Raw genomic sequence first — 123,919 nt, 5'->3', positions numbered from 1 at the left:
TTGTGAAATTGCACCCCACGCTTCTAGAAGCATCTCCCACAAGTTGGATTGGTTGGATGGGCACTTCTGGCGTACCATACGGTCAAGCTGCTCCCACAACAGCTCAATGGGGTTCAGATCTGGTGACTGCGCTGGCCACTCCATTACCGATAGAATACCAGCTGCCTGCTTCTGCTGTAAATAGTTCTTGCACAATTTGGAGGTGTGTTTAGGGTCATTGTCCTGTTGTAGGATGAAATTGGTTCCAATCAAGCGCTGTCCACTGGGTATGGCATGGCGTTGCAAAATGGAGTGATAGCCTTCCTTATTCAGAATCCCTTTTACCCTGTACAAATCTCCCACCTTACCAGCACCAAAGCAACCCCAGACCATCACATTACCTCCACCATGCTTAACAGATGGCGTCAGGCATTCTTCCAGCATCTTTTCATTTGTTCTGCGTCTCACAAACGTTCTTCTTTGTGATCCAAACACCTCAAACTTGGATTCATCCGTCCACAACACTTTTTTCCAGTCTTCCTCTGTCAAATGTCTGTGTTCTTTTGCCCATCTTAATCTTTTTCTTTTATTGGCCAGTCTCAGATATGGCTTTTTCTTTGCCACTCTGCCCTGAAGCCCAAAATCCCGCAGCCGCCTCTTCACTGTAGATGTTGACACTGGTGTTTTGCGGGTACTATTTAATGAAGATGCCAGTTGGGTACCTGTGAGGCGTCTGTTTCTCAAACTAGAGACTCTAATGTGCTTATCTTCTTGCTTAGTTGTGCAACGCGGCCTCCCACTTCTTTTTCTACTCTGGTTAGAGCCTGTTTGTGCTGTCCTCTGAAGGGAGTAGTACACACCGTTGTAGGAAATCTTCAATTTCTTAGCAATTTCTCGCATGGAATAGCCTTCATTTCTAAGAACAAGAATAGACTGTCGAGTTTCAGATGAAAGTTCTCTTTTTCTGGCCATTTTGAGCGTTTAATTGACCCCACAAATGTGATGCTCCAGAAACTCAATCTGCTCACAGGAAGGTCAGTTTTGTAGCTTCTGTAACGAGGTAGACAGTTTTCAGATGTGTGAACATGATTGCACAAGGGTTTTCTAATCATCAATTAGCCTTCTGAGCCAATGAGCAAACACATTGTACCATTAGAACACTGGAGTGATAGTTGCTGGAAATGGGCCTCTATTCACCTTTGTAGATTTTGCACAAAAAAACAGGCATTTGCAGCTAGAATAGTCATTTACCACATTAGCAATGTATAGAGTGCATTTGTTTAAAGTTAGGACTAGTTTAAAGTTATCTTCATTGAAAAGTACAGTGCTTTTCCTTCAAAAATAAGGACATTTCAATGTGACCCCAAACTTTTGAACGGTAGTGTATATTTGAACTGAATTTTATCATTTACACATAACAATCCCAAACTATTACTCTGTTTCCTCAGAAATAAGACCTACCGCGATTTGGGGGGAGGGCTTGAAATGTAAGCCCTACCCCAAAAATAGGCTCTAGCTACACTACATAAAATAAAAAAGCATTACTTAACAGGCTCATCCAGGTCCCTCCCGCTGGTCTCCAGAGTTCCAGAACACTTGCTTGCAGTTCTCAGCGACCGATAGAAGATCGATGGCTCCGATTGGTTCATTGAGTGCTGCAGCTGAGCCAATGTGCTGGTGCCGGACCGCTGATACAGAGACCAACAGGAGGAACCCAGACAATGCCTGCTAGGGTAAGTAAAATAAGACATACCCTGAAAATAAAGCCTAGTGTCTCTTTTGGGGCAAAAATTAATATAAGACAGGGTCATATTTTGGGGGAAACACCAAGTACTTTTGTAAACACATTGCATTACATGTGCTGAGTGCGATTTACCATCATATACACTATATAGTAGTGGTCAAACCAAGACATTATGGAGCTTCAGTTGCAGCACCTGATTCCATCAGAGGGCTGCACATTACATGCAGTGCCCATTGCTTCACTTCCTGCAAACTTGCCGACTACTGCCGGTCATCAAGTAAAACCCATCTAGAATGGCAGAGATAGATTACAGGAAGCCGTTGAGGGGGAGGTGGATGCCTTTGCGCTGCCTTATGTTGCCCATAGCAAGATATGGAGAGGCAGAAGAGGAGGGAACTGCTGGAGGGATGGAGAGCGACTTACAAACATGTGACTGCAGCTTCTAGTATTTATCTCACCTCAGTCCAGGATTCACAGATACACTGCTCAGTACGTCTCTATAATCTCTTCCATGCTTCTGTGTGTGAGAGAGAAGCAGAATTTCCCCCAGCCACCAGCATTAGGGAAAACTGACAATTAGGTATAGAGTCTGCAGACAGGAAGGAGAGAATGCCGTGTACAATTCATGTAATGAGCAGGAGTAGTGCTACTCTTCATGTACACACACAACAGCAGTTTAGATATGCTTTAATGCCCATCATATCAATGCTTGTTGGATACAAAGAAATATATCGCAATAGCCAACCCGAAATGAGATGAAATGCAAATGAAACAAGCAATTATAATACCCGCTCCTGGCTATTTCATTCTGTAAATCATTTTTCAGTTGTCTATTTCTTCTATGATTGCAGTCTGTATCTTCTAGATGAAGGCTGCAGCCCCGATATTTTGCATTGCATAGTATGGGCTCATTCACATTACTATATGCGTAAAACGCTGCGCGGGTAACGAAGCATTTTTACCGGTCTGGGTGAACCTGCTACCATCGTGTATGGCAGTATGTGCACGGCCCATGACAGTATCTTACACATGCGGGCATGCGCATTTTGACTTTATTAAATTCCCCACTACGTCTCATAGTGGGGTTGTGTACGTATAATCACCCATAAACAATGTATTGCATACGGACAGTGTTGCATATGCTAGCCATACAAAAGATTAGGGCTGCGTGATAACGTGGAGAAATAGAGCATGCTGCGATCTTTTGCATGCGCATATCTACACACAGTGTGTACGGAGCAAGGAGAGTACATGTACTTTCCCTAACTATTCACCGCGTATCACGTGGCCGTGGATCGCGTGCGTAAGACACACCGAAATCACGGTCGTGTGAATGAGCCCTAACAAGGCAGACGGTTGTGTAGAGTATAGCGTGCCTTCGGCACTGACTGGATGCTATAGCAGCATTACCACCACTTTGGCTTTGACCAAGTAGCATGGTAGAACTATCAACGAAGGTTGTGACAAAATAAATGGTAAAGCAAAAATCCCCGACACATTAATGCCATGTATTGGACACTACAGAACGGATCACACAGCTTTCTTGCAGGTTACATCAAGTTTCAGCTTCTTATGTTTTAGATCTATTTCCTGCACTGTGCCCTGCAGTTTCTTGGACGTGTGGGCCATAAACGTAAAGCTCTCTAACAGGTCAATGTTTCCATGCTCTCTACAGATTTTGTCCATGCCATCAAACCAAGTGAGTATTTTGGCGAGCTCGGCTTGCACGACCCTCTGTTCCTCCAGCTCCGCCAGGAGGGTCTGCGTGGCGAGCGCTTCCGCTTTGTACTGGGCCTCCAGTGACTTGGCTTCACGGTGCAGAGTGTCAAACTTCTCTTTGCTGTCCGGGTATAGTTCCTGGACTCTGTCCTCCGGCAGCAGAACGTTTCTGGGGATATTCAGGACCAGCTTTAATAGACACGTCTCCATCTTCTGAAACAACTGGTTGAAGCATTTATTGACAAAAGTCAAATACTTTGTAGTGCTTTTGCGAACTTCCAATTGGCTAATCCCACAATCTGGTAACTTCTCGATTTTATTCAGGATGACACTTTCCACAATCCGCAACATGTCAAATAAATGGTCTTGAAATGAAATGTACATTCGAAGAATGCATGTTTGAGGTGTAAACTCAAAAAACTGGGTTTCATAACACATTGGTGTAATGGACATCGTTGACAGAGAAGACCTGTAAATAAAGAAGCGCAGACCTGATTAGACACAAATAACATTTAGCATATTACTACTTTGTAGAATCCCTAAGGCCCCCTGTCCACGGGCGTTGCGGTATCCCGCAGCGAATCACAGCTGCAGGACCCGGCAGATGGATCTCCGCTGTCAGCATATCTGACATATAGACTGACCGCAGAGAATCGCGGCAATTCGCAGAGCTCTGTGAACTGCCCGCTGTGAGCGGAGAATCGCAATGATTTCCCGCTCGTGGACACTTGGCCGGCACTTTCCATAGCAACGCTATGGAAAGCTTCAGCCGGCGTTATCCGCCGGCGAAATCACTGCCGTGGACAGGGGGCCTTAAAGTATACATTCAGCTACGATTTTCCACCAGGTTGTCAAAAAAACTCAATACAATCAATCATCTCAAGGACTGTTCAAAGTGTTCTGCAGAGTTAGGCAGGGCTCACATGTGCGGGTTGGGTACGGGCTGCGAGTCTGGCCGGTGACCCTGCGTATGCCCAAGTAATGTACTGAGTATGACTGCGTACTCACACAGGCAGATACCCAAAGCCCATATGCAATGTAATTGCGGGTATATGTGCGACCATAGGGAACATGCTGCGTTCTATTTTCCATGAGCAGATTATGTAATTCCAACCCGCTAATGTGATTTGACTGATCCTCATATTACTGCGGACCAAACGCTGGCAGAATCCGCAATTCCTACCCGGTCGTGTGCCGCCGGCTTTAGTCTGAGGATTAGTCCAAGTTCATATTTTGCGCATGCCAATGTAAAGGCGTACAGTGGCACATGCGGTGTATGTTTTCTTTTTACTGTATGCCTCTACATGGAATAGCACAGTCTGCTGCACCATTCCATAAAGTGAAAAACAGGTGTAGCAACTCTACTGGACTGATGGAGGGCAAAACACTTTTTTGGACTCCATCGGATAACTCGAAATATGTATCCAGCAAGAGGACACTGTAAGATGCAGCGAGAAAGAGGTAGCAGGAAAATTGTATTCTTTTTCTTCCAAGGACATGCGATTGTCAAGACTAGAAAGGCCATCCTCTGACCTCTACTGCCACCTAGTGTCAAATTATGGAATGACATCAAGCTATTTAGGCTGTGATCACATGAGCATCATGGCTCCTATTTAGAGATGAGCGAGTGTACTCGTCCGAGCTTGATACTCGTCCGAGTATTAGGGTGTTCGAGATGCTCGCTACTCGAGACGAGTACCACGCGATGTTCGAGTTACTTTCATTTTCTTCCCTGAGAAATTTGCGCGCTTTTCTGGCCAATAGAAAGACAGGGAAGGCATTACAACTTCCTCCTGTGATGTTCCAGCCCTATACCACCCCCCGGCAGTGAGTGGCTGGCGAGATCAGGTGTCACCCGAGTATATAAATCGGCCCCTCCCGCGGCTCGCCACAGATGCATTCTGACAGAGATCAGGGACAGTGCTGCTGATGCTGGAGCTGCAATAGGGAGAGCGTTAGGAGTTATTTTAGGCTTCAAGAACCCCAACGGTCCTTCTTAGGCCATAGTCAGAAATCGCAGATCGCACCTATCTGTGATCTGCGATTCCTGTTCTCTTCTCTATGTGCGCTCAATGGGGCCGGCGGCAGCAGCGCCGACCCCATTGAGAACATATAGAAGACAAATCATTCTTCTCTGCCACAGCTGGAACAGCTGTGACAGAGAAGAACGATGTTTGCCCATTGAATTCAATGGAGCCGGCAATACAGCAGGTTCCACTGAAAGCAATGGGCTGCCGGCGTGCGCGGGGTGAATTGTCGGGAAGGGCTTAAATATAGAAGCCCTTCCCTGCAATTCATCCAGAAATGTTTAAAATAAAAAAAAAATATATACTTACCTTGTCCCGGCAGACGGAGTTCAGCGCGGCTGGCCTGCAGTGGGTGTGAAGGGGGTGTGAGTCAGACCTGCCCCCTGATTGGCTCAATTCATCCCGCGCACGCCGGCAGCCCATTGCTTTCAGTGGAACCATCTATAAGCATGTAACCCAGGAGAAGTGGCAGCGGAGTGTCATGCAGGCAGTAATTGTGCTTTGTTGGAGGTAGTGTGGTGCTTAGCTAAGGTATGCATTGCTAATGAGGGCTTTTCAGAAGTAAAAGTTGTTGGGAGGGGGGGGGGCCCACTCTTGCCGGTATTGTGGCTTAATAGTGGGACCTGTGAACTTGAGATGCAGCCCAACATGTAGCCCCTCGCCTGCCCTATCCGTTGCTGTGTCGTTCCCATCACTTTCTTGAATTGCCCAGATTTTCACAAATGAAAACCTTAGCGAGCATCGGCGATATACAAAAATGCTCGGGTCGCCCATTGACTTCTATGGGGTTCGTTACTCGAAACGAACCCTCGAGCATCGCAAAAATTTCGTCCCGAGTAACGAGCACCCGAGCATTTTGGTGCTCGCTCATCTCTACTCCTTTTTCTAACTTTATGCTTCACTTAATGTACTTGACTTTAGACAAGCGAGAATCTTTCAAGAGTTTTGTGGGTTGCGAGATGCACAAAACACGCGTGACTACGAACTCCAATCTTCTGAATGGAGTTATTCACATGACCGACTCTTTTCTTCTCACAGCGATGCAACGAGGTTTAAAAAAAATAAAAATAAAAATCACAGCACGTTCTATCTTTCCCATTGTTTTCAATGGGACCTTTAAAGACATCGAACTTGCATGTACATTGCACGGCATGCGAGTGTCACGCAATGTGATCTTTCCCATTGAAATCAATGCAAAATTGTGATCTTCTGACGTGCGTGAAACACCCCCGAGGATCGCAATTTCACAGAAGGGATGGGCAGCGTTTTTGAATGAAAAACGCATCACATCCACGTATAAAATGCGCGCTGGCAAGCGCAATATCAGGGCGAGTTTCTCAGCCCGATAGTGCGCTTGCCCATGTGAATCATGCCTTAGGACTTGGTCAGATCTAATTATTGGCTCCGTCTAGGGCCAACGGCAGGGTTTTCGTTTAAGATCCTGGAGGACTTCAATCCATCCCACTAAACCTCCCGGAACAAAAAATGCCAATAGTGAATGGAAACCTGCAGAAACGGAGACTTATTGGTAGTTTTCTGTCCAGGAAGGGGGCCATTTTCAGGACTTTAAACAGAAACCCAGATGGGACTCCTGGACGGGCCTAATAACTAGATCTGAACAGGCTCTTTAGGGCTCACACCCACTTATGTTTTTTTGACACTAATGTCAGTGGGAATCTCTAATGTTATAAACACACCACAAGTTTGTGCTTTGTGATTTTTGTGTAATTTGTTTTTAACATTAGAAAGTCCCGTTGACATTGGCGTTAAAAATATGTAAGTGGGGAGGAGCCCTTACTGTGTCTTTACTGTTTTTGGCTCCGTACGATGTGTTGTGGCACTGACAGTGGGTGTCTGATCAGTGGAGCCCAGTCGATCAACTACTGATGATCTATCCTGAGGTCATCAGTAATATATGCCCAGAAAACGCCTTTTAGAACGCCTGCAGAAATACGATATATCTTCTAAATGATTGGACGGTTGCTAGTTCACGTGCCCTATAGAGACTAGGGAAAAAAGGGAAATATTGTCTTTTGTAATATTAAAAAAAAACAAAACAAAAAACTATTACAAAATAACTCCTTAACGCAGCAGGACGTAATCCCACGTCCTAGTACTTAAGGCAACAGGACGTAAACTAATGTATTGTGCATGTCACAGGTCAGAAGCTGACCCAGTGGGGATGGGTGAGAACACATGTAAAGGGTTCACAGAGGGAGCGTCTAGGACTGCCATAACATATGAACGCTAGCAATAATACAATACAGTACAGACATACTGCAATGTATTATAGAGCGATCATATGATCATGGGTAAACACCACACGTTTGGTATCGCTGCGACCGTAATGACATGTCCAATAAATTGACCACACCTTTTCCTGCACAGAAAAAAAATAAAATAAAATAGGAACCATAAAAAGAAAAATGTAAATAAAAATATTAACCCTTTCCAATCCACTGTCTGACCTCTGAAGACATTGTGATTGAAGGCTGTACAGCTCCAATGTTGGAAGACGTCCGTTGGGGTTCTCTTACTGTATATTCCCAGTCTCTCTGCTGTCGGAGACTATCCAAAGTGCCACCTCATGCAGTACTGGCTTTAGCCAGCATATAGCGCCATTGTATAACGGCAGAAAAAGGGTAAGCCCCCTAGGAAAACCAGGATACAAATTGGATTGGAAAGGGTTAAAAACACTGACAAAGTCCAAACTTGCTTATTTCTAGCTGTTGGGCAAGCGATACCGGACACTTGTCCCAGTGATGCTCGCTCCTGGGCCGTTACACAGCAGTGAGTATCACTGACAGCGCTGCTGACATGGAGTTGGTGCGGTGATACTCACTGACAGCACCCTAAAAGTCCAATCAGTGTGCGCCCTAAGGATGCTGCGCACCTATCCTGGCTCCCCCAAGACTGGCTATGTGCAGTGGCTGTAAGGCGGCTTTCACACCTACGTTACGGCTCTGTCAGGGTTTCTGTCTCTCTGCTTCAATTTTGGAGAGAAACTGAAATAAAATGGATCCGTTTTGTCCTTCAATGATTTCGTTTTTTTGTGAATGGGAAAATAGCGCAGTCTGCAATGTTTATTCAGTCCAGAAAACTTTTTTCCCCCTGAAACTGCATTGAAATCAATGGGGTTTTATTTCCATTTCTGTCCTCCAAAAACGGAGCAAAGAGACAGGTCAGTGCAGGTGTGAAAGCAGCCTAAATGATGGAAATAGAAGAGCGAGCTGCGATACACCGTTTCTGTAAGTCTCATAGCAGCGAACAGGAGTTACGCAAGCACTCTGCACAGCTCCAAGTTATAAAAGCAGCAAATCTTGGTTTGTTCGGCTGTTCCCTTAATGCCTACTCACCTCTTCCCTGGGAGATAAGGAAGCAGTGTAGCTGTAGCGTAACCAGTGGTGTTCCCACTGAGGCCATGTTTGGCCGAGGCAAGAACCCCTTAAAGGGGTTGTCTCGCGGCAGCAAGTGGGGTTATACACTTCTGTATGGCCATATTAATGCACTTTGTAATATACATCGTCTATACATATGCATGCGCAGAAGACCTGTGCGGCGCGAGCACGCCGGACGGCCCCATTCAACAGAACAGAAGAGCAGACTGCGCAAGCGCATCTAATCGAGGGAGAAGAAGGCTTTGGTCGTCGCCATGGAGACGGGGACGCCAACACCCAAGGGGGTAAGTGAATAACTTCTGTATGGCTCATATTTAATGCACGATGTACATTACAAAGTGCATTAATATGGCCATACAGAAGTGTATAGACCCACTTGCTGCCGCGGGACAACCCCTTTAAGGAAGTGGACCTTGCAACCCCCCACACCCCTCCCCATTTTCAGTTTTCCCTACCCACTTAAAAAGAAAATCCTATCTCCTTTATTTATCCATCCACGTCGCTGTATGAGGGCTTGTTTTTTGCAGGACGAGTTGTTTTATTTAATGTGGCATATAATGTACTGAAAAACTTTAAGTGGAATGAAATGGGGAAAAAAAACCCTAAATTCTGCCATCTTTCGGTGCATCTTGTTTCTTCAGCGTACAAACTGCAACATAAATGTCCTGATCACTTTGTTCTGCGGGTCCGTACGATTACTACCATACCAAACTTATGTCGTTTTTTTGTTTTTGCTGTACTAATTTTATTTCTCTTCAAAGATATTTAATTTTTTAGGTTATTTTCTGCCCCCATTTTCTAACCCCAATAACTTTCCGTGCACATAGTTGTGCGAGGGCTCATTTTGTGCGAGACATCCTGTAGTTTCCATTTTTTAATACATACATCTTTTTGATCGCTTATTCCGTTTTTTCTTGGAGACAGGGTGACCAAAAAAAGTACAATTCGGGTGTTATTTTTATTGCCTGACAACGTTCATCGTGCGGAGTAAATAATGCGTCACTTTGATAGATCGTACTTTTACGGACGCAGTGATACCAAATATATATTTTTTGTTTTATTAGACCATTTCATTATAAATATGGCAAAATGCTTTTTTTTTGTTTAAGAAACATATTTTTAATAATTAGTAAAACTTTTTTTTTTATACTTCTTTTCACTTTTTATTTTAGTCCTTAGAGACAAGACCTTGCGATGCTTTAATCACTCCTGCAGCATGATGTAATGTCATAGCATTACATCATATTGCGTTCTTACAGGCATTCTGTCAAGCCATGCCATAGGCACGGCTTGATAGACATTCTGCTATGCCAGCCCTGGGGGCTTTCATAAGGCCCTCAGCTGCCATGACACGCACATGTCAACATGCGATCATCGCTGGGGGGGGAAATCGCACTGGACCTCTGAACAGCGGTCGGGGAATTTAAATGGCACTGCCAGCCGTGCGGCTTACTGAAGCTGTTGCAGGCGGCTGCTGGCTGTAGGTAACAGCCAGCAGCCGCGATGTATGGAGCGAGATTGCCCTGCCATCTCCCTTCATACATACCCCGACGCTGCAGGACGTAACTGTACATCCTGCAGCGTTAAGGGGTAATGTTGTTTGACCACAGCTAGCTGTACTGAGCTCAGACATGTCAACTTACAGGTGTGACTGCTAATCCTCAATCTTACATCTTAAAAGGGGGTATCCCACAAAAAATATTGTTGGCAGGTACATCCAGCCTATAATTATAAACTGGGTATGTGGAGGGATCCCTGGTGTGGTGAGCGGCTGCTTCAGTTGAGACGTCCTCTCTGATCTCAGAAGGCCTGCTTAGCAAGTGAAGAGAGAGACATAACCTTACTGCAGGGGAGCAAGACTGAGCATGTGTGACCACCTAGAAGCATCTACTGGGGTGGACACAGAATGGAAACAGCAGGTGGCGCTGTTCTAACATTAGTCCTGGAATATCTGGTGATAGAAACATTTCTAATAAGTGTAGATATATAAAAGGTTTATAATTCTGAGTTGGATGTACGTATAAACAGTATTTTTGTGGGATACCCCCTTTAAGGCCCTTTAATATGAGGCAATTATCTGGCACAAATGTTTGCTCTTCCGATCTCCAGCCTGTGTAAAAGGCACAATAATCAGCTGATAAGACAGCTTAGAGGTTAGCACTGTTCTCTTGCAGCCCTGGGGTCCTGCATTCAAGCCTGACCAAGGACAACATCTGTATGTGGTTTGTATGTTCTCCCCGTGTTTGCGTGGGTTTCTTCCTACACTCCAAAGACATACCAATAGATGAATTTAGATTGTGCGGCCTAATGGGGACAAAACGCCATATCAAGTGATATACAGCGCTACTGAATATGTATGCGCTATAGAAGTCAGTAAACTAAGTGTTAATTGTTTAGTTTCAGCAGGCATAACAATGGGAAGATGTGTAGTGGGCCTATGGGATGAACGATCAGTAAGGTCATACGATTATTCATCCCTATTGGGGTGCTATTATATGAGACCAGCGACCGCCAATGGCACTCACGTTCTTTGATAATTGCAAGCTCAGGTGCATGCCAGCAATTAGGACTATTACAGAAGAGTTAAAGGGGTTGTCCCCTTACCAGATAACATCCCTTCAATAGGGCTGACTGTAGTAAAATAATAAACAGCTATATTTACCCCTCCATCACCATTGGGATCCAGCGCTGCAGCCCCGCTGTGGTCCCAGCTATACTTGTAACAGCTAATGTTCCCGGAGTCAGGTGATCGCTGCAGCATCACCGCTCACATCCTCAGCACCACGTTGGAAGGTGTTTGAGAATGTGATGCTGCAGCGATCACGTGACTTCCGGTGACATTAGCCGTCACAAGTAATGCTGGGACTACAGCGCTGGATCCCAATGGTGACGGAGGGGTAAATATATCTATTATTTTACTGCAGTCAGCCCTATTAAAGGGATGTTATCTGGTAACCAGACATGCCCTCCAATGGCGCTTGCATAAGTGATTCTCATCCCATGTAAATAAAGAGTATTTGAGCGCCAATCAACATGCTTGTCAAGAGAGCTCAGGCCATGAGGACCCTCACACATCCGGTTATCAATTGTGACCTGACCCAAGATTTCATCCACCCTCAGCATCTCCTCATAACGCCCATTGGTAGCAATGGCCGCTCTCAGCAGGCAAGATGGTTCACAGCCTAAGTGACTGCTCCTACACAAACCGCATATATAACAGGTAGCGACCCAGAAGACACTGCACACAGGCACCTCACACCCTTAGGGGGGTTATTTCTAGTCCCCACTAGGAGTAGAGGTAATCTGCCTAGCAACAGGGTAATGCAGAAATCTGCCCAGGAACCAGCCTGTTTGATTGGCTGCTGTCTTTATTTCTTATTGGCCAGCCCACCTGTTGTCAGGTATATAGTTATTGGCTGGAGAGAGGGATGAGAGGAGCGCCGTAATTGGCCAGCACATTGCTAAGGAAACAGAGCCCACAGGGGGGGGACAGAGAGGAAGTGCGCAGTTAGAGAGTGGCAGTCGCAGATAGAGAGCGGCGAGCGTTAGAGGAGATGAAGTGAGGAGAGCCGTGGAGGAAGAGAGCGCAGTTAGCAGCAGTGAGACAGCTGAGCTGGCGAGAGGAAGGAAGGCAGAAAGAGAAGCCGGTACCGGAGGAGAAGCCAGCCCGGACAACCGGAGTGCAGAGGCATCCTTCTGCCAGTAGGAGTAACGGAGTAAGGCCTCATTTCTATTTACACAGCCGTATGCGGAAATCAAGCAGCGCTTAAGCGGTCTGTGTGAGCCGGCTATTGCCGTGTATCTTGGTTTTTTTTCTAATTCCCCGCTCTATCACATAGCAGGTACATATGTATCATCACCTATACGTAACGTATTGCGCATGGACAGCGCTGCTTAGAAAAGCAGACGTCTATTCGTGCGTGGAGAAATAGAGCCCGCTGCCATCTTTTTCTCGCACGTATCAACACTCAGTGTTTACGGATCAATGAAAATCCACGTATTTTCACTGACTCCATTCATCACGTGTGTAAACGGCGCTGAAATCACAGTGTGAATGAGCCCTAACCAGTAACGCCATATAGTCCACAGGCGCTGCCAGCACCCGGGAGCGAGCGCTGAACAGTCATGGCGGCAGCTTATATAGTAAACTAATGGTCTGATCGCTCGTAGAGCGTGAAAATGCAGAATTATGAAACCCATGATTTTTAATGGTTTCCTTCACATTCGCGATGGTTTCACTCATGCGTGAAAAAAAAAAAAAAAGCGTGGCATGTCCTATCTCTCTGCGTTTTCCTCTTTTTTGATCAGCCATGTTTTCCCACGGCGCCGTCATTCATCACACCACAAGAACTTGGGATTTTCATGCGATGCGTTTTTAACGTTAAAAAGTTTTATTGTCTTTCTTGCGAGAAAATTGCGTCAGAAAAACGTGCAAGAAAATCACAAGGGGCGGCGATGTTTTTGAAGAAAAAAAAATACAAAAAAACAAAACGCTGACGCTCAGACATCTAATGAGCAAAATTGTGATATTGCCGCGATCGCCCGTGGGAAACCACCCTTAGGGCACCTTCACATTCACCGCGAGAAGAATCGTGCGATGTGAGAGCAACTAAAAAACGCTAAATTATGGAAGCAATGATTTTCAATGGTTTGCTTCACATTTACGATATTTTCACTAATGCGATGCTATGGGGGGGGGGGGGGGTGGCATGTAAAGCAACGGCGCAAGAAATATAAACAAACAAAAAGCCCTGGCGGCTGGAGCGTGCGCGAGATATGACGCCACGCGCAGTACAACTCTGCCACCATACGCAGCAGTACGATGCATCACGACCGCCGCAGTGTGCCACGCTTACGTCTGTGCGCCTAAACATCACTTGGTACAGTCGGACATTGACTGGCCCCTTCTATTCCAGTAAGGTGTTCCTTGTCTCTCCCGCTACTGCTCTCAGCCTCCTCCTGCTGTGTCTGTGGCACTGGCGTCACGAGTGACACACACCCTTTCCCTGCCGTGGTCGTGAGCACAGCAGCCATCATCTGCCAACCCAAGCACATATAATCACCTGCAGCCAAGCCGACAAACTCCTTCCCGCTCCCAGGAAAACAACCGTTTCAAACCCTAACTACTCGCGACATTAACGCCAACCAATCCTGAGCGCTCTGTGTACGTAACATTGCGTCTCTGTGGGACGGCGAGGACAATCGCGGCCATCTTGGATTCTGGCAAAGAGCCTTCGTTTACATGCACATTCCCAGTGGGTCTTTCCCGGATACAGAGTGACACACAACCCGTACAGTCCGAGCGTAAAAGGTCAGGGAGAGGGATTTGGGAAACAGCGCCCCCCTTTTCCTCCAATCAGGATTTACAAACAGACACTACGCGGACCAATGGCGTGCAGACGTGACATTACTACACTGTAGGCGGGAGCGACAGAAAAGAGAGCCAATCAGGAGGAGCGGACGAGCGTAGACGTGAGCTGATTGGTTGGCGGAAGTGCAGGCATTTGAATGTGTCTGTGTGATGTACTGGGTCTGGACGAGGCGGAGATGAGAGCGGAGGAGCGGTGGGAGGCAGCAAGATGGCGTACCAGACCTTCCGGCAGGAGTATATGCAGATCCCGCCAGTGACCAGAGCGTACACCACGGCATGTGTGCTTACCACGGCTGTAGTGGTAAGTGGTGGCGCTGCACCGTCAGAGGGGGCCCCGTGTGTGCTGGTGGCTGCCCATACCGGCAGTGTCCTGCTGCTATTCCTGCCTGCAGAGTGTCCGGCGGGGCACCCCGAGCGTAGGGACGCGTCAGCGCACAGTGTGGCAGGAGGGTAGTGCCCCCCTAAGTATAGTGGTATCGTCCGGGCACTACCAATAGATGGAAGTAAAGAGGGATATTTCCCAGGTATACAATGGGGTGTTCTGGGGACGGGGGTTGTCATCAGCCGTCCACTGGAGAGGTGACAGCGCTGGGTCACCCACCCATCCTGACTACAGGGGGCCCATGTGCCTTACTACCAACCACTGCTCCACAAGAGTGATGTCAGCGCTGGCTGCACGCGTGCCGCAAAATCTGCCTGCGCAATTTCCTACGTGATTTTGTTGCTCGTGATATGTTGCGCCTTAAACACGCTGGAGGTTCTGCACACAGATGTTGCCCATTGCGGGCACTCTCACATGTAGCGGGTTTTGGCGCTGGGGGATCACATCCGCATGCTTTATATTTACTTTATATATACTGTACTGATTTACTATATTTAGGTAAAAAAAAAAATGTTTTCTGTCTCCCAGCAACTAGAAATCATCACGCCATTTCAGCTATATTTCAACCCGGAACTTATATTTAGACATTACCAGGTAAGTTATGGAGTCGGCTATTGTATTACATGTGATGTGATCAGTCATCTTCTGCAGGAAGTAATGTTCAGCCAACTTTGTTTCTGTTCTCTCCAAAACAATGTATTTGCATGGACAGGAGGGTCCGCCCACTCTCTACTTAGCTGCCCAGCTTTTGAACAGAAAAAAAGCGCAGCATTTATCGTATATCATTTCTTAGCAGCTAATATTTTAGCCATATTTATGTGTTCCCAACAAATGAAAAAACTTTTCCTATCTCTCTATTTTAACTTTTCTTCCAGGTATGGCGACTAGTCACAAACTTTTTGTTTTTTGGACCAGTTGGATTCAATTTTCTATTTAATATGATTTTTCTGTATCCTTTTAAGGTGCTTTTCAGCATGTGGTGTGATTTGCTGTAAAGCATGACAATTTAGAGTATTTTGGGTTTAGGTGCCCAGGTCTGGAAAACTCATACTAGCTTGTAGGAGCTAGCTCAATCACTTCAAGGGGTTGTCCCGCGCCAAAACGTGTTTTTTTTTGTCTTTTGGCATAGGCCCCCCGTTCAGCGCAGGACAAACCCAAGGGATGTGGTGAAATAAAAAAAAAAAAATTGTACTTACCTGAATCCCCTCTCTGCAACTTCTTCCTTCTTTTCCTCAGTGGACGCCGGGATCTTCACCCACGATGCACCGCGGGTCTTCTCCCATGGTGCAATGTGGGCTCTGTGCGGTCCATTGCCGATTCCAGCCTCCTGACTGGCTGGAATTGGCACACGTGACGGGGCGGAGCTACGCGATGACGCGTAGAAGGGGCGGAGCCAGAACGCCACTCGTGCCCGGACGGACCAGAAGGGAGAAGACCCTTCTGCGCAAGTGCATCTAATCGGGCGATTAGACGCTGAAATTAGACGGCACCATGGAGACGGGGACGCCAGCGCAGGGAAGGTAAGTGAATAACTTCTGTATGGCTCATATTTAATGCACCATGTATATTACAAAGTGCATTAATATGGCCATACAGAAGTACTTAACCCCACTTGCTATCGCGGGACAACCCCTTTAAGAATAAGGAATGGCACAACCTGAGGCTAGTTTCACATAAGCGTCTTATTGTGGTAATTTTGCCGTGATAAAACACAAGCCGAGAATCGTGACCATCTGAAGCATTGGATTCCAATGCATTTGTTGTGATTTACCCCACCCCCAGCAGCGGCTCGCGTTGCTAAAGTCCCTCCCCTTGCTGGCAGCTCCCATAGGCTGGGGAGGGAGTTTAGCACAACTAGCTAAGCTAAGCTCCCGCCCCCTCCCCTTGCCGGCAGTTGGTAGGGGGGAGGAAGTTTAGCAGAGCTGAATTGTCTCCCCGGGCGACGGTATTCCAGGCTGCAGTGTATAGACGCGGCACTGGCCGTCTAAATGAGCAAGAAAACGGGAGATGCAGCCTGAACTGGCCGCGGCTGCCTCTCTTTCATGCGACTTTTACAGTTACCATTTGGGTGGCTGAAAATCACAGCACATTGGCATATAAGGAAAAGCCAGCTGAAAAACCAACCATGGCTCCCAATCCTGTATTGCATGGATCTCCTGAAGTACCAGTAAGATCGGAGTGATCCAGCAAGCGGGTAGGGATAACAATATTGACTTTTATTGGAAAAACTTTAAAGTCCCCAAAATATAGTGCAAGTAATTTGCTTGCGGACATGTCCTTAGACATAGCCAAGATTACTGAAGAATCCACCCCCTATTTAATCAAACTTTAACCAGTCGTCTTAAAATCATGGGATGTTAATCCACTAACTACCTGCTTGGGAAAAGGAAACTGGTTGGTTATGTTGATGTGGTATGTGCGTATGAAGATGTCATTGATACGTTCCAAAATAGGTGGTTTGAAGTGTCTTGGAGTGCAACTTACATTTTTCAAAAGACATGTAGTAAGTTATTGCAATATAGACATCATCTACATTATCCAGTTAATGCAGTCATTAATATAATCTAATGGATGTGTTCTAACACTGTCATGAAAGGATTTGCATGCAAGTTGCAGTCTGCATCGGAAAAATATCCAAGTGTTGAAACCAAGTAGTTTGTTTTCTTGGAACGGAAAAAGCTATGGAAAGGCTACACAAATCTCCAGGAAGCAAGATTCTTGGCTTTAAAATAAGGCTAAAATCAAAGCTCTAGCTGCAAGACAGCCCGAGATAGAGCCATATATAACTAGAAACATTTGTCAAACATCCTAGATTACAAAAGTGCAACTCTACAAGTACATAGGAGAAACATCCTAGGCTGAAAAGGGTTAAAACTTAGGTGAGTTCTTCAGTCCTTTAGGCTACTACTAACTGGTCTGACTTTCAAAACGTGTAAACATATTACTTGCATTATATTTGGAACATTTTAAAGTTCATCTACTAAATGTCAGTATTGTTATCCCTACCCGCTTGCTGGATCACTTTGGTCTTCTTGGTACTGCGTTATGGATGGGCGAAGACTGATAGATCCGCGGGGGTCCGACCGTTGGTATTCCCACCCCCCTTCCATCGATCCTGAGAATGGGGGACCAGTGTCCCACCTACTTCACAGTTGAAGATGCCAGCTCTCATTTCTGTAGTACAGTGGGGAATTGTGCTGCTAGTCGCACATACGCAGTAACATCTCCATTCTTTGCTACAGCGCAGACACATAGTTGAGCGGAAGTGCTGAAATAAATACTAGAAACTGATATGACTCTGAGCTCAGCATCTCCTCCTCCATCTTGTGCTACATTTACACGGGGCGGCTGTTGGCTAAACGCCCTGCAGGAGCGAGTGACATCAGCGCTGGTTGTTAGCGCTCGTGCAGATCGCTTAGACAGGCAGATCACCGCTGAGTATCGCTGACTTCTCACTCAGCACTTCACATTCTAACATGCAGTGATAAGTCAGCTGGTTGAAAGTGAGCGACACACGAAAAGTAAACTAATGGTAAACAATGTTTTTCATTTAGATGTAACGATTATCATACATTTTTGCTTGTTTGAGCTGATTTTGCGCTATAATCGTTCTGTGTAAATGGTCCTTAATGCTGCCCTCTGGTAAGGTCGCTTAGGAGACCGAACAGATAATGTTTTAATTTTAAGGAAAAAACCATGTTTCTAAACGAATGGAATCGTTCCTTAACAAAATGTTAACTCCAGATATAGATACTGCCGAATGCTTGAAGAAGGATCGTTTCGTGGTCGTACAGCAGATTTTGTATTCATGTTTCTTTTCGGTGGCCTTTTAATGACTGTATCCTTTTCAAGTATTCAGGATTTTTACTAGTCGTGTTCTTCACTGGTGTATTGGGAGAGTCTGAGCCAAGAATTGTAAAAAGGGAGAATGGAAGGGGGGGGGGGGGGGCGGGGGCGAAGTTACATGCACAAGTTGCATCTGATAGCAGTATAGACCGAACTCAGACGTGCTAAAAAAGCACTGAAATCGCAATTCATTTTCGTAAGTGTGCAGGAAGAAGCACATTTCTTTATTTTTTTTTATCCATAGCATGCTATGAACGGTATTTGCTGCAGAATCGCAGTACAGACGCTGACTGCGAATGCAAATCTGTTCGTGTGCAGGCGGCCTTACTCAACTTGGGGCAGAGCTTTTAGGCAAGTGCTGCTACCCAAGTATTGGGGAGCATTCACACAAGCGAGTGCGATATCTCTGACCGATATTGCATCTGTAAAATTGCCACTCTGGATGCGAACGCAATTGCTTAAAAATATTGCATCTATATACTTGCGATATTCGTGAGCGGGAAAAGATTGCAAGTGCTTTCAATAGTTTTCAATGGTAAAGATCGCATTGAAATGGCAAGGCCTGTGATCAGTCTTTTTTTAATAAAAAGATTCCATAGGAAATAATGGACGATTCCTTACGGAATGGACACAATGCATCCAATTATAGAAGAAAAGAGTGACAACACAAGCCACGCCAATCTAAGAAATGAAAAATATACACCCAAGCAAATGTCAACTAAAAAGAGAGAAGAGAGACTCGAAACACGAGCAGGACAAGAAGCTAATCCTAAACTTTAGATTTGACCCAGATCCCCCAAAACAAACAAACAAAAAATAAAATAGATTGATGCATAAATACGGCTGCTTCCCTGGTATCAGTGTAGGTATAATAACATATGGATGGTGGATTTAACACTTGGGGAAGAAACCACTGATTTCACTAAAATGCACTATACTAGTTTGTAACACTGCGGTCCGACAACCCACAGCTGCTGCCATAGACCTGATGTCATGGAGGAGATATATGTATGGACATACATGCAAACCACCCAGCTCTGGCGGGAGGTAATGGGCTCACAGCTACTGGGTTGGACCGCATGTACTGAAACTAACAGCTGTCCCCTGCCAACTAAACGGACAGCAGATGGAAGAGCTAACAGCTGCTCCGCAGAGATAACCACAGGCGGCTTAAGCAGTTTCACTTCTAGAAGGTCTTTAGGAGTGATGAAAGTACTTATGAAAAGAACAAAAAATATGTTTATAACCTAAGATGCGAGAGAGGCTATATAGCAGATGAATGTAATAACACCTTCAATCCTGATGGTGGACTAGTTGGGACCATCGGGAAATGACGACAAATGCTCGATTTGGTGCCCACCACTTTTCACAAGTGGGAAGAAGAGGTTTGGATGCATGTTGAGCCATGCCATCTGTGTAGCCACTCATAGGTCTGTGGTATTTGTAGGTCTAGGATCTTGGGTGTGAAAGGACCGGTCTACCATATTGCATAAATGCTCAATTAAGCTTATCCTGGCCAAAGTGCAGGCCACACCATTCATTAGAACTCTCCAGAATGCTTCTTCAACCAGTTTTGTACAACTTGGGCCCAATGGCACAGTGCAATATCCTGTTGGAAAATCCTGTCATTGTTGGGGTCCATGAAGCCCTACAAATGGTCACCAAGCGGTGAAATATAGCAGGCTCTGGTCAGCGATGTGTTTAGATGGACCCAACCGATGCCATGAGAACACCCCACACCAGTATGGACTCACTACCAGCCTGCACAGTGCCCTGTTGGCAACTGGGGTCCATGGCTTTATGGATCTGCACCCCACATGAACCCTACCATCAGCCTGAAACAATTGGTACTACGCCACATTTTGCTAGGGTCCAGTTAGGAACACCAGAAGCTCAGGTGAGGTGGTGGCTGGTGTCGTGGTGCTAACCGAAGCACTCCAGTGGGTCTTCTCTCATATCCCATGCAAACTAAAACATGCTGCCCTGGCCTACAGAATGTTTGTGGGGCCTTCTGCATTGAATGTGATTTCTAGTTGAGTCTATTTGCATGGACAATTCTAGCTAGACACTGTTACAATCTAGACTTGGTTACAATCACTAAACACCTGTGGGCGGCCATTGGCCCCCACTATCATGTCTTTTGAACTCTGATAATTTACGTCCCCTTGCCATGAGCACCCTGGCTTGTGTTCAACCTCACTAACAAGATCACCTCTCAACTTGTACAGGTGTGGGCACTCCCAAGCCATCACCTGAGGGAACGCTGCTCAATAATGAATTTGCATACTACTATGCCATGAGTTCTGGCACATCAGTGTATTTCGGGCTGAAAATAACTTTTGCTATAGAATTCCATTAAACGTTTTGCACCATGTGTCTTCTACAAGTTGCTGTACAGTAGCTGCAGACTTTTCTTCTCTTCTTCCTTCAGATTTGCCAATGAAGCTGAACTGACAGGAAAGTAGCGAGAAACTATTCTATCAGCTAATGTACGTCCTCAATAGATTTTATGTAGTCATAAGTCAGCTAATAAGAACTTCCAGGAGAGGAGAGATAAGGGGTGAAAACCGAGCTGTAATTCAGCTATATGTGATATGCAGAAGCCAAACGGTGCAAAGTTTTTAACCCCTTAACGACACAGGACTTGGTTAAGTCCCTGTGGGGTCAGGCTTTACATGGAGGGCCCGATCCGGTTTCTGCAGTTTCTTGTAGCTGCCACCAACAGCTGCAATCAACCCATTAAATGCTGCCGTCAGTACTGACAGCAGCTTTTAAATCCCCCAGTCGAAGTTAAGGGTCCTGAACTGCCTCCCACGATGCAATCGCAACGTGCCACTTGGTTGCCATGGCAGCCTGGGGGCTTTTAAAGGCCCACAGCGTGCCATGGTTGATCACCTATCAAGCTGTGCCTGTGACGTAGATTGCCTGTCGGATTGCTGTATAATGTAATACTATGATGTTACTTTGAACGTACGATTGTTATAATCACTCATGCAGTATAAGTTCTCTGTGGAGACTTTTCTCAGGGGAGAAATCATTTACCACAGCATGTCTATGGACGGACATTGCTTTGGAATTCACGGCGGGTGTCTGACTGCGAATTCCGCAGCGATAATCCGACCGTGGGCATTCGGCCTATGACTGTAAGCTGCTTGGCGGCATTTTCAAAGTGTGCCAGGTGACTACTACTTGGAAATATATGGATATGGGGTATAATGTGATTTTATTTTCACTTCATTTTTTTCTTCAAAATTCAGGATTCATGTTTTGCGTATGACAAAAGTGAAAACATCCTGAAAGTGAAAAATGTAGTTCTTTTCTGCAGGTTTAATGGTGCAGGGAATATTTTACACCTTTTTATACAAAAGTTTACTAACAATTTAAGTATATCTTTAGCACCCGTAATTTCTTTTTCCTTAATATTCCTCAGCTCTTTGGACTTTTTGTCAATTTAGTTTTCCTTGGCCAAGCTTTTACAATAATGCTTGTATATGTATGGAGCAGAAGAAACCCTTATGTTCGAATGAACTTTTTTGGACTTCTGAATTTTCAAGCTCCATTCCTTCCATGGGTCCTCATGGGCTTTTCATTGTTGCTGGGGAATTCAATTATTGTGGATCTCTTGGGTAAGACACGTGAATATTGGTTTGAAAACTCAGAAATTCTTGCTCATGGTTTTCCGGCTTCAGAAATATTTGTTTCTAAGACATTCAGTTTGGAAGCCACATGTGTTCGATAAAGGAAAAGACAACGTAATATGTACTTAGATTTTTTTAGTTTGGGGGGGGGGGGGGGGGGGGGGGGGGAATACAAAGCGACTGCTTCTGCTGCCATCGGTGATCTGGCTCTCGGGATATGTAACTCTGTATGTACATTCTAAGACTCACAAATTCGCCTAACTCTCAGCAAACTCTTAAAGACTTGTGACACATTATATGGATGGCAGCAATTACAATATGCCAATTTCCTGCCAGTCCCAAATTGATGATGGCACAAAAAAAGAAAAGCTGACAAAAACTATTCTATGTGAAGTTGCCCAGAAAAAACAGTTTATATTAATCCTTGACAATGCTTTCGTCTGCCTCATTTAATTTTCTAGTGCATGTTTTATTCAAGGCATTAGTGCCACGGGCAGTAATATTGATATAAATCAGCACCACAGCACTCTGCAGGCTATTGGAGAAAAGCTTTTTTTTTTTTTTCTTAAAAATTTAAGAAAAATCATCTAGTTGCCACATGCTTGTAAAGCCATTGGCAGCTGATGCAGCCGCTTTATCTGCTATTTTTACAGGTGTTAGAACTGCAACAGCCGCTAATCTGCTCCTGCTAGCCTTTTTTTCACTGGTCATTTTTGTACCTTTGCCAGCTGTTCCCCGGCGCTCAGTGTAATGTGGCGCTCACTTTGACAGCGCTGCCCTTTATTAGGGGAGAGCACCGGGCCTTTCCTGCCGAGGGATGGAGTTTTGAGCATTGTATGGCCCTTTTAGACGGGACGAGCTGTTGGTAAAATGATGCCCAACACTCGTCCCAGTGGTGCTTGCTCCTTTGCTGTTACACAGGAGCGAGTATTGCTGACGTTGCTGCTGGAGTGGAGGTGAAGCTGTTCCCTCTCTGTGTGCGTTCAAAGTCTCCGCTGAGTGACCCCACCAGAGTCCTAGAATGAGAGGACTACGTAGTCTGCTGGATGGATTCAGAGAGGGCTACGACGGCACAGCGACTAGCATCAGATAAGGGGAGTACAAGAATGCATTACTGGATGCAGCTCTGATGAGGCTCACAGGAGCTGACAGAATCCCGTTTAAGAGAATTTTGCTTTACTAGAAGGGCTCTTGTTTATAATGTACATGTCTGGGCCCGAATGAAGAACAGTTAGAGGGTCTCCTGCCCTTGGGGACTTGTCGCACGTTATACAGACAACGGACTGATTTGACTGGGCATTGCATAAATCTCCAAGCTTATTTCTCACCATCCCTATGCTAGACCTATAAGAAAAGCTCCTCCAGAATTGTTATATTCTGGGCAATACAATTATTTACTAAAACGGACCTGTCCCGAGAGCCAGCAGCGCCTCTTTACTTTCCCCTGTGGGTGACGCTGCAGGGAAACTGAATGCTTATTGCCAGGTTACCTCCCAGATTACAGCTCTTCACTAGTGGATCCTAGCAGGGCCCCACTTTATGATATTATTTTCATAGATTTAAGTAGAAAATTCCCTTTTTTTTTAAGGGGTTGGCCAGGGAAGAAAAATGCTCAGAAGTGCAGTGTCTGAATCTCTGTTTCTGACGCAGAATCATGTGGTATGGTCACCCTTTCTGTGCCCATCATGCCATCAAACGGGCTGGATGTTTGACTCCTCTTAATAACTAAACCAGTCCCTCTTCCCTGTTATGACCAGTGGGCTGGTTTGGGTATTAGAGTTTTTTCCGGACAGGTCATCCATATCAGATCAGTAAGGATTTACTACTCAAGACCCCCACCAATCAGCTGTCTAATTGAGCACTGCTGTCACTTCACTTCATAGGAGGCACAGCACTGTACATTGCATAGTGGCTGTGCCTAGTATTGCAGCTCAGTCATATCCACTTGAATGGAACTGAGCCGCCCTTGTGCCATGTGACAAATAAATGTGACTTCACAGGCCAGAAAAGAGGCTGCAGCTCTCACCCAAGCACCATGGCCTTTTCACTGACATGATTGACAGGGATCCTGGGCTGTGGACCCTTATGAGTCTAAGGCCTTATTCAAAGAGGCTACAAAATCATGCGTTTTTGAAGCTCTACAAAAATACATGTATGTGAAGCCCATGGTGTCCAATGGGTTCATTCGGGCTGCAAAACATCTTGTGAAAGAGCCCATTGGAAACCCTGGGCCTCACATACATGCAATTTGTAGCGCTACAAAATCGTGCGAGGGTCTTTTTTTTTGTTTTTTTTGTGTGATGATAATGGTGAATGTCAGAGAAAAAAAAAAGGTGCAAGATTTTTTTTTTTTTTTTCTTTCTTCGAAACCTATAAAGCATATGCATGCGATATTTACATATGCTATTTGATACTTGTCTGGTTAGAATATGGCCAGACCTCTTTGTGTCTAAATACACGGTAGCTATAGCGGACCGTGCACATGAAATAGATTGGCTAATTACTTGCTCAGCCGCTAGCTAGTTCCCCGATATCTCCATAAGTATGTATGTACAACTCTGCATATTTATTGCCATAGGGACAGAGTATTACACAATCGGGTGTCAAATGAAAAGGGTTTAACTGTATATATTTCACTTATGGGAAAGCTTCCTAATATAGTGTGTGCTCACATTTTTGTATTGTGGTTTTTATTTTTAAGGTATTGCAGTCGGACACATCTATTTCTTTTTAGAGGATGTGTTTCCTAACCAACCTGGAGGAGGAAGAATTTTGAAGACTCCTTACATTTTGTAAGTAAATGGCCAGTCCAGGAACTTGCTACCTTAACCCTTTCCAATCCAACTTGTTTCCTGGTTTTCCTAGGGGGCTTACTTTTTTTCTGCCGTTATATAACGGCGCTATATGCTGGCTAAAGCCAGTACTGCATGAGGTGACATGTTGGATAGGCTCCGACAGCAGAGAGGCTGGCAGTATACAGTAAGAGAACCCCGACGGATGTCTTCCAACATCGGAGCTGTACAGCCTTAAATCATAATGTCTTCAGAGGTCAGACAGTGGATTGGAAAGGGTTAAGTCCATCTTCTCACTTGGTGGAGTCACTACAGGCATTCCACAATACCTGAATAGAATACCTGCAGTAATTCCATAGAGGCCAAATCCACACCTAAATAGTGCAGGTCAATATTAGATGTAAGCATCAGGAGAATATTTTGGATTGTAGATGCCAAATTACGCTCATTAGCCAGATCGTTGCACATGTTGAGCCAGCATTTTCAAATGGCAATCCCTTGTACTCTAAACGTAATCTGAGTATTTTGGGATCTTATGTATAACTAAGCTTACAAGGCTGGTTGTGCAGAACCAAACAATAACAAAAGCAGACAACAGAAATTATTAGTCACAGTAATAGAAAATCAGACCCATCATCTGGCCAGAGTCTCCACAGCATAATATAAGAGGCAATCTCCAAGGTAGATAATTGCAGTTGTAAATATTCATATATATAATATTCCTTGGTACCTCCAATGATCAGAGAATATATTAACACCCGTGGACTAGACTGAAAGAGAATATAAATTGTATCAAGAGGGAGCTAAGAAAAAGAAAAGGGGGACAAGAAATAGACAATAACAGATGCAAAAGGAGGCCAAACAAAAGATGGTGGGAGGTCTCCAAGAAGATGCCCAGTACAACTATCCAGGACAGCCTCTGCCCATTTGGGGGGGGGGGGGGGGAGTCAGTAAAGGGGTCCCTGTAGTCTTGGGTGCCCATTAACATTATCTAGTGCTACCAAACTGACAAATTTGTCCTTTTCTTGGGACTGCTCTGCACACCATTCCTTCGCTGTTACACAGGTGAGCGATTTCCTGTTGTCACTCGGGACGTAGAAGGGGTGTGGGTAGTGCACCAATGCCACGGGATGACCAATCTGGCCATTATCAGTTAATAATCAGGCGTTTTGCCTTTCTTTTGAGCTCCAATGGAGTCGGGTAGGATGGAAAGTAAGGCCACTTGCAGGGTACGTACTCTAATTCATAGTAAAGTTTGGTGAACACAAGCAGTAGTAATGGTGGTTTCTTATGTAGTTCCAAGTTTTCTTTAAATCATGCCTTTAGATTACAACTTGTCCTTAATTTACAGGAAGGCAATATTTGATACCCAAGATGACGATCCAAACTACAATCCACTCCCGGAAGATCGTCCTGGTGGCTTTGCTTGGGGAGAAGGACAACGACTTGGAGGTTAAAGAAAGGCTGCCAATAAGAGAATGGCGCACGGGAGCTGAACTCATGTAATATCGTGTTGAATGCACATTGCCCTGTTGTCGAGATACTGTTACTTGGAGTTCTCCAGAACAGGAAGCACTTTATAATCTACTGACTGACACAAGGAGACATTTTCACTTCCCAGCAGTGCCTCCCAGTAGAGGATTTGTTTGCAATGGTACTTGAAGCTCTTGAACCCTAAACTGGAAACTGATACTTTTCAGCCAGGCTACGCAGACTTCTTTTATTGCTTTTTAATAAAAAAAAATTGTGTGCTTTTTTTTTTTGTTTTTTTTCTTTTTTGATACAGGAAAGAGATAATATTTAAGGACATATGAAATGGCCTCCCTTTGGCAGTTTTGGAAATACAGACTAGGCCTAGAGAAGTCTGTGCATATGCCAATGAACTCCGTGCAGATAATGCCCAAAATATGGGTCATACAATAGCCATTCATTCCTCTACTGTGTGATATAACGCAAGATGCTTATCATTTTATATAATTCTGTATGCTACAACCTTAGACCACACTGTTTCCAGCAGTGACACAAACGTTATTATACTGTCTGATTTCTTGGTTTTATTATTGCATTTCAATAGGATGATGGAAATACAAGGAATCCTGGGGGAAAAGCTGGTGTATTGTAATACATTTTATATGCACATTAAATCCACAGAAGCTGTGTTTTAAGCAACTCTATAAAATCATGATATTTAAGATATTGGGGGAAGTATTAAAGGGCCACTGCGATGCAACTATTTTTTTTCCCATCTCCTTACCCATCGATAGCCAGGACTGTGATGGTAACAAGGGGGAATCCTTTACATCTAGAGGAAAGAAGTTTTCTACACTGACATAAAAGGGGTTTCTTTACTGTAAGAGCAGTGAGACTATGGAACTATCTGCCTGAGGACATGGTGAGGCAAATTTGATAAGAGTACAAGAGGGACCTGGATGCCTGTCTTGAGCGTTACAATATTATGTTATAATCATTAATAACTTCAGAAGAGTTGGTGATCCAGGAATTATTATTACTAGATTGGAGTCAGGAAGGAATATTTTTACTCCTTAAATGGGGAAAATTGGATTTTACCTCATTGGGGTTTTTTGTTTTGCCTTCTTCTGAATCAACATTGGGTGGTAATAGGCCACCTACACAGGGCTGCGTCGGATCCCGCTGCGAGAATTCTTGCATTGGGATACGACACCATGGCCCGGTATTGACCTTATACTCACCCATCTTGCGTCTTCTCTCTCTGCACTGCGATGTGCCGCCTGGCGCACAGCCGAACATGCGCAGAGCAGAGCCTGCGTGTCACCAGTGATGTTTCTGTTTGTGCCTCTGCGAGGTTCGCACAGAAATAGGACACACTATGATTTGTTTACCGCGCAAGTTTTCATGCGGTCTGTGTGCATAGGATTGCATTAGATAATGCAATCCTATGGCAGCGGGCACGGGCGGAAATTCTGTGGGAAGTCCCAGCACAGAATTTCCGCCCGTGTGCAGGAGGCGATAGGTCTAACTCGATGGACATGTCTTTTTTCAGCCTCACATTCTATGTTACTATATGTATGTTATACTCTGGGAGGTCGTCTTTGTGTATTCCAGCCACATCCCTGCACTGTAGCGCCCTTATTGGCCACTATTTTGATGCCAAAAGATTTTGGTTTCATCTTTTATATTCATCCCATGATGCATCAATGCCGATATTCCATTTCTTATAGCAGGAAGAGCAGTTGAATAATCACCAACTTACAGACCGTAAGTATGCAGTTAAAAGGATGAGCTGTGATCTCCTCTATTAAAACTCTGTGATCATCATCCGTGACTGACAGGAATGACTGCCCCACTGCAGCCATTGAGACATTGATGGCTCAACAGGGGTGTTTTTTATTTTTATAGTGAAGGCCACGACTTCACATGAGTACCTACCTGAAATTGCACGAGGCAGATACACAGTTATATTGTGTCATGGTGAGATACAGGTCTTTGGTGCAGATTAAAGTACGGTGTTAATGAATGGGGTGTTACAGAACGTCCTTCACATGTGGCCAGATTACATAAAAGGATTTTTATGGCTTGCTGTGGCTTTTCCCATAGCACATCAAGTCAATTGTGGAAATTTGCTGCACAAATCTTAAGTCTCGTTTGAATAAAACCTAAATGTGTCCATACAAATTCGAGGAACTTTAGTTGAACCTATCAACAATCTACCATGTATGGTGCAACTGCACCGTAACAGCAGATGTCTAGTTCCAAAATGCTGAATTCCTTGTTCTCGGAAGAAATAAGCTACTGGGAATGTCTCAGCACCTTGGTTTCCTCTGACTATTGAGACCGTGCACATTTGGCTTAGCATGTGTATAGAGCAGGGATCACCATCAGGTCATATTTTCAGGATATCCTATAGTAAGAACACCTGTGGCAATGACAAAAATTACATCACCTGTGTAACACTGAGGAAATCCTGAAAACATGACCTGTTGGGGGTCCCTGAGGACTGGAGTTGGGGAACACTGGTATAGAGGAGCTGGGAAGAACAGCTGTGGGCTAAATGAGTATATGGACACCATAAGATATCTACCAACATTTAGCAGCGCCATTGAAAAACAGTCTATGCATGTTAAACGTGACAATGGTAGATCTCGATCATCTTCTGTTGTCACTTAGAAATTTAAGAGATTTTCCTGTTCCTTCTAGATAACTGGTATTGCAATACAGTTTTCCTTCCCATTAAAAAAAAAAAAAAAAGCTAGATCAAATGAAGATTATGTCCCCTGCTTCCTCAGTGACATTGGGGTAGATTCATCAAGCTGTCTTATTGTAAGAATGTCCTTTGTTATTCATAGCAACCAATCGGAACCCAGCTTTATTTACACACACACACACACACACACACACACGCACACGCACACGCACACACGCACACACGAGCACTGGTTGGTTGCAGTAGGCAACAAAAGGCATTCTTACTATAGCCTCAAATTAAAATAGATCACTATTCTTGGAGAAGACACTCCAGCCTCTTATAGTTGATATGAATGTCATTGAGTTCATGAAACAGTGCCATTAACTTGCAAACAATCTGGACTGCGAAAACTGCCATCAACCTCTGCGTTGGATCTCTTGGCGCATGTCCTGATGGATACTAAGTGTATTAACAAGAACAGTGCGTCATCGTAATATCCATCAGAAAGGACTCCTTCTTTGAAAAGTCGCACCTCGCTCTTAAAAAGTGGCTGCACATTGCTGACCTCTGGGGTTTGGAAACCTCTGAAAAACAAGTGCACAACTGCCTGGAATACCTGAACGCATCATAGATGACGGTTATAACTTTATTCTGAAGAATATAGTGTCTATTTTCGGACTGACCCTGCTTTTCTCTATGGCCCCGATCAGTCTGTTCAAGGTTATTTTAGTCATAAAGTACTATTGTGGTCCTGCACCGGACTGTGAAATACGGGGCATTGGGATTGTGGACACGCCAACCGTGCCAGCTGTTGGGTATACAGAAGTTGTTCCTGATGGGTTTCCCCAACTGGTGCCCACACATAACATAGAGACTCTTACTAGAATCAACATAAGGCTCGCATCAAGGCAGAGCAGTTTCTTGTTTAGGGTTGTGCAGTATGATTATGTTTATAAACTTATCACAAAAAATATTGGCAGGGGCCCTACACGTTTGTCAAATGGAATTTATGTCCTAGGTGGACATGTTCTTCGCTTGATCCATAAAGCTTTTGGCCTCTTGAGAGCTGCAGCTACCTACCAAGTAAAGACATTCAGATATATCTATTAAGCTGCAATATCATGTGTCAAAGTTGGCTGGGCCTCACCAATTTTTCAAAAAGGCGGGCCGGTGGGCCTAGCTTAGGGGCAGTGGTAGCACACGGCCTGTTGCATGTAGGATGTCTGTTAAAATACAATATAATGCAACACTATAGTATTGCATAATGCTAAAAATAATTAAGATAAAAAAAAAAACATTTTCCCAGTTGCATCAAAAAATAAATCCACAAAGAAAAATAAAAAATTGGTATTGCTGTATCCATAAAGATCCATATTATTAGAATATTACATTGTTAATCAAACAAGGTGAACCCCATCACACAAAAAATGCAATGCCAGAAATGTGGTTTTTTTGTCACCCGGTCTCTGAGAAAAAAAATTGAACAAATATGTATCCCCAAATGGTACCAATGAAAACTACAGGTCACGTCGCAAAAAGCAAGCCATCGTACAACCCTATCGATAGAAAACTAAAAAAGTTATGGCCATCAAAAATAGCTACACTAAGCAATTTTTTTTAGTATACATACGAAAACTATGAATTTGTTATCGCCGTAATTCTGCTGATCCGCAGAATAAAGATAGCGTCATTTTTATTGCACCATTCCATAAAATCTGAATTAGAGATTTTTTTTACCATTTTGCTCTGCTTAGAAAATTTTTTTGAAGGCTTCCAATACATTATATAGCATGATGAATGGTACTAGTGAAAACTTGAACTCGTCCCCCAAAAAACAAGCCCTCATGTAAATCTCTCAGCAGAAAAATTAAATGTATGTTTTGAAAGTGGGAATACCAGAAATGCAGAATGTGACTTGGACGCAGGAGCAGCAATGATCCCTCATTAGGAAAGGGTCAGCTGCATCAGGTGCGCTTGAGACAATACCTGATAATGGGTCAAGTGCAATTTTTGGTCTGTGATTTCACTGTAATTTAACATCAGTTTATGTTCAGTTTTTGAATTTTAAACTTTTTGTTAACCCTTTCATTGACTAGGATGGGAGACTCTGGTCCAAGAATAGGACAATCTTCTTTTTACACAAAGTATCAGTGTGTAAAAAAAAATTGCGCAGGTGAATATACACATTAGCTTTAATGGGTGCAAGCATGGTCTGTCTGAGTTCTGTCAGTTTCAGGCCTCTTTGGCTGCCTTCAGACGGCCGGGTCGGATCCAGCTGCGAGAATTCTCGCAGCGGGACCCGACCAGAGCCCCTGCAGAAAGCAGCGCGTACTCACCTGCTCCTGTGGCCCCGGCTCTTTCATGTGACGGCTGCCGGGCAGCCGGTGAGTGACATTTCTGTGCGTGGCTCTGCGAGTCCCGCACAGAAATAGAGCATGCCGCGATTTGTTTGACGCGTGAGATTTCCTGCGGCCAAATCGCGGTCGTCTGCATAGGATTGCGTTTGTTAAAGCAATCCTATGGTAGCTTCCAGGGGCGGACCGTCTGCAGGCGGCCTTTTTTACGGGCTACAAAATCATCACTACAAAACCCATGTCTGTGAAGACCAGGGTTTCCAATGGGTTCTTTCACATGACATGTTTTGTAGCTTGAAAGAACCCATTGGAAACCATGGGCTTCACACACATAGGTTTTGTAGCAATGATTTTGTAGCCACGTGAAAGGCCTCAAACTCACATGTTAAAATCACCTGTGCAAATAAGCCTTTAGAGGGCAGGTAGAAGGAGCGTTGCATGGGTGCAAACTACTAATAAACAAGCCCTCACATACCTGTCCTATATTGTGGGGTGAGTGGCTGCTTTAGGCCTCATGTCCACGGTGAAAATCAGGTCCGCTGAGGATATGTAACGTGGATTTCTGCGGCCCATGCAGTGCGGATGAGCTTAAATTCCTTTTTTTTTTCATGCGGGAGATCAATTGAGCTATGAGCTCTATGAGCTCCCGCACGCGTGATCCGCACTTAAATGGAGCATGTTGCGTTTTTTTCACGCGCATGAAATTTTTAAATCACTTTAAAATACCATCCGCGGCTATTTATCTACTTGCGGGTGGTCAATATATTCCAATGGGAAATTTTAGGTGCAGATCACGCACGCGGGTGATCCGCTGCAGATTTTAAATTTTATTTTCCCCGTGGACATGAGGCCTTATAATTGCACATTTATAAAACATACAAGTGAGTATTGTTTGAAATGCTGGGGGAGCCAAGGGTATCATTGCCGTTTGCTTCTGGGGTGCAGCGCAACCTGCTGGGCTGAAATGTGGTGTCACAAATAGAGTGTAAGGCCACTCTCACACATGCGATCAATTAAATGCTGCTCGAAACATCGTCATTTTACTATATTTTTTCGAGCGCCGTTTTTGAACACGCACAGCATTGGACAGCGCTTTTTAAAGCACCCCATCATTGAGGTAGGTATGGGAGTGGTTGTTCTTCAGTACTTTTGCGCCTGTGCAATGTTCCTCCATCTAGTAATTTGGTTGTCTACATGGTGAGGGATTCTGTAATAGTATGTCTGTGAGTTTATGGCTGCTTCCTGGGATCTTTTTGTATAGCCATTTTTTTGTGATTTGTAAATTTCAATTGGGGGTTGAGTAATTTTGATTACAACGGTACGTTGTAAGGCTCAATTTACCCCTTCCTCCCCTGTTGTCTGTTCTTTGTCTTCCCTGTTAAAAGTGGCCATGTGCCTTGCTTTTAAAAAACATGAATGGAAATACCAATACAGCATTTGTATAATGGAGTACATTTGGGCTTGAGGGTAATTTCTCCCCAATATCTAGTGTGTAGTGTAGGCCAATCTCTGTAGCGATTCTGGCAGACACAACTTTCCTTGAGGTACAGCACAAGCCTTCCGGTCTATTTCAGCCTATCAAACAAGTGAAGTAGATAAAGAAACTTCTCAGATGCAGCGGAGTGGCCAGTTCTTTGTAGAACAAACTGGTTATTGGGGTTGTACCAGAATTTCAAGTTATTCCCTATCCACAGGACAACGGATAACTGGTTGATTGGTGGGGGTCCCACTTCTGAGACACCTGTTGATCTTGAAAATGGGTGTCCTGCCCTCCTGTCACTGTGGGGGTCGCTCCTTTCCCCACAGTGATGTTACTCTGGTGCACTTGCCGCACTTGTGAGGTGAGCACTCCATTCCTTACAATGGGGCTAATGGAAATACCCAAGCTGGTGCCACTCGAGTATCTTGGTAGTCCCACTGAAATGTTTTAACTTTGATTAAAAAGGAGTAGGGAAAAATGGATAAGAAATATATTTTTTCCCAAGGGAGGGTTAAAGGAAAGTATCCCTTTGATGAGGATGTCTCTGCTCACTCGGATAGGCACCAACATAGACGTTGCTGTATCTAGGAACACTTTGACGACATGGGACTAATGAAAGATCCCTTAGGGTGCCTTCACACTGGCGATGAAATCGCACGATTTTCCAGCACTGCGAGAAATCACAAAAATATGAAGCCAATGGTTCATCCTATCAATTGCGGACCCCTGGATTCTCCCAGAGTTTCCAGATCTTCTCCATTAGGGTCCAGTTTTAAACCCTCAGGGCTTATTTAGACGACCATATATCGGCTCGGTTTTCACGCCGAGCCGATATACGGTGTCCTTGTCTGCAGGGGGGGGGGGAGGATGGAAGAGCCAGGAGCAGGAACTGAGCTCCCGCCCCTTCTCCGCGCCCTGCCACTATTTGCCGTAGGAGGGGGCAAGACGGGGGTGGAGCTAAGAACCAGCACTTAGCTCTGCCCCCGCCCCTCCCATTGCAAATAGTGGCAAGGGGCGGGAGCTCAGTTCCTGCTCCTGGCTCTTCCATTCTCCCTCCCTGCAGACAAGGACACCGTATATCGGCGTGAAAACCGAGCCGATATATGGTCGTCTAAATAAGCCCTCAAGTGAAGAAGCTGCATTTTACAGCTTGGATTTTGAAAGCAAACTTTTAGTCAGCAGGGGTTTTTTTGGAGTCTTTGGTTTCCACTTTATCTAAAAGTCGTAAAAGGGGGCAAGAACTATTTATCCTAAGATTTTGAAAAAGTTTTTGAGTTTTTCTAATAAAAAGCTATCCGACTTTAATGCCGTTCCAATAAAGGACATTTTAGACTTTCTTCAAAAGGGGCTAAAAAGGGCCTGCTGACCAGTACTCAAAGTACAGGTGTCGGCTTTAGAGCAAACCAGGCTTGGAGTATAAACGCCAGACCCGGGCGCACGAATGGCAGATTTGTGCGCCCGTTCATGCAATTTTTGGTTGCGCTGTGGCCGTGACGCGGCTGACCGAATATCGCTATGCTCGTGTGAAAGAGCCCTTAAATGTAGGTCCATAGAAAGGAAGGGGGTACTACCTTCAGATCTTAATCTTGTCCTAAATTGTCTCATTAAAAATTCATTTGAGCCCATTGAATCTTCCTCAATTAAAATTTTTACATTCAAAACAGTCCTTCTGGTAGCTCTTACTTCAGCTAGAGGGGTCTATGAACCTCTGAAAGATTTAGCGATCTATTTGCATAAAGTGTTAATGACCAATAACACTTTACCATCTTCATTTGCATGTAAAAGGACCTCTAGGAGTTGCTTGCAACCAATAACACTTTACCATCTTCATTTGCATGTAAAAGGACCTCTAGGAGTTGCTTGCAGAGTCCAGGGTGTGTTGAAACACATGCCCAGCTGTGCAAACAGCTGCCAACACATTTCATTGTTCTCCTAGCCACTGCAAGTAGATTGGATTGTTCTCCTGGTGGTATTGGTTTCATAATTCTGCTTTTTAACTCACTCTGTAACGCACAATATTTTTCGCCCGTGTGAAGGCAGCCTAACTAGGTTGATTAAGGGAGCTGCCGCTCTGGCATATTCTTTGTCAGGCTATTCTCTTACGTTTTAGAGCTCACTCAACTAGAGCTATTGCTACCTCTTGGGCAGAGAGCGCTGAACAGGGGCGTAACTATAGTGGGTGCAGGGGATGCGGTCCAGGAGCTTTAGGGGGCCCATAAGGCCTCTCCTCTCCATATAGGGAGCCCAATACTATTAATAAAACATTATAATTAGGGGCCCTGCTACACATTTTGCATTGGGGCCCAGGAGCTTTAAGTTACGCCTCTATAGATCATAAATGCAGGGCTGCTACTTTGTCTTTACCATGTACCTTCCAGAGGCACTATTACTTGGATCTATCTTCTGCTTCTGATCTTTCCTTGGGAGAAAGCTCCTTTAGACAATGGCCCCAGCTTAGGAGTTCCTATTTACTCTCTTTCCTGATGCAGTCATCGCTAAAGGGAAAAATGATAATTTATACTTAGTTGTAGATCTGTATCTAATCTATCTACTAATCTAGGTTCTATTTATATTTTTTATGGGTTTTCTCATTGGCGAGGGACCCATATTTTCCGTTTGAGGAGGCCACAGTGCTGCTTTAACACTACATTCCCAGCTAGCAGCTGTATAAAGCCCTGCCCTATACACCTGAATGGAGCTGTCACAGTTCTCTGCACAGCTGGTATTCACAGTGAGTTATTAACCCTTTTCAATCCAATTTCCTTGCATAGTGTAATATAGATATGCAGAACAGCCTCTAACATCGAAGAGCTGTCCTGCTTAGGCTGGGTTCACACAGGGTGGAATTGTCGCGCAATTTCCTTGCGGAATTCCACATGGCAATTCCACCCGCGGCTCCTAATCCCGGGATTAGCCAGCAAAGTGGACGAGATTTTGCAAAAATCTCATCCACACACTGCGGCCAAGGCCAAGGCACAAAAGCTGACATGCGGCGCAGAATTCAATTCCGCAGCATGTCAATTATTTTCCGCAGCAGCCTCTCTCCTCTCTATGGGGAGTGAAAGCCGCAGCGGAATGCCGATGGCGAAACCGCTACAAAACCAGCGGCTATAGGCCACGGGTTTTGAAGCTGCGCTTTTCCAGCGGAATTCTCACGTTTTTCGGTGTAACCATTCCGCAAAAATTCCGTTCCATGTGAACCCAGCCTTAGGGCTTATTCAGACGTCCATATATTGCGCCCGGCCGATATACAGTGTCTCTTTCTGCGGGGGGAGGAGGCGGGCCAGGCCTGAGCAGTGCATTGAGCTCCCGCTCCTCGCCACTATTTGCAATGGGAGGGGCGAGGCGGAACTTAGCTCTGCTCCCGTGCCATCCCTCCCATTGCAAACAGTGGCAAGGGGCGGAAGTTCATTGCACTGCTTACAGCCTGTCCTGCCTCCTCCCCCTGCAGAGAGGGACACTGTATATCGGCCGGGTTGTCACTCCGGACGTCTGAATAAGCCCTTAGGCCTCATGTCCACTAGGAAATTCGGGCCCCCCGCTTTCTCCTGCTCACTCCCGCAACTCACCGCTCTCCCCCCGCCAGCACCCGAATCTTTAGAGATGAGCAGGCAGGTACTTGCATAAGGCACTACTCGCTCGAGTAGTTTGCCTTAGCGAGTATGTTCGCTCATCTCTAGTTAATACATCATGTTGAATAGTATAAAAAGGATTTTTTTTTTTTGTTCTGCACCACCATAAATAGTCACACTAGTCTTATGAAAGCAAAAAAAACTGAAGTGCTGGATTGCTGGCAAGATGGGAGACTGACCCCATTACTGTAACTCAGGTTTACATCATACCCTATTGTGCCAGACAAAACAGTGCAGCATGTACTCGGGATAGGTCATCAATAGTTAATCGCTGGGGACCCGGCACTCCAATGGGAGCTGACGCGGCTATTACACTTCGGCATCTGACCCCAGTATTCGAGGCAGAAATGCCGTAAGTGTAATAGTGATTTCAGCAGGGATGAGGCCAGCTGTGGCACTTCCTCTCCTGTCCCTGATGATGTCCATCCCGCTGCAGGTACAGCAGGGCAGGTGAATCGCTCCCCCTGGGGATCCCGAGCAGTCGGTCCCTGGCGATCCTGAAGAGAACTCATCAATATCAATAGTTTTTACTTGAAAAACTCCTTTAAAGGTCCTACTTTTTGACCTGGGAAATAGATTTTCATTAATAAATTTACTGTATTGCACCAAAAACCAACAACTATATGGATCCCCGCTGCATATTACACCCCATTGAAAACTAATAAAGTATACACATATGCATTGAAAATGGATCTGTCACACAATGAACCATAAGTGTCTATCAACAAGTTGGGCGTTAGGGTGGCTTTACATAGACGTACGCAGAGAATAGAATACATTGACTTCAACGGACTTGCCCTCAATTTCTTTGCGAGCAATTTTATACGTGCAGAAGAAAAATGCAGCATGCTCTATTTTTTGGCGCATTACGCACCAAGGGTCCTTATAGAAGTCTATGAGAGGTGCGCAAATGCGTAATATGCTGTGCAATTCCGTGAAAAAAAAATACATCTGGACCTTATTAGGCTAAATAGCTCCTTAAATCATGGTGCGGTAGTGTCCCATGCGCAAAAAGTACAGTATAATGCACCAAAATACATGCAAATCTACCTCGTTCATAGCGCAAATATGTTGCACTGAAGCACGCACAATCGCGCATACATGTGAAGCCGCTCTTATGCATGGTAACGGTGAGAAATAGGCATGATCCATATTTTTGCAGTCATGTCCACTCTACGTCCTTGCCTGCACAGTGTAGCCCCCCGTATCTGCACCCCTGTAGTACTACAGTGTGTGTGATGGCTCAGAAGTTGTGCGCCCCCTGGTGGCCTCTTCTGCTAGTGCACAGCCGGCGAGCGGAAGCACGTGTGCTGGTGAGCGGCGGCTCGGTATGCTCTCCCCGGGCTGCCTGTGCATTTCCCGGGGGCACTCCTGGTGTCGCACCGACTAAGCAGCGGCCACCCCAGTATATGATACTATGTCTCAGGACTGCTATCACCCGCCGCCCAAGAAGTTCAAGCCGGGCTCCCTGCATTCCAATCACAACTGGAAAGGAGCCATGCAACCCGGGCCCAGGAAACAGCCGGTGCCCATGGAGCAGCAGCGGCGTAGCCTGCCCATCTACCAGGCCCGGGCGCAGCTCATCGGGCAGCTGCGGCAGCTGGACAGCGCTGTCATAATCGGTGAGTCGGCTGCTGCCATGCCCAGCAGGCCTTGTTTACAGCCGTGTGCCCGTTAGCAGCGGCAGGCGCATGTGCCCTCGGGTAGGTGGGCACAGCTGGCAGAGGGTGCCCACCCCAGTGATGACGGCTGGTAAGCCTTGCTGTGATGACTGTATGGCATGCCCACCAGAGGGGCAGCGGGCATCAGCTCAGGTATTTACAGCTGGCCATTCTATGTCTATCTCTTTCCATGCCAGCATGTATATAGGTGCCACATCTGCCACCTCCCTCGGTCATGTATGCAAAACTGTTTTATGTTGTAGGTGAGACCGGCTCTGGCAAGACGACTCAGATCCCCCAGTACCTGTATGAGGCCAGCATTGGGCGCCAGGGGGTCATTGGCGTCACCCAGCCTCGCAGGGTGGCCGCTATATCTCTGGCCACAAGAGTATCGGAGGAGCGGAAGACTGAGCTCAGTAAACTGGTAGGCGACTGCGGCTCTGTACATACAGCAATCTGGTATTCCATCGCTATTTTGCAGAATAGTCTTTAACCCCTTAATGACGCTGCCCCCGTTTTTTTTCCATTTTGTTTTTTTCCTCCCCCCTTCAAAAAAAATTGTAACTCCTTTATTTATCCATCGACGCCGCTGTATGAGGGCTTGTTTTTTGTGGGACGAGTTGTATTTTTCAATAGTGCTATTTAAAGTACCATGTAATGTGCTGAAAAACGTTTTAAAAAATTCTAAGTGTAGTAAAATAAAAAAAAAATGACATTTCGCCATCTCTCAGTGCGTCTTGTTTCTACGGCGCACAAACTGCAACAAAAATGACATGATAACTTTATTCTTTGGGTCAGTACGATTTCTACGATACCAAACTTGGATAGGTTTTTTTTTTTTTTTTTCCCAAAGACATTTAATTTTTTTCAATTATTTTCTGCGGTCATCTTGTGCGCCCAATAACCTTTTTATTTTTCCGTCGATGTAGTTGAGCAAGGGCTCATTTTTTCCAGGATGTTCTGTAGTTTCCGATAGTACCAATTTGGAATACATACGACTTTTTGATTGCTTCTTATTGCGTTTTTTCTGGGAGACAGGGTAACTAAAAAAATGCATTTCTGGCGTTCTTTATTTTTTTTTCCGGACGACGTTCACTGTGCGGGAAAAATAGTGCACTACTTTGATAGATCGGACTTTTACGGACGCGGCTATACCAAATATGTATTTTTATTTTATGATTTAGATTTTTTTTAAATAATAGATATGGCAAAAGGGGGGTGATTTAAACTTTTATAACTTTTTTTTTTTTTTACAATTTACAAAAACGTTGTTTTTTTTTTACATTTTTTTTTTTACTTTACTTTAAAGTCCCCTGGGGGACTACAATATGCGATGCTTTGATCACTCCTGCAGTATGACGTAATGCTGTAGCATTATGTCATACTGCCATTTAACAGGCAGTCTACCAAGCCACCCCACGGGGATGGCTTGATAGGCAGTCTGGTAAGGCAGCCCTGGGGCCTTTCAGAAAGCCCCCGGCTGTCATGACACCTGCACGGCTCCCCCGATCTCACCGCGGGGGGGCCATGCGGATTTAAATCCCGCGAACGGCCGATAGCGGCTGTTGCCTACGGGTGTCAGCTGTAATAAACAGCTGAAGCCCACACTGTATGAAGAGAGGTTGCCCCGCAACCTCTCTTCATACATACCATGCTGCTCCATGACGTACCTATACGTTATGGAGCGGGAAGGGGTTAACGCTTTAATAACTCGGCCCTTTTTCCCATAATTTTTGTATTTTCCTCTCCTTTTATTTATCCACCTACATAGCTGTATGAGGGCTTGTTTCTAGCGGGACGAGTTGTATTTTTCAATGGGGCTATTGAACGTACCATAGAATATAATGAAAAAGTTTTTAAAAAGTGAAATGGGAAAAAAATGCAAGTCTGCCATCTTCGGGAGGTCTTGTTTTTACATTGTACACACTGCAGCAACGATGGCACAATAAAATTTTTCTGTGGGTCAGTACGATTACGGCGATACCAAATCTATATAGTTTACTTTTTCTTTTTTTTTTGCGCTGCGGCGGCGGCATTTGGAACCCTCAAACATTGATCGGGTCATTTAAAGGGTTGACAGACACAATCGGTGTCAAAGACAACCGGCATTCGCCTTTATATGGAGCGGGATTGGCTCCCAATCCTGCTCCATACAAACCCCACATGCCCAGGACGTAACTGTACTCCCTGGGGTGTGAAGGGGTTAAAGCATCTCAACTAATGAAGTCTTTTTTTAAAGGGGTGTTCCTGGTATTTACTATTGATAGCCTATCCTCAATATAGATCAAGGATAGTTGAATGATGGGAGTCGGCCATGCAGGATTCTCGCCAATCAGCTGACCCTCTGGCCCACTGTCATAATCAGTGGTCAGAGCCGGAAGTGTAATAGAAGGTCTCACTCCCATTGTGGGAGCAATGCCTTCTATTACACTTACAGCTCTGACCACTGATGCGGACGTCCGGCGGCACTGCACTGACAGTGGGCTGGAGGATCAGCTGATCCTCAAGGATCCTGAGCGGCAGACCCCCGCTGATGAACTATTAATGACCTGTCATGAGGATAGTTAATCAATAGTAAATGCCCAGAAACCCCTTGAGTGGCACGCCCGGAAATTTTCCGGGACGAGCTCCACTGCCCATAGCGATATAGCCCGGAAGATTTCCAGGCTATGTATCGCTATGAGAGCTGCAGAGCACACTGCCACAAGCTGTGGCATTGTGCTCTGCCTGCACAGACCCACACAGAGCAGTTCAGGATTTTGAAATAAGAAGCAGGGAGATACTGCCGATCTGCCGGCAATCTCCCGCTTTTAATTTTAAACTCCTGCACTAGTTTGTATACAGGTTGCCATAGAGACCATACCCTTCACAGTTATAGACTAAAATAATAATTTTTATTAAGATCCTTTTAAAAAGACATACATGGGCTATAGGACTAACACAACAAAAACAAAGGGATGTAACAATATCCCTTCCACACAACAGTTCCGTAATATTTGGATCAGGAGATCTTGATGGTAAGAATCAATGACACGATGGTCGGTATTAAGGACTTATCCCTCTGGCTCACCATCAGAGCCAGAGGCGCTGCATCTGCTTTATATTTTATTTTTCATTATCTTTATTATTTGATCTATCTCTATTTCAACCCTGAAATTTTCAGACAGGCATTAGATGAATTGGTGCGATTTGCACCTTTAGTTAAAAATATTGATTGAAACAGCCTCAAAGACACCTTATATAGGTTGCCTTCCACCTATGTTGCGGCTGCTCTGGCATACAAAATAGATGCCATCTATGGTGCTAATCCACGCTACGCACCTATAGCAAATGGCCCTCTAATAGGATTTCATTTATCCACGAGCTACTTCTAATAGCTATTATTAATGAGCCGCATCCTTATCCTCTGGTGGGCTTTGAGTATTGGGGCTCCAACTGCTATTTTTTGAGCACCGTCTGTCAGTCCAGATAGGTGTCTATTTTCATCTGTTAAGCAGTTGGTCCTTTGCTCATTGACCTTGGAAAAAACATTCTTACAGAGGACTAAGTGGTAACGCTTCATGAAAAAGTGAGCAAAAGGAATATACTCACTATTTCTTCTTCTTTCTAATGCTCTATTTGAAATACAGCTTATAATGCTGAATAGATCCCCTAACTGTATGGTGATCTATTTACTATCAGAGGTTGAAAAAAACTATTAAACCATCTTATTAGCGATCTCTATCTATTACGCAACACAGTAGTGTGCATACCGTATCTATCACGCAACACAGTAATGTGCATATCGACTCAAGTAATCAGCCCAACATAGGCTCTGCTCCTGATGAACCACGTATCTGTGGGGAAACGCGTCGAGCCCGAACTAAGCCGAGCCCGAACTAAGCTTGAACTTGAGCTCAAGTTGAGCCCGAACTTAGCCTGAACTTGAGCTCAAATTGATGAACTCGCCTGTACTTCTCAGACTACTATTAGTGATCTGAGTTAAGTTTTTTTGAGTCCATCTACACTTTTGTAGATCTCATGAATGAATCCATTTGTGACTATCTACATTAACTGCAAACACAATATAGTGAAGAGCTGTGCAGCTCACTTGTGTTTTGTTTTCTGATTTTATTTACTGATCAGAAACACTATTAGTCAAGATCAAGGAGTGTCCTTAATACCGACCGTCGTGTCATTGATACTTACCATCAAGATCTCCTGATCCAAATATTACGGAACTGTTGTGTGGAAGGGATATTGTTACATCCCTTTGTTTTTGTTGTGTTAGTCCAATAGCCCATGTATGTCTTTTTAAAAGGATCTTAATAAAAATTATTATTTTAGTCTATAACTGGGAAGGGCATAATTATAAATTCTATAGACATTCCTGCTCCTGTGAATTAGTTCCATAGAGACCATAGGCTTGGCTTGTCAGAAGCAAGCTGATGGTCTCTGTGGCAGGGAGAGCTGGTGCTTGGCTGTCAGAGGACAGCTAGGTACTAGCTCTTACAGCAGAGATCAGAGAAAACCTCTGATCTCTGCTGTGTTAACTCTTTACATGCTGCACTCTGTGACTGCAGCATGTAAAGGGCTGTCACCATCGGACCCCCTGAATGTTATCAGGGGGTCCTGATGGGTCTCTGTGAAAGTCCCCTAAACTGCAACAAAAACGACATGATAACTTTTTTCTATGAGTCAGTATGATTACTACGATACCAAACTTGTATATTTTTTTTTTTTGCTGTAGTACTTGTATTTTTTTACAAAGACATTTAATTTAAAAAAAATATTTTCTGCTGCATCTTCTGCGCGCAATAACTTTTTTAATTTTTCCGTCGACGTACTTGAGCAAGAGCTCATTTTTTGTGAGATGTACTGTCGTTTACGTTAGTGCTAATTTAGAATACATACGACTTTTTGATCGCTTTTTATTGCCTTTTTTTCTGGGAGACAGGGTGACTGAAAAAATGCATTTGTGACGTTCTTTATTTTTTTTTTTGGACTACGTTCACCGTGTGGGGTAAATAATGCACTACTTTGATAGATCGGACATTTACAGACGCGATGATACCAGATATGTATTTTTCTTTTATGATTTAGATTTTTTTATTATAGATATGGCAAAAGGAGGGCGATTTAAACTTTTATAACTTTTTTTTTTAAGTGTGAAAAAGTCGTGAAAAAGAAAGAAAAACTATTACAATTTGGTATTGGCGTAATCGTACCGGCCTGTAAAATTACTTTAATACATTATTTATACTGCTCAGAGAATGCAGTGAAAAATAAAAATAAAAAACATGCCAGAATTACAGATTTTGTTAATCTTGCCTCTAGAAAAAATGGAATAAAAAGTGATCAAAATTTTACATGTTCCAAAAAAATTAGATAAATGAAGACTAGAGTTCATCCCACAAAAAACAAGCCCTCCTAGAGCTCTGGCAATGGAAAAATAACATTAATGCGGCTCTTGGAATGTGGCGACACAAAAGCAAACCTTTAAGAAAAAAAATGTTTTAAATATAGCAAAACATAAAAAAACTGTATGAACTTGGTATCGCCGGAATCATGCTGACTCAGAGAATAATGTTATCACATTATTTATACTGCACACTGAACGCCGTAAAAATGAAATCCAAAAAACAAATGGCAGAATTTCTTTTTTTCCCCAATCTCCCTACAAATTTTTTTACAAAAGTTATGCAATACATTATATATACCCCAAAATAATGCCATCAAAAAACAAGCCCTCATATGGCCGTGTCAATGGAAAAATGAAAAAAATTATGGCTCTTGGAATGCGACTTCAAAATTAGTTGAAATTCAATGATTAGACCATTTAAAAAACCTGCCCTGGTGGGTCTGACAGGGGGGTAAGAAACCCGCCCCTCAGGGGTTAAGGCTGGGGCTGTACATAGACTTGTGACACATTCCATTTTTTACTTTTTTTCGGTGTTCTGCTCTGTGACCGCTGTATGAACCAAATGTATTCTACTGGATTGTAGCTCCTCAGTATCCTAAGGTTGCTTGTATTGGCAGGTGGGTTACACGGTGCGCTTTGAAGATTTCACATCAGAAGAGACCAAAATCAAGTTCCTCACTGATGGTATGCTGCTTCGCGAGGCAATCGGAGATCCACTTTTGCGCAGGTACAGCGTGGTTATTCTGGACGAGGCTCATGAGAGGACTGTACACACTGATGTACTGTTTGGAGTTGTTAAAACTGCACAAAAAAAGAGAAAGGAACTTGGAAAACTTCCATTAAAGGTAATTGCACTCTCAACTCTGTGGAAATGTATGTTTGTGTAATTCTATTGTTTATATATGCCACTTCTGATACCAGGGTCCTGTTAGATGAAAAAAGGATAGCCGAACATCCATGAATTTGCAGTATAAGGCCGCCTGCAGACGGCCGGGTCGGATCCCGCTGCGAGAATTCTCGCAGCGGGACCCGACCCGAGCGTCTGCAGAGAGCAGCGCATCACTCACCTGCTCCCGCGGCCCCGGCTCTTTCATGTGCCGGCAGCCGGCGCATGCGCAGAGCGGAGTCGGCGGCCGGTGAGTGAGGTTTCTGTGCAGGGCTGTCTGCATAGGATTGCGTTTGTTAACGCAAACCTATGGCAGCTTACAGGGGCTGAAATTCCATGGGAAATCCCGTCTGCAGGAGGCCTAATACTAAAACTATCCACACACTTAAAGGGCCTAATTAGGTTTTCAATATGATGACCTCTCAATAGGATAAGTCATCAGTAGCTGTGATCGGTGGGGGTCATTAATTTTAAGACACCTTTTAAGTACATATACTGGCCATAGACCTAAAAGCTATGACTGTCTCCCTGGCTGTGCCATAAGCATCTCCTATATTGAATATGGGAACAAAGGACCAGAAATCCAGCACGCCCGTTCCTTGTCTGGGGACATGCTGATTGCCCCTATATATAGTAGATAAAAAATGTCAGACTTTACCACTAACTAAGTGTAAATGCTAATATTAACACTAGATTTTCAATTGTTAACCCCTTCATGACATGGCCTATTTTGGGCTTAAGGACGCAACAATTTTTGGCAGATTTTCTTCTCCGTTTATCGAAAAGCCATACGTTTTTTATTTTTCCGTCGACGTGGTCGTGTAAGGGCTTGTTTTTCGTGTGGCGAACTGTAGTTTTTATCGGCGTTATTTTTGGGTACATTAACTATATTGTAAAACTTTTTTTTTTTTTCTTTATATGATAGCAGGGAGAGAAAACGCATCAGATCTGCCAAAGATTTAAAAAAATTTTTTTTTTACAGCGTTAATCATGCAGCATAAATGAGACATTTCATTTTTTTTCTGCGGACCGATACGGTTAGAACAATACCAAAATTCTTACTTTTTTTAAATGTTTTTCCACTTTTCTGCAGTAAAACCCCTTTTTTTGGAAATCTTTTTTTTTTCTAAATCGCTGCATTCAAAGTCCTGTAACTTTTTTATTTTTTGATGTACGGAGCTCTGTGAGGGCTTATTTTTTGCAAGACGAGCTGTAGTTTTTACTGGTACCATTTTGGGGTACATACGGCTTTTTTGATCACTTTTAATGCGTTTTTAGTGAGGCAAAATGCTAAAAATGCGTACAATAAGTTGCACATGCTTTTCAGTGTGCACAGAAAAAACACAAAAAACCCCGCTAAAAAACGGAGGCAAAATGCTAAAAATTAGCATTTTGCCTCCGTTTTTTAGCGGGTTTTTTTGCGTTTTTTCCGTGCACACTGAAAAGCATGTGCAACTTATTGTACGCGTCTTTACGGACGCGACAATACCAAATATGTGGGGTTTTATAATTTTTTTACCTTTTTTTATGCTAATCTGAGAAAAAGCATAAAAAATGTTTTTTTACTCTTTTTTTTTTTTTTTTTTACATTTTTTTTAATTCATTTTTTTAATCTTTGTTTTTATTACAACATTTGTGTCCCCCTGGGGGACTTTGACCACTACCCTGATGATCACTGTCATAAGGCATGGCAGAGCTACTGCTCTGCCATGCTTTATCGCTTATACAGCGATCTCAGGCACTGGTAACACAGGACGCCAGTGTCTGGCATCCTGTTACCATGGCAACAGGCCGGGCTCTCGCAATAACATCGCGAGAGCCGGCCGGAGACACAGAGGGAGTGCGCTCCCTCTGTGAACTCTTTCCCTGCTGCGATCTACTTAGATCGCGGCAGGGAAGAGGTTAACAGCGGGGGGCGCATCTCCGATGCCCCCCCCACTGTTGCAGCGCAACGCCGGCTGTGACTGACAGCCGGCTCCCGCTGCGAGATAGTGCGGGATCACATATGATCCCGCGCTATCCCCAGGACATACGTTTACGCCCTGTTGCGGGAAGTACCCCGCTGCCAGGACGTAAACTTACGCCCTGCAGTGGGAATGGGTTAAAGGCCTTATTTGCACAAGCATTTTTACACAGCTATGTAGCCCCGTTTTCATGCCCGGACGAAAAATGCGACAATCTGAGGCATTGGATTTCAATGCATTCGTTCACATGGGCGATTTTGCGCTGTGAACAAGCACCCAGCATAGAAAAATAGAACATATGCTGCTGATTCCAGTGGGCGCTTTTACGCGCAGCCGGAAAGGATATTTCTGGTTCTATTTTTCGACCAATATACGCCGGCGGCTCCCATAGACTAATGGGAGCTGGAAAAATTGGGAGGGAGAGGCACTTTAGCAGCATCCAATGCAGGGAAAAGCTTACAGGTGCCTCTGTTTAGGCATTTGAAGTCACTCCAAGGATTTATGCCGAGCGAGGGATTTCCAGACTGAGGGGTATTTTTTCGCCAATACATCACACCCAGCCATTTGAATGGATGAGAAAACGCTAACTAAGCTCATAACTTGATCACAGAAAATCTGGGGTATTAATTCACCTAAATACTGCTCAGACTCTAGTGGGAAACCTTCCATTTGTGAGAATTAATTATAAAAAATCTCATTCACATGTTTTGCTTAAAGCAGGGTTCCCCAACTCCAGTCCTCAGGGACCCCCAACAGGTCATGTTTTCAGGATTTCCTCAGTGTTGCAGAGGTGATGTAATTATTGTCGGTGCCTCAGACATTGCCACAGGTGTTTTTACCATAGGATATCCTGAAAACATGACCTGTTGGTGGTCCCTGAGGACTGGAGTTGGGGGCCCCTGGCTTAAAGGGAACCTGTCACCAGGGTTTATGCTGCCCAAATAACGGGAAATATGATCCCGGTGTAATAAGCCATATTAATCACCAGTCCGGAACATATGTCCTATGTATGTTCTAAAACGCTGAGGTGTTTCAGAATAAACATACTTTGAAGTTTGATTGTGAAAGGTTATGAGTCACGAGCCGCGCCTTGTCGGCCTCTTCTCCTCTACATCATGTAGAGCACACATGTCAAACACCAGGCCCGCTGGCTGAATCCTCACTCTCTGTGACCCGCCAGCCGTGCAGTAACCCAACAGGCATTCCACTCACCCACCCTGCAGCTGCGGTCTGGCGGTAGTGCAGAGTCTGTGACCGCTGACCTCTCCCCCCTGATGTCTGCGTGCGCCGTCCTGTACTCAGACACCAGGGGGGGAAGGTCAACGATCAGACTCCGCACTTCCGCCACCAACCGGAGCTGCAAGCTGGGTCAGTGGAATGCCTGTAGGCATGCTGGCCTTCCAGAGGCCAATAGGGGGGTGGCTATTACTACTGGGACTACTATAGGGGGTCACTATTATTACTAGGGCAACTGTGGGAGCACTATTACTTTACAGGCTTAGAATTACAATCGGCCTTTTGAAGGCAGCCATAAGGCTGGTGAAAATGAGTGTGACACACCTGATCTAGAGTGACATATACATTTCTGTATAGGGAGAGGACTGTCACTGTAAATAATGCGGGTGGGATGAGGCAGACATGACACCGCTCCTGTGACTTGAAGCGCCATTTAGAATCAGACTTCGAAGTATGTTTTTTCTGAAACACCGCAGCATTTCAGAATGAGACCTACATAAATGCCCCATAGCTGTGGCTGGGGCAGCATGAAGCTGGTGACAAGTTCCCTTTATTGTGTTATTTGCAGCATACTGTGGTAATATGGTCCTTTAATTTCCCCCTCTCCTCTGCCAGGTCATTATCATGTCCGCTACGATGGATGTGGATCTCTTCTCTCAGTACTTCAATGGAGCCCCAGTTCTTTACTTGGAAGGCAGACAGCACCCTATCCAGGTCTTCTACACAAAGCAACCTCAAAGTGATTATCTTCAAGCTGCTCTGGTTACAGTTTTCCAAATCCATCAGGTAATGTGAAGCTGCAGAGTGACTCAGTTCTCCATGTGGAGTGTTTATATGTGATTGTGATGTCAGGATGAGAGGCATTAGTAGTACCATGTCTCCCCGAAAATAAAACCCTGTCTTATATAATTTTTGTGTCCCAAATGAAGCGCAAGGTCTAATTTTCGGGGGAGGTCTTACTATACTTACCTAGCGGCTCAGTCTGGGTCCTCCTGCTGCTTTCCAGAGATCCGGTGCTGTTCTTACAGTCCTCAGCCTCCCACAGAAGATCACTTCCTGGTTATGGGATTCATAAATCCCGCCTCCAGGAAGCGATGGCTCTGATTGGATCTCAAGCGCTGCATTGCTTGGCTCCAGAACCAATCAGAGCCACTTACTGGAGGCGGGATTTATGAATCCCATAATCGGGAAGTTATCTTCTGTGGGCGTCCAAGGACATCTGGAAGCCTGCCGGAGGTCCAGAGGGCTGCAGGAGGGACGTGTACCAAGCCTGCTAGGTTATGTATTCCTTTATTTTTTATGTAATGCAGCTAGGGCTTATTTTCTGGGTAGGGCTTATATTCCAAGCCTCCCCGAGAAATAATAGCTGGGCTTATTTTCAGGGAAACAGGGTATATAGGATGTGACAATAGTTCAATGTTGTCTAAGAGGATTTCTAGAATGTTGGAATGTAACGCCTTTATCTCTATACAGTAGAATTCCCATATTTACTAATATACCTTCTAGTTTTATTAATAATTAAATACAAATATACCAAAGAATACCCTTTCCTGCAGTTAGATACAAATACTGTATTACGGCTAAAGTCTGTCCGTGTGACAGTTGGCTATAACATCATATAACGCAATCGTATGACAGATAAGAGCTCGGTTTGGAGCTCCATGTAGGTCTCTGCATGTACAAGTGGAAAGTCTCAGTTTTACTTGCCATAGAAAATGTTTTCCCCAACAGATTTTACTCTAAAACTCAAATTCTCCAGCAGACTTTTTGATGAGGCTTTACTTAAAGGAGTTTGATGGCCTATCCTCTGGATGTGGCATCAATATCTTATCCATGGCTGTCCACCGCACAGGACCCCTGCTGATCAAAGGGGCTATGACGCTTGTGAGAGCGCTGCAGCCTCTTCAATGTCTGCATCTGAGTGCAATCCTGTTCATACTCAGAGCGCAGTATTTTTATAGCGGCCATTCTAAGTACTACAGACTTGTCCTAAGGACAGGTCATAATTTTTTAATACCTGGATAACCCCTTTAATAATTGTCTATGCCTCTTACTTGCTCTGCAAGCAATTAGTTACCATTGGTCAATTTTTTTTAATGGCAAGTGTGTAGTCAGCACTAGTGATTTTCTAGAATTTTTTTTTCCTTTAACACCTTAACGACACAGGACTTCAGATTACATCCTGCACATTTGGGGTGTGTATGGAGGGAGACGTTCCAACGCAACAGCTCCGATAAGCTGCACGTCTAATCGGAGCTGTTAACCTTTTAAATGCCGCTGTCAATTCTGCCAGCTATATTTAAATCCCCCAGCCGATGTTTGGGCGTCCTGTAGCCCCCAACATCCTCCGAAGAAGTCAACATGGATCAGTCTGAGGAGCTCTTTGATCATTCAGTATCAAGGTTGTCAATTGGTCAGAACAACCAGAGGGAGAAGAACAAGATATTGAATGCACTGAAGCCTAACCAATTTTTTTTCCTCCGAAGAGGAAGATGAGGGTGAGTCAATGCAGGCAGTTGGCCCTCCAAAAGCAATGTGTCCTCATGGGGGTGCACCCTGCTAAGGCAGCAAATAAGGTGTCACAGAAAACCAAAAGGGTAGTGCCACCATGCTTAGTCACAGCAGCAACACCAGGCCCATAGCAGGTCTACTTACAGGACTCGTGCAGTCTGGGCATTCTTTGATATTACAGGTGATGACAGAAAAGTGGTCATCTGTAAGATCTGCAATAAGCGGTTAAAATGCGGCAAGAATAAACAATCTCAACACAATGTGTAGGAACAGGCACGTGAACTCCCACCGCTCGCTGCCTTTTAAGAACCTAACTCGGTCAGAGGGCAAAGAGTCAGCCTTATCCTGCTCCCTCTTCTGCTTCCATAGCTGCCTCTTCCTCCCTGTTCATGCAGAAGCCTCTGAGCACAGAGTGGCACCCCACACCCCCTCCCGACACTCCTAAATCAAAAATGGAAATGCGGAGCTCTTATCTTTCCTCAAGGGGCTGTTGCTGCCGGTGGTGGTGGAACTGCTGTTACTCTTCTTTTCCTGCTTCTGCTATGTTTAAATAGTAGAAAAAACTTTCTGACAGTGAGGGTGATCAATGAGTGGAACAGGTTACCACGGGAGGTGGTAAGTGAAGACTTCCATTGAAGGATAAAACTGAGGCTGGACAGACATCTATCTGGGATGATTTAGTGCATCCTGCACTGAGCAGGGGGTTAGACCCGATGATCCTGGAGGTCCCTTCCATGGCTATGATTCCTCCTCCATTTTCTAAAGCACAAGAAACAGCTGTTCTTTGGAGCCAGGTCCTGCTTGGCTGTTCTGTTCACCTGGTAGAATTTGTGCTTGTAAAATGTATGGCACTGCTATTAAAACAAGTAGCACACTGGCTGTCTGTCTTGGCAACATTTTTTATCTAGGAGACCCTATGTGGGTCTTCTTTTGTTTTCAGTGACACCCCTGTGCTACAATTGACCCCTACACCATTGTACACTATTTTGTCCAATTTTTGGGAGGAGCACAGTGTTCCCCAGATGTGTGCCTGTATTCCCATACAATTGGTGGGAGCTCTGGCTGTACTGGGGAACTTCTGGAGGGCAAATTAGCGAGCCCATTATTTACTCCCATTGACTTTAATAGGAGTCGGAATCGCCCGTCCCGATTCACGCTGATTTTTGTGTAACTGGCCCGATACAAACACAAACCAAATATTCGACTAATCACTATTCAAGATCCCTAGTGTCAGAGTCTAAGCGCAGGCTGTGTCAGTATTGTTGGTTCTAGGAACACACTGTAAATGGGGCTTTTTTTTAGTTAATATAGTGGAGGATAAATAAAATGGAGCAGTTGTGTTCAGCTCGCCTGTATTACTACTAGCTTAGCTGTAATACATACTTTCTTCTTGTAGGAGGCGCCAGCATCACATGACATACTAGTGTTCCTTACGGGTCAGGAAGAAATTGAAGCAATGACAAAAACGTGCAGAGACATAGCAAAGCACCTTCCAGATGGCTGCCCCCAGATGACTGTAATGCCACTTTATGCCTCTCTACCACATTCCCAACAGCTGCGTGTATTCCAAAATGCCCCAAAGGTAAGTGTGTAACAGGGAAGTCTCCCTTATGCTGGTGTCCTCAGTGCTTGTAATAAAGGTAGATCTGTACATCTATGTACAAGGAGTGCAGATGGAAGTCTCTCTATATCAGGCCCAATGTCCATTTGCGGCACCTGTGCAAGAGCTCCACAAATCAAGCCGCCCACAGGGATGCATTAGCGTCCTCAAAGCAGCTAAAAGCATGCAAATGCAATTTCCCCCCCCCCCAGTGTGCAGATCGCACGCGCGGGAAGAAATCGCAGCATGCTCCCATTTTCCTGCAGATCCCACAGGGACGGCTTCCATTGAAGTCAATGGAAGCCGTCCGATCTGCAGCACGCCCGCAGCTGACACTGCGGACGTGCCGCAGATCCATGGTAGAGCAAGAGATTAAAAAAAAGGCACTGCACATGAGCCTGGTGCGTCGGTCGGCGCGCCCGGACACATCCGCCGTGCTGCAGAAAGAATATCCAGCTACGACGGAGAAGACGCGCTGGATGCGGGGAGGTAAGAAACTATATTCTTCTGTCCATGGCCGCGGGCACGCACGGATTCCGCTGCGGGATTTAGCAGTGGAGTCCGTGCGCGCAAGTGGACATGAGGCCTAAGGATTCCTCCTCTTTTTGTTAGCAAAAAAAGTGTTTATTTTCACTTAATTTTATCTACACCGTCTTTAGAAACACCAGAATATTATACTTGTGTTTTTATTTTTCAGGATCATCGTAAGGTTATCCTCTCAACCAATATTGCTGAGACTTCCATCACCATAACAGGAATCAAATATGTAGTAGATACTGGCATGGTGAAAGCAAAGAAGTATAACCCCGGTATGTGCAAACCCTCTAACATGTTTTTTTGTTTCTAACGACCAATAATTGCAAACGTTTTCCAATATGTATTTAATAGCCAATGATCATGGGCATTCACAAGATCTGTCACATCTGCAAACTGCAGTTCTTAACTTGTAGTGCATATGCTCCAGTGAGTACCCCCTACTGTATGATCAGAGACTTGGGGGGACTTTTATGTTATTGATGAAATATTGTGTAAGGGCTCCTGCATCTGAGCGGATTTGATTTACAAAATCCGGGGCCTGCGGCTGCCCCCAGATTCTGCCGCAAATACCGCCAATAGCCTCCTATGGAGACCCATTGCTTCCTGCGCACGAGCGGAAATTTCCGCTTGTTGTAGAAAAATCGCAGCATGCTCCATTCTGTGCAGTTTTCCGCACCGAAGTCAATGGAAGCCCCTCGGCCCTTCCTCAGTGAGCACTGCAGGAGGGTCGCGTGATCCGCGTCATTGCCTAGCGACGGCGCAGCTTTATCTGTACTGCACATGCACGACGGCCGGCGCTCCCGCAGTACAGAAGAAAAATAATCCAGACAGGTGAGCGGGGTCACTCGCCCGGCACAGGGTTGGATCCCGCATGCATAAAAAGATAATAGTCGGCCGAAATACTCGGTTTTTAATCATTACAGTTGACCATTATTTGAGAATTGGGAAAGCTATATAAGGCTGGGGTCACACGAGGCGGATTCCCGCCGGAAATCCCGCGGTTTGGCCGCAGCAAAAAACGCGAGATTTCCACTGGGAGAACCGCCGCAGAGAAACCCGCGGCGGCTTTGAAGCCGCTCGGCCGCTCACTCTTCCGCTGCGGCCGGCGCTCCCATAGAGGAGAGCGTGGCCACAGCGGAAAAAAAAAGAATGGACATGCTGCGGTCGGCAAAGTTGCGCCGCAGCCGTGGTTTCGGCTGGATTAACCGCAGCGGATTGCCCGTCCTGTGCGGACGAGATTTCTGAGAAATCTCGTCCACATGGCTGGCTAAGGCCGTGATTGGCGGCCGCAGGCGGATTTGCTGCGGCGAAATTCCGGACGGAATTTCCGCGGCAAATCTGCCCTGTGTGAACCCAGCCTTATAGTTGTGCCCTAATAAATGTAAAAGGCAGGAAACCAGCAAAATATAAAATAGTCTTGTTCACACAGTTCAGTATTTCAGTGGAAACCATTAGATCCTAAAAAGAAAATGTAAATCAGTGTAAAAAGTGTAAATCATTTCATTTGCTTTAAAATCCCTTCTTTTTGGCTACACAATATATGTAAGAACTGTTCCTGTCAGTCAGCTGACCCTTATAGAGGAGGCACTAAATGTTCCTTATCCGATTATTTTCTATCAGTGCATTGCATTTGTTCTCCTAGAAAGCGGTCTTGAGGTTCTAGCAGTACAGCGGGTATCCAAGGCGCAGGCCTGGCAAAGAACTGGAAGGGCGGGCAGAGAAGACAGTGGCATATGCTACAGACTCTACACAGAGGATGAATTTGAGAAGCTTGAAAAGATGACTGTGCCAGAGATACAGAGGTAAGTTGTTCAAAATGGAGTATAGAGATGTTGGTGTACATTATGTTCTTATTCAAAGATACAGCTGATTGTGATAAAGCTATTGAAATCAACATTTCTCTATTTTTACTCTCCTTTTTATTGGCATATTAAACATAGAACGGAGCCTCCCCAATCCAGACTACTGACACTAGGGCTATACAGTGGCTTTGAACGTGATATTGATTTTTTTTTTCCCCTTCATTTTGCTATTGTCAGGTTGCAGCAAATTGCAAGTCACAATGCAACAACAACCATGTGTCCTTTGTTGCAGCCTCAGTCGCTGTCTAGCCATAGCCTTATTCTACGCCTTCTGTTTTTTTCTGACTTATTTATTTTTGCAGAAAGTGCAAGTGGTCACATCCGAAGGGGCAAAAGAACTCCTCAGGAAATCCTCTGGTGTTCCACAGGAGGAGTCAGCTGAACTGGTTCTTCAGCTCTCCCAAGCAGGCAAATTCATCTTTGAGGCCTACCTTGATGCCGCTAGGTCTGGCAACAGCTTCCCATCAGCTTTTGTGGCACTTCTCCATTACCGGGGAAGAGTGATGATCCCTTATCTGTATGAAATGCTAATCAACGCTCCATCTCTCAGGGTCAACAAGGAGAGTCAGGTCAGGTCATTCGGGTGGATCATCAAAGTCCAATCTGATCCTGTCATGGCAGCTCATCTTTCTCGCCCTGTCCTTTAACGCTGCTCAGGCAAAGGTACAACTCCCTAGAGACGAGCTTGCTCTTTTCCAGCAGTGCATTTGTCTTCTGCGATCACGAACTTCTGTCTTCATCTGTCAAGGTATGCAGATGCTGGGACTCATGGTAGCCGTGTTCGAGGCTGTACCGTGCGTGCAGTTTCACACTTGGCCACTTCAACAAGCCATCTTAGCTTGTTGAAACAGATTGTGCGAGTTCCTGGATCGGCCCGTGATCTCAGTTGGTCCGTCCTTCCCTCCTCTGGTGGCTGACGTCACCCAATCTCTTTCAAGGGATGTCCTTCCTCATTCTCCACTGGAAGGTGATAACCATGGACGCCAGCCTCTCAGGCTGGTGGGGAATCCTAGGCAGCCTGACAGTGTGGGGACAATGGTCCCAGTCAGAATCATCCCTCCACATCAACATACCGGAACTCGGAGCCATCCGTCTGTGCCTGACCTATCCGTCCAAGATTCTGCACAGTCATCTGATTTGTGTTCCGACGGACAATGCGACAGCTGTCATGTACATAAATCACCAGGATGGCACAAGAAGAGCAATGGTGATAAGGGAGGCTGACGAAATCCTCTGCTTGGTGGAGACACACATCCCAACCATTTCAGCCATCCACATTTGGGAAAATTGTATAGCAGACTTCCTCAGCAGAGAAAATGTAGACTCCGGGGAATGGGCACTTCAAAAGGTAGTCTTCGAGGAATGGGGCATGCCGGACGTGCATCCTCTTGGAATCCAGGCTCAACAGTCAGCTCCCGCCCTTTTGTCTCAAGAACTCATCCTCAATCGTGGGTGGTAGATGCTCTGGTAATCCCATGGAATCTGTTCTTGTTCCTGTACACCTATCCACTGACTCCTTTGATCGCATGGCTCTTCAAGAAAGCCAAGATGGAGGATGTCCCAATGATCCTCCTAGCGCCAGACTGACCATGTCGTCCTTGGTACGCTGATCTGTTTTCCCTACTGGTCGACACACCGCAGCCCCTGCCACTCAGACAGGATATGCTGTGGCATGGCCCAGCTCTTCAGTTATATTTGCATGCGCTACGTTTGTCGGCATGGCTGTTGAATCCACAGTTTTGAAGGCGGAGGGATTCATGGACTGCGCTCAGAGCCAGGAAACTTTCCTCTCGCATCTACCATAGGGTGTGCAAGTCCTTCAGATGGTGTGAGCAACATCATCTGCAACCATGCATTTTCCTGTTCCCCCAATCCTTTTCTTTCTCCAGTCAGTCATGGATACGGGCTTGAGCATCAGCTTGTTAAAAGGTCAAGTCTCCACACTGTTGATTCTATTCCAATGCCACCTGGCTTCTAGATCCACGGTGTGTACTTTCCTTCAGGCAGTGGCACATGCTGCCCCTGCTTACCATGTTTTGTTAGCACCTTAGGACCTAAATATGGTCTTTAGACAATTTACAATTGTCTCCCTTTTGAGCGATTTGCATGACATTTTCTTTTTTTTTTTTTTTAATTCAAATCTTTTTTATTGAAAGAGATTATTTTTCTGGCGTCCAAAGACACCTTCAACATACGTACAATACAAACACAGAAAACCCCAAATACCCTTTCCTCCAAGAAACGTATTCTAATAGTCTCTGTCGTACTATTTAAGTACACCGCTGCAGAGTCCTTTAATTGTCCATATTTCCAGGTAGGTAAGGTACAGTCCTTGTAATTCGATGTTACCTGTAATGCAAAGGTTAGCACAACTACTTCCTTCCCTCTCCACTCTCTTTCCCTTCCACAATATATGCATTCCAGTGGATATTAGCATTGTCTTCTAAGTAAGTCATTCTCAAGTAAACCGAAGGTATACAGCCATTTGAACCATATACCATAATATTTCTGTAATGTCTTTCTTTTGCAATAAATACTTTTTTCCCAAATTATAATTTGGGTGGCTTTCTTTTTAAGTTCAGCTAGATCAGGGGGACACTCATCCAACCAATGTTGTGCTATCAATTTTCTGGCTAAGTATAAAATCCTGGCCACTGCTATCTTTTCATTTTCGTCTAGGGGCACATCGTTCATATAGCCCAGAACACATACCTATGGAGTAAATTCCAATTGCATTACATTTTCTTACATCTGCTTTCTTAAAAGGTTGCCTTCCTGGTAGCGATCACTTCAATCCACCATGTCTCTGAGCTTCACCGCACTATCATGCAGGTCTCCTTTTCTGGTGCTTCATCAGGATGTGGTGGTCCCTCGCCCAGTTCTGTCCTTTCTTCCCAAAGTGGTCTTATCCTTCCACCTCAACAAAGACATCGTTCTGCCCTCTGTCTGTCCGGAGCGTTCACACCCTATAGAACATCATCATCTGCATAAGCTTGATGTCCACGCACTGCTGATCTATCTTGCACATACAGAATCCTTCCGCCACACGGATTCTCTTATCCTCATTCCTGACAGCCCTCATCAGGGTCTGGCCATCTCCAAGTCCACCGTCGCACAATGGATCAGGTCGGCGATCATGGAGCATGCCAATGATAGGACTCAGCCCATTCGGTTGACAGCTCACTGCATACGCGTTGTTGGTGTCTCCTGGGCGGTGTACCATAAGACGTCTGCAAGGCTGTGACCTAGTCCTCACTTCATACCTTGCTGGCTAAGACCTATGGTGCAATCAGTGTACTGCCGCCTGCAGAATCCTGCAACCAAGAGCAGCATCAGAGGATGCAAAAGTATGCATGAAGTGCTTACCTTTGCATCCTTTTATGCTGCTCTTGGTTGCAGGATTCTACACGCGGCAGTATCCTGAACGCACCATAGGTCTTAGCTGTGTTCCCTTATGACACAGCAAAGAAAACAGGATTTTTTTATTACTCACCATAAAATACATTTTCTTGGATGTTAATTGGAGCAATAGGAGAGCTCACAAGCTAACTGAATATAAAACTTCAAATGGTGATGTGAAGGGGAAAGCTCAAAATGACCAGTGTGCCTGAAAAATGGGTAAGTGCTGTACCCATTGCAGCACTTACCCATTGTTCAGGCACACTGGTCATTTTGAGCTTTCTCCTTCACATCATCATTTGTAGTTGTATATTCAGTTAGCTTGTGGGCTTTTTCCTTTCCTACTGCTTGTGTGCAAACTGATTTAGCTGAGTGGCTACAGGAGGAGTATAGCAAATAGGAGCAGTCAACTCTTCCCTTGCTTAGTGTCACCTCCTAGTGGCAGGAGCTATACCCAAGGTCTTAGTTTTGTCCTCCATTGAACATCAAAGAAAATAATTTTATGGTGAGTAAAAAGAAATCCTGTTTTTATTGCAATTGTACTATACAGTGATGCCTCAAGTTACAGTAGCCTCAGGATATTCTCAACATACAGTGGTTTTTCCTGGGCCATGCTAACTTGAAAACAGATTCAACTTAGAGTCACAGACAGTTCAGTTCTGTGGCGCATGCAACGTGCTGGAAAATGCAGCTAATTAGTATAATATTTTCACTGGTAAAACCCCTGTGGCTAACCCTTTGTGACATCATCCGCCCTCAAAATTGTACCAATAAAAACTGCAGCTCATCGCACAACAAACAAACACCCTCACAAACCTCCATTGATGAAAAAATAAAGTTACGGGACTTCGACTGCAGCAATACAAAACAACTTTTTACAAAAGGGTGTTTTGATGGGGAAAGTATATATAATTTTGGTATCATCATCGTAACAACCCATAGAAATTTATTATGTCACTTATGCTCATGTTTAATGCTTAAAAAAAACAAACCAAAAAAAAACCTTACACAGTGCATTGAGGTTCTTTTCTGACAGGTTTCCAAAAAAAGTAAATTAAAAGTTTTGTATAATACATCATATGTACCCAAAAAGGCCTGTTTTGTAAAACAATAGAAAGAATAGAAATAGTTTTGAAATGTTTTGAAAATGCTTTTTGCAGGTGTAATTTGGCCAGTGTGGTTCTTCAGCTTCTTGTCTTGAGAGTTCAGAACATCCTCACCTTTGACTTTGTATCGAAACCCTCACCAGGTATGGGCTTCTACTAAAGTATATTTTTAATCCTTGAAGAGCTAATCTAACAGGAGTCAGTATGTTCAGAATTTGCATGCTTGGTTCTTCAGCTTTGGCTATGAAAACTATGTCTGGGCCTCTTTTAAAGGGAACCTAAAAAATTGACTGCAAAAAAGTCCACATGATCCATCTAGTCTGCCCTTTAAATTATTTTCTTGTTATTTCTCTCTTAGGATATATCTATGCTTATACCAGGCAGTTTACATTAATTTATTGTTGATGTCTCAAATCGCCCTTCATTTCAGCACCACAGATGTTAACTCCCTAGCACTAATAAGTGCAGAAAACACAGGAAGTTAAATGCCTCTCATCCTTGATGTTTTTTGCTGACCCTAGGGGCACAGAGAAGGTTGAGTCTATCTGTCTGTGGGCAGTGGCAGCAGTTAGAATTTCACTATGCTGGGTAGCGGGGGAACATTCGCTAATGCCTTCCTTTGCCATGAAAGCTACTCATGTCTCTCTGTGATTCAGGACCGTGCCACTTCTTTCTGTGCCTTACCAGTAAAGTGAAAGTGGTGTCCGAATTGGATTGGTCCTCCTGCAGCTCCCAGCCAACTCCATTTCCAGCCCTGCCCTCTGCAGCTTGGCTTATATCTGCTGCTTCCTACACCTGAGCGGAAATCAATTGCAATTTCCGCTCATAGAAGAAAACTCTCAGCATGCTACATTTTCATGCTCAATGTTTTCGAAACGTAAAAAGAAAAGATTATCTAAATCAAAATAAACTAGAACAAGAAAAACAATGGTGCCAGAAATGTTGGGCGGAAGATGAAAAATTTGTAAAAGCATCACGCAGAATGGCAGGATCCTCAAAATGATCAAAGAGGGCTACAAGTTGAAATTCGCCAGTCATCTGCATCAAAAGTTCAGACTGCCTCTTCTACAATCTACACAATTCTAGATGACTCTAAATTTAGAGATTCAGGAGCTAGTTCTGATGAATGTGGTATTGGATGTTTCCCTTCAAGAAAGAGGAAAATGACATTCTAATCTTTTTCTGGTACAAAAGCCAAACAGAAAATACAAAACTATTATCAGTTTAACACCCCTGAACAAGTACATAAAGAATCATCGATTCTAAATGGAAGAATTACATGATGGCAACCAAGGATGCCTATTACCATATTCCAATTTATCCAGATTACAGAAAATACTTAAGGTTCATAATTGTGATAAACCAAAAAGTTTTACACTTTAAATTCAACTTTCTGCATTTCAAAATATTTGCACCAAAAATATTTATAAAAATTATGGCAGAATTAGTTGCATACCTCGAGCAACAAAACACAATTTTTTGTACCTTTTCTGGATGACTTATTGCTAATAGCCCCAAACGAAAAGCTTCTACAAGTACATATATAGAAAGAAGTGGAATAGACATTTAATTCCAGCCACTCCAAAAATATTTTTAGGAGTCTTGTTGGATTCCTTCCACAGGGCAAAGTGCAACTTGATAACAAAATATCTTTATTATAAACACAAGTTGCAATAAGACATAGAATGTCGATAGTGGGGTTAATGACTGTGTATACAGTCAGTAGCATGATGCCAAGACCACTTCAAACTTTTCTCTTAAGAAAATGAGACCAGATTCCCTTGGTCCTTAGACAAAAAGATCATAGAATCGTAGAATGGTAGAGTTGGAATGGACCTCCAGGGTCATCTTGTCCAACTCCCTGCCCAGTGCAGGAACTAATGCAAAACGGATATTACCTCTCAGTATAAAGATTTTGAACTGGTGGTTGAACCAGGGACACTTAGAGAAAGGAATAGATTGGGTTCCAATGCCAATTATATCAATCGCCTTGGATGCCAACAATTCAGACTGGGGTGCGACAGTTATTCATCAATAATACTAGGGGATATGAAACAGAACCACGCAAAGATGGTCCTCAAATTTGTGGGAACTAAAAACCATGCTGAAGACTTCAAAAGCTTCAGAACACTTAATTAAAAATTCCCAGGTAAAAATGTATACAGACAATGTGACAACAGTGTCTCACATCAGGTATCAAGGTGCAACCAGAAGCGGAGATCTTCAGAACTTTGCAAGGAAAATATTTTGGGTGGTAGAACCCCATATACTTTCACAGCCCTACATCTCAAAGGAGAAGCAAATATGCATTACTTGAGCAGAAAAAGGCTAAGTCCTGGAGAATTTTGTTGGAACAACCTCCAGAAGGGATCTCTTTGCTACCCAAAAAAAACACAAACTCCTCAATTTTATTACCCGAACCTCCAGAGAACATTTTCTGGGAGTAGATACTTTATCCCACAAGTTGACATTCAGTCTAGCATATGCTTTTCCTCCTCTTCCACTATTACTAAAGGTTTTACGAAAGGTAAACAAAAAAAACCCTAAAAGTAATTGTCCTAGCTCCTTGGTGGACAGAGAGGAGTTGGTTCGGTCTTCTCAACAATCTACGAATATCTGAACCAATAAGAGTTCCAGACCTACTGTATCAGAGGCCTATCTTATACTCGTAGCCTCAGAAATTTCAGTTGACTGCTTGGCTCCTGGGGGTAAAATATTTGAAGCCAGAGGACTTTTTCAAAGGAAGTAATAACTTCAACATACAGTAGTAGGTAACTAAATTCATTTGCTTGGAAAACGTTTAGAAGCTGGTCTGGTAATATTCCTCCAGATCCTTTGAATCCAGATGTTTGTAAGATTTTCAGTTTCTTACAAAAAGGCCCAGTACCCTTTAAAGTACAGGCCCACAACACAGTTGAATTAAAGACTCCTAAAAGCAGCAAGCAGGATTAACTTGAGAATCTTCAATTCACTTTGACAACTTCGGAGACCAACAGTAAGGAAACCTTATTTCACCAAATAGCCCTTTCTCTTGATCCCTCATTCTACCTGAAAGTAGTTTCAGAATTCCACTTGATTCAGTACATAATTTTACCAGAACCCAAAGAATGCTAAAGAAGAGGAATTACATACTCTTGTTATTAAGAGCAGTCTTTAAAATATCTAGAATATCAGATTCTTGGAGAATAGATTCAAATTTGTTTATATAATACTGCCCAAGAAAGGGATGAAGATTTCCAAATCTATTCTAGCAAACTGGATAAAGAAAAACCATATGTAAAGCATATGAAATCCAGGGCATGGAATCACCATAAAACCTAAGGGCGCACTCAACCCAGTCAGTCGGTCACCTAGGGCCAACAGGTTCATAGAACACATTTGTAAGACTGCAACTGGTCATCAGTCCCCACTTTTACTAAACTCTAGACTTGATCATTGTCCAATGAAGATTTCAAATTCGAAAGAAAAGTTCTTCAAGCTGTAGTAGTTATCTGTTCCACACCAATTAAATATTTGCTGTTTTTCATGTGGTGCTTGGATTGTGAAGTGACTGGGACTCTGCACGTCACTCGGACAAGCAACCATCACCTTCTGCCAAAATTCTACAGCAATCCGCTTAGCCCTGTGCTCAATATTGCTGCCACCACCAACGTTCACTGAACACGAATGCTAATTGCCCACAAGTATGTCTTTAGAGATATGGTTTCGTGGAAACACGGACGAGGTTTGCTAATTAATTGAAAGTTTAATTTTAAAAAGATGGCAGTGCTTATTTTCTGAAAAATACACATAATATTACAAGAATATTCGCAGACTGTATTAAAAAAAAAAAAAAAAAAAGTAAACAGTATTACCAATCTTTCTGTGGAGTCACACAGAATTACAGGGGCTGACCCTGAATACAAGTCCATGTGTGTTTTTTTTTTTTCTTTTAAATCCTCGGCGAGGTAACTCCCATTCAGCTCCTTCCGGCCCACATGGGCGTTTGGCTTACACCAGAGCACATAGGCACTAAAATCCCTATTTCCTTCATAACTTTGTGTGGGTGGGACCCACAATGAAAATATGACGGCTAGGTTTCCTCTCATGACTTTACATACGGTTTGAGCCCACACACGAATGTGCTCTGTGTTTAGATACATATTTTCATAGATGTGCGATTCCAGGGTCTGAGCGTCTCGCAATGATGGGAGTACCTGTGTCTGCTTCGTGGTGATGTGATGTTTCACGAAATATACTTATCGATGGGCTGTGACATACAGATCAGTCATAATTTACAAATTACATTTTCCCCTTTCTTTGAGAGAAGTTACTTTTATTAAAATTGGCTCCAAAAAGATTGTTTCAAAATGGGGAGGAGAAGCCACTGGGTTGTGAAGGGCTGTTACTGTCCTCATCTCGTATTGTAACTATTTCCTGCTTTGGTTTAGCAAGGCTGTTGTATATTCAGGCCCCCTGTGGACTTGTGACAGTCTTTGTGAAGTTGGCTTGTCCAGCTACTTCAAAGCCCCCTTCAGCACTCGCCTTTCCTAGATGCTGAAAAGCATTTAATCCTTCCACTTACACACTAGCCAGCAGTGTTGCAAAACTATGTGGGACTAAGGTAGCTGCGCCATACCTTACAGTGCTTATCAGTAATTTTGTGTGCCCTCCATGACAGCACACTAATTTCCCACCCTGTTATATATACCTCAATTGTAAATGAAATCAGTTAAACAGCTATGTTGTGTGGATATTTGAAAAGACCCCGAGGATGGGAGGTGAGCCGAGGCTATTTAACCTCTTGGGTGTTTCCTGTCCTTAATAGGGCTAGGGAGTTAATTACTGTGCTACTGTCATGGAGAGCTTCCTAGAAACCAAATTACCATTAAGTACTAATTTTTATTTTTTTGGCCCACGTTCGCTGGAAGTTTATTCCAAGCATTTACTACTCTTGGAACAAATAGGGTTTGTCAGGACTTTAATATTAGTGGTCTTCCTATTAGGATAGGCCATCCATGTTTGATAAGTGGGGATCAGACTTCCGAAACATTGGCCGAATGAAGGAGCCACAGTGCACCCATAGAGGTGCATGGGGCCTAACAGTTTTTTTTTCTTTCCTGTTGAGTCTGTACAAATGTGACAGCAATACTAACCACAGCATGCCCCATCACATGCTTGTATTACAGTGGAATTACTCCTGTGGGGAGTTTGTCAATGCAGTTTTTAAGAGGTAGTTCTGTATTTGAAGTAACATACCTTATTAACGTACCTTATTTCTTCAGATTCCATACAGTCTGCCATTGAGCAGTTGGATCTACTAGGTGCAGTGGAAAGAAAGGAAGATCAGATAATTCTTACACCATTAGGGAAGAAAATGGCTGCTTTTCCCTTGGAGCCCAAGTTTTCAAAGGTAACGATTTATTTCCAGTGAGAGAATTCTACTATATTTCTATATTGAATTTGTAAAATATGTTGTCACACATAATATCTACGTAATGCCTGAAATCATTGTTTGTATCTAGGAACTGCTTGCTCTGACAACTATAAACATATATTGTATTAATAAGTTAGAAATCTTAAAACTGTGGACCTAAAACAGCATGATGATAAAAAGTAGGGATTCACTTTAAAGAGGACCTCTCACCACTTCTGACATTGTATGTTACCCATGAAATAACAATGCTGAAACCTCTCTTCCTGTTACTCTGCATTGTGCCGTTCCTCTGTTATCCCCCCCCCCCCCCCCGCCTTCCTCATAGAAATGTACGAATAACTTGACAACTTGTTGTTGCCATTCCCCAAAGGGATGCGTCCGCACTCATTGGACAGTATCAGACTGTGGGGACCAACCCCTAACTGTCGGTTTATTCATTAAAGGGGAGGGGGGGAGGGGGTTCCCCCCTTGATGAAAAATTTTCTAAAGGCTTTTTCAGTACATTATATGATATGTTAAATGGTACCATTGGAAAATGTGACTTGTTTCATAAGAAAAATTTAGAGTTATGACTTTTAGAAGCCAGAAACGGGGAAAAAAATGAATAATTTATGGTCTTGAAAAGGTTAAAGGTGTTATTTGTGGCCATTTTTTTTAAAAATCCATTTCAAAAACTGGCTCAGCCTGCAGTACCAATAGATAAGATATTGGTACTCCTCTTCCTTGCTCTCCCTCGGTTGCCATTCCATTGGCGTCTGTTCTTCGCTGGTCTTCACTTCCAGGTCAGGGAACCAGCAATGATGTCACTGACACCAGAGCCATGCAACCATTTGTCAGCTCCCTTCAGCCGGTGAGCAGTGGGGACCACTAGGCAGAATGGGAGCGGCGGGGAGCTTGGGAAGTTGAGTATATCTTGGTTTATGTTGGTACCACAGGCTGCATCGGTTTTTGGGAAAGGAAAATGTTCCGGATAACCCCTTTGAACAATTGGTAATTCTCAGCATAGATCTAATGTGAAGTTGAAATACCAGAAAAAATGTTTCAGGTTGTTAAGAATGATGGTTCCATCTGTGGCCTGCATTTCAAAGATGGCTGTGGAATTATATTGCATATGGAGCATATGTATTTCTCACACAGAATGGTCTGTAGATAATGTCTAACTTTGGGGCTCAGCGGTGACGCTTAGTTACGGTGGTTTAGTAGTGTTTTACCCTGACCTCCGTCTTTTCCTGTGGAAATACGGGAACATGCCACAGAATATTTAGTGCCAATGCTGCTGCCTTGGGTCTTTTCTTAAGAATTGGAAAACTTGGGGAAAAACTCCTGATTTTTTTCTCGTATCTTGCTAAGATCAAAAAAGAAATTGCTCTAGACATTAAAATTTCCCATTTTTTCCTTCCAGACTATCCTCATTTCCACAAAATTTCACTGTACAGAGGAAATCCTTACAATTGTGGCACTGTTGTCTGTGGACAGTGTTCTGCATAATCCACCTGCCAAACGGGATGAAGTGCAAGCAGCACGCAAGAAGTTTATTTCTAGTGAAGGGGATCATATCACCTTGCTCAACGTCTACCGTGCATTCAAAAACCTGGGGAAAAATAAGGCAAGTTCTAATGATATTACATCTGTCAAATTATTTGAGACATACCCTGAAGCAAATGTTCCATTTATTCGGGCGGCTCAAGGAATGCAGCAATTCGCTTTCTCAAACCGCCAGTCTAATGTTAATAAGCATTATTTTGTTATAGCGCCAACATAATTCTCAGCACTTTAAGAAGGGTAAAGAAGACTTTACATTTCTTAACATACTTCTGGACACTGTAATTCGATGCTAATTAAAGGGGTATTGCATAGAATATGTTGTAAATTCTTGATGGGTGCTGGTCTACTTATGCAAGCCTCATATATAGGGAGAACAGGGTCTAAAGTCTAAACCATATTTTACTGCTAGTTACAAATAAGGGAGATGGAATAATACCTCCACAGCGCCACCTATTGGAAGGCAGCATTCATTCAAGCCAAAGTCAGGCTCTTTATACAAGCCTTGTAACAATGACTGGGACAGGCTTGTATAAAGAGTCCAACTTTGGCTTGAAGGAATGCTGCCTTCCAATAGGTAGCACTGTGGAGGTATTATTCTATGTCCCTTATTTGCATATTACCCAGAGGTGCATAAATGACTTTTTGAGTCTCCTCACTCACCGTCTAGGTGCTCTCCTTAAGGAGAAGAGATAGTGTTTCTTACTGCTATTTCTGACACAAGGGAGGGGAGATCTGAAGACAAACTGCCACTTCTCATATATTTGGGGGTAGCAGACGATTGATCACCTTATTGAGGCTAAAACAAGGTGGGGGGCTCGACTAGGACACTATTCTAAATCCTCTTTGAGGATTCAGCGCTGGGGGATGGGCATGCGGCAGTGCTTCTAGCTGTGAGACTACAATAGATGGCGATAGCCCCTTTTGCAGCTACGCTTATTAAAAATATTTGACACTTGGAGATGGAGCCTACGGAACTGTTCAGCAAGCACACAACTGCATATTCTGAAATTTCATCTGCTGGGATAAGTACACATTAAATATACACTTAAACTTGCTTTGTTCTGTTGCAGGAATGGTGCAGGGAGAATTTTATTAATAGCAGAAATATGATGCTGGTTTCAGAGGTCCGTGCCCAGCTCAGAGATATTTGTATAAAGGTATTGTTCTCCTAATTTATTCTAAATCTTCACTTAAAAGGGTCCGTTCCCGCGGCAATCATTTATCACCCATTCACAGGATAGATGATAAATGATTGATCACCGGGACCCTCAGTGATCAGGAAAATGGCATATCCCAAGGCTGCCGGGTGTATGGAGAAGCTGTGCATATGCCTGGCCACTGTTACTCCATCCACATGGCAAAATGGAGGTCCGCCATTCTCTTGATCCTTGCGGCTTTGAGCTGTCAGATCCCCAGCAATCGATCATATTTTACCTATCCTGTAGATGTTTAACGATTTTTGTAGATTAACCCCCTAAATATCCTCTGTCATGAGGCAAAAGTACTGTAACGAAATGCAACCCATAAATGGTTAGACGGGGGGGGGGGGGGGGATTTTTCATGCAGTTTTCAGAACCAGAATTGGGTGGTTGGGGGAGGATCTATAATGTGCATGACATTCAACTTGAAAAGGGCATTTGGAAGAGCATTGCTGATGGTGATTGGCTCAGAGGAGCTTTCTAGCCGTTCACAGTTTTCTTCCCATGTGTTTTTTTTTAAAGCTGGATTCCATACATAGTCTACCTCCTCTGGCAGTTCAAGAAGCTCTTGTCACCATTTAATTTAAAGGGTCACTCTGGCGAAAACACATTTTTCCATCTCTGCCCCCTCATCTGATTGCCAGTCACACACTGGAGGTCTCCTCTGTGTATTTTGGCTACTTCCCTGCATAGCCCCCTTATATGCTACCATCTTGATGCTGAAAGACTTTGGCTTCACTTTCACATCTATCCCTTGATGCATCAGCACAGCTATACCATATCTTTCTGCAGGCACAGTTTAATTATCATTAGCTCCTATGGTCTTCTAAATAAGCTACAGGCCATAAGTTTATATTTAGGAGGATGAGCTGTCATCTCCTCTATTATAACTGTGTGACAGGAGTGGTGTGATCATCCTCGGTAACTGTGACAGGAATGACTGACTCTGCCCCTTCAGCCAGGTTCTGTGTAACAGCATCACTGAGAAATTGACTAGAAAATGAATGCTTAACTTCAAGCCGATTTCAGCTGGTCAGAACTGAGATGACATGACCATATGAGGGAAAAGAGGGCAGGCGTTTCAGACAGAAAGGAATAACTAAAAAGGAAACACTAGCTCACTTCTATATACTGGGGGGATAACTATATCATGAATGAATTTTTTAAAAATCATCAGAGTCTCCCTTTAACTATTTTTGGCCCTTTTATAAATGCTCTTCTTTGAAAGACCTCTTTCTCATGACATAGGTGAACTGCTTTCTATAGTTTACGCCTAATATCAATGTATTTTTACTTCTATAACAGATGTCAATGCCAATAGAGTCGTCAAGAGCAGATACGCGCAATATCCGACAGTGCTTAGCTCACGGTCTGTTTATGAACGCAGCCGAGCTGCAGCCCGATGGAACGTACACCACCGTTGAGACACACCAACCTGTGTCTATACACCCCTCGTCCATTCTTTTCCACTGCAAGCCAGCCTGTGTCATTTACAATGAACTCCTTCATACCTCTAAGTGCTATATGAGAGACTTGTGTGTTGTGGATGCTGACTGGCTGTTTGATGCCGCACCAGAATACTTCAGGAGGAAATTAAAATCCGCAAAGAACTGAGAAGATGCTCTAAATTATTTTATTGTGTGCTAAATAGAATTTTGCTACAGTGGTCTCACTACTTAATTCTGTACCTGTTCGTTTAGGAACCGAGCACCTTTATGATTTTATATTCTAAAGAGTTTAATATTCAACAATTCTGTTTTATGCTTGCTGGACAAACCTTCCATTCCCTGGAAAATTACTACTTTTATGTTCCAAAACTTTTTATCTAGCTGGGTTCAACCTTTTTAACATTTTACTTTACACCTAAGATGTTGAGTTTTGCAAATAATTTGCTTTACTTATTCTCTTACAGCCTAATTACAGTCTGTGATGTATTTAACATTTTGCCAGTTACTTATTGAATCTTCACTGAAGGATAATTAGCTATAAAACCCGTTAATGGGTTATCTGAGATGATATACTGTAATACATGCTGCTGCATTGCAGTATGGGAAATGCATTTATTTCTCCCAATGGAATCAGAGGTGCATTGATCTCTGGGCACAGAACAATCAAGGGGGCAACTGTGAGATTAAAGCTAAGAAGCTGGCAGAATTGTGAATGTAGGTTGGGCTGAGAATGATCTGTGGGACATGGTAAAGCTATAGAAGTTCATAAGTAGAGCAAATCATATACTCGTTATGTTGACATGTACATTGTAAAATGATTTAAAAGTGAAGCAGTACTTTCTAGGGGTTTTCTCATTAAAAATATTGGTGGCATATTCTAGGGTATGCCACCAATGTTTAAGGTTGGGGAGGGTATGGATTCTCCTTAGAGAAAGCACCTATTGAGAATGCTTAAAAGGTCATGCATGCTCTTCTGGGAAACGTATGCAAATGAGAAGATGGAAAAATGCCTCTGCACCTCCCCCTATTTCTCCCAAACCATTTGCATGGTTTATCTTTTCCTTATGGAGAAGACTCTGGCTTTGGCTTATATTCCCTGTGATTGCTACAAGGCTTGTCAAAAGGTCTGACATTGACTTGCAAGAATGCTAACTTCCAAAAGGGGCACTGTAGAGGCATTGTTCCATTCTACAATTTGCATAAATTTCCCAGAGGAGCATGCACAGCCTTATAAGTCTCCTCAGTCGGTGATCTCCCTAAGAAGAAACTATACCCTTAACGACCTACATTATAGGCTTCTCACTAGCTAAGCTAGCAACCTACTGCACACTGATGAGGGGCAAAAACCCTGAAACAGCTGTCTGTGTATGGTTTATCTTTTCCTTCTGGAGAAGACTCTGGCTTTGGCTTTTATATTCCCAGCTATTGTTGCAAGGCTTGGGAAAAGGTCTGACATCGACTTGCAGGAATGCTGCCTTCTAATAGGTGGCGCTGTAGAGGCATTGTTCCACCTTCCCATTTGCAATAATGTCTGATGCGTGGAGTCCAACTGATGCAACCCCTGTTATTTGCTAGAACGAAATGGCAGCAGTGCTTGGAAAGCTCTGCTTCTTTTCCTGGGCAGACACATTTTTGGATTACCACAGGGATGCTACAAGTATCCTTTATCCATTCATCTTCCTCATTAAATGTGGTCTATGGTGGCAATAACTGACTCATTGGGAGAAATGACAGTTCAATTACTGAGCTCTACCATTGGCTGCAGCAGCGTGTAAACATTATGTCACGGTGGAGACCCGCAGCAGTGGTGCTGGACTGCTGGACACAGTCGGCAAAGGGGAGTATAAGTGGATTTGTTTTTAAACATAGGTGAGATCAAAATTGCAGAAGTAGGACAACCCTTTTAAGCAAGATAAAACAACTTGAATTCTTTTATATTGCCTTGTTTATATTGTGTAATGTCAGATAACACATCGGAGAAACATTTCTCTTATATTTAAAGGAATTGTCCAGGTAGAACTGATACAGTGCAGAACCTGCAGAGGATGGTGCATGACCTCTGTCTTTTGGTGGTTTTAATCTCTCAAGTCATGCACAGCTGCTTAAGCCCTGCAATAGGCATAAAGGGGTTTTTATGCCTATTTTTCCTGGAGTGTTCCTTTTATTAAAAAAAACTCCATGTAAAAGCTGAAGCCATATGTTAGCTGGAATTAGGGGACTGAGGATTGTCTGAAACTTCGCTTTGGGTAGAGCAGAGGTCCCTTCTGACCTCATTTTTCCTACTGGCTTTTGCCCTCGATTCCACGATTTATCCATGATGCTGCTAGCATATGAGCAGGCTGAATATTAATGCCAATACAATGCCTGTACACTGCAAGCTATTGTAAAGTCAGTGCTGCATGGCATGCTGCCGTAGAAAATATATATGGATGAATTGTGATTAGGCAATACTTCATAGCATGTATTTTAAATCATGAGATAATAGAACTTCTTTTCCACAATCTTCATTATCCACAGGGCTTCAAGGCCTGTAAGGCTCTGAAGCCCACCTAGCAGACGCAGGTATCCTCCCTCCCTCTTAAATTTGAACATACTTTTACTACTGTAGCAATACAATAAACTATTTTTAACAAGTGTTTGTAAACTGAGAATGTGTGCCTTTTGATGACTAAGCCGATCATTTTAACAAAGGTTGCTCAGGGAAGTGTACCACAAACCTCTCCGGGGTCTTCTATATGTAGGAGTCTTATTTGTAGGTTTCCATTTATGTCAGTAGAGGAGTGGGTGCTTGTGCTAGGTTCATCCTCCATGAGAACTAGTGCCGGGACACATTTATCTTCGACATCAGCTGCTGGACCCGCACTGACATGACTCTCATGACCTACATTGGGAGCCCTTTGTACTGTGTGGTATTTCAAAAGATGGTAGTAGGCATTATGATTGCCAAACTTGGTCACTGATGATTTTGTACTATGTATGGATACATTTTTTTGTAGGTTGATGCTGCAAGGGGATAGTTTCTGTTCGATGTTCTACTGATATCAATAAGGACTAACTGCAGTGTATTGTAAGTTTCTGTGTGCAGTTTACTTATAAAATTTGGATACAAACTTTTTTGTGGCCAGAAAAAAATCTTTTGTTTAAAAAGAAAAAGAATCAAGCACCTAGAAGAAGTTCTCGTTTTGCTGTAAAACTCTGCATGCAGTTACACCTCGGTCAGATATACAAATGATTAGAGTTGCGGTGTGATTAGATGAACGGTCTTGCCACCTGGGGCCCTAAAAGTGGTTCCATCCTTGGCCTATAAAAAGGCTCTCAAAGACTGCTTGTGTGTAGAAGACCTCCTTTTCTGCTTGTATAGAGCTTCTTGACCACTAGACGCCTCTACAACACAATCTGAGAGATTGTGAGGGGCACATTATTTTAATGCAAGAAGCTGGATGGTCGTATCAACAAATTGCCTGCCACCGTTCTGACAAGACTGTTAGGAGGATGAGAAGGGGGACCAAACACGAGGCGACCAGGCTCAGAATGCCCTTGACAGAAGAGATGATCTTCTAATCGTCTGACAAGTATGAGCAGCTCCAACTGTTTCATTGTCAGCCATACAGAAACAGGTGGCACCATCTTTACAGGCTCCAGTGTCTGTTGGAGCCATCTCCAGGAGCTTGGCTGAAGGACATTTGGTCTCATGGCACTGATTACAGGTGCTGCCTCTGACACCCACCCACCATCTCCTCCATTTGCTGTGGTGTTGTTAACAACGAAACTGGACTGCGACAGAGTGAAACTGGGTTGTGTTCAACGACGAATTCAGGTTTAGTTTGAGCGCTGACAATGGCCCTGTTCATGCCTGGAGAACGAGGAGTGATTGCCTCAATCTTGCCTTTGCTGTGTAGCGTAACACTGCTCCAAATGCTGGTGTGATAGTCTAGGGGGCCATCGTATATGACAGTCACCCCTAGTAGTGGAACGATGGACAATGACAGCTCAATAATATGTTCAAGACATCCTGCAGCCACATGTGTTGCCTCTCCATCCAGCAGGATCATGCTTGGCTGCACACAGGCGGGTCTTAGGAATATCTCCACACCATTGTCACACTTCCGTGGCTGCCCGGTCACCAGATTTATCACCAGTAGAACATGTATAGGACCATCTGGGACACCAACTTCGATAACCTAAGAGTTTGCATGATCTAGAGGTTTAATTACAGCAAATATGGACCAATATGTCACAGGATACCATACAGAACCTGTATTCCTCCATGCCCGCTCCTATCACATCTTGTATCCAAGCTAGAGGTGGTACAACAGGGTACTAGAGCCTCCCTTCAAGTGTTTAGGTCTCCGCAATTAATTATCCTTCTGCTCTGATATTGAAATCCCTTACTTATATCAACGTTACAATCACACATAGCAAGTTTCATTCGACTCTGACAACTCCTTCTAGGGGCTTGATTTTTTATTTTTTTTTGACAATGAATGATTGTGTGTGTATGTATGTGTATATATAATATATATATAAAACATACATGCACGCTGCATTCCTTATATCTCTCGAAATAGACGCTTATAGGTTGACAATTGCAATGACACCCTGCTAATGTACTAGATGCTAAGTACCAAACATATCAACTCTGTAAAGTAAGTTCTAATACAATTTGTCTACAACAACAATTAAAGCACAATAATAAATTGGATTGATATGATTGTAATGTATGTACAGGAAAAAACATTTGTATAGGTATATGTGCTTAATCTAGGGAGTATTTCCTTAAATAAAGAAACAAGCAAACAGAAGTCATTTGTTCTTTAAATTGTTTCCAGCACTATCTTTTGCACTGATAATTACAACTACCTTCACATCTACACTGGAGCCTCTGACACCGATCTGGTAGAAAATCCAGAATGCAATAGAACAGCCAGCTGCACTATCTTGTCTGCATGAATTCCAGCTGACATCCAGAAGGACCCTCAATATAGTCAGTGGGGTCTGACCTGCACCGCTTGGGCCCAGCAGATCCGGTATTTCTGTTGTTCACCTTTTGAAAGAGCCAAACAATGGAAATCAACTGGAGACCACAGTGTGAATGTAGCTTTAACAGGTATAATTTATCACCTGTGTATCTCTTAATTGAAATCTCTGTCTAGATTTTGCAGAGCAGTTTTAATCCAGACTCCCTGCTTTTTATGCATGAACTGCTTATTTTAGGTCCCTCGGCATGTTTGGTAAGTTCAACCAATGATATGTAGACATGCTTTTGTTTTTTTGGGCTTATTGTCTTGCTAATCTGAAATATTCTATAGGTTATGGATAAATGGCTATACCTTTTCCTCCAAATGAGATCTACCATTTTAATAATTAGCAGAGCAGTGTTCATGGAGGCTTGTAATGTGCTACCATAGGGTACTGTATTATGGAGATATTCTTTTCTAGACGAGTTCTGTAATATTGCCCTTTATGTCTACATATGGAATTAGGAGGCGTACAGATGTACAGCAAGGCACTATATAAGTCAATGGGTACCTTATTACATTCCTGTACAACATGGAGGTTACATAGTAATGTAATGTATTTGTGTGCATCAGCGCTTATTACCCTGCTGAATTATGAATGCTCACTAGGCCGGATTCACAGGGGCGTATTTGCGAGTTAGTTCACACTTTTTTTTGTATGTGTGTGTGTGTGTGAGCAGAAAAGAACTTAGCATGCTCTACTTTTGTGCCCATTTGTGCACCAAAGGTCCCCATAGACGTCTATGTGCGCAGTGCAAATACACATGCAATACACAACATGCTGCGCAATTCAGCGGGGAAAAAAACACATCTGAAACTCGTTAGGATAAATAGCCATTTAAATCAGGCTGTTGTGCTCCCCCAAAAAACTCCTGTGGTCCTGAAAAGTATAGTTAAATACGCTGATATGTGGGCAAAAAAGCCTAGCTCCTAATGTAAATATGTTGCGCTGAGGCTCACGCAATTGCGCATACACTCATGTGAAACCACCCTTACAGACCAAGAGTTTGGCAACAATGTGAGGTCATTCCAGCTATTATTTCTCTCAGGTTTGTGTTTATCCAAAGCCCCATGCACATTTTAATTGGCTAAGACAGCATCAGTTATGTTTCTGTATTATTGTACCTTGACGCCACCGGAAGCTAGGGGTTTGACAGGGCTTCCATGGAGGAACGCCCATGTCACATCCCTAGCTCCCAATAGACTCAATAGCTGAAGGTCCTAGAAGGTGCTACACTCCATTTCTGCCTCCATGTGCTTTGTTCCAGTGCAGTTACCGCAGATAACCGCCTGTCCCACAGGGTCGGCGCTGCAGTCCTCCTCCTGCTGTCTGCGGCCGCTGCCTATAACTCAGAGCCCCCCTTTGCTGTTGCCCTTTCTGCTGTCCTATAGCACTGTGCGGGGGACGCATGTAGGGGACTGTTCTGCGCCACTGCCGACTCCCTGGTGTTGTCCTGCCTTGTGCGGCCGCCGTGTGTGAGTGACTGTCCACCTGGCGCTGTGTCCTCCCTGCTGCCGACCGCAATGCAATACATGACTGGGGGGGGTGTCTTGTGCTGCACCGCTGGCAAAGCCGCTTCATAGCAGTGTGGCTTCCCTTAAGCCGTCCCCGCTCTGTGCTTCAACACAAAGGGGGGCCGTGAAGGAATGCAGGTGCAGCCCATTTCTGCTGGGGCAATGCACAGCTGGAGCGGCCGCCATGGATGTAAAGGACTGCAGGATAACCTTAGTGGCCTGCCAGGACCTGCAGCCAATCACGTCCAGGGGGCTTCACCCCCCCCCCCCCCCATCAATCTTGTCTCCACCATTACTCCCTGGTGGCATTAAGATACAATAATACCTTATGTTTCTATGTACGGTGATGTTTCTCACATCTGAATCGGGGAGCAAAAAAATTAAACCAATCCAATCTTTCCTTTTTTTAAAATTTATGGATTGTCTTGTCCCAGAATATCCTGTAATAATAAAGTACCGCTGCTCTGTTCTGTAGTCTAATAATAAAATACCCTGCATCATGCTGTTGTGTGCTTTTCACTCTCTTCTGCATGATCTTCTGGCCTCCTTCCTAGTCCATGGGTGTCACCACGACTGTACAGGTTCGGCCAAAAATATATAGACCGCATTTGTGAGTGTGTCAGACTTCAAATGTGACATAAGTGTTTCAAATTTCATGCTTACGTGAGGAAGGAAACCCTTTACAGCTCGGGCCATTACATGCACCACATGGCAGCAGACTGGTTGAGTTTGGAACAGAAAGTGTGACATATGCGTTTATTCTCACCAAAAATTAAGCAGAGGTTGGCAACCATAGACCATCCCTAATAATCAAGTATTAACCAGACGTTTGATGTGACAGGAAGTGTGCAGCCTGTGAAAGGTGCAAGCAGACCAAGGACTGTCCACACTGACATTAACAGCGCATTTGCAAGCTCAGCTGGGTAGCTCACCCGATAAGGGCAAGTCACAAAGGCATTTGGCAGATTGGTCATAACCAGTGTGCAAAGACTGCTGAAAGACCTGCAAATGAGGTCAGATCATCCTGGCTTAATTTACAAACTTGATGATGTTTGGAGTTTGATGAGATCTGGCTTGCAACGCTGTAAGATTGTCCCGATTTGGTTCGCCAAGTGGTATGGGCTGAGGAGGCGAAGTTTTGCGTTCCAGTAGCATAAACTAACACAATTACGTATTCTGGAGAATGTGTGCAAGTGGAAGTGAGCCCACAAATCTCTGAAGTCATGGTCTGGGTGGAATGAGTTAGGATACATTATTTGGGCCATTTCACTTTAACATAGTATGTAAGGCTGAAAAAAGACATATGCCCATTGAGTTCAGCCTGCTACCCCCCCCCAATGTTGATCAAGAGGAAGGCAAAAAAAACCAAAACAATCATGTAGAAGCCAATTTTCCTCATTTAGGGGAAAAAAATCCTTCCCGACTCCAATCTGGCAATCAGAAGCCATGACAGGTGCCAGTTACTTGACATTCATAAGGTGTGTAAACCCACCTAGTTGCCCCTATTTCCTCCTTGATTAACTGCATGTTCACTTGTTTGCAGATAACGATTTCTCAACCTAGTGGCAGAAAAAGTCTTAGGCCTCATGTCCACGGGCAAAAGAAGAATTAACCCCTTAACGACCAGCCCATAGTGTTTTTACGTCCTCCCGAAGTGGGCTCTATTCTCTGAGGACGTAAAAACATGCTTCCTGCAGAGAATAGTGCCCCTCGGGCTGTGGACGTGACAGCTCCATGCTGTCAGTGTCCGCAGGTAGCTGACAGCATGGAGCTGTCATCCCGGGCTGTTCGGAGCCCCCCCCCGGCATTGCGATCGGCGCTATGCAATGGATAGCGCCGATCGCAAAAAAAGTAAATAAAAGTACACAAAAGTTAAAGATTCAGCTGCTCTGATGGATCGGATCCATCGGAGCAGCTGAAATTACTCACCCAGGTCCGGCACGCTGCTCCCCGCTCTCCTGCCGCTCCGGGGCCTGAAGCCGGTCTTCTGCACATGCGCGCCAGGCGGCATTACGTCAGCCGCATGCGCAGAAGGCCGGCGGCGCGGGAGATTTAAAATCTCCTGGCTCCCGGCTCCTGTAGGTAGCCGGGAGGCAGGAGATGTCAGCGGGGACTGCGGTGAGCGGTCCCCGGTACCGCGATCGCCGTTATCCAATGGTTAGCGGCGATCGCGAAAAAGTTAAAAAAAAGTTTTTAAAAAGTCAGTTTCACCTCCCCTCATGGATCGGATCCATGAGGGGAGGTGAAAATACTCACCCCCAGTCCTCAGCGGTGTCCCGATGTCCCGGGACCCGAATCCCCGTCTGCGCATGCGCGCCCGATGATTGACATCGGGCGCGTGCACAGATGGGCTCGAGCCCCGGGGAATTTAAAATCCCTCTGCTTCTGGCTGCCATGTGTAGCTAGGAGCAGAGAGATTATACCGGGGACATGATCACTGTCATCCAATGGATGACAGTGATCATGTAAAGTGGAAAAAAAAGTGTAAAAAAGTTAAAAAAAATAAAGTAAAAAAAAGTTTTTAAAAGTTTAAAAAGCGTACGTTTCATCTCCCCTCATGGATCATATCCGTGAGGGAGGATGAAAGTACGTACCTAAGGCCCCCAGATTTATCCGCGGACCTTACCACAGCTTCTGCACACGCGCCCGTCGCCAAAATGGCGGGCGCATGCGCAAAAGCTGTGGATTGCCAGGATAATTTAAATTCTCCCTGCTCCTGGCTACAAAACGTAGCCAAGAGCATGGAGATTTAATGGGGGTCCGCGGTGAGCGGTTCCTGGTCACGTGTTCGCCAAGTAAAAAAAAAAATTTGAAGTTTCATCTCCCCTCACTGATGCGATCGGTGAGAGGAGATGAATCTTTTTACCGGAGGCCTGCGTATTTGAATCCCGACGCGATCTTCCTCCGTGGACCTTCCAGGATTCTGCACATGCGATTGCCGGCAAAAAGCCGGACACATGCGCAGGAGTCGGGGAGCCCAGGAAACTTAAAATCTCCTTGCTCCCAGCGACCAACGGTCACAGAGAGCCTGGAGCAGTGACGGATGGCCTCGTTGAGCGGTCCCCGGTCACGTGATAAAAAGGTAGCGATCTACCTTAGGCCGGTCTCACATGACCGGATAGGAATGACGGATTCCGCATGCGTCTGATCCGTGGTAATACGCAGATCAATCGCATTGGATTACACAATTCCGCTCACATTAGCGGGTCAGAATTGCGTAATCCACTCGCAGAAAAGAGAACGCAGCAGGTTCTATTTTACTGCGGATATCGGCAACATAGAGCCCATTGGGCTCCATGGTCGTGGATATACCCGCTGCCCATACGCAACTACGTTGTATACGGGCTGCGGGTACCCGCGTCATCGCTAAGCGATGGTGCGGGAAATACAAACAAAGGTGTACTGTGCATGACCGCCTGTGTGAGTACGCAGTTATGCGCAGTACATTACGCAGCCGTACGCAGGGTCACAGCCGGGCTCACAGATGGGATCCGCTGTGGGCCTCCGCAAGCGGATTCCGCCTGCACCCACGTGAGACCGGCGTTATTCAGACCGCTATCTGTGATACGTATTTTACAAGAAGCCCCGGGAACGCTCGCTTTCCTGCAGTTCCAGGAGCACCTTGTTGAGCGCCTTCTGTGTGAGACCGCCGCACCTCATCAAGCGTACGGAGACTCACGGAACGCCACTTTTTACACCCCATACCCGCCACTGAGGTCATGAAATACCCCCAAAAAGCATGAGAGGAGGGGGGGGGGATACCCGGTTTTATTGCCCCATGGGCCCATTCCAACCAGCCTCCGTAATTACCCCTGTCTTCGGAAATACTACACAGTTCACATTTTTACTTTTATCTAAGATTTGCGAACGCCAAAAAGGGCGCGGAGGGGGAGGGGGGGAATTTTTAGGGAGTCAATCTTTATTCTGTACAAATAAGCAATGGGGCCTGGAATTTATTCAGTTGTGCCCTAAAATCCAACAGGTGTTCCGTCCTTTATAGGCCTTGCCATGCGTCCTGTAAGTAGATTAGGGCCACAATGGGTATGTTTCTGAACTCGGGACAAACGGGGGTATCCATTTTGGGGTGAACGTCTTCATTCCTATGTGCACTGTACAAAAAAACTGTTTTTAAATTGAAAAAATTGCCAAAAAAATTGAAAATCGTAACTTTTTCCTTCTGCTTTGCTTAGATTCATTCAAATACTGTGGGGTCAAAATACGCAGTACACCCCTAGATGAATTCGTTAAGGGGTCTAGTTTTCAAAATGGGGTCATTTGAGGGGGTTCTTTATAGTTTTGGCCGCTCAATGGCTCTATAAGTGGGCAATGGGGCCTGAAATTTATTCAGTGGTACCCTGAAATCCAACGGGTATTCCTTTCATTGTAGGCCTAGCCATGGGTCCTGTAAGTCTATTAGGGCCACAATGGGTATGTTTCTGAACACGGGACAAACAGGGGTATCCATTTTGGGGTGAAAGCCTTCATTTATATGTGTGCTGTACAAAAAAAACTGTTTTTAAATTGACACAATAGCCCAAAAAATGAAAATCCTATTTTTTTCCTTTTGCTTTGCTTGAATTTATTCAAAAACTGTGGGGTCAAAATATGCAGTACATCCCTAGATAAATTCGTTAAGGGGTCTAGTTTTTAAAATGGGGTCATTTGTGGGGGTTCTATATGGTTTTGGGCGCTCAAGAACTCTAAGTGTTCAATGGGGCCTAAAAGGACTTCAAGCAAAATCTATGTTCTGAAAGCCACCGATTACTCCTTTTATTTTGGGCCCCGTTGTGCATGCGGACATAAGATTAGGGCCACAATGGGTATATTTCTGAAAACAGCACAAACAGGGGTATCCATTTTGGGGTGTAAGTCTTCCTTCATATGTGTGCTGTACAAAAAAAGCTGTTTTTAAAATGACAGAATTGCCAAAAAAACAAAAATCCAAATTTTTTCCTTTTGCTTTGCTTGAATTTATTCAAAAACTGTGGGGTCAAAATATGCAGTACACCCCTAGATAAATTCGTTAAGGAGTCTAGTTTTCAAAATGGGGTCATTTGTGGGAGTTCTCTATTGTTTTGGGCGCTCAAGAACTCTACAAGTGGGCAATGGGGCCTAAAAGGACTTCAAGCAAAATTTGTGTTCCGAAAGCCACCGGTCGCTCCTTTCATTTTGGGCTCCGTTGTGTATCCAGACATAAGATTAGGGCCACAATGGGTATGTCTCTGAACACGGGACAAACAGGGGTATCCATTTTTGGGTGCAAGTCTTCCTTCATATGTGTGCTGTACAAAAAAAGCTGTTTTTAAAATGACAGAATTGCATAAAAAACGAAAATCACAATTTTTTCCTTTTGCTTGGTTTGAATTCATTCAAAAACTGTGGGGTCAAAATATGCAGTACACCCCTAGATAAATTCCTTAAGGGGTCTAGTTTTCAAAATGGGGTCATTTGTGGGGGTTTTCTATGGTTTTGGGCGCTCAAGAACTCTACATGTGTGCTATGGGGCCTAAAAGGACTTCAAGCAAAATTTCTGTTTTGAAAGACACTGACTACTCCTTTCATTTTGGGCCCCGTTGTGGACTCAGATATAACAATAGGGCCACAATGGGTATATTCTGAACACGGGAGAAATAGGGGTATCCATTTTGGGGTGTAAATCCTGATTTTCATGTAAACTATAGGAAAAAAATATGTCTTTAAAATGACAGATTTGCAAAAATATGAAATTTTACTTTTTCTCCTCTAAATTGAATTAATTCCTGAAAAAAAACTGTGGGGTCAAAATACTCATGACACCCCTCAGTGAATACATTAAGGGGTGTAGTTTTTAAAATGAGGTCATTTGGGGGGGTATCTATTATTCTGACACTCATGAGCCTTTCCAATCTCGGCTTGGTATAGGAAAACAAAGTGTTCCTCAAAATGCTAAAAAGTAATGTTAAATTTGTACGTCTCCTAAATAGTTAAAAAAACACGAAAGTTTTTCCAATGTGCGCCCAAAATAAAGTAAACGGGTGGAAATATAAATCTTAGCAAAAATTTCTATATTATGTTTGCACAAATTTGAGATATTGCAGTTGGAAATGTGAAAAAATGACGATTTTTTCAAAATGTTCCCAATTTTGGCGCTTTTAATAAATAAACACAATTTCTATCGGTCTATTTTTTCCGCCTAAATGAAGCACAACATGTGGCGAAAAAACAATGTCAGAATCGCTTGGATATGCAAAACCTTTCTGGTGTTTTTCCATGTTAAAGTGACACATGTCAGATTTGCAAAATTTGGCCTGGTCAATAAGGCGCAAACAGGCTTGGTCACTAAGGGGTTAAAATCCGCAGCGGATCACCCGCACGCGGATCCGCATCCCATAGGGATGCATTGACCACCCGCAGGTAGATAAATACCTGCGGATGGTCAATAAAAGTGAATTTAAAAAATCTGGAGCATGAAAAAAATGGACATGCTCCATTTAGGTGCGGGTCTCCCGCAGGCTTCTATTGAAGCCTATGGAAGCCGTCCGGATCCGCGGGAGACCTAAAATCCATGGAGAATCCGTAGCGGGCCTGATTTTCCCCGTGGACATGAGGCCTTAGGGAAGTCAGATGCAGGCTATAGGACCCTTTATACTGGACAACCGTCAGGCTCCCCACAGCCGATTCAGTGTTCTTTACACAGTAGCGATAGTCATTCAAGTGAATGGAGGCGGAGTGTGTTGGGGATGGTTCTGGCCCACCTGCCTCTATTCACTGTAAACAAAAAGTTCAAACATTGAGGTACTGCTGTTTACACTGAGGGAGAAGCTGCTCAGCAGTCGTTCCTTTTTAGCTATCTGAAATGGAACAACTTTTGACAAATAAGCGAGTTCTCGCTCAGTGCCCCCGTGGCCATTGTACACCGGCCGACAGTTGCCCGAAATCGCTCACTTGCCCATATAGAGGTACCTTATGCCTGCAATGCATTCATGTCCTGCCTGAGGGTCTGGAGGCTGATCTTTGTAATGAATGTAATGTAGATGTTTCTAATGTTCAACATGAGGCTAAGCATAACACCACGGCCACAGGGTATCCCCTCCTCCCCCGTGAACTGGTGGGACAGATGGAAATTTAAATTATAAATTACAATAATTATAAATTATAATTATTTATAAAGACCAAAAAAAAAGCAGAGAGAAACCTATGCAGCTGTTAGGATTAAGAAGACTAGAGCCCAAGAGGTTGAAACCACATGGGTAGAATGAACTTTTACGAAACTCTGTGGCTCTAACCCCTGGGATGTAAGTGACAGCCTAAGCCCAGTTTCACATGGTCAAGAAACAAAAACGCTTCACATCCCTGGCAAAATCGCATGTTTAGCAAGATCTAAATTGAGCCGTGATTTATGGCCCGATATCGCGCGCTAGCCTCTGTGAAGTTTGCCTTATGGCTTCTTTAACTCTTTGCTGCCACAGGACATAAGTGTAAGTCCTAACTGGAAAGAGGTTCTCACAAATGGATGTAAACTTATATCCCATGGATGGCATGGGCTCAGAAGGTGCAATGTAATTGCAGAGGCCCGACGGGTTCCCATGGCAACTGGACACCAGAGAACGAAGTCTGACTCTGCTATGGCCTACGATTGCTATAAACAGAAGTACTGCAATGTATTATTATAGCAGTGCACCCCCATTCCTATTCAAGTATCCAAAAGCAGAAACTACAAGAAAGGAAGAGTTCTATCTCCTCCAACAAATGAGTTTAGACTTTGCTTGCCCTGGATCATTCTATGGGTTTTCCCTTAGGTCGAAACCTTCTATGCACTGAGCATCTGCTTTTAGCAGAGTACAGTAACATTGCAAGCAAAACCAGAGACAAGATATGACAACTACACTCCATATAGCTTGCCACTTTGTTTTCCCAGTTAAAAATATCGGTCAGGTAGAACATGCAGACTGACTGAAAATGGCTGCCGAGCTCTTGTAGCCCTGGTTTACAATAAAGCCTTGATGACCTCAAAAGCAGCTTCAACTGCCAGACATCCAGGCATATTATTTGCAGTGTATTAGAGATGAGCGAACGTGTTCTTCCGAGCTTGATATTCGTGCGAATATTAGGGTGTTCAGGATGTTCGTTATTCGTAACGAACACCATGCGGTGTTCTGGTTATTTTCACTTCCTTCCCTGAGACGTTAGCGCGCTTTTCTGGCCAATTGAAAGACAGGGAAGGCATTACAACTTCCCCCTGTGACGTTCAAGCCCTATACCACCCACCTGCTGTGAGTGGCTGGGAAGATCAGGTGTCACCCGAACATAAAAGTCGGCCCCTCCCGCGGTTCGCCTCAGATGCGGTGTGAGTTAGATGAGGGACAGTGCTGTTTGTACCGGAGCTGCTGTAGGGAAAGAATTGGTAGTTAGTGTAGGCTTCAAGACCCCCCAAAGGTCCTTATTAGGGCCACTGATAGCTGTGTGTTGGCTGCTGTTAGCAGTGGCAAATTTTTTTTTCTCAAAATCGCCTCTGCAGACCGTTGCACCTGGCATTAGGGACAGAAGTGCTGCATAGGCAGGGAGAGTGTTAGGAGTGAGTGTAGCCTTCAAGAACCTCAACGGTCCTTTCTAGGGCCATATTTATCCGTGTGCAGTACTGTCCAGGCTGCTGTTAGCTGTGCTGCATTTTTTTTTGCTTCTCAAAATCGCCTCTGCAGACCATTGCACCCTCCATTGATACTGCAGCGAAAGAATTGTATAGGCAGGGCGACAACACAGTTGTTATTCATTGAATATACGCAGTGCTGCCTTTTGGTGCCAAAAAACTGAAAACAAATCTATTTGTCCAGCCTCTGTCCGTCCTTACGGGCGGTGGACACGTGTGAGCTGCGTGAACAACATTGCTAAATCAGACGCACCCAGCTACGCTTTACTGCTGGCTTCGCCATTTGCTTTCCTTAATTGGGAAAAAAATACCTGCTCTCCAAGAGTTATAATAACTCTGCTACCCTCACGTTCTGTGACACATAAGCAGGGACACAGCACAGTTATTAAACTTCTCATGTTCATTGAATATACGCAGTGCTGCCTTTTGGTGGAAAAAAACTGAAAACAAATCTATTTGTCCAGCCTCTGTCCGTCCTAAGGGCGGTGGACACGTGTGAGCTGCGTGAACAACATTGCTAAATCAGACGCACCCAGCTACGCTTTACTGCTGGCTTCGCCATTTGCTTTCCTTAATTGGGAAAAAAATACCTGCTCTCCAAGAGTTATAATAACTCTGCTACCCTCACGTTCTGTGACACATAAGCAGGGACACAGCACAGTTATTAAACTTCTCATGTTCATTGAATATATGCAGTGCTGCCTTTTGGTGGAAAAAAAGTGAAAACAAATCTATTTGTCCAGCCTCTGTCCGTCCTAAGGGCGGTGGACACGTGTGAGCTGCGTGAACAACATTGCTAAATCAGACGCACCCAGCTACGCTTTACTGCTGGCTTCGCCATTTGCTTTCCTTAATTGGGAAAAAAATACCTGCTCTGCCAGAGTTATAATAACTCTGCTACCCTCACGTTCTGTGACACATAAGCAGGGACACAGCACAGTTATTAAACTTCTCATGTTCATTGAATATACGCAGTGCTGCCTTTTGGTGCCAAAAAACTGAAAACAAATCTATTTGTCCAGCCTCTGTCCGTCCTAAGGGCTGTGGACACGTGTGAGCTGCGTGAACAACATTGCTAAATCAGACGCACCCAGCTACGCTTTACTGCTGGCTTCGCCATTTGCTTTCCTTAATTGGGAAAAAAATACCTGCTCTCCAAGAGTTATAATAACTCTGCTACCCTCACGTTCTGTGACACATAAGCAGGGACACAGCACAGTTATTAAACTTCTCATGTTCATTGAATATACGCAGTGCTGCCTTTTGGTGGAAAAAAACTGAAAACAAATCTATTTGTCCAGCCTCTGTCCGTCCTAAGGGCGGTGGACACGTGTGAGCTGCGTGAACAACATTGCTAAATCAGACGCACCCAGCTACGCTTTACTGCTGGCTTCGCCATTTGCTTTCCTTAATTGGGAAAAAAATACCTGCTCTCCAAGAGTTATAATAACTCTGCTACCTTCACGTTCTGTGACACATTAGCAGGGACACAGCACAGTTATTAAACTTAGATAATTCATTCACTAGAGGCAGTGGGGCCTTTCGTTTTCCAAAAAGGGCAAAAATTATATTTGGCCTGCAGTCTTGCGCCAATTTATTTCCTGCCTGTGAAATCAAATCACTGGTAATACAGCATGCTGAGGGGTAGGGGTAGGCCTAGAGGACGTGGACGCGGCCGAGGACGCGGAGGGCCAAGTCAGGGTGTGGGCACAGCCCGAGCTCCTGATCCCGGTGTGTCGCAGCCGACTGCTGCGCGATTAGGAGAGAGGCACGTTTCTGGCGTCCCCACATTCATCGCCCAATTAATGGATCCACGCGGGAGACGGTTATTAGAAAATGAGCAGTGTGAGCAGGTCCTGTCCTGGATGGCAGAAAGTGCTTCGAGCAACCTATCGTCTACCCGCAGTTCTGCGCCGTCCACTGCTGCCAATCCGAATCCTCTGTCTGCTGCTCCTCCTTCCTCCCAGCCTCCTCACTCCACTACAATAACACCTGCTCAGGAGCGGGAACACTCCCAGGAACTGTTCTCGGGCCCCTGCTTAGATTGGGCAGCAGCGGTTCCTCTCCCACCAGAGGAGTTTATCGTCACTGATGCCCAACCATTCGAAAGTTCCCGGGGTCCGGGGGAAGAGGCTGGGGACTTCCGCCAACTGTCTCAACAACTTTCTGTGGGTGAGGAGGACGATGACGATCAGACACAGTTGTCTTGCAGTGAGGTAGTAGTAAGGGCAGTAAGTCCGAGGGAGGAGCGCACAGAGGATTCGGAGGAAGAGCAGCAGGACGATGAGGTGACTGACCCCACCTGGTGTGCAACGCTTACTCAGGAGGACAGGTCTTTAGAGGGGGAGTCAAGGGCATCAGCAGGGCAGGTTGCAAGAGGCAGTGCGGTGGCCAGGGGTAGAGGCAGGGCCAGACCGAATAATCCACCAAGTGTTTCCCAAAGCGCCCCCTCGCGCCATGCCACCCTGCAGAGGCCGAGGTGCTCTAAGGTCTGGCAGTTTTTCACAGAGACGCCTGACGACCGACGAACAGTGGTGTGCAACCTTTGTTGCGCAAAGCTCAGCCGGGGAGCCAACACCAACAGCCTCACCACCACCACCATGCGCAGACATATGATGGCCAAGCACCCCACAAGGTGGGACGAAGGCCGTTCACCGCCTCCGGTTTGCACCCCTGCCTCTCCCCCTGTGCCCCAACCTGCCACTGAGATGCAACCCCCCTCTCAGGACACAGGCACTACCGCCTCATGGCCTGCACCCACACCCTCATCTCCGCTGTCCTCGGCCCCATCCAGCAGTGTAGTTCAGCGCACCGTTCAGCCGTCGCTTGCGCAAGTGTTCGAGCGCAAGTACGCCGCCACGCACCCGCACGCTCAAACGTTAACCGTCCGCATAGCAAAATTCATCAGCCTTGAGATGCTGCCGTATAGGGTTGTGGAAACTGAGTCCTTCAAAAGTATCATGGAGGCGGCGGCCCCGCGCTACTCAGTTCCCAGTCGCCACTACTTTTCCCGATGTGCCGTCCCAGCCCTGCACGACCACGTCTCCCGCAACATTGTGCGCGCCCTCACCAACGCGGTTACTGCCACGGTCCACTTAACTACGGACACGTGGACAAGCACAGGCGGGCAGGGCCACTACATCTCCCTGACGGCACATTGGGTGAATTTAGTGGAGGCTGGGACAGAGTCAGAGCCTGGGACCGCTCACGTCCTACCCACCCCCAGAATTGCGGGCCCCAGCTCGGTGCTGGTATCTGCGGAGGTGTATGCTTCCTCCACTAAAGCACCCTCCTCCTCCTCCTCCTCTGTCTCGCAATCAAGATGTGTTAGCAGCAGCATGTCGCCAGCAGTCGGTGTCGCGCGGTGTGGCAGCACAGCGGTGGGCAAGCGTCAGCAGGCCGTGCTGAAACTACTCAGCTTAGGCGATAAGAGGCACACGGCCCACGAACTGCTGCAGGGTCTGACAGAGCAGACCGACCGCTGGCTTGCGCCGCTGAGCCTCCAACCGGGCATGGTCGTGTGTGACAACGGGCGTAACCTGGTGGCGGCTCTGCAGCTCGGCAGCCTCACGCACGTGCCATGCCTGGCCCACGTCTTTAATTTGGTGGTTCAGCGCTTTCTGAAAAGCTACCCACGCTTGTCAGACCTGCTCGTAAAGGCGCGCCGGCTCTGCGCACATTTCCGCAAGTCCCACACGGACGCTGCCACCCTGCGCACCCTGCAACATCACTTTAAGCTGCCAGTGCACCGACTGCTGTGCGACGTGCCCACACGGTGGAACTCTACGCTCCACATGTTGGCCAGGCTCTATGAACAACGTAGAGCTATAGTCGAATACCAACTCCAACATGGGCGGCGCAGTGGGAGTCAGCCTCCTCAATTCCTTTCAGAAGAGTGGGCCTGGTTGGCAGACATCTGCCATGTCCTTGGTAATTTTGAGGAGTCTACCCAGGTGGTGAGCGGCGATGCTACAATCATTAGCGTCACCATTCCTCTGCTATGCATCTTAAGAAATTCCCTGCAAACCATAAAGGCAGCTGCTTTGCGCTCGGAAACGGGGGCGGGGGAAGACAGTATGCCGCTGGATAGTCAGGGCACCCTCCTGTCTATTTCTCAGCGCGTACAGGAGGAGGAGGAGGAGCATGAGGAGGATGAGGAGGAGGGGGAAGAGACAGCTTGGCCCGCTGCTGACGGTACACCGGCTGATTGCCTGTCATCCTTTCAGCGTGTATGGCCTGAGGAGGAGGAGGAGGAGGATGATCCTGATAGTGATCTTCCTAGTGAAGACAGCCATGTGTTGCGTACAGGTACCCTGGCACACATGGCTGACTTCATGTTAGGATGCCTTTCTCGTGACCCTCGCGTTGCACGCATTCTGGCCACGACGGATTACTGGGTGTACACACTGCTCGATCCACGGTATAAGGAGAACCTGCCCACTCTGATTCCCGAAGAGGAAAGGGGTTCGAGAGTGTTGCTATACCACAGGACCCTTGCGGACAAGCTGATGGTAAAATTCCCAGCCGACAGCGCTAGTGGCAGAAGGCGCAGTACCGAGGGCAAGGTAGCAGGGGATGTGCGTAGATCGAGCAGCATGTACATCCCAGGCAGTGCAACAGTCTTTAAGGGCCTGGCCAGCTTTATGGCTCCCCACCAAGACTGTGTCACCGCTCCCCAGTCACGGCTGAGTCGGCGGGAGCACTGTAAAAGGATGGTGAGGGAGTACGTAGCGGATCGCACGACCATCCTTGGTGACGCCTCTGCCCCCTACAACTACTGGGTGTTGAAGCTGGACATGTGGCCTGAACTAGCGCTGTATGCCCTGGAGGTGCTTGCTTGTCCTGCGGCTAGCGTCTTGTCGGAGAGGGTGTTTAGTGCGGCTGGGGGAATCATCACAGATAAGCGTAGCCGCTTGTCAACCGACAGTGCCGACAGGCTAACACTCATCAAGATGAACAAAGGCTGGATTTCCCCAGACTTCTGTTCTCCACCAGCGGACAGCAGCGATACGTAAGCAATACGTAGGCTGCACCCGCGGATGGAAGCTACATTCTCTCTCACCATCCAAAACGGGGACATTTCTGCTTCATCAATCTGTGTCTAATATTCCTCCTCCTCCTCCTCCTGCTCCTCCTCCTGAAACCTCACGTAATCACGCTGAACGGGCAATTTTTCTTAGGGCCACAAGGCTCACTCAAATAATTTTTCTGAACAATTTTTATAAGTTTCAATGCGCTTAAAAGCATTGGAACTTTAACTTGAACCAATTTTTCGTTACACTGGGCTGCCTCCAGGCCTAGTTACCACTTAAGCCACATTAACCAAAGCGAATAATGGGTTTCACCTGCCCTCTTGGCTGGCCATGGCCAATTTTTGGGATGTACATTAGTACTGTTGATACAGCAATTTTTGTGGGCCCTCGCCTACAGTGTAATCAAATTAATTTTTAGCCCACCTGCATTACAGCTGACGTTACCTCAGCTGTGTTGGGCAATGCAATGGGATATTTTTATGTACCGCCGGTGGGTTCCAGGGAGCCACCCATGCTGTAGGTGCACACTGAGTTTTTAATACATCTGTACACTTCTAAAGAACCCGTCTGACTGGGGCATGCAGTGTGGGCCGAAGCCCACCTGTATTACGCACGACATTACTACCTCAGCTGTGTTGGGCAATGCAATGGGATATTTCTATGTACCGCCGGTGGCTTCCTGGCACCCACCCAGGCAGTGGGTCCACAGGGAGTTTAACCTACATGTGTCCACTTGTAAAGAACCCCAGTCTGACTGGGGCATGCAGTGTGGGCCGAAACCCACCTGCATTAACCCTTTCCAGTCCACTGTGTGACCTGTGAAGACATTAGGGTTTAAGGCTGTACAGCTCCGTTGTTGGTAGACGTCCGTCGGGGTTCTCTTACTGTATATTGCCAGCCTCTCTGCTGTCGGAGCCTATCCTACGTGTCAGCTCATGCAGTACTGGCTTTAGCCAGCATATAGCGCCGTTGTATAACAGCAGAAAAAGAGTAAGCCCCCTAGGAAAACCATATACAAATTGGATTGGAAAGGGTTAAGCACAACATTACTACCTCAGCTGTGTTGGGCAATGCAATGGGATATTTCTATGTACCGCCGGTGGCTTCCTGGCACCCACCCATGCTGTAGGTGCACACGGAGTTTTTACTACATCTGTACACTTATAAAGAACCCCAGTCAGACTGGGGCATGCAGTTTGGGCCGAAGCCCACCTGCATTAAGCACGACATTACTACCTCAGCTGTGTTGGGCAATGCAATGGGATATTTCTGTGTACCGCCGGTGGGTTCCAGGGAGCCACCCATGCTGTGGGTCGACAGGGACTTCACAATAGGGAGTTGTACCTGCCTGTGTCTATGAATTAAAAAGCCCGGTCTGACTGGGGCATGCAGACACCTTGACAGAATGAATAGTGTGTGGCACATAGGTTCCCCATTGCTATGCCCACGTGTGCAGCTCCTGATGGCGGTGGCACAGGATTCTATTTCTCATTGCTTCTGTACAGCATTGTGGGCTATCGCTCCGCCACTTTTAAAGAGGGTCGCTGCCTAGCCGTGCCAACCTCTGCAGTGTGTGCCTGCGGTCCCTCGTCATGGCAGACGCAATTCTAAATAGACATGAGCGTGGTGTGGCATGAGGGCAGCTGAAGGCTGCCCAGGGACACTTTGGTGTGCGCTGTGGGGGGGGGAGGGGGGGCGGTTGGGCAGCATGTAACCCAGGAGAAGTGTCAGTGGAGTGTCATGCAGGCAGTGATTGTGCTTTGTTGGAGGTAGTGTGGTGCTTAGCAAAGGTATGCCATGCTAATGAGGGCTTTTCAGAAGTAAAAGTTGTTGGGAGGGGGGGGGCCCACTCTTGCCGGTATTGTGGCTTAATAGTGGGACCTGGGAACTTGAGATGCAGCCCAACATGTAGCCCCTCGCCTGCCCTATCCGTTTCTGTGTCGTTCCCATCACTTTGTTGAATTGCCCAGATTTTCACACATGAAAACCTTAGCGAGCATCGGCGAAATACAAAAATGCTCTGGTCGCCCATTGACTTCAATGGGGTTCGTTGTTCGAAACGAACCCTCGAGCATCCCGGGAAGTTCGTTCCGAATAACGAACACCCGAACATTTTGGTGTTCGCTCATCTCTACAGTGTATCTATCTGTGTATGTTTTATTGAGTAAAGGGAAGCTGACAACGTTTCAACTGCATCACGCAGCCTTTGTCTAGTCTAGCTGTGTGATGCAGTTGAAACATTGTTAGCTTATGTTTACTCAATAAAAGATGAAGAAATTCTCATTGTGTTATATTTTAAGTATCCTGGATGCGGCCCATACGTATGAAGGACTTTACATGGATGGGTCACAGATTCAGATCCATTATATTGGAGCCTGCATCATCCAACCCAGTGTATACCTCCCCTCACAAATTTGAGGTATTTTCAAGTGCGGCTGCCAATTTATTACTGTGTCTTTATCTAGCTGTGTGTATATATATATATATATATATATATATATATATATATATTTTATATATATAGCTAGATAGATATTGTAGACATGTGCTAGGAATATACTGAGGGAAGTGTACATTTCATCCAAATACTTGACCTGAGTGAGATCAAACTCCAGTATAGGTCTTCCTTCTAGATCCAAGTGAGCTTAGCTGGATCCACTGAGATAATCACTGGAACATAAAGGCCTCATGTACACGGGCAAAAGATTATTTTAAATCCGCAGCGGATCACCCGCATGCGGATCTGCACCCCATAGGGATGCATTGACCACCCGTGGGTAGATAAATACCCGCGGATGGTCAATAAAAGTGATTTTTTTTAAAATGGAGCATGAAAAAATCCGGACCATGCTCCATTTTGGTGCGGGTCTCCCGTGGGGACGGCTCCTGCAGGCTTCTATTGAAGCCTATGGAAGCCGTCCGGATCCACGGGAGACCAAAATCAGAATATATTCACCTGCTCTGGATCATCCCTTCTTCGCGGCTTCATCTCCTCTCCGTCACGGACGGATCTTTTTTCTTCGGGCCGGCGCATGCGCGCGGCACGCAAGCGACGTGCCGTGCACATCCGCCGGGCCGAAGAAAGAAGATCCGGCCACGACGGAAAGAAGATGAAGCTGCGGAGAAGGGAAGATCCGGAGCGTGCAAGAGGTGAGTAATTGCTATTTTCATCCCTCATGTCCGCGGGGCAGGAGGGACACGCTGCGGATTCTCCATGGAGAATCCGTAGCGGGCCTGATTTTCCCCGTGGACATGAGGCCAAAAGGCAGCAATTTCAGGCAGGCAGATTCAGAGTTTGGAGTGAGCATATCTACCTTGGGGAAATCCTACGGTTTTGCTGATTATTGCTACATATTGGTAAGTTAGAGTAATGCTGTTTAGTTACCACCTTGACAGGCACAACCTGTATGTGCCGCCAGTGGCGATTGTTTTCCTCTGAGAATTAAGTTATACTGACTTTCACAGGGACAGAGTGAGCTGTTGTGTTGTCACTGACCCCACCCCCCACACAGACATTGCCACATATGGTGGATTGATGTGAGGGTCATGAGAATAGCCGCTGATGATCGGGCGGCCCAGCATGTAGAGCACCAGTGCATGGGAGCAAAGGAGCGCCATGTCCAGTGAAAACAGCTGGTGATGTCAGCTGAGATCTTCAGACTTGTGAGAGATGGCACCACAGACCAGCAGCAGATTGGTGTGGTGGGAGACGCAGGCTCAGAAAGGAAGGCATGGTGATCATTACTCCAAAAGAGTAATGATAGTGCATCCCTGGGGCACAGGAAGCCATGGTAGTAATGGAGGGTAGCTGACCAGGAGAAATGTCAATGACCCTCTCACGGCCCTAGCCTAATGATCTTGTGGGCATTAGGTTCTGTTGTTCTGCATTGATCAGGCGTTGTAGTTCTGGACAGTTTACAATATTAGAAAGTTTTATTGTGTCATGCAAAAAACTTGTGACGCTTCCACCTGGTCACTGCCCTCCCATCATAACAATTAACCAACATCTTGCAACTTCACTCTACACTACATTCCATGTATATTCATACATATTACTGTGCATTTACTAGACAACCCTGAAGTCATTATATACAACACCAGTATATGCATGCATCCTTGGGTCCAATGTACTCATGATTCCTCTCTCTGCACAAACTCCCAGTGCTAACTGGCAGGCAGATGATGTGGATCCACCTTGCCACACACCGGTTTGGCTTTGGGTTTGCTGAGGTCGCAGCACCTGTGCAACTCCGGTTTTCATGCTTAACTCCTCCAATAGGGATATCGGCTTTGCTGCATGGTCCCCAAACCACACACAGATAGTCCCGGTTATGTGGCACGGTACCTGTAGGTTTGAATAGAGTCATAGTGAGGAAGCAAGCTATAGACAGGGCAGGTAGCACAGGTGTGTAAAAGAAGTCTAAGCCAAAATGTCAGGGCAGACAATAGCAGTCCAAAATACAGCGCAGAGGTCAGGGAACACATAAGTTAGAATGGTCAAAAACAGGAAAGGGTCGGAACCAGGAATGCATGTTAACTGGGGATTTGTTACAATGGCTAATGAGCCGAATTGCTTAAGCATCCTACATGGGCCCTTTAAGAGAATAGCGGGAGTGCGTGCAAACACTACAGAGACCTGGGATGCCGAGCACCACTTGACAGACAGCATTTCCGACTGCAAACCTAGGAGCAGGTGAGCAGTGACATTGTGCAACAAAAATGACTGACATACACCTACAGGTAACTGAGTCATGAAAGGGTTATCCAAGGAGGAAAAAAACTTACCTCCTCCAGTTCAGGCCCAGTGGCACTGGCATCTCCAATTCAGGCACAGTTCTGACACGATCACATAGTACAGACCTTCTGTTTGCCAGTGACAGCAGTTCAGAATGTGCGCTGACCCGCTGTCTCAAGGCAGAGACAAAGAAGGAGGTTGATTTAGTTCTTGACATCACCAACATTATGTCATCTGTACCATGTGCCCCAGTCGTGAAACCAGGCAAAAAGTGAAGGGGCCAGCACTACTGGACCAGGCACATCTCTCTCTCTCTCTCCCAGAACCACTTTTAAACTACTGTTAGTGGTCAGAGGTGACTATCATGTTACAGCATAACCACTATGTTGTAGACATAAAGATTAGTTAGCGTAAAATGTCTATTGATTTGTATAAACCAGATGTATTACGCTACTGTAGTGACTTAAACTCTGTGGAGGTTAATGGCCACACAATCTCATTATGGTAATTGCTGGACAATGGCATGGTGAAAGATATGTGGTATAATGTTAGCCTAATATAAAGCTCCACTGCAGCCTCTAAGAGTTAAAGTCACATTCCTATACTGTATTATTTGTATCCATTTTTGGTGTCTTCCCAGCCCTTCCCCCCACTCTCAACTTCTCAAACAAAGGAACTACTTTTGCTTGACCGCATGCTGGGAGGACAAAGACTGGCACATACACTGGACTTGAGGGAAAGGTGGGGAGGGAGGCGGGGAATTCTATATGGCCCAGCGAATAAGAATATGTATACGTTACTGATGTAATCTGTTATTAGCCCATAAAGGGCAGGTATTATGTGTTTCAATAAACCTGAGGCTCTGAGCATTGTATGCCAGACCCAGCTTAGACCTGAGACTCATCACTTGTGTCTGACCTGATGGTGTGTGCACAGTATACAATTAGGAAGCTACAGAATACCCTGAAACCTGCTGGAGAAAAATATAATCCAGTTCAACTATATCAATAATACTAAAACAGGGGGCAAGAGGGGGTTTAAATGCTGAGTAAGGGCCATAAACATTGAGCTTTGGGTTCTCCAGAAGCTTTAAGATTGCCTCTGAGTCTGCTGGAGGCAGGGTCTCATAGGCCAATATAATACAGTACAATACTAAAAAGTAACATTAAAAGTAAAAAAAAACAAAAAAAATATCCCTCACAGCACCATTAAGGCTGCCTGTCCATGGGCGTATTTTCATTGCAGCGATAATCCGGCCGCGGGGAACGCTTTCCATAGCGTTGCTATGCAAAGTGCAGCCCCCCTGTCCACGAGTGGAGAATCATAGCTAGAGTTGAGCGAACATGCTCGTCCGAGCTTGATGCTCGTTCAAGTATTAGCATACTCAATGGGGTTTGTTACTCGAGCATGTACCACACCGTGCACAACCCTCCCCACATTACCACTTCATGCTGTGACATGCCAGCGTGCGCACGTCCACAGCAGTATGTGGCTTGCTGGGAGAGAGAGATAGGGGGAGAGAGGGAGTGAGGGAGAGGGAGAGGGAAAAAAAAAAAGCTCGGCACCTGGCGGGTCCAATACAAAAATGCTCGAGTCCCCTGTATTACCACTTCCTGCTGTGACATGCCAGCGTGAGCACGTCCACAGTAGTATGTGGCTGGCTGGGGAGAGGGGGAGAGAGGGAGAGGAAAAAAAAAAAGACTCGGCGGGTCCAATACAAATTGGGTTCGTTACTTGAATAGAGCTCTCGAATATTACGAAAAGCTTGACTTGAATAACGAGCACCCGAGCAGTTTGGTACCCGCTCATCTCTAATCAGAGCGATTTCCCGCTTGCAGCCGGCAAGTCACAGCATGCTGCGAATTTCCGTGATTCTTCGTGGTCAGCCTGTCAGATAGGCTGACCGCGGAGATTCGTCTGCAGACTCCTGCTCCCAGGTGGCGGAGATCCGCCGCGGGATACCGCTACGCCCGCGGACAGGCAGCCTAATGGGAAAAAGTTTTTGGTGTCTTTAAATGTTTGACCGTATTGCAATTCTTCATACAGCTTTGCTCTACAAGTCCCACAAAAAACATGCAAATGATGTGTAGCGCAGTTCCATTAATCTGCTATGGCCAGGGTCGGGCAGATGCCAGTTTATCAGATGTTCTGGGTGAGCAGTGTACAAGGCCCCCTTCACACAAGCATATGCATATTTGCACATGTCCGAGTTCTGCATATTTGCGGCATCAGTATATTTTACTGTAATTTTTCCACCTGCCAGGCATATTCATTTGCATGCAGCAAACGGATTGAAATGGCCAAATAGTCTAATGAGTTCCAGATTTGTTCCTTTCGCTGCGCAACTACGCAGTGTTTCACGCATCCCCTAGCTGTTGTTTGCACATTTGTGCATCCCTATTGACTTCTATGGGGACCTTTGGTGAACAAATGCACCAGAAAATAGAGCAAGCTGCATTTTTTTGCACGCCACCGAAATGTGGAGGAAAAATGCGCGCAGAAAAATATGCCATTCTCTATGTGCGTGCAAATATACCCGTGTGAAAGGGACTAAATATATAATATGAGTCTTTGGCTTTGTGTTCTATTTTTGTTTCTATGGTAACGAATGTTAATATCACATGAAAGCCTTATGTGTCTAATATATGTTTTCAAAATTTTGTGTTTGTAGCTTATGGCAACAGTGATCTAGGCACGCAGGAAAACAACATGGCAGAGTCTAAGATTATATTCACAGCAAATGAGAGCAGAGGAGTGATGCAATTCTTGTTTCTGCAAGGAAAGTTCACGCAGGATATTCATGGTGGTATGTCGCAGACATTGGGGGATCAATGCCTTTCATATTCTACAGTTAAGAACTGGGTTGTCAAATTTAAAACGGGCCACTTCAGCACTAATGATGAGGAACGTCCTGGACGACCGAGAGAGGTTGTTGTTCCGGAGATCGTCGATGCTGTGCACAACCTCATACAGGAGAATCGTCCAATTTCAGCTAAAGGAATAGCAGACATCATGGGGATTTCTCGTGAACGTGTTTGTGTCATTATCCATGAACATTTGAACATGAAGAAGCTATCTACAAAGTGGGTCCCCAAATGTTTGACAACAGATCAGAAAAGCATGCGGGTGAAAACTTCCCGGTCCATTTGTCAGTGTTTCCGGACTGATAGGAACTTCCTGGATCGACTGGTCACTATGGATGAGACCTGTATTTATTTGTATGACCCTAAAGCCTCGGTCAGACGGACGTTTTATTGCGCAATTTGCGCATGCGCATGCGATCCGCGCATATATAGATCCAATGCTTTGCAATGGGATCGGTCACATGTTCGCTTTTTATGCGGATGTGCAATAAATTATAGGACACAACGATTCGCAGAACGCGCCTATCTGCGTTCTGCGATTACTTGTGTTCTATATATGTGCTCAATGGGGCCGGCGGCAGCAGCGCCGACCCCATTGAGAACATATACTATAAAGATCGTTCTCCTCTGCCACAGCTGCCGGCGAGCGTGGGAAGAATTTTCGGGAAGGGCTTAAAAATATAAGCCCTTCCCTGAAAACCATCCTAAAATGTGTAAAAATTAAAAAAAAAAGTATACTCACCTTTTCCCTGCAGATGGAGTTCAGCCGCGGCCGGCCGGCAGTCCTCCTGAACTGCTCTGTGTAGTATTCAGCAGGCGGGCATTTAAAATCCCAGCCTGCTGAATGGGCTGCCTCTGATTGGTCACAGCCCTCACCAATCAGAGGCAGCTCTCACTCACCCATTCATGAATTCATGAATGGGTAATGAGTGCTGCCTCTCATTGGCTGAGCGCAGGGACCAATCAGAGGCAGTTCTCAGCTATTGAATGCCAGCTGAGAGCCACTAACACTTTGGCTCATTACCGGTCATCTCTGCGCAGTCTTGTAACAAGCGTGCACCAGAAGTAGGGCCTGAATAGGGGATACCAGAACTCTACTGCGTACCTGAGAAGCAGGGATGTCAGCCACCCACTTTATGCAGAATTTATAATAATGTGCAGAGGACAAATCTGCTAGAAGACCCAATGATCGTCTGGGGAATCAGTGAGCAGATTACAGTGGCATCTCTCAGGGAGCTGCAGCTACATAACGAGATTGGCCCAAATCATCATCACTCATTAGAATTACTGCCCAAGTAACGGCTCTCGCTTCCTTGCGGAGATCGGATGGCGTTCTCACTTCTACTGCATCATGTGACAGGTCGCACATCTCAGTGTTACCAGGGTGGACAATTATTAAAGGGCCACTCCGCAGAAACGTTTTATCACTCCCCGGGTCGCTGCAGCTACACGGCGCCTACAGGGTGATATACGTCCGAGGATACTAATCAGTTTCTCTGGGCACTTTTGAATATATTTACCAGTTGATCGTGATGCTAGATTGATTTTTGGCTGGTCTTGTAGCCAGTAGTGCTTTGTTAGCGCAAGCAATAGGGCTCTCTGCGTTCTTTTTGCACTCGCGTATTACGCAATTCTTATATGATCAAAACAGCGTAAGGCAATGTATTTGATTGCCTGCGACTTATCGCGTATCGCTCGTGTGAGCCCTTAGTGTTAGGTTTCTGTTACGGGGGCTCAAATCTTAATTCCTACCTCCTCTGGCCTTGTGAAAGCCACATCACTGCATAACTCAGAGAACTGGCCATTCAGGAGTCTGGGAAAGCTGGGGCCCACCCCATTGTGGCAGAGACTTTACTACAAACTTTACAGATGAGATCAGCTGATGAACTTATATTCTCATTTTATGTAACTGTGAAAGGGACTAATTTTTGAGCTTTTCCCTGAAATGTTCAAGAACAGTAGCTAATAGTTGGCTATATAAAGACCATTCTGGGTCCAGACAGCGACAACGGTGAGGACCCTCTGCCCACCGTCACCATGACACGCTGTTCTCACAGATGGGTCATCTACTCAGCACTACTCACACCAGTGTGTTACAGCGGGCGGAATATGCTCTAACAATCTCCCATAGGCGGCCATGGTGCCACTCACACAAATTGCCTGAAATATGCACGCTAGAAAAATCGCAGCATGTTCTATCTTGGCCCGTATTACACACATAAACTCGGCAAGACAGTAAATGGTGATGGGTGGGACGCAGCAAGTACACAATGTCACTGCATACTTGCTACGTGCCGCTTGTCTCTGTCTCTGAGAAATACGCTTGTGCGAGCCCGGCCTGATGCTATAGGAAAATGGCCACAAAAAGAGCAATATTTATTTAGGGCAACATGGGAGACGTCTGTACAAGAGGAGATGAAACTCACAGTAGCAAAATATCATACAAAAAATTGGCAACAATGTTCTTCAAGGCTTGTTCACACATAAGCGCACTTCGGCCATACAAGTGACATGTTGGTGCGACCGACATGTACTTACGCCGTGTATTTCGCCTGCTCCAGTGTGTAATTGTGTGCGCGAATGTAACGCATGTTTGTGGACACAAAAAATACACATGATCACGTTGATTTTTTACGTACGTGGCGCAGTGAATACGCAGGTTTTCTGCGCTTGTCATGTGCGTTTACGCATGCCCATCAACTTCAATAGGCTCTAGCGGTTGTGCACAAAGATAGGTCAAGCTACGCATTTTTTCAAGCGATTGCACATCATGTGAAAATACGTTTATGTGAACAAACTCAGTGACATCGTATTAAACGCACAAATACGCTTGTGTGAACGAGGCCGATTAGGCTGCTTTCACATCTGCTTCACAGATTCTGCGCGGATACGGCAGAACATAAATACCAGCCAGCTGAGCAGAAACTGAACAGACTCCATTATGGTCGGGGAAGGGGTTTCACACTATCTTCCGCTGTGCTACAGCGGAAGATAGCGTGACAGACGGCTTCCATTGACTGCAATGGAAGCCGTCTACGCGTACGCCCATGCCAAATAGAGCATGCCGCGGGTGAGGTCGGCTGATTTCACGGTGCGGAATTCCACCGTGGAATTCCGCACCGTGAGCATTAAGCTATTAGGTTCAATAGAACCTAATAGCTGCGGGCAACGTGGTGGATTTTCGCCGCGTACCACGCGGCGGAAATCCGTCCGTGGGAAGGAGGCCTTATGGAGCAGGAGAACGGATCCCCCTGACACAGACGTGAAAGGGCCCTTAGACAGATGGACACATGGACCATCCTAATCCCAGAAATTACACCTCTAATGTAACATTGTATCATCACACACAGAGCAGCAGTGACTGAAGGGTTAAAGAGACAACATGCGCTCCTAATGTTTAGAAGAATTGCTTAATTTGCTATTCGCCTCTGATCTTCAGTACTGATAAGCAGCCATACTGCCAGCCGTTTAACTGAAAGAAAGCTGCTCTGCGATGGTTGGCTAAACCTGCAGTCGGTCCGCTAAACCGTCTCCTGATCCGGAGGAGGTTCTCACTTGTATCGTAATTAGTGCAGTGTAAGAGCTTGCGGTGAGGCTCCCTCTACTAGTAGTAGTCAGTACTGGTTAGAGGAAGATTACTGTTAGCTGTTCTAGTGGTCTGTAGTCATAAATAAGAGCGGTTTTTAACCAGTTTGGGTGTTTTTTGCTGTCAGCCAGGAAGGAAGAAGCCCCCTGGGCTAATGTACTATTACTACACACTGCAGCTAACATGGCACGGCTCAGGGTATTTGTACGGACTGTGACTGCCATGCCAGAAGCTCAGGGTATTCCTACATACTGCAACAGACTTCTTATAATTCAGGGTCTTCCTACCGACTATGACTGGGGTGCCACGGCTGGGGGTCTTCCAACTGACTATGACTGGTGTGCCATGGATCGGGGGTCTTCCTACAGACTATGACTAGCGTGCCACGGCTTAGCATCTTCCTACAGACTATGAGTGGAGTGCCACGGCTCGGGGTTTTTCCAACTGACTATAACTGGGGTGCCACGGCTTGGGGGCTTCCTACGGACTATGACTGGGGTGTCACAGCTCCAGGCTATAGTAGAAACAATAGCTGTAAACAGCAGCAGCTGGAGACCACTAGAGTCCCCTGGTGTTATACAAGCCTGACTTCCAAGGCAAGGAGAGTATGATGCAAAGCCCAGTTATGAGGTCCGGATCCAGACCACAAATTCCAACTAATCAGCATAGCTTTCATTTCAAGAGGCGTATTTATCATTGCAGACAGAGCATGCTCAGAATGCAGAAAGCATGCCTAGCCTGTTCATCATTGCTAAGAGCATCTCTTGAGCATGCTCAACCAGCACTCCATTCAGAGTGAGGTCACTGCTGGGGAAGAAGTAACAGCAGAGCGGTACATGGGAGTCCTGTTCTTGAGACCCCCACCGATCAGCAAGTTATTCCCTGTCTCCTGCTTTTCCCACGTCATTGCTAAGCCATGACGTGGAATCCACAACCTTTCCACAATGTCAGTTGCAGAAGGGCTGTGGATCGGATGGCACCCATTGACTTCTATGGAAGCCATCCGCATGGAATCCGCGTAAAAATGGAGCATGCTTCCCCAGCGGTCCTACCCCACCCCTTATATGATTTGACCCCCATGTGCTTTTGTGTTCCCTGGTCTTGTCTAGTGTCTTTGTATACTGTTTATCTAAAAAAAATTTTTTATTTGCGTACAGTTTGTTTCTGTTTCTAATTAGACTAGGTCTCTTTTCGGTAAGCCGGTAGAGGTCCCAACGAGCTCATGATATTTAAAGGGGTTGTCCTGCAGCAGCAAGTGGGGTTATACACTTCTGTATGGCCATATTAATGCACTTTGTAATGTACATCGTGCATTAAATATGAACCATACAGAAGTTATTCACTTACCCACTCCGTTGCTGGCGTCCCCGTCTCCATGGCTCCGACTAATTTCTGTGTCTTCTGGCTGCTTTAGACGCGCTTGCGCTGTCCGATCTTCTGCCTGGTAAATGGGGCCGCTCCGGCGCACTCGCGCCGGAGAGCTGGTCTGCGCGTCGTCATCGTAGCTCCGCCTCCGTCACGTGGTGCCGATCAGCCAATGAGGTGGCTGTATTGGCAGTGGAACGCAAGACAGGAGAAGAAAATCCACGGTGCACCATGGGAGAAGACCCGCGGTGCACCGTGGGAGAAGACCAGCGGTGCCATCTTTAAAAGAAGAAATCTTCAAAGCTGCAGAACGGGGATGCAGGTAAGCGAAATGTTATTTTTAAAAACTAACAAATGCATCCTTTTTAACAGGGCATAATGCAGGGGTCTATTGAAAATTTTTTTTTTCGATTTCGCTGCAATCTTGCACTATAATTGAGTTCATGCATATTCTTGTAATGTGTTGGAAAATTTTGAATAAAAATATTTTGAACCAAAAATGGAGCACGCTGCAATTTTTTAATCGTGAGCACAAACCACAATTGGTTTTCGCTTGTGTGCATGAAGAATTATTTTGTCATAGCATGTCATTGGCGGTATTTGCCGTGGAATCCAAAGGCAGACACCAGCTCCGCAATTCAAATCCATCCATGTGCATTCACCCTTATTCAGAGGTCCTTATTTTGGGTGGTTGTGGCTTACCTCCAGCTATTGTTCCAGTCGCTATACATGTAGTGCTCTGAGCACATCATCACAAGGGAAGCAGATTCAGTCTTTATTCCATTTGCCCTTTGTGGGGACTACTACCCAAGGGAGTGCTCTGCCTTTGTTTTTAGGTTCTCTATAGATGATATATAAGTACAGTAAGGCCCCCAGCATGCATATACCTATATATATCTGATGGAGCCAGCAGTGAGCTATTAGCTCATTCATACAACCATATGCAGAAAACGCTGCGTGAGCCAGCTGTCATGTGCAGTGTGACTTTTCTCTTTTTAAAAAAATGTTATTAATACGTGCTCTGTCTCATGTATTGGCGCTCATGCGCAATGTATTTCGTATGGACGGCATTGCATACACTGCCCATAGAAAAGAATAGGGCTGATGCTGCATTGTACAGATGGTCCCCTACTTGCGAACGGGTTCCATTCCAGTAGCTTGTTCGCAAGTACATTTTTTTGTATGTCTGAACAAATGGTTGTATGGAGGGGATCGCAGATAGTTCCCGCTCCATACAACGTCGGGTGCAGGTTGTTCTTACAGCCAGCACCCGGTGGCAGCAGTTCCGAAGCGCCGCACCGCTCATCAGTACTGTTAACACTTTAAATACCGCTGAGCGGCGCGTCGGAACTGCTGCTGCTGGGTGCCGGCTGTAAGAAACAGCAGGCACCCAACGTTCAGGGGTCATGTACAGTGTCCTGCGATAAGACCGTGGGACGCTGTGCGGAGGCTAGGCAGCCGGGGGTCTTCTAAAAGGTCCCAGGGCTGCCTATACAGAGCGCCTATCAAGCGCACGACTTGATAGGTGCTCTGCATAGGCAATCCTAGGGCCTTTCAGAAGGCCCCTGGCTGCCTAGCCTCCGCACAGCGTCCCACGATCTGACCGGACAGGCTTGATAGAAGCCTGTCCAGTCCCTGCACAGAATGATGTAATGCCATTGCATTACATCATACTGTGCAAGACAGATTGTTCGCAACTTGCAAAGTTCGTAAATCGAACGTCGCAAGTCGGGGTCTATCTGTACACGGAGAAACAGAGCATGCTGTGATCTATTTCTCGCAAGTATCTATGCGCTAATGTGAACAGATCAATGAAAGTCCATGTACTTTCATTAACCACATACCACGCGGCCGTGCATCGTGTGCGTAATGCGCACTGAAATCACAGTTAAGTGAATGAGTCCTTAATTAGGTGGATGTTGATTTGTTTTGGTTTTTTTAACTGCATAGGAAAGCACAGCAGACTGCAGTTTCCTGTAGTGTGAGCCACATGGGGAGTGATGACGACCCGACCCTGGGTCACATGAGCGCCGCAGCTATTAACCAGGCTGCAGGGAGGCAGTGATTGGCTACATCAGTTATGTGGCCCATTTGTCGGGGACGTCATCGCCAGTTGCCTGCAGCGGGAAGTGAAGACCAGCGAGGACCAGAGAGATGGCAGCAGGGAGAGAACGCGGAAGGCTGAAGAAGTTTTCGAACAAAACTCTGGCCCAGCATAACCCCTTTAATATCGGGACTCACAAGACAAAGGAGACTCTTAATGTGGGTTGGAAGTTTGTGTAGTTTGGCCAAAATACCAACAGATACCTCATGATTATTATTTTAGGAAGAAGCTGACTAGTCTTAGGATTCTGGGGGAGCCTGTGGTGATGGTACTTGTCCTATCATTCTGCAAGATCGCCCATTGTTTTAAATGGGGAAGGCCCTGATGAAAACAATGGCAGAACTCTGCGATCCTCTGCTGCAGCTGTGACAACTGCAGCGGGGATTCCCTTGGGCTTTCCCATGGTAACAAGTGCAACATGTGGGCGGGAATCACGGCCTGATATCGCCCTCGCCAGTGTGAAGGAGCCCTAAACAATAGGCTGCAAACCTGCATGGTGACTGGCACTTTATATGAGCGTGCAGTATAATAAATAGCTGCCCCCCCCCCCCCCCATGAAAATAGTAGGTGTGTGAGTCTGTGTTCCACCAGTATTTTACACCTGGTAACACCCATCCTGGAATTGGTGTTTGTACCTCTGCATAAGTGGGGTATTTTCTGTGATTTGAAAGTTTATCTCAACTTTTCAAAATACGTTACTGTGGTCCATTGGGCCATTCTATGACTTGAATCCTGTATGTTTTGCTCTTTTCCGGCTACCCCGTATAGCTACTGTTCAGTTTTCTTGAAGACAGTTCGAGGAGTCTAGATGTTTTGCTGTGTTCTATACACTGTACATGGAGAAAACTGGAGATTCTGTACCCTGCCAATAACACACAGACCCGCAGTCAGGTTGGGACAGAGGTCCGTCTTATGGACACAAAAACACGGCTAAAATATGGTGGTGTGTCCCTGTCCTTACGCAGTTAAACAAAAAAAAATAAACCTTAATAGTAGCTGCAGTGTCTGTGTGAATCACTATCCCTCCTGCAGCTCACTCCCCCCTCTTCTCTCCATAGAGGTCCATGAACAGCATGAGTCAGCACCATTCTAATTCACTTCCTGTTCTCTGTCTTATTATCTTTGTTCCTATAGTCATTCATTACTTGGCAACAGGTAGTGGCCAGCATATTAGACTCAAGGGCAGCCCATAGTAGCCAGCGAGTTAGAGGGATTTTTCAGCAAAAAAAACCAAAACATAATTTTAGGCCACATTCAAACCTGTGTTCCTGCTCCACTCTGGGGGAACTTACACTTGTGCCACACAACCTGGGAGCATGTACAGTGAGAGAAGACATATCTACCTACACTTGGGCACAACCAACTGCGCATGCACAGCTCAAGTATTGGAGGTGTCGGGGGTGATGTAGGCACATCATCCTCATCAATCAAGCGAAGTCTAGGTGTGTTTACAGAGAAAACCCCAGCCAGTTCGAACAGAATATTTGGACCTATTTACCATATGGAGCATCAGTTTTAAAAAGAGCCCTTGTTTTTACAGCAACATCAGAATTATGTAAAAGGAGATTTTAGAATTATTTTTTTCCACATAGTTGCATTAACCCCTTCCCACTCCAGGACGTACCGGTACATCCCGGGAGCCTGGTACTTCCCGCAACAGGACATACCGGTACGTCCTGGGGATAGCGCGGGATCACATATGATCCCGCGATATCCCGCAGCGGGAGCCGGCTGTCAGTCACAGCCGGCGTCCCGCTCCAACAGCGGGGGGACATCGGAGATACGCCCGCCGCTGTTAACCCCTTCCCTGCCGCGATCTAAGTAGATCGCGGCAGGGAAAGAGTTCACAGAGGGATCGCGATCCCTCTGTGTCTCCGGCCGGCTCTCGCGATGTCATCGCGAGAGCCCGGCCTGTCACCATGGCAACAGGACGCCAGACACTGGCGTCCTGTATTGTCTATGCCTATAATCGCTGTACAAGCGATAAGGCATGGCAGAGCAGTAGCTCTGCCATGCCTTATGACAGCGATCATAGGCACAGTGATGTAAGTCCCTCAGAGGGACTCAAATAGTCTAAAAAAAAGAAAAGAAAAGTGTAGAAAAAAGAAAAATGTAAAAAAAAATGTAAAAAAACCCCTTTTTTATGCTTTTTCTAATATTAGCATAAAAAAAGGGAAAAAAACCTAAAACCCCACATATTGGGTGTTGACGCGTCCGTAACGACGTGTACAAAAAGTTGAACATGCTTTTTATTTTGTACGACAAAAAGCGTAAATAAAAACGCTAAAAAACAGAGGCAAAATGCTAATTTTTAGCATTTTGCCTCACAAAAAATGCAATAAAAGTGATCAAAAAAGCCATACATTTCCCAAAATAGTACCAATAAAAACTACAGCTCGTCTCGCAAAAAATAAGCCCTTAAAGAGCTCCGTACATAGAAAAATAAAAAAGTTACAGGACTTTGAATGCAGCTATAGAGGAAAAAAAAAGATTTCCAAAAAAAAGGGGGTTTTATTGCAAAAAAGTGTAAAAACCTAAAAAAAATATAACAATTTTGGTATCGTTGTAACCGTACCGACCCGCAGAAAAAATTGTGTGTGTCATTTATGCTGCATGATTAACGCTGTAAAAAAAAAAAAGAAATCTATGGCAGAATTGATGTGTTTTCTCTCCCTGTTATCATTAAAAAAAAAATAAAAATTTTTACGATATTGTCTATGTACCCAAAAGTGGCACCGATAAAAACTAAAGATCGCCACGCAAAAAACAAGCCCTTATATGGCCGCGTCCACGGAAAAATAAAAAAGTTATGGCTTTTGAAAAATGGAGATGGAAAAATACCAAAAAATCGCTTGGTCCTCAACGCCAAAATAGGCCGTGTCATTAAGGGGTTAAACATTAAATAACTTTAATGCTCCGTGAGAGCTTGTTTTTTCCGAGATGAGCTGTAGTTTTTATTTATACCAATTAGGGATACGCACGGCTTTTTTGATCACTTTTATTGCGTTTTTGGAAGGCAAAAACAACAATATAAGCATTTTACCTTTGCTTTTTAGGGTTTTGATTTCTTTTTTTGCCTTGCAGGGTAAATAGTATGTTTAATTTAGTGTACAGGTAATTAAAGATATGGTACCAAATATGTGAGATTTAAAATTTTTTTTTTTACAAAAAAGGCAAATGCGCAAATGCAGAACTAAGCTCTGCCCCCTCCTATTCCTGGCTGCAGACAAGGAGCGGAAAAGGATGGTTGCTTAGCTCCGCCCCATCCCGCGCACTTCCATTGCAAACAGGCGGAGGGAAGGAGAGAGGAGGTGAGTCAGCAAGCGGGATGGAAGGGGAGGCAACCAGATATGCGCCGGGCCTGCGCCATCTTAACGGGCGCACAAATGTTAGGTTTGTGTGCCCGTTCCACGTGTTTTTACGGAGCTGGTGGGTGCACATAAAAACGCCTACACTCGTGGGAAAGAGGCCTAAAGCAGATGAGTTTAGCTTCCTTCTTTTCTGGTGTGAATCAATTGTGAGAATGGTCCAACCTAAGTCAAGATCGTTTCAGCCATTAGCTTCCATTCACAGTGACAGCTCTTTCACACAAGCGTATGCATTTTTACATTCTCTTGTCCTCGCCGTATATTCGCATGAATGGACATTTTTCCGCGATCATGGCCAGAGATAATTCGCATTTTCCTGATAATTCACACAACTCGGTGCGACGTTTTAAGCGAAAAAAACGTTGCACCTCAAAAAACCCTCGCTCCTTATAAATCCTCGGATTGCCTTCAATTGCCTAAATAAAGGCACTTGTAAGCTTTTCGCAGCATTGGACGCTGCTAAAATGCCTCCCCCTCCCCTTTTTTCTCCAACTCCCATAGGAGTTTATGGGAGCCGCCGCTGTATATCAGTCAAAAGATAGAACCAGAACTATCTTTTTACCCACCGTATACTCGTCGGCACGTATTTCGGTCATGTATGTTCCACTTTTTACAGTGAGACGTTTTTACGGGCCGTATATTTGCCAGTGTGAACGAATGCATTGGAAACAAATGCCTCAGTGCAATAAAAACTGGAGTATTTGTTAAAAATAAAATACATATAAAACATTAATTTATTCAAATAAGCTTAAAATTAAAACATAGGAATAAATCACTATAAATATATAAATATAAGTTAAAAAGACAAAATCTACAAAAGATTGTAATCTATATGTACATACATATAATAGATGGTGTGATGTCTATTAATTACAAGAATAGTGCTAAAGCACAATAGTAGCTTGTATTGGTAGTATACATTGCTCACCATTTGACCAATGACATTACAATATCAATGTTACATGACTAATGATGTCACAAAACGTAACTGTCACACAACTTGTGATGTTACTAGTATGATGTCACGATAGATCGGGAAGCTCTAAATGCCCTGTAATGGATAATTCCATTGAGGGTTGTTGAAGGAGTTCTATAGAGAGGATCGCGCTCTTATATGTCTACAGAGATGGCGACAAAGCGTACAAGAGATCTTGTATGGTCTGACGACAGTAGTGGGGAGGAAGATTTCCATCAGGTGAGCCGTCACTTCTCTTTAGTCTTATCCAGGTTCATTTTAGTTTTTTCTTCCTCACTTTCAAAACATCATAACTCTTATTTTCCCATTGAAGTAGTAGTTGTTTTTTGCAAGATACGTTGTATTTTTCAATTCTACCATTTAATGTACCACATAATATACTGCAAAACTTTTTTAAAAATTCTAAAAAGTGTTGTGAAATGCAATAAAAAATGCAATTCCACCATTTTGCAGCAAAAATCACATGATAACTTTAGTCTTTGTGTCAGTATGATTTTGACGATAAGAAATCTATATAGTTTTGGGTTTTTTTGCTATACTACTTTTGCCATATTCTCATTGCCAACACTGTTATATTTTTCCATTGATATAACTGTGTGAGGGCTCTTTTTTGCGAGATGGACTGGGACCATTTTGAAGTGCATATAACTTTTTGATCGCTTTTTATTTCATCTTCTCTTAGAGACAGAGTGACCAAAAAATGTAATTCTGGTGTTGTGTAATTTTTTATAACATTCCCCGTTCGGGATGAATAATGCATTACTTTGATGAATCAGACTGTTATTGATGCTGCAATACTAAATATGATTTTAGGCATTTTGATTTTTTTAATTACAAATACAGGGAAAGTTTTTTTTATATTTGCATTATCCTTTATTTTTTGCAATAATGCTACATTTTTGCTAATACTACATTTAGAGAAGCCGATACATTGCATGAAAAATATAGAAGTAGTTAGTCCTTATGTATGTAATAATTCAATCAGAAGACCGGAGAACGGTCGAAACGTTGCAGTGCTGTGGAACGCATTTTTTGAATTAAAGCACTTTTGATCTTATGATCCTCTTGTGAGTATATACATAACTAACCCCCCTGATACTGCTGCTCTGTCATACAATATATGGACTGATATTTTCGGATCCTGCTGTCCAGATCTTTACACAGAGCGTGCAACATAGTGTGAAGTTCTGCTGCTCTCCCCTGGTGGGGTCATCTATTGTGGTGCCGCTGTATTTGTGGAGTATTTAATAATTCAATCACAATATGCAGAGAGATTTATGTAAAGCTTGTCCCTGTTTTTTTGTTATAAACTGTGCAACAATGTAGCACATGCTCCATAGATATTACTTAAATTGAAGGAGTTTTCCTTTCCTAAAAAGTGATGGCATATTCCTAAAATATGCATCACGTTATAGTAGGTGGAGGATTGAACTCTCAGACACCCACCAATTCTGAGAGTGAAGAGGACACAGAGCTGCATCACCTTCTAAGTTCTTTCTGTATGACGGCACTCCTGGCCACCTGGCTGTGCAGAGAACTGCAGCCGACTCGGTTTACTTGTATAGAGCCATGCTATAGTTCCCTACAAAGGGTTGTTGATCCAGGGATTATTCTGATTGCCAGATTAGAGTAAGGAATTTTTTTCCCTTAAATAGGGAAAGATTTTTTTCCGTTAAATAGGAAAAATTGGCTTCTACCTCCTCGGGGTTTTTTTTTGCCTTCCTCTGATTCAACATTGGGGGTAAAATAGGCTGAACTGAATGGATATTTGTTTTTTTTCCGGCCTTACATAGTATATACCCAACCTGATGTATAACCCGATCCCCAATAAGAAGTAACTCTTACAGCTCCTATTACAGGGAAAACAAGGTCAAAACATGACATTTTATTAGTTGCAAATAGTTGGTTAATACTAGTTTTAATGTTAAACGCCTCATCTTCTTTATCATCTTCTTCTTGTCTTCTAGTCTCCTCCCAGTAAGAAACGGAAGCTTTCAAATAAAGACCAGGAAGGAGGTTTCCCAAGCTGGGTTACACCCAGAAAACCAGGTACCGATCTCCTATATAATAAGGTCTCTATTACGCTGCTGTATGTCTTTACAATATCTTGATGTAAAACAATAGCAGCATAATCCGTATTTAGTAGTTTCGCTCCCCGGATCACTGACATCTGAAGTCAGGTCCAAATTGTCGTGGTAGATAAGATGTGTCTTAAAACAATTAGCTTTTTTTGATTTATGCCATTATTTAGCTAATACAATCGTTTTTTCCTCTTTATCATACACAGATTCACCTATTCCATCATGTAGCAATGACAGGTGAGATAAATGACATCTACAGGCGCTGAGCTCAGGTCCATCAGTGTCTATCATCATATAAGGTCCTACTGGTTCCCGGGTTCTGGATTACTTCACCTTCATCTTCATCAATGATTTCACCCAGTTAATAAGACTTGTGAGGCTTCACTATTACACTTTATCCACTGATGTATGTATATTTGTTTTCACAGATCCAACCATGTCATTGTTATTTCTGATGATGAGGATGATTTTACAAGCGAGGAATCAATTCGCAAAAGTAAGGAGTAATTAGCCAAGTTTTATAGCTACATCCCAGGTTTCTGGTATTGGATATAGTACATTGCTCACTCCTTTCTACTCTTATGTGTTACTCACAGGATTCAAGACTTCTGATATAGAAGCAGTCGATGGCAAGCAGTGCACATCTCCCATGGTGATTAGTGACACCGATGATGATGATTGCACCAGAATACCAACAACCCATATCACTGGTCAGTTCCAAAAACTGTTTTCTGGATCTTTAGAGATGACTTCAATAAAGGATCAATTAGGCTTTATATATTTTAAACTGTATCGGACACCAATATGAGCTCAAAATATTATGTTCCCATGGTGATTCTTGTACTAAATCCAGGCATAATTAATTATCTCTTTTGCCTGGAACATAATATGGAGTTAGTCACTGAGACACATCTAATATTAGATCATCTTTAGGGTGTCCAAATGGAGAAAAGCTAAAATGTTCTTCTAGGGTTCTGATGAGGCAAATTTCACTGCAGTGTCAAAAAGTTTCCCTGGTTAGGATAGAACTACACATAGACCTGACAATACTTCTGATGGTGGTATGCACCGTACATGTGTGAGAGTTCAGTCCCCATATAGACACCAATGGGTACAAGTGCATCCACCCGCTCATCAGTACTACAGCTTTCCATTAATAACCTCATACACTGGTCCATCATACTGGCAGATAACCTGTTATTGAGGAGTCTTGTAGGTAGCTGCCCTTCCAATAGACATTATTAGCTGTGCACGCTATAATACATTTGTCTTTCTGAATCGTAAGCTCTCGTTAATATAAACCTTTCTGTACTAATTGTATCATAATGGGAGATTTTCAATACTTTATATTTCTATGCAGATAATGAAGTATTTGAACATGGAGATGAACCCAGCTCAGAAGAAAGGTAAGTTATTTGAAGTTTCATGTTCCTGCAATTAGTTTTGAGGAAGGTACACTTTCCTGCCTCCACCTGTCCGTACCTATTTCTGCTGCTGCATGACCCTATGGTAGGTCCACCTTTTACTGATATTGCCCCTAGAGCAGCTCCACCTCTTTCCGATATTACCCCTATGGCAGGTGCACCTCTTAATCTAATTGTCCCTTATTTGTGATTTATTTTTGAAATGAACGAGGACTGATTGATACACGATTTCTTATTCTTTCCAGCAGACCTACTTGTAACATCAAGGACTGCTTTCTTAATGAAATTACCGCAGCGACATCCCCATACGTCACAAACTTCCAGGGGACCAAACAGGAGCTAGCACAGCGACTATTCAATCTTTACAATCAAACCCTGTTTGAGAACCAGGTACATTATACAGTATTTAGTCTATGGATTACTCATCTTGCTGTCCATCTTCTTATTTTTAACTCTAGTCATATGGTCATAATTTGTGAGATTTATGGATTTATCCCTAGCAGCAATTGGTGGCTCCAAATTAACTTCAAGTGTGGTCGAATGTAGAACTTGGAGCTCTTGAGCCTTAATGCAAAATCTGTATTAGAGTCTCTCACCTAGCATGTGCCAGTTATAATCCTGGTGTCGTCTGATGTGGCAGAATGGTGTTCTGCCCTCTTAGGCACCAGGGCCAGGTTGGGCCTGCTACCTCCTCTGCACCCTATAGCTAGGCCCCTTAATGAGATTGTTAAGTTTTAACTTCATGGTCATGATTTGGGGATGAAAAAGGTTTTTAATATTAACTTTAATCACCACTTGAATTAAAACTATTAAGTGATCATGTAGCTTCAGTTTTGAATGGCTGGAAATAACAGATAGGAAACAAGTCACAACATAGATATTTGGGCTCTCTGGGGTGATGTGATTGCATTTAGCTCTGTGGTGATGGAAATGAAGGTTTAATGGGGGGTTTTTTCACCTGCTTCTTTAGCTTTCTAATTCCGTACTTGGGACCTGGAGTGCAAGTATGACGACAACAGCTGCTTCATGTTATAATATAAATGACCATGGGATCTGTTATTCAGTAATTGTGCTAAATGAGAACATCTGCAACTCTGCTGGTAAGTTCCACAATCGCTCTACCCATTATGGAGCTGCTTTAGAGTTTACATTAATGATACTTGTGATACATTGTGTTCTTATTACTGTGTATACTTTTATCTTTAGACCGTTTGAGAGACACTTTAGCACATGAAATGTGTCATGCAGCCTGCTGGCTCATTGATGGAGTCATGGTGGATAACCATGAAGAACTATGGATGTTCTATACAGAAAAGGTCACCCGTGTCCATCCAGAGCTACCACCAGTGACGGAGTGTCACAATTACTTGAGCAATTAAACATTCAACTACATGTGCGAATGGTGTCTAGAAAGGTAAAGTGATATTTTATTGCTATGTAATTGTAAAGAGAGAGGGCTCCATAACAAAAAATTCACCCCAACCCCCATCCCATATTAGGCTGCATGTTTGATTTGCAGTGCTGGAGTCATAGCTGTATTTGTTATAGTATAAGTTCTTCCTCTACTTAGTCGTCTTGGCCAATACCTGCCTACTAATCGCTGTTCTTCTCTGTAGATATGGATCCTTCACAGCTAAAGAGAGAACATATTGTGAAATATGTGGGGGTCCACTGCTTAGCCAAGATAAGAACAGTGACTAGTCCATTCACTAGTCAAACTCCATTGACACGGGCGGCCAGAGAGAACTGCGGTCCAACTAGAAGATCAGTATCTGGAACAAGCCAGCCAAAAAACAGGATGAGACTCACTGCTGGCTGTTCCATAAAACGCAAGCGCCCTACCAAATGTAAGTATATATGCTATTCATAATTAAAGTTGTAGAGTAACATCATACACAAAGGAGGTTTACAGGAGAGGTTTCCAATGACATGTGGTTACCTGGATAATCACAGGCTGTCTCTCCTGGCCCGGCACTGACCAGCACTGGAAGCTTTATGATCATTTTCTTAGTAAATATGCAAAATAGATATGTTATATGTCATTTATAATTCATTCTAATTATCACTCTTTATAGAATACCATCAAGGACGCGTTTTGTCTTTTTTTGGAAGATCCTGTATGACAGCAAGCAGAGATCTTGAAGACCAAGAGGAACTAATATAGAAGGTATGAAGGACAATTGCAAAAATTACATTAATTTGATAATGAGAATAATATTTAATAGTTCGGTATGTAAACTGCCTCATCCACATGTTAATATCTCATGTCTCATATGTATCAGGTTTTTCTCCCACCCAACCTGATACATATGACTGGGGTAGTGCTAAGTAACTCTTATAGCTTCTCTCACACAGAAAGTGAAATTAAAACATTACATTTTGCCTATGAGTTGCTAATAGGTGTTTATTACTAGTTACTAAGTATTTATCTTTAGAATATATTTGCACTATTGGGCTGCTTGGAAAACATTTTACAATTCAGTTTCTTATCTGGTTTTTCTTCTAGTCTCATCCAAATAAGAAACCAAAACCTCCAGATCAAGAGTAGGAAGGAGGTTTTCCAGCCAAGATAAGACCCAGCGAACCAGGTACTGATCTCCTATATAATAAGGTCTCTATTACGCTCCTGTATGCCTTTACAACATCTGGATTTAAGACAATAGCAGCATAATCCGGGTTTAGTGGTTTTGCTCCCCGAATCACTGACATCTGAAGTCAGGTCCCAATTCTCCTGCTAGATAAGATGTGTTTTAAACAATTTGCTTTCTTTTGATTACTGCTATTTATCTAATACATCCATTTCCCCCTTTTTTCAGCTACAAATCCACCTAAACCATCATCCAGTAATGACATCTACAGGCGCTGAGCTCAGATCCATCAGCGTCTATTATCATATAAGATCTGGCTGGTTCCCGGGCTTTGGATTATTTCACCTTCTCTCATCTACTGATATCAATGATTTAATCCAGTTAATAAAACTTGTGATGTTTCAACAATCTTATTGAGATTTCTGATGATGATTCTACAGACGAGGAACCATCAATTTGCAAACGTAAGGAGTAATTTGCCAAGTTTTATAGATACAACCCAGAATTCTGGTATTGAACATAGTACATTGCTCACTCCTCTCTATTGTTATGTATTCACAGGACTTCTGATACAGAAGCGGTTGATGCCTAATCCGTGCCGATCTTCAGTGCTGATTAGTGACAGGGATGACGATTGCATGATTACACTGAACACCGAATCTCTCCCCACCTTCCTAATCCAGCGGAAAAAAAAGTTTCCCCCTGCCTAAACTTTCTCCATATTTTCCAATAAAAAAAAAACACAAAAAACAAACCTTAATAGTCTTCTGCCTTCTTCTTCTAAGACTGGTTAATGGTCAGACCACACATATTGTGTACAGTTTGGGGCACCGGTACGCAAGAAGGACATATCAGAGCTTAAGCAGGTTCAAAGACGGGCAAACTAAAGTAATAAATGGCATGGGTGGACTACAATACCCAGAGAGGTTATCAAAATTGGGATTATTTTGTTTTAAAAAAAAGAGGGGCGACCTAATAACTATGTATAAATATATCAGGGGACAATACAGAGATCTTTAACATCATCTATTTATATCCAGGACTGTAAGTGTACCAAGGGGCCATCCGCTACATCTAAAGGAAAGAAGGTTTGTACACCAACATAGAAGGGGGTTCTTTACCGTAAGAGCAGTGAGACTATGTAGCTCTCTACCTGAGCACGTGGGGATGGCTAATCTACTGAGGGCTTAGTCACACGAGCGCATCGGCGCCGTGTTACTGCAGGTAGAAGACGGACGCACTTCAGGACGGACGTCTCTCTGCAGCGCCGGAAGAAAGAAAATGTGACCGGCTTAATTGCCGGTCATGTGTTCTTTCTTCAGCGTTGCGGGGAGTCGTCCATCTTGAGGTACGGCCGTCTTCTTCCTGCAGTAAGGGCTCAGTCCCACGGGCGCATAAGCCCTTATAGAGTAAAGAGGGGCCTGGACGCCTTTTTTTTAGGCATTACAATATTACAGGTTATAGTCACCAATTACTTCAGAAGGGTCACTGATCCAGGGATTATTCCAACTGCCAGATTAGAGTTGGGAAAGAAGTTTTTCTTAAGAAAATTGGCTTCTACCTCATGGAACTTTTTGCCCTCCTCTGGATCAACAATGCAGGATAATAAGCTGAACTGGACAGACATGTATTTTGTCAGCCTCACATACTATTTTACTAAGGTATTAGTGAGAGCAGCAGGGACCATGGAACCCAGGAAGAAAAAAGAACTACTGCAACTGGAGACCACACCATAGGTGCACATGTCTGGTTGCTAGGGGCTAAGGCAGGACAACCTGTTAATATTTAAGGACTAAATCGGCTGATGTTGTGGGTGAAACCAGCTTCCATTATGCAATCACAGTCCCAGATGTTTGATCTCTTCCACCTGGTCAAGGTATGGCTGGAACCACAGGTCTGCAGACTAACCCACGTTGTGGAAAGGATAGTGGTTGCTCCGTCCGTGTCCACCCTGTGGAGATACAACTCTGGGTCAGACATGGAGACTCGAAAAATGCCAACCAGCTGGTCAACCTTGTGGACCGATATGCTGCAACAGAGGACTATCTCTGTGACATTGCGGTCGCTCAGACCTCTCCACAAACCATCCGGCCTACTGCTAGTAAGAGACTTACATTTTCTGGGGGAGAGTTGAGGCAAGTGGAGAAAGAGCCAAGTGCCCCTGAAGTGACACCACATGGGTTAAGGACTGTCAAGCCATGAGGCCCAATAAGCCCTAGAATGAACTCTTGCCCAAAAATGCCTGGTATGTTGCGATGTTGGAGGTGCCAGGAGTTGAGACATGTTGTAGCCAATTGCCCCTTAACTATCGAGCCCATAGAGTGTGATGGAGCTAGGCGCTGCTTCTTGTAGGCCGAGCCTGCATGTGTCGCATCACCAGGACTTGAGACTGAACTGAAAGTGTGTGAGCTGAGGGTGAACCATTGCTTTGTGAAGGCTATTCTGGACTCCAGTAGTCTGGTTACACTAGTTCATGCCAGCCTGGTAGCTGAGGGCTATCTGCCAGGAAAACATCTGAGTGTAATGTGCATACATGGGGATCATAGAATCGTAGAATGGTAGAGTTAGAAGGGACCTCCAGGGTCATCAGGTCCAACCCCCTGCTCAGTGCAGGATTCACTAAATCATCCCAGACAGATAATTTGTCCAGCCTTTGTTTGAACACTTCATTGAAGGAGAGCTCACCACCTCGGGTGATAACCTGTTCCACTCATTAATGACTCTCACTGTCAGAAAGTTTTTTTCTAATATGTAATTTGTGTCTCCTCCCTTTCAGTGTCATCCCATTGCTTCTAGACTTTCCTTGTGCAAATTAGAATATGGCTGATCCCTCTGCACTGTGACAGCCCTTCAGATATTTGTAAACAGCTATTAAGTCTCCTCTCAGCCTTCTTTTTTGCAAGCTAAACATTCCCAGATCCTTTAACCGTTCCTCATAGGACATGACTTGCAGACCGCTAACCATCTTGGTAACTTTTCTCTGAACTTGTTCCAGTTTGTCTGTCTTTTTTAAGGGGGGTGCCCAGAACTGGATACAGTATTCCAGGTGAGGTCTAACTAAGGAAGAGTAGAGAGGGATAATTACTTCATGTGATCTAGACTCTATGCTTCTCTTAATACATCCTAGAATTATGTTTGCCTTTTTGGCTGCTGCATCACATTGTTGACTCATGTTCAATCTATGATCTATTAGTATACCCAAGTCTTTGTCACATGTGCTGCTGCCTAGCTCAATTCCTCCCATTCTGTATGTGCTTTCTTCATTTTTTCTTGCCCAGATGTAGGACTTTGCATTTCTCCTTGTTAAATACCATTCTGTTACTCACTGCCCACTGTGCAAGCTTTTCTAGATCTTTTTGAATACTCTCTCTCTCTCTTCCCTAGTGTTAGCTATCCCTTCTAGCTTTGTGTTGTCGGCAAACTTGATCAGTTTCCCATCAATTCCCTCCTCCAGATCATTTATAAAAATGTGGAACAACACTGGGCCTAGGACAGAGCCTTGTGGTACCCTACTTGATACATTCTTCCACTTGCATGTGCAGCCATTTATGACCACTCTTTGAGTATGATCACTCAGCCAGTTGTGAATCCACCTAACAGTTGCCTTGTCAATCCCATATTTGGTCATTTTTTCAATAAGTATAGTATGAGATACTTTGTCAAATGCTTTACTAAGGTCAATATAAACTATTCCACCGCATTTTCCTGATCAACCCAGTCGTTGATACTGTCATAAAAGGAAATTAGATTAGTCTGGCATGACCTGTTTGCTACAAACCCATGCTGGCTCTGGTTAACTACTCCATTTTCATCCAAGTACTTGCATACATGTTTAATAATTTGTTTAAGGATCTTTCCTGGTATAGAAGTCAGGCTCACAGGCCTGTAGTTTCCTGGATCCACCTTCTTCCCTCTTTTGAAGATAGAGACAACCTTTGCCCTTTTCCAATCTTCTGGGACCTCTCATGTTCTTCAGGAGTTTTCAAAGATTATGGTGAGTGGTTCAGCAATTACCTCCGCTGCTTCCTTTAGTATCCTAGCATGTAATTTATCTGGACCATGAGACTTGAATTCATTTAAGTTAGCTAAGTGTTCCCTCACCATCTCCCTGCTTACAGATAGCCTGCGTTCTTTTATTCCCCCAATAGCACAGGGAAGATCAGTTGATGTTCCATCTACTTTCTGAGAGAAAACATACAAAATAGGAATGTTAAAAGTTCGTCCTTCTCAACATCATTCTTAACCAATTCACCATTTTCATCTTGTAAGCATCCAATAGCATTTTTGACTTTTCTTTTGCTTTTGACTTACCCCTAAAATCCTTTTTTATTTCTTTTGGCCTCTGTTGCAAGCCTCAATTTATTATTAGCTTTTCTAACACTTGCCCTACAGTTTATGCAGACCGCATTATATTCTTCTTTAGATATCCCCCCCTCTTTTCATTTGATAAACATATCTTTCTTCATTTTTAACATTTGCAAGATACAAGAGTGTATTCTGAAGCTCTGGCTAGCATAGAGACAATGGTTGGAACTGTGTCTTACAAAGTAGGCATGGTAAAAAATGTATTGCACAGTGTAATATTGAGGTATGATTTCCCTGTCTTGGGACTTGTGGGGAAAAGTATTGCCTAAATCTAAAGAGTATGATGTAATCCCTAGTGATAATTTGCCTCATCCTGACAGCAGCAAAATTGTGGACATGAGAAATGTGTTAACATTCCCTTGCAAGTCTTGACTGGAGAAGGTGATGAGGATCCTCCTCCAGCTCAGGGTCTGTCTGAGCTAGACATATCACAGGAAAACTTTGGGACTGCACAGTTGAGGGATCCCACTCTCGCAAATGCGTGAGAAAGTATTGTGGTCATGAATGATGTGCCACAAGAACCAGGTGTCGACTAGCGGTTTCCTCACTTTTCCATGAACAATGATCTTATATGTAGAGTAATTAAAATTAATGAGCAAGTGGTTGAACAACTGGTGGTATCCAGGTCATATAGACGTAAGGTCTTGGATATAGGGCATAGTCATACAATTGGAGACTGATGAAACACAAGACCGAGTCCTACAAAGGTACTATATACAAAGAAATAAAGGAATATTGTGAATCTTGCCCAACGTGTCAGATGACCATCCCTGTCTCACATTTTTGCAGTCCGTTAGTTCGCCTCCCCATTATCGAGGTGCCATTTGAAAGAACTGGGATGGATCTAGTTAAATCAGCAAGAGGACATCACTATATCCAGGTGGTGCTAGATTATGCTACACAAAATCCTGAAGCTGTCCCTTTAAAAAAATACTACCACCCAAAGTATTGCACGAAACGAAAAATATATCCACAACAGCAGCACTTTAAATCCTCATAGGGGTGGGACGAACCTGCGATGCAGCAGCCACTGGGACACGGATCAAATCCCAAAGTTTGCAGAAATAAAGATGAAGTCGCAGCATCAAATGGTGCAAAGAAAGGGAAAATAAACGCACTAGAATTTCTTTGCATCATTTAATGCTGCGACTTCATCTTTATTTCTGCAAAGTATTGCATGGGAGTTGTCTCTTATGTTTTCCAGGACAGGGATTCCTAAAGAAATCCTTACTGACCAGGGAACACCGTGTATGTCCAAGATAATGAAAGAACTGTGCCGCCTCTTTCAAATCAAGCACATATGCACCTCTGTGCACCACCCTCGGACAGATGGATTAGTGGAGGGATTTAATAAGACTCTTAAGTAAATGTTAAAGAGAATAGAAGCCAAAGATGTGGCACAGATGCAAGGCTGTATTACTACTATTATGCCTGTTGTCAGAGAACACCAGTGGAAGGCCCAAAGCAGAGAGTATGATCGCTCTGCCAAGGTTAGAAATTTTAACCTTGGGGACTGAGTCCTGGACTTTGTGCCTACGGTGGAAAGTAAATTTCTTGCCAAGTGGCAGGGTCCCTATGAAATAGTAGAGAGAGTTGGAGACATAAATTATAAAGTACACCAACCGGGAAGAAGAAAGCCTTACTGGATCTAAGCCCTGAAAGGAGAGGAAATCGATGGGTGCCTCAGATTTGGGGGAGGAAAAGTTGCAGTAACCTCCAAGAGGCCAAATAGTTTCTGCAGAAAAATAAAAGGAAGTTTTCTGACCATCCAGGTCGTACCCTTGTGATACAGCATGACATAATAACTGAGCCTGGGGTGAAAGTAAACCTAAAACAATACAGGATACCGGAAGTGCATAGAGAAGCAATCTCTGTCGAGGTCAAATGCATGCTTGAGCTAGGAGTGATTGAGGAGTCAAAGAATAGGCGGTCAAGTCCCATTGTTTTGATTCCCAAATGACACTTGGAGGTTCTGTAATGACTTCAGAAAGCTAAACAAAATCTACGAGTTCAATGCTTACCCCATGCTAAGGGTGAATAAGCGGATAAGGAGATTAGGTAATGCCAGATACATTATCACTCTTGATCTTACAAGAGGTTACTGGCAAATACCTTTTGACAGAGCCAAATAAAAAACTGCGTTTGTCATCCTAGATGGTGTGTTCCAATACAAAAACATGCCATTCGGATTGCACAGGGTCCCGGCTACTTTTCCGAGGTTGATGGACCAGATTTTGAGGCCACATGGTGACTATTCCACTGCATATCTGGACGATGTGTTCATTTACAGTTCAGGATGGGAAAGTGGTCTTTGCAAAGTACAGGTGGTCTTGGATGCTATAACAGATGCGTGCCTAACCATAAACCCAGAAAAGGGCGCTATAGCCTTAGAGGAAGCCAAACCCCTTGCCTAAATTATTGGCAGAGGTCCAATCAAACCACAGGACAATAGGGTGGATGTCATACAGAGTTGGCCTAGAACTCTGACTAAGAAACAGATCAGAACCTTTTGGGAGCATCACTGGGTATTATTACAGGTTTGTGCCAAATTTAGCCTCCATAACTGCACCATTGTCTGACTTGACTAAGGGTTAAAAGTCAGTAATGGTGACGTGGACGCCAGAGGCAGAGTAGGCCTTTCACAGCCTCAAGTCGGCTTTGTGGCAACAGCCAGTTCTAATCACCCCTGACTTCACCAAAGAGTTTATAGTGTAGACAGATGCTTCTGACATGGGGTTGAGTGCAATGTTATCTCAATTGATAAATGGTGAAGAACATCCAATAATGTATGCAAGTCGGAAACTGTCCCCTGCCAAGAAAAATTATGCCATTGTGGAATTAGAGTGCTTAGCAGTTAGGTGGGCACTAGAGATGAGCGAACGTGTTCGTCCGAGCTTGATATTCGTGCGAATATTAGGGTGTTCGGGATGTTCGTTATTCGTAACGAACACCATGCGGTGTTCGGGTTACTTTCACTTCCTTCCCTGAGACGTTAGCGCGCTTTTCTGGCCAATTGAAAGACAGGGAAGGCATTACAACTTCCCCCTGCGTCGTTCAAGCCCTATACCACCCCCCTGCTGTGAGTGGCTGGCGAGATCAGGTGTCCGCCGAATATAAAAGTCGGCCCCTCCCGCGGCTCGCCTCAGATGCCGTGTGAGTTAGATGAGGGACAGTGCTGTTTGTACCGGAGCTGCTGTAGGGAAAGAATTGGTAGTTAGTGTAGGCTTCAAGACCCCCAAAGGTCCTTATTAGGGCCACTGATAGCTGTGTGTTGGCTGCTGTTAGCAGTGGCAATTTTTTTTCCCTCAAAATCGCCTCTGCAGAGCGTTGCACCCGGCATTAGGGACAGAAGTGCTGCATAGGCAGGGAGAGTGTTAGGAGTGAGTGTAGCCTTCAAGAACCTCAACGGTCCTTTCTAAGGCCATATTTAACCGTGTGCAGTACTGTGCTGGCTGCTGTTAGCTGTGCTGCATTTTTTTTTTCTTCTCAAAATCGCCTCTGCAGAGCATTGCACCCTCCATTGATACTGCAGGGAAAGAATTGTGTAGGCAGGGCCACAACACAGTTATTATTCATTGAATATACGCAGTGCTGCCTTTTGGTGGAAAAAAACTGAAAATAATTGTATTTGTCCTGCCTCTGTCCGTCCTAAGGGCGGTGGACACGTGTCGGCTGCGTGTGCAACGTTTAAAAATCAGACGCACCCAGCTACGTTTTACTCCTGGTTTCGCCATTTGCTTTCCTTAATTGGGAAAAAAAATACCTGCTCTGCCAGAGTTAATAACTCTGCTACCCTCACGTTCTGTGCCACATTAGCAGGGACACAGCACAGTTATTAAACTTCTCATGTTCATTGAATATACGCAGTGCTGCCTTTTGGTGGAAAAAAACTGAAAATAATTCTATTTGTCCTGCCTCTGTCCGTCCTAAGGGCGGTGGACACGTGTCGGCTGCGTGTGCAACGTTTAAAAATCAGACGCACCCAGCTACGTTTTATTCCTGGCTTCGCCATTTGCTTTCCTTAATTGGGAAAAAAAATACCTGCTCTGCCAGAGTTAATAACTCTGCTACCCTCACGTTCTGTGCCACATTAGCAGGGACACAGCACAGTTATTAAACTTCTCATGTTCATTGAATATACGCAGTGCTGCCTTTTGGTGGAAAAAAACTGAAAATAATTCTATTTGTCCTGCCTCTGTCCGTCCTAAGGGCGGTGGACACGTGTCGGCTGCGTGTGCAACGTTTAAAAATCAGACGCACCCAGCTACGTTTTACTCCTGGCTTCGCCATTTGCTTTCCTTAATTGGGAAAAAAATACCTGCTCTGCCAGAGTTAATAACTCTGCTACCCTCACGTTCTGTGCCACATTAGCAGGGACACAGCACAGTTATTAAACTTCTCATGTTCATTGAATATACGCAGTGCTGCCTTTTGGTGAAAAAAACTGAAAATAATTCTATTTGTCCTGCCTCTGTCCGTCCTAAGGGTGGTGGACACGTGTCGGCTGCGTGTGCAACGTTTAAAAATCAGACGCACCCAGCTACGTTTTACTCCTGGCTTCGCCATTTGCTTTCCTTAATTGGGAAAAAAAATACCTGCTCTGCCAGAGTTAATAACTCTGCTACCCTCACGTTCTGTGACACATTAGCAGGGACACAGCACAGTTATTAAACTTAGATTATTCATTCATTAGAGGCAGTGGGGCCTTTCGTTTTCAAAAAAGGGAAAAAATTATTTTTGGCTGCAGTCTTGCGCCAATTTATTTCCTGCCTGTGAAATCAAATCACTGGTAATACAGCATGCTGAGGGGTAGGCCTAGAGGACGTGGACGCGGCCGAGGACGCGGAGGGCAAAGTCAGGGTGTGGGCACAGGCCGAGCTCCTGATCCAGGTGTGTCGCAGCCGACTGCTGCGCGATTAGGAGAGAGGCACGTTTCTGGTGTCCCCACATTCATCGCCCAATTAATGGGTCCACGCGGGAGACGGTTATTAGAAAATGAGCAGTGTGAGCAGGTCCTGTCCTGGATGGCAGAAAGTGCTTCGAGCAACCTATCGTCAACACGCAGTTCTGCGCCGTCCACTGCTGCAAATCCGAATCCTCTGTCTGCTGCTCCTCCTTCCTCCCAGCCTCCTCACTCCACTACAATAACACCTGCTCAGGAGCGGGAACACTCCCAGGAACTGTTCTCGGGCCCCTGCTTAGATTGGGCAGCAGCGGTTCCTCTCCCACCAGAGGAGTTTATCGTCACTGATGCCCAACCATTCGAAAGTTCCCGGGGTCCGGGGGAAGAGGCTGGGGACTTCCGCCAACTGTCTCAACAACTTTCTGTGGGTGAGGAGGACGATGACGATCAGACACAGTTGTCTTGCAGTGAGGTAGTAGTAAGGGCAGTAAGTCCGAGGGAGGAGCGCACAGAGGATTCGGAGGAAGAGCAGCAGGACGATGAGGTGACTGACCCCACCTGGTGTGCAACGCTTACTCAGGAGGACAGGTCTTCAGAGGGGGAGTCAAGGGCATCAGCAGGGCAGGTTGCAAGAGGCAGTGCGGTGGCCAGGGGTAGAGGCAGGGCCAGACCGAATAATCCACCAAGTGTTTCCCAAAGCGCCCCCTCGCGCCATGCCACCCTGCAGAGGCCGAGGTGCTCTAAGGTCTGGCAGTTTTTCACAGAGACGCCTGACGACCGACGAACAGTGGTGTGCAACCTTTGTTGCGCAAAGCTCAGCCGGGGAGCCAACACCAACAGCCTCACCACCACCACCATGCGCAGACATATGATGGCCAAGCACCCCACAAGGTGGGACGAAGGCCGTTCACCGCCTCCGGTTTGCACCCCTGCCTCTCCCCCTGTGCCCCAACCTGCCACTGAGATGCAACCCCCCTCTCAGGACACAGGCACTACCGCCTCATGGCCTGCACCCACACCCTCATCTCCGCTGTCCTCGGCCCCATCCAGCAGTGTAGTTCAGCGCACCG

The 123,919-nt window shown here is 44.7% G+C and overlaps 3 protein-coding genes across 4 annotated transcripts; 2 read left to right on the top strand and 1 right to left on the bottom strand.

Annotated features, from left to right (window-relative positions):
• Nucleotides 1-2,394: 2,394 nt before the first annotated feature.
• Nucleotides 2,395-14,115, bottom strand: MIS12 (MIS12 kinetochore complex component). 2 transcript variants are annotated; one of them, XM_066576871.1, is made up of 2 exons: nucleotides 13,931-14,115; nucleotides 2,395-3,911 (listed from the first exon to the last, which is right to left on the bottom strand). In XM_066576871.1, exon 2 carries the CDS (start codon nucleotides 3,893-3,895, stop codon nucleotides 3,254-3,256), a length of 642 nt encoding a protein of 213 aa, XP_066432968.1. In that variant the 5' UTR covers nucleotides 3,896-3,911; nucleotides 13,931-14,115; the 3' UTR covers nucleotides 2,395-3,253. The 2 variants fall into 2 exon arrangements, with proteins under 2 accessions (XP_066432968.1, XP_066432977.1); XM_066576880.1 differs by lacking the exon at nucleotides 13,931-14,115 and adding an exon at nucleotides 13,724-13,745.
• Nucleotides 14,116-14,372: 257 nt separating this feature from the next.
• DERL2 (derlin 2) lies at nucleotides 14,373-27,065 on the top strand. The gene is made up of 7 exons (XM_066576860.1): nucleotides 14,373-14,539; nucleotides 15,149-15,214; nucleotides 15,496-15,569; nucleotides 18,365-18,458; nucleotides 21,897-22,092; nucleotides 24,806-24,896; nucleotides 26,248-27,065. The coding sequence occupies exons 1-7, from the start codon at nucleotides 14,447-14,449 to the stop codon at nucleotides 26,351-26,353; spliced, it is 720 nt and encodes a 239-aa protein (XP_066432957.1). The 5' UTR covers nucleotides 14,373-14,446; the 3' UTR covers nucleotides 26,354-27,065.
• A 10,763-nt stretch (nucleotides 27,066-37,828) lies between these two features.
• DHX33 (DEAH-box helicase 33) lies at nucleotides 37,829-70,949 on the top strand. Its single transcript, XM_066576845.1, has 12 exons — nucleotides 37,829-38,149; nucleotides 38,452-38,612; nucleotides 44,207-44,434; nucleotides 48,291-48,461; nucleotides 51,583-51,768; nucleotides 52,484-52,595; nucleotides 53,966-54,125; nucleotides 58,745-58,833; nucleotides 63,955-64,082; nucleotides 65,509-65,712; nucleotides 66,722-66,808; nucleotides 68,156-70,949. The coding sequence occupies exons 1-12, from the start codon at nucleotides 37,945-37,947 to the stop codon at nucleotides 68,462-68,464; spliced, it is 2,040 nt and encodes a 679-aa protein (XP_066432942.1). The 5' UTR covers nucleotides 37,829-37,944; the 3' UTR covers nucleotides 68,465-70,949.
• Nucleotides 70,950-123,919: the final 52,970 nt, after the last annotated feature.

Source organism: Eleutherodactylus coqui, chromosome 1 (genome assembly GCF_035609145.1).
Source record: "Eleutherodactylus coqui strain aEleCoq1 chromosome 1, aEleCoq1.hap1, whole genome shotgun sequence".
NCBI classification, from domain to species: Eukaryota; Metazoa; Chordata; class Amphibia; order Anura; family Eleutherodactylidae; genus Eleutherodactylus; species Eleutherodactylus coqui.
Note: the sequence above shows the minus strand (reverse complement) of the source record. Positions and strands in the feature narration are given on the sequence as shown.

What these genes read in the sequence shown, in the direction of transcription:
- DERL2 (XM_066576860.1), top strand. Translation starts at nt 14,447, where the DNA reads ATGGCGTACCAGACCTTCCGGCAGGAGTATATGCAGATCCCGCCAGTG. An exon ending in TGCTTACCACGGCTGTAGTG is followed by an intron (nt 14,540 to 15,148) that starts GTAAGTGGTGGC and finishes TCTGTCTCCCAG; the next exon opens with CAACTAGAAATCATCACGCC. An exon ending in TTATATTTAGACATTACCAG is followed by an intron (nt 15,215 to 15,495) that starts GTAAGTTATGGA and finishes CTTTTCTTCCAG; the next exon opens with GTATGGCGACTAGTCACAAA.
- DHX33 (XM_066576845.1), top strand. Translation starts at nt 37,945, where the DNA reads ATGTCTCAGGACTGCTATCACCCGCCGCCCAAGAAGTTCAAGCCGGGC. An exon ending in TGGAGCCCAAGTTTTCAAAG is followed by an intron (nt 64,083 to 65,508) that starts GTAACGATTTAT and finishes TTTTCCTTCCAG; the next exon opens with ACTATCCTCATTTCCACAAA. An exon ending in TCAGAGATATTTGTATAAAG is followed by an intron (nt 66,809 to 68,155) that starts GTATTGTTCTCC and finishes CTTCTATAACAG; the next exon opens with ATGTCAATGCCAATAGAGTC.
- MIS12 (XM_066576871.1), bottom strand. Translation starts at nt 3,895, where the DNA reads ATGTCCATTACACCAATGTGTTATGAAACCCAGTTTTTTGAGTTTACA.